At 39.7% G+C, this 144,179-nt stretch overlaps 4 protein-coding genes, 1 long non-coding RNA gene and 1 other non-coding gene across 7 annotated transcripts; 2 read left to right on the top strand and 4 right to left on the bottom strand.

Moving 5' to 3' along the window:
• The first annotated feature begins 5,355 nt into the window (after positions 1-5,355).
• Positions 5,356-12,852, top strand: LOC143856968 (protein FAR1-RELATED SEQUENCE 7-like). The gene is made up of 4 exons (XM_077367250.1): positions 5,356-5,903; positions 6,002-6,788; positions 12,261-12,475; positions 12,621-12,852. Exons 1-4 carry the CDS (start codon positions 5,356-5,358, stop codon positions 12,850-12,852), a joined length of 1,782 nt encoding a protein of 593 aa, XP_077223365.1.
• Positions 12,853-44,864: 32,012 nt separating this feature from the next.
• On the bottom strand, positions 44,865-44,936 carry TRNAC-GCA (transfer RNA cysteine (anticodon GCA)). Its single transcript has one exon. It is a non-coding gene; the product is annotated as a tRNA-Cys (tRNA).
• A 2,426-nt stretch (positions 44,937-47,362) lies between these two features.
• LOC143856888 (uncharacterized) lies at positions 47,363-48,191 on the top strand. Of its 2 annotated transcripts, XM_077367145.1 has the most exons (3): positions 47,363-47,510; positions 47,595-47,804; positions 47,877-48,191. In XM_077367145.1, exons 1-3 carry the CDS (start codon positions 47,376-47,378, stop codon positions 47,982-47,984), a joined length of 453 nt encoding a protein of 150 aa, XP_077223260.1. In that variant the 5' UTR covers positions 47,363-47,375; the 3' UTR covers positions 47,985-48,191. The 2 variants fall into 2 exon arrangements, with proteins under 2 accessions (XP_077223260.1, XP_077223259.1); XM_077367144.1 differs by having other exon boundaries at positions 47,595-48,191.
• Positions 48,192-49,100: 909 nt separating this feature from the next.
• On the bottom strand, positions 49,101-56,811 carry LOC143857376 (uncharacterized). Its single transcript, XR_013238639.1, has 3 exons — positions 54,796-56,811; positions 53,447-53,518; positions 49,101-49,645 (listed from the first exon to the last, which is right to left on the bottom strand). It is a non-coding gene; the product is annotated as an uncharacterized LOC143857376 (long non-coding RNA).
• Positions 56,812-62,267: 5,456 nt separating this feature from the next.
• Positions 62,268-127,799, bottom strand: LOC143856922 (putative serine/threonine-protein kinase BSK3). Its single transcript, XM_077367177.1, has 11 exons — positions 127,604-127,799; positions 126,622-126,920; positions 126,326-126,546; positions 121,715-121,850; positions 107,223-107,356; positions 107,024-107,129; positions 105,273-105,358; positions 80,525-80,713; positions 68,693-68,860; positions 66,093-66,206; positions 62,268-63,046 (listed from the first exon to the last, which is right to left on the bottom strand). Exons 2-11 carry the CDS (start codon positions 126,701-126,703, stop codon positions 62,795-62,797), a joined length of 1,488 nt encoding a protein of 495 aa, XP_077223292.1. The 5' UTR covers positions 126,704-126,920; positions 127,604-127,799; the 3' UTR covers positions 62,268-62,794.
• LOC143857281 (uncharacterized) lies at positions 92,899-95,836 on the bottom strand. Its single transcript, XM_077367699.1, has 4 exons — positions 94,086-95,836; positions 93,613-93,988; positions 93,193-93,524; positions 92,899-93,105 (listed from the first exon to the last, which is right to left on the bottom strand). Exon 1 carries the CDS (start codon positions 95,747-95,749, stop codon positions 94,397-94,399), a length of 1,353 nt encoding a protein of 450 aa, XP_077223814.1. The 5' UTR covers positions 95,750-95,836; the 3' UTR covers positions 92,899-93,105; positions 93,193-93,524; positions 93,613-93,988; positions 94,086-94,396.
• Positions 127,800-144,179: the final 16,380 nt, after the last annotated feature.

The raw sequence follows: 144,179 nt of genomic DNA, 5'->3' as shown, positions 1-144,179 counted from the left end.
GATCACCCTCTAGATTTTTTATTAAAAAACCATAAAGGAGGGGGGTAATAAAGATTGAAATTAGGTGGCTTTAATGGGTGCCTTTGTTAAAAATCATAAGGGAGGGGGTAGGATTGAAAATATGTGCGTTGAATGGGTGCATTTATTAAAAAAAGTCAAAAAAGTGATGTGTAATTCTCATAGAATTTTCAAAAAATTCTCTTTTTTTCTCTTCTGCTATATAGTATATAGATATATAGTAGCAAAAAACCCCGTGCGATGCATGGGCCGACAAAGAATTGTATAGACCACATCATAGGTTGATCTAAACCGTCCATGTGATGGAATACAACATAAATAGATTGTGCCCCAAAAATCATTTCCATAGGCTGATCCTAGCCCTCCAATCTATAGAGGTTTCCATAATTCCTCTTCAATCGGATGGTTAAGATCACCCTATAGATTTTTTATTAAAAAAGCATAAAGGAGGGGGGGTAAGATTGAAATTATGTGGCTTTAATGGGTGCCTTTGTTAAAAAGCATAAAGGAGGGGGTAGGATTGAAAATATGTGGGTTGAATAGGTGCATTTGTTAAAAAAAGTAAAAAAAAATGATGTGTAATTCTCATTGGATTTTTAAAAAATTCAAAAAATTCTCTTCTTTTCTCTTCTACTATATAGTACTAGTAAAAAACCCGTGCGATGCACGGGCTGACAAAGAACGGTACGGACCACGTGATAGGTTGATCCAAACCGTCCATGTGATGGAACACAACATAAATAGGTTGTGCCCCAAAAATCATTTCCATAGGCTGATCCTAGCCCTCCAATCTATAGATGTTTCCATAATTCCTCTTATCTTAAATCGGATGGTTAAGATCACCCTATAGTTTTTTAATTAAAAAACCATAAAGGAGGGGGGTAAGATCGAAATTATACGGCTCTAATGGGTGCCTTTGTTAAAAGCATAAAGGAGGGGTAGGATTGAAATTATATGATCTAATGGGTGCCTTTGTTAAAAGCATAAAGGAGGGGGGGGTAGGATTGCAATTATATGAGTTGAATGGGGGCATTTGTTCAAAAAAGTCAAAAAAAGTGAGGTGCAATTCTCACGGATTTTTCAAAAAAATCGAAAAAACTCTCTCTTTTCATCCCGGCTTATTATAGTAGATACTAGTAAAAAACCCCGTGCGATGCACGGGTCGACAAAGAACTGTACGGACCACGTCATAAGTTGATCCAAACCGTCCATGTGATGGAACACAACATAAATAAGTTGTGCCCCAAAAATCATTTCCATAGGTTGATCCTAGCACTCCAATCTATAGAAGTTTCCATAATTCCTCTTAAATCGGATGGTTTAGATCACCCTATAGATTTTTTATTAAAAAAACATAAAGGATACGAACCACGTCATAGGTTGATCCAAACTGTCCATGTGATGGAACACAACATAAATAGGTTGTGCCCCAAAAATAATTTCCATAAGGTGACCCTAGCCCTCCAATCTATAGAGGTTTCCATAATTCCTCTTAAATCGGATGGTTAAGATCACCCTATAGATTTTTTATTAAAAAACCATAAAGGAGGGGGTAAGATTGAAATTATGTGGCTTTAATGGGTGCCTTTGTTAAAAAGCATAAAGGAGGGGGTAGGATTGAAAATATGTGAGTTGAATGGGTACATTTGTTAAAAAAAGTCAAAAAAGTGATGTGTAATTCTCATAGAATTTTCAAAAAATTCAAAAAATTCTCTTCTTTTCTCTTCTGCCATATAGTATACTAGTAAAAAACCCGTGCGATGCACGGGCCGACAAAGAACTGTACGGACCACGTCATAGGTTGATCCAAACCGTCCATGTGATGGAACACAACATAAATAGGTTGTGCCCCAAAAATCATTTCCATAGGCTGATCCTAGCCCTCCAATCTATAGATGTTTCCATAATTCCTCTTAAATCGGATGGTTAAGATCACCCTATAGATTTTTTGTTAAAAAACCATAAAGGAGGGGGGTAAGATTGAAATTATATGGCTTTAATGGGTGCCTTTGTTAAAAGCATAAAAGAGGGGGTATGATTGAAATTATATGATTTAATGGGTGCCTTTGTTAAAAGCATAAAGGAGGGGGTAGGATTGAAATTATATGAGTTGAATGGGTGCATTTGTTCAAAAAAGTCAAAAAATGAGATGTGTAATTCTCATGTAATTTTCATAAAATGGAAAAAACTCTCTTCTTTTCATCCCAGCTTACTGTAGTAGATACTAGTAAAAAACTCCATGCGATGCACGGGCCGACAAAGAACTGTACGGACCACATCACGGGTTGATCCAAACCGTCAATGTGATGGAACACAACATAAATAGGTTGTGCCCCAAAAATCATTTCCATAGGCTGATCCTAGCCCTCCAATCTATAAAGCTTTTCATAATATGTTGTTCCTCTTAAATCGTATGGTAAAGAGCTATAGATTTTTTATTAAAAAAGCATAAAGGAGGGGGGTAGGATTGAAATTATGTGGCTTTAATGGGTGCCTTTGTTAAAAAGCATAAAGGAGGAGGTAGGATTGAAAATATGTGTTGAATGGGTGCCTTTGTTAAAAAAAGTCAAAAAGAGTGATGTGTAATTCTACAAAAATTCTCTTCTACTATATATATATATATATATATATATATATATATATATATATATATATGAGAAAAGTTTCTCTAGTCGGCCCCCTAGAAAACGTTTTCTACTCCTCCCTCTTAAAATACCATTGGATGAAGTTGAAATTGATCTCAGCCACACATGTGAAAAACCCATTTTCTAACTCAATAGTTCAAAACCCTCATTCGACGGAAAATGGGTTTTTCTCTCTCGCTGCCGCCGTCTCTCTCTGAAGGAAAACCCTCATTCAACGAAGCAGCCATCTCACCCTCTCTCTCGCTGTGTCTCCTCGCTCTCTCCACCCTCTCTCTTTCTCTCTCTCTCTCTCTCTCTCTCTCTCTCTCTCTCTCTCTCAAACACACACAGATTCTAGGGTTTTCAAAAACCCTAGAGAATCGATCATCTTCACCCTCGAGGGGTTTTCTTCAATCGGGCCGCTCTCTCTCTCTGTCATCTCTCTATGTAAGTTTCTTAATACAGCCTTTATAATGTATAAATGGGTGGATATTTTTCTTCAATCCCTCGAAAATGTATAAATGGGTTTTCTTCAATCCCTCGAAAATGTATAAATGGGAATTGTGGGTTGTCTTCAATCCCTCGAAAATGTATAAATGGGTGGATATTTTTCTTCAATCCCTCGAAAATGTATAAATGGGTTTTCTTCAATCCCTCGAAAATGTATAAATGGGAATTGTGGGTTTTCTTCAATCCCTCGAAAATGTATAAATGTGTGGATATTTTTTCTGGTAAAGCCTGTATAAATGGGTGGATATTTTTTTCCTGGTTATGGCATTGGATATTCTTAATGAAATTTTTTTTTTTCTGGTAATGGCATTGGAACACATTTTTTCTGATATTTTCTCCACCTTCGAGGGGTTTTCTTCAATCCCTCGAAAATGTATAAATGGGTGGATATTTTTTTCCTGGTTATGGCATTGGATATTTTTAATGGATTTTTTTTTCTTGTAATGGCATTGGATTTTTTACCTTAAGAAAATGCCTCTATTAATGTTTCTAGAGGCATTTTCTGAAGCGAAACAATGCGAAGCATGGCCTTAGATGGAAACAATGCTTCTAGAGGTACTTGTTTCCTCTCCATCGTCTCATCATTATTCCACTCTTATCCCTACAACTAATCCCACACAAACAACTTCGCCCAATTTCTCAGATATACCCCAACTAGGTCTAATAAACTCTAGTAATTCTATGTGTAAGGAACCTAGATCTATTGACCCCAAACATTGTATATCTTATCAAAACTAAATCTTTTAAAACCGTATACCTGAAGAAAAGCCAAATCATAAAGACCCCAAGAAAACAACTAACGATTTCATTGGCATGCCACAAATAGTCTTACAGTAACATCGATCCATTTTGGGTGCATTTCATTTCATTTTACACTAATCAGTGGCCAATAGTTTGAAGTAACGAGTCAATATACTTAACTAGATTAAATTTGGAAGTAAATGTGTTCCATTTTATTCGTATCTCTATATTTTTTTTCTGGTAATGGCATTGGATTTTTTGAATGGATTTTTTTCCTCATAATGGCATTGGATTTTTTACGTTCAGCTTGTAAAAAGGGAACTTGTGTGGTGTTCTTTCGTGCCCTGTAGTATCACTATTGTCTATCATTGCTTTACTAAATGCTTGTTTCAGTTCTCAGTTGCACTTGAATTATGCACATTCTAGATGCATTGTGTCTGCTCAGTTTATAGTTTCTTTACTTGGCTTATGTTGGTTTTTGGTGTGAAGGTTATTTCAACAACGCCTATTGTCGATCATTTTCCTATATCATTAATTTGCTTTATTAAATTTCTAGTTTATTCTATCTGATTATGAAGATTCGGAAATGTCCTTTGATTGTGGTTTTTCTTATTAGAAGGGACTACTTGATGGATAGTAACTTTGAGCAAATTGTTGGGCTATCAATTGATGACATTGATGCTAATAGGTTACTTTTTGATGAGGAGGGGGAAGCTTTTGGTTTGATAAACAATGATTCTGTTGGCAATCAGTTACTTTTGGATGAGGAAAGGGGAAATCCAAATGATGATGCCTTACTTTCTATGGTCAACGAGGAGGATTGGAGTGGTAACACTAGTGAAGATGATGGTGAGAGTCATGTATTTAAGGAACTCTTTCTTAACCAGGAGTTTAAAAGTGTAGAAGCTGCGTATGAGTTTTATAATCTTTATGGGTTGGCCACTGGTTTTGGTATAAGGAAATCCAAGACCGAAAAGTCGAAGACAAATCATGAAATGAAATTATAATGAGGAGATTTGTTTGTGCTAGAGAGGGGTTCAAAAATACTAAAGATAAGAGGCAAGTCGGAAAAGAAGTGAAGTTGCATCGAAGTGTAAGAGATGGTTGTGGAGCGAAGTTGGAGATTAGAAATAAAAATAAGAAGTGGGTTGTGTCTAAATTTGAAGCCAAACATTGTCATGAACTCACCTCTCCTGGCAAAACACAAATGCATCGTTCACAGAATAACTTCGTTAAGAATGTGGTCGCCAAAAATTTGATAGACACTCTTAGTGGACACGGGGTTCAATCTTCTAAAATTGCTAGGTTTCTTACTTCCACATCTAAAGCTAGTGCTGTTACAGGACATCAAGTTGTGTCCCATGTGAGAGTACGCAGGCAGAACAATATGGGGAAAGAAGCATTCCTAGTAGTCCAACAGTTCCATCAGAGATGAGCAGAAGACCCAAATTTCTATTTTGCCATGGAGATAGATAAGAAGGGGAATTTGCGATCCATGTTTTCGGCCGATTCACGGGCTAGGAATGCTTACTTGGCCTTCTCTGATGTCATTGTGTTTGATGTGACCTATAGGACGAATAGGTTTCAGATGCCTTTCGCACCATTTACTGGAGTTAACCATCATAGGCAATCTACCTTATTCGGATGTGCGTTGTTAGTAGATGAGAGAGATGAGACATTTACATGGTTATTTGAGCAATGGTTAAAATGCATGTTTGGTAAAGCTCCTGGTTGTATTATCACAGACATGGACATTGCTATGAGAAATGCTATCAGAACCGTTTTTCCAAACACACGTCATAGGTTTTGCTCGTGGCACATACAGAGGCACCTAGTTGAGCATATTGCACACATGAGAGATTCTGATAGTGAGTTCAGTAAGGATTACAATAGGTGGTATTTCAAGAAAAACATACACAAATGTGAGGAAGAATGGGGAAAATTTGAGCAGAATATGGGATTGAAGAAAACAGTTGGCTATGTAATATGTGGCAGCTACGGAGTCATTGGGTGCTAGCTTATTTTAGGGACACTTTCACAGCTGGCAAGTCATTCAGTTCACGTAGCGAAAGTATCAACTCATTCTTTGATAGATTTGTTAACCATAGCACTACTTTACAAGAATTCGTCGAACAATATGATAAGGCACTTGAAGATCGTCGAAAAAAAGAAGCTGAAGAAGATTTCAGGACAAAATCTTCAAACGCAATATTATTGTCTTCAAGGAACAAATTGGAAGCACAAGCTGGCAAATGTTATACAAGGTCAATGTTTACGCTATTCCAGATAGAGATGAAGGATAGCAATGATTGTTGGTTTGACTTATTGGGTGAGAATGGCAAAGTGGCAGAATACAGTGTAGGATTGAGTGATGAGGAGACTTGGAGATGGTGCAAGGTTGTCTTTGAAGATGCTGAAGAAGGTGTGATGGCTACATGTGAGTGTGCCAAATTCGAGATGGAGGGGATTTTATGCAAGCACACCCTTCGCATAATGTCCCCGAGGCGTTTAAGTAGCATTCCCGAGCGATATATATTGAGTAGATGGACAATTGAGGCAAGATTTGTTTTCGATGGTGGGGTGTCTACGGCTGAAGAAGATAATGATGAGATGACACCTCTTCATAAATGGTTCATAATTTCAAAGTATCAAAGATATTTAGATGATTATCAATGTCCGAAGAGCTTGTTCAAGAAGATGGATGAAACTCTTAATGAATGGATTGCGGATGGTGAATGTCATAAGAAAGAGAGGCAAAATGCCTTGTCAACTAGTGGAAGCCAAGCACATTCTAACATTGTCATGGAAACCCCAGAAATATCTATTCATGACCCCCAGATTAGGAAAACCAAGGGCCGTCCGAGAAATGCTACACGGTTTAAATCTCCGATAGAGGTATCCCAAGTCGGATCCAAGAGACGGAGGTGTAAAAAATGTGGACAATTAGGCCATAATATGTGAACCTGTAACAAGAATTCAAAGGTATGGATTTCTACTTCCTTGTGTAGTTTTTTTCGGAGAGATAACATATATATCACTTGGGGTGTTTTCTATGTGTCCCAATAGATGTCGACAAAAAATGATCAAGAGGAATCAAATGAGGAGGGACAGGAAAAGGAAGCGGAAGAGGACCTAATGGCAGATTGAACAACTACAACAGGTTTGTGTAATTTGTTTTTTAGTTATGATCATAACCCAAACATTGGTTTTTCTCATTTTGTTGTTCCTTTTAATGTGTCTGCTATATATAACTTACATGTGCTTTACTATGTTACAGATTAAATGGCAGAGCGTAGATGGTGTTCTGGACATCTAAACTTTGGATGACAGAGCATAGATGGTGCATGTTTGTTTGTTTAGATTGTAGATGCTGTGGACATCCTTGTTCTTGTAATCCATGTGCTTTACTATGTTTCAGTTGTAATAATGAATTTCAGAGGGAGGAGTAGAAAACGTTTTCTAGGGGGCCGACTAGAGAAACTTCTCTCTCTCTCTCTCTCTCTCTATATATATATATATATATATATATATATATATGAGGAAAATTGTTGGTGAGCTTAAGCTCACCAAACTTATGGTGAGCTAGCTTGCCCAATCACATGGGGGCCCACTTTGTTAGGATGATCCAAACCATTCATTTGAAAGTCCCTTACATAGATGGGGGGTGTACCAAAAATCCGCTCCATAGGAACATCCTAACCCCTCCATTTGTGGAGGACAAAAATGGACAGACACAAATCTGCCCCAATTTTGTCCTCCACAAATGGAGGGGTTAGGATGATCCTATGGAGCTGATTTTTGGTACACCCCCTATCTATGATAAGGCCTTGCAAATGAATGGTTTGGATCACTCCCCAAAATGTGGGACCCATGTGATTGGGCAAGCTAGCTCACCATAAGTTTGGTGAGCTTAAGCTCACCAACAGTTTCCTCTATATATATATATATATATATATATATATATATATATATATATGAAAATATATGAAAAAAGTGTTGGTGCGCTTGAGCGGTTATGAGTCTGCAACTACTGGTACATGTGAATCTATTTATGGAAATCATTGCAGATTTTAGAAACACAGAAACATCTGAGGAACTTGAGAAGTTCCACAAAGTTGAATGGCAACTGCAGAATCTCTGTGCACTACCCAATAACAATTCCAACATCAAGCCAGCACGTTCCATAGAAATTCATCTCTTTCCTCATTAAAATTTCCAAGAAGTCCTATGATTTTATTAACACTTAAATCTCTTGTTAAGTCCATTTTCCGAACTTCTTTTATGAATTCCAGCATCAAGCCATCGACCTTCCATAGAAATTTTAGAAAAGTGCCCATTAGTCCATTACATACACATGCGAAAGGTTGAGCCTAGAGTGGGCAATTATTAGAAGTTACCTCTTTGAAAACATGGGGTATTGGGGAGCAGTTACCATAGAAAAGCTATAAGAAGTGACGTCTGTCTCAGAAGAAGGCGTTCTAGAATGAAATTAAAACATATCTTTGCAATTATTGTTTGTCATTTAATTTCCTGTCATTTACTTTTCTTAGCTGTAGCTTGTCCGACTGAATTAAGGAAGGAATGAAGTCATCTTCTCAGGTGAGTATTTATCTTTAATTCCATATCACCGGAGTTTGCTTTCGTTATTTTTATTAGTTAGTTAATTGGACGATCTGTTGATCCTGAGGAGTTTGCAATTTGCGTGCATTGACGGCGTAGTTTTTGTTATCCACGCATTGGCGTTTCCCGCGAGTCGTTTACATTCTGCGTTTGTCGTCATCACAAAACTTCGCATCACATCGTACTGCAAAGAATCCTTTCCAACTATGTAAAGGCAGAAAGCCCAAGGAAGACGTGACGTTCCCTCTTCTTCTCAATCACCAAAATCCAATCTCTAGGGGATGGAAAAGTTCTGGTCGTCTACCTCTTCGAATTGAATTTCAATTACCTCCTAGGAGGCTGCCATGCCCGCACATCCACCATACACATACACACACCTCACTATTGCACTGATCGACCAAGCTGGGGGTTTTAGACCAAAAATGATTTTTTGGACGCCTGGTGGAACCCAGGTGTGCGAGGCATCGTTAAATGGCTTATAATACCAAAAATAAATGTGCAAGACTCGGTGCTCCGGGAAACCGAGTGAGTAATGTTTCTGAGAGTGCTGAAATAGGAGATCAAATGACTTTTAATAGGAAAAATCCTCCGCTAGGGGAGAATCCTAATCTAGTTTCCCCGAGTGGGAGTACTCTTCCACAAGGGCCAACTATGATGTGCCCGTTTGACTTCAAGAAGTTGCCTCTATGTTTAGGCATCACCTAGACGAAAATTTGCACAAGTTATCCAAATGGTGGCTTGGCAAATTTCTAAATTGATTAGGCCATTTATCCTCTAGCAAGAATTTTTCTAAAGGGGTCAACAAATTGTTTGATTTACTTTTTGATACGATGGCACCAACAGTGTCAGTACAACCGCCCCTTTGGTAGGGTAATAGACCGATCCAACAGTTACTGCCCGGACAGAGGGCAGAATCATTTTCGGCTTCTAATTATGTCGAATCCTACTCCAAGAAGCCCGTTCATTGGCCCCTCTATGTTTGCCCTGAGAGAATCAAGCCAAAATTCGGCACTATGGTATAGTTTTCCACTGACCATGACTATTTCTAACAACCCTTGTGGCAAAGTGACAAGACTAATGCAACCGTTAGACCAAATGAGAGTGCAATCGACCCTAGCAGCTATGCGCAAGTTTTCAGGGGAACAATAACGGGAACTAAAACTAGAACCAACCTCGCACAACATCTCCGAAGCCCCAGGTCAACCCTGGCAGTCCGTCGTTAGTTGGAATTGGGGGAAACCAGTGTCGCCCGATCCTAAGCTAAGTCTAAACCAACCTCTCGTCCGGGACAAATGCATTCCCTACTACATCAGTCTGAATCGAGATCAGGTCATGGAGATGATTCAACAAATCGGTCCAATGTTCAGACTGATGTATAGGCCAGTGTAAAGGAAACTATACCTTGACTGGTATGAACTCTACTACCCATACCCTTGGAGATACTGAGATTGGGGAATATAATCAATTTACCGTCAAACATGAAGGTTGTTTCATTGCCCAGTGTGGAGAAGCAAGCCATGAAGTCGATTAATTTTAATTTTTCTAATTCTATCACAGGAGCAGTCCTCAATAGGTACATCAGTCTGCCTCCTAATAGTGTTCATCAGAATTTCAAAACTCAAAAATATTTGAAAACTTTAAAAATATCAAAAACATTTAAAAAATATTAAAAACCTTAAATCTTTTGGATTGTTAGGTTTTAATTAGGAGAGTTCGTTTCGAACTACGTTGGTTTGATCTTCTTCCACGAGGTACGTAGTGCAGCTTATGATTTATATCCCAAGTTCAGCCAAACTTTTGTAAATAACATTTTAAATCTTTTTTTGAATAAGCAAACCTTTAAAACCTCATTTTCAAAAGATCTTCCTCTAGAGTTAGGAGTTTCTCCTAGATAAAGAGTTTTAGAGTTAGATTTTTCTTTTGATAGGTCGTTTGTTTGTTTGTTTGTTGTGTGATTGTTTTAGAGTTAGGGGTCTGTCCTAGAGTTATAGGAGCGCCTCCGTCCGGTCAGTCGGCGATCCACATCGCAGAGTGATGAGTAGGATACGCTAGTCCACCCTTTGTTTTCCTTAGGAAACATAGCCTAGTTACACATAGGTTGTAGGAACCACCTGCATTAGCTTAGGGCTAATCTACATTTAGTTAGGGCATATAAGGTGTCCTAAAATTCACAATTCACTGGAATTTAAATAATCGTGCAAGAAACTTTAATAACTGTTATGGTCTTTTAGATCGAGTCTAGGATAGAGGTCTATGTGTCTTAGGCATCATAGCTTAGAATAGGCGCGAAGAACTACGTTGCTCTGATTCTTGCGGAGGCGGGGATACGTAGGCCTCTTTGGATGAATACCAGACCATCCGAGGACTTGGGCTAAATGGTTTAGAGTCGTAGGATTTGTTGTGTTGTTATTGTATGTTTTGATGTGTTTTCTTACTTTCTTGTACTGATACTATACCTTTAGTTGTAGCTTGCATGTGTATGTCCACCAGAACTTAGATACCAGTTAGGCATGTCACTTACAACCTAGTTATCATTAGGTGACACATCTTTTATCTTACTTTATGTGTGCTTATTATTTCATCCCCGAGTCATGCATGATTAGGTAGACGTTCACTCGGGGATATTTGTTCCTATTTCACATGATTTTTACCCGAACTTCTTTGAAGTTAATAAAAATGGCATAAGAGACCAAGTGCTTGCACTCGGACGAATTGGGGGTGCTCTTCGGACCTTCTCCATTCATAATCAGGCACGAGCCCATATATATTTCTGGTTATCCATTGCACAGAGGATTTGATTTTTGGGGTTCCATGGCTTATCCATGGATGGCGACTTTGAGTTATTTTTAGGTATATCTTAGTTTCGAGCCCCGGTTCCGGATCAGGACGTATCTCATTCGTTTTGTATCGCCACTCGTGCTTTGCTATGAGGGTGACATCCTTTTCGAGAGTTCCTTGGCAGAGCTCTCTTTCACGTGGATAGTCCTAAAGGCCGCTGGGGGCTCGTCCCCCACCTCTCTCTCAGGATCGGGGTCCACAGGAAGCAAAAGACATGAAGAAAGGTTGAAAAACGGAAGTGAAAAGCCATGTCTATTTTCTCCCAACAGATAGATTTTCGAACAGCTGCGGTCAACTGGGCCTCCGCGGTCGCCCGCCGACATGCTTCTGTCTCTTTATTTTTTCTCGATCCAAAGAACAGCGGTCGACTAGCCATACCTTTCTGGAAATCACATATATTTCTAGGTTCCAATTCGCAGTCGCCCGGGACCCCGGTCGACCGGCCCTGTCTGAAAATCTGTTTTAATTCTCTTTTTATTTTGATAAAACACTTCAGATATTTTGACTTATCCCAAAACATTTTGAAAATTTCCAACACTTATAGGCCCCGTTTGTTTGAGATTATGATACCTCATGGTGAGCCGATTATTCTACTCAAAATTAGGCCCTATTCGTTTCAGATTAAGAGAACTTGTGACGAACAGTGCCTTAGAGCTTGTTTGTTATAGATTATGACAACCGATTGTGCAGTCCCCAGCCAATTATTGGACGGAAAATTGTACTAAATTTGAGTCCAATAATTAGTTGGTGAGCAGATTATTAGACTCATAATTAGGCCTGTTCGTTTCAGATTACCTGTAATGAACATTGCGTTAATGTAATTTGAGTCGAATAATCAGTTTGGGGGCTCACCATCTGTTGTCATAATCTCAAAGGCCTTAACTAATATTCTCCTTCAGTGTATTCTAGGATAGAGGCAGTAAGTGGTCTGAACTTTCGAAAGACATCACGGAGCTCAAATTAAAGCGTCTAATCCTAGCAGATTATGTACGGTTTGGTGCTGTCTGTGTCTCATGGAGATCGGCAGCTGTAGAGAAGTGTTATCCTCCAGCGCCTCAAATACCATGGTTAATGTTGGATTCAGAAAGTGAGATTCAGAGTTTCTATAGTCCCTCTAAGATAAAGTTTACAAGTTACATCTACCAAGGATTCGGCCATTAGAGTGTCGTGGTTCCTATAAGAGATGGATGAGCATTAGTCAAACTATCTCCTAAACATGTTTTCAAGAGCAAAAATTCAACTTGCATCCCACCTTGGCTTTTACATTAGGAAGGCTATTATGTCATCAGACCCCTCTTCATCTAATGAAACAACAATAGTTGTGGCCATAACTTATACTGATGAATTAGCCTTCTGTAGACTGGGAGATAAGGAATGGCCTGCAGTTGAAGAACAGGAAGGTATCGCGCGTGATATTGCATTTTCTAATGGGTTATTATATGCCATTAATGAGAGGAAAGAACTTAGAGTTTGTTCATTAGTTCCACCTCCTCAAGTCTAGAGTGTATTTGTGCCAAGAGGTTCCTGTAGGCAAGCTAATTTGGTGGAATCTTGTTGAGAATTGTTCATGGTCAGAAAGTGTCGGATTGTGAAGTTTCGATTGGAACTATTCAAACTAGATACACGTGTTTCTCAATGGGTTCAGATAAAAAGCTCGTTTGAAGAATATCCATTTTTCTGGAAATATTTCTCTAATCCCAAATTTCCAGGGTTCTGGAGGAAGTGCATTTATGTGATTGACAGGAAATGTGAAGATTCGAGAGAGATCTTATTTTTTCACCTAGGAGATGGCAATATCGTGCAAACTCTTCCAATGAAGAGGCCCTCACTACATTTTTCATACACTTGGGTGACACCAGATTCGTGATAGAGAGATTATTTGTTCTTGTTTTTTCAAGACTTTGTTTTAGTTTGTTCTTCATCTTATGTTGGATATGAAGTCTCGAGTATTGATCGAAGGATGATGGGAGTAAACCTACTTAGCATCCCCACTGCAAATGCAATATCTGGCCTGGTGCAACGCATTGCATACATCAGACTACCAATAACCTTTGAGTACTCCAATTGCTTTACAGTTCTTTCAGTATTGCTATGGAGCTTCTGGTTGTAGTCATATGGAACAGATAACTCAGCCAGATCAAAATATCCATATGTCTTCAGCATGCCCTCGATGTAATGAGATTGAGACAAACCAATCCCAGACTCTGTCCTCAAAACTCTGATCCCCAGGATAGTATTGGCAGCTCCAAGATCTTTCATACTAAAATGTGATGAAAGAAAATCTTTCACAGAAGTCACAATCTGTATATCTGTCCCAATGATCAGCATGTCATCTACATAGAGACAGATGATTACTGCCTTATTCCCATCAATCTTGCTGTATAGGCATTTATCAGAGTTACTGACACCAAATCCATCACTCCTGAAGACTTTGTCAAACTTCTCGTGCCATAGCTTTGGAGCTTGTTTTAGACCGTAGAGAGATCTTATCAACCTGCACAGTTTGTTCTGTTGACCTTCAACACAGAATCCCTCTGGTTGTTGCATGTACAGTTCCTCAGTCAGATCACCATTCAGGAATGCCGTTTTCACGTCCATCCGATGCACAATCATTCCTTCTATTGCTGCTAAAGCGATAAGAACACGAACTGTTGTAATCTGACAAACTGGTGCATAAGTATCAAAAAAGTCTATACCTTCTTTCTGAGTGAAGCATTTAGCCACCAATCTGGCTTTATACTTCTCTATGGAACCGTCTGCACGCAACTTCTTCTTAAAGACCCACTTGCAACCAATGGGCTTAGCACCTTCAGGAAGATTTACTAGCTCCCAAGTATTGTTCTGGATCAATGAGTCCATCTTATCATTAACAGCTTCTCTCCAGAATAGAGCATCTCTAGAACTCATCGCTTCTTTGAATGTCTGTGGATCTGCTTCAACACTGTAAGTCATAAAGTCATCCCCAAAAGATTTAGCTTTCTTGATACGCTTTGAACGAGGCTCATGAGATTCAGGAATGATGGAATCATCATTCAATTCAACTTCTTTAGACATGGTTGAATCTCCATTGATAACCTCCTGAGAAGCTGGAAGGGAGACAACCTCTGGTTCAATAAACTCTTCTGCATGAGAGTTTTCTGGCAGATCACTAAGTGCAACATTCTTGTCTTTGATGAACTTGTCTTCAAAGAACTCAGCATCTCTGGCCTCAATGATTGAGTTAGTGCTAAGATTTAGAAACCTTCGAGCATCACTGTCTTCAGCGAACCCCAAAAATACGCACATATTAGCCCTTGGCCCAATCTTTGGTCTCCTGATATCTGGTATTCTGACATATGAAAGACAACCCCACACTTTAAGAATATCCAAACTAGGTAGATAACCATACCAAAGTTCATGTGGCGTGACCTTTGTCTTTGAATACGTAACCCTGTTAAGGATAAAATTTGCAGTTAAGAGAGCTTCACCCCAATAACATGAAGGAAGTCCAGCAGTGATCAGCATTGAATTCACCATCTCAGTGAGCGTGCGACTCTTCCTTTCAGCAATTCTATTTGATTGAGGTGAGTAAGGGGCAGTGGTTTCTGCCACAATACCATGCTCCTTGAAATATGCCTTTGCTTCATTGGACCGATATTCGCCACCTCTGTCATTTCTGAGCTTCTTTACAGGTCGACTCTGTTGCTTCTCAACCCTGACTCGGAATTCCACAAACTTCTCAAAAGCTTCATCTTTTGACTTCAACAAGTACACATGACAGAATCGAGTGCGATCATCGATGAAGGTGATGAAATACTTCATACCTCCTCTTGTAGTGAAACTTCTGAAATCACACGTATCAGAGTGAATCAAATCAAGACACTCTGTACTCATAGTAACTTTAGAAAAGGGCTTTCTGACAATTTTGGCTTGTGCAGAAACTTCACACTTCCCAGGTTTATCACCCCCACATTTGGGTAATAATCCCAAACTCTTCATGTCTTGCAACTTTCTATAGTTAACATGACCAAGTTTATTGTGCCACAACGCCGAAGAATAATCAGAACCAGTGATTTTATTAACAACAGAAGATACAATGCTCATTTTGTACATTCCATCAGTGCGGTAAGCATTTCCAAAATACACATTATTATAAGAAAGAACAGCCTTACCACTTTGGAAATCAAGACGCATACCAGCATCACATAGAAGACTGTCAGACACCAAATTCTTAGCTATGGATGGAACATGCTTGACATTTTTCAGAGTAAGAGTCTTCCCAGACGTGAGTGTCAACACAACAGTCCCAGAACCGAGCACATCAGTAGTAGAACGATCCGCCATAGCCACTTTCTCCTTTGAAGCAACATAAGAAGAAAATAGTGACTTGTTGGTGCACACATGACAAGTAGCACCAGTGTCTAGCCACCAATCAGTAGAATCTGAAGTACCCTCCACATGAGAGATTACTGCTACAAAATCTGAAATCTCTTCATTTCCAGTTACAACATTAATGACTCCTTCAGTTTTTTGTTCTTTGGTGGTGCCCTACAATCCTTAGCGAAGTGGCCATACTTTCCACAATTGAAACATTGACCTTTCTTCTTAAAATCCTTTTTCTGCACATTAAGGTTCTTTTTGTTCCATTTCTTCTTGGGATTGTACTTCTTCTTTTTCACATCATATCTTCCCTTGTTATTATCTGATTTTGCTTCTATCATAGTGGTAGTAGCCTTCTGCTTCTCAAGCAACTCAATGTGAGAACGGGTTCGGGCTTCATCTTCAATACGAATGAACCGCTTCAAATCATCAAGAGAAACTTGTTTCTTTCTTCTACGCATCTCCATAGAGAAAGATAACCAGGAAGGAGGGAGCTTGTTTACAATAGCTCCAGCAATGAAAACATTGTTGAGCTTTATCGCTTTTTGTTCAAGCTTCAATACCAATTTTTCAAGTTCTTTCACTTGGGACAAAACTTCTTTTCCATCTTCAAATTTCATATTTAGAAACTTGTCAATAAGATGAGTCTTGGACAAATTCTCTTCATCTTTATATTGCTGCTCCAGATTATCCCAAACTGCCTTAGCTGTTTTGTTTTGCCCATAAACATCTGCAAGATGGTCTGACAAACAGTTGAGCAAATAACTTGTACAAAAGTCATCATCACGATCCCAATCTGCCTCTTCCTTAGAGTTCTCCTCTTCAAAATCGGGTTTCTCCTCTTGAACAGTATAGTAGATTTTCAGAAGTTGCATTCCAAAAATCACTTTTCGACGCCAAGCGTTAAAATCAGAACCGTCAAAGTTCTCAAGCTTTAGACCATCAATACCCATAGCTCTTATAGTATCCATTTTATACGAATAACGTCTTAAGATTGCTGGGAATAAGGCAGTAATCATCTGTCTCTATGTAGATGACATGCTGATCATTGGGACAGATATACAGATTGTGACTTCTGTGAAAGATTTTCTTTCATCACATTTTAGTATGAAAGATCTTGGAGCTGCCAATACTATCCTGGGGATCAGAGTTTTGAGGACAGAGTCTGGGATTGGTTTGTCTCAATCTCATTACATCGAGGGCATGCTGAAGACATATGGATATTTTGATCTGGCTGAGTTATCTGTTCCATATGACTACAACCAGAAGCTCCATAGCAATACTGAAAGAACTGTAAAGCAATTGGAGTACTCAAAGGTTATTGGTAGTCTGATGTATGCAATGCGTTGCACCAGGCCAGATATCGCATTTGCAGTGGGGATGCTAAGTAGGTTTACGAGCAATCCAGGTAAGGAACACTGGAATGCAATCCAGAGACTGATGAGGTACTTGAAGGGTACTCTCAACTATTGTTTGTTCTTCTCTGGTTATCCATCAGTTGTAGAAGGTTTCTCAGATGCTAGTTGGTGTTCAGAGCCAGACGAGTCTAGATCGACTGGAGGCTTTGTTTTTACCTTGGGAGGTGCTGCGATTTCATGGAAATCAAAGAAGCAGACCATAATAGCTAAGTCTTCTATGGAGTCAGAGTTTTTTGCTTTGGAAGGTGCTGGAGATGAAGCTGAGTGGCTCAAAGATCTTTTGCTAGATCTTCCGTTGAAGAAATTGCATTTGTCGGCAATTACTATCTTTTGTGATAATCAAGAGGCCAGCACTGTTGCAGAAAACAAGCTCTTCAATGGAAGAAAGAGGACTCTTCGTCTGAAGCACAACTATATATCGGATATGATAAGTTGAGGAATCATTGCAGTGATCGATGTTCGATCATCAGAGAATGTTGCTGATCCTATGACAAAAGGTCTGAAAAGAGAATTGGTCATACAGACATCCTCCAGAATGGGACTTATGTCCATTTGAGGTATGAAAATTTGCATTTGAATTATGGTCATTTGCATTTGGGAATGGTCTTTTGTGTTTATATCTACCATTGTAATGACATTTATGGTTCAAAGACTTGTCTACCTAACTTTGTCATTCATGGTTCAAAGAATAAAACACAAGTAGACGGATTCATGATTGCTTGCATTTGTTGCACAAGGGTCTCATTGCATCTATTGCAGTTTTTATTTTATATTTTTCCCTATTTGCACCAACATTTTCATGGTGGACACAAATTTCAGTTATTTATAATTGTTTCAAGACTTTGTCTTAGGTTGTTCTGAGTATGATCTAGGATGTGAACTATTTTGTTTTGTTGTTATTCTTTGATTCTTTTTCTATAGATATTTTTGCTTATAAACTTTATGTCCACTTCTTTGTCCTGCTTTGGGTGCCGTAGCTGCTTATCCGTTTGGTTATTCTTCTAAATTGGTACATGTGTACAATGATCTTGGCCCATGACTTGAAAATTACATTAATTTAACAGTTATGTAAAAATAAATTTTCAAGTTGACAGGAAAACACACACCTACAATTTTGTGCCGCACTCAACTTCCATAATTTGTCTCTCTGATTCAAGTGTTGAGATTTAGGCATTGCTTACAAGCTAAACCAACCAGAGACTCATTATCGAACATATGGTTAGACTATGTTTTTTCTTAAGCCCATTTTCAAAAACACAAGTCCACCCCTCATCCCTCATTGCAATGCCACATCCTAGAAAATCAAATATAGAATAATTAAGCATGTTACACTGTGGAGGGGTGGTCAAGCTCTTTTTTGTTGTTAGTGTTGTATACCAACAAAACTTATTTTTGTTTGAATATTTTATTTAAACAAATGATAATTTATTTTTTGGATAATAATATCCTGATTCTTTATTGGCATGCTATTTTATTGTTTTGGTATGATATTGGCATAAGGTTCCTTAGTTAACTTTGTACAGATAACATACTAATTACAAGAAAAATGGTAATTACCGACGTTCCTTTATCGACGTTTCAAAAGAATGTCCCTAATTATCTATATACACCGACGTTTATATAAAGAATGACGGTGAAGGGTTATTTCTGCGCCGCTAACTTCTCCCGCCTATGTTTTTGGAAGGTTGCTAAAAGACCTCATTTACCGACGTTTTCTAATTAAGTCGATCAGCTAATCGTCACTGTAACTATTGGGAAATTATTCACCGAAGGCCAAAAAACGTGCACGACCTCTTCTCTAACCCTAACCCTCATATTTTCCTACTCTCTGACCTCTTCTCTAACTTGAAATCTCAAATCTCGTTGTCTTCTCTAACCCTAACCCTCATATTTCCCTAATCAGCTATTCTCTAACCTGAAATCCCTAATCTCTTTCTCTCTTCTCTAGCCCTAACCTTCAAATCCGTATATATGTGGTTTTTGTTAGGAAATGATCCTAACGGTGGATATGGATGTTGCAAGATCGACGGTCAAGATCATTTGGTGTGAAAAGGTATAAACGTTTGAAAAAAAGAGACGTTTGGGGAGAGGGATCTGCGCGATGAGGAGTCGCATCTCTTCCCACAAACGCTTATAAAAGGAACTCTTGGGTCCTATTTGCTCACATCGAATTTGTTTCAATCTTTGAGAATCCACTCTTGAAGAGAAAGAAACCGGTCCCTATCACCGTGTATTGTGTAGCAAAGAGAAACCTTAAGGGAAAGAAAAACAACATTCATGGCTTCCGGTATGTCTTTTTCTCATTTCAATTTATTCAATATTGTTATTTGTGATTTTCTCAATGTTGAATCGCTAAGATCCGTTGCCGGTGTTCATATTGTATAGAACACTAACAGTTTTATCTGTTTTATTTTTTGTTGCATTCAAGGGATTTAACGAGGAACGATTGAGGGCTTCCCAGATCGTCTGTCTTTCACTGAAAGGTATTGTTCTCTTCATTTCCTCCCTTTATCGTTTTGTTTTGTCTGAATCTGATTTTTCATTGTATCTATGATTTTTTTTTTCATCCAACTTTCAGGTTTTCATTTACCTAATTCCACAGTTCAATTCACTCTAAATCCTCTTCATTTCCACGAAAAGAGCCCTAAATTGACAGGTATCGTTCTTCTCCTCTCTAGATTTCGGGGCTAAATTGTAGATTTGTTCTAAACATGTTTAAGCTCATACCTGTTTTAGTTGATCATTGGGGATCTATTTCAATACATATTCTTTTTTCTATGACCTTTGCAATTATCAGCTGAAGAAGACTATACATTAAATTGAATTCTTCTAACCCTATGTGCTATATTGAATACATAATTTTTTCAGTAACTTTTTTTATTTTCAAGAACCACATTAGATTTTTTGTAATGGGGTTTTCTTTCGTATGGGAATTCTGTTTTGGATTGGGTTCTGAAAGACGGATTTTTGTGTGTTTTCCTCCTTTTTGACTTGTTGTTCTCTTCTTATACTGTTTTTTTCTTCTTCTTTTGTGTTGTATACTGGGAAATGTCTTCTATTTTTTGTATATAGATATTCTTGCATTGGGGTTTTTATGATCTGAAATTGCATTTTTGAAGTTTATTGTGAGTACATGGTCAACCTGCAATTATATTTTTTTGAATCTGCTTCAAGTTTCTTGCTTGCATTTTGAAGCTACAAGAACAAATTCATAAAGTTTGGTGCATAGTCTCGCAACCATGAGGTTGTGTTCAAGATTTTTTTTTAGTTTGAATTATATGCCTCAAATCAATTTGTTGAAATTTCAGCCTTATTTGTATTACCCTGTTCAAGCATTATTTGGATCCATCATTTGAGTAATGTAATAATTTTATTGTTATATGATATGGAGATTATGGAGGTTTGGGTCTGTTACATCTATCCAAGTTGACGAGAGCGACTTTTCCAAGCCTGTTTTGTCGTCTTCAAATTAATATAGAGGGCCTTCTACATATAACATGGGTGGTCTTCCTCTTCGAGTCTTACAAATAAATAGTTCAGATGTGCATGTGGGTGTCCTTCCTTGCATATGTTAACACTTCAATTCAGTTTCATGTCACATGCCAAACAACTCAAAAATCATCAAAATATATGCCAACATTTAAAAAAGTGCTATTGAAATCAAATTGTTGAGTATGGATGACATGATATAGCAAACAGGGTACCAAACATCGCATTCCTAGAATGCACACAAAAATTAATAACTCAGAGTTCTATAAATTGTTAAGTATACTCAATTGTTTTCTTTTCCCTTATCTTTTGCGATTTGTGCATCTAACCCTGTTTCTAATACATAATAGCTATCCATATTCTTTTTAGATAATTTTTGTGCCAAGAGGAGAGAAAGTGAAGCCAAACCAAAGCTATCAAATGGAAGTAGCGGCCGAGTTTCCGAGAAGGTAAGCTTATTATAATGCTTCTACAAGTTCATGCATGTTAAGTTGTATTCAATGATCCACCTTACTCACTAAGAGGCTATTTTTTATGTAAGTTACATTGTGAAGTGGGTATGATTCCCATATTGAGTCCGATTGAACATAGGTTTTGCATTCCAAGGTCTATGATGTTCACAAAGAGGCCAATGTTGCATGTTCTGGCATTCCATCAACATTGCTCCAAAGGATGCAAGGTAAGAAACTGTAAAGTTTTAATGCAAAGTAGCTACCCTAAGTTCTGTAAAGGAGTTGTCCTATTATGCAAATTTGAGAAGGAGCTACCCTAAATTAAGGAGCTGTCATAAGTCAGTATTGTAATTGTGAGGATCTCTCAACTCTCACATTCCTTTCCACTAGTCTTACATGTAAACTGCAATAGTGTTTACAGGCTTGCAACTCATCACAATATATGTGGGTTGGGATTTGCTAGGGACCATCGCAGAAAGACATTTCGTGGCCTGCTGTTGCATTTGAGAGGAGCTGCACAACAGATTTTGTCTTATTCAATTAATTCATGGCTGCTCTCACATGAAACAGCCATCCATGAAATGCCTTTCTGCGATGGTCCCTAGCAAATCCCATGTGGGTTACTAGTAATATCATATTTTGATAAGCAGGCGAACTCATCTTGTCTTTTTTTTTTTGGGCTGCTGAGAGCGTTTTGGGAATTGTAACAGCCTTTAACATGCATTTCATTTCAGCACTTACACTAGCAATACGATGCATTTATGTCCTCCAATATGCACTAATTCTCAAAATATGTTTCAACAAGAGCTATATACATGGGATCGGTTTCTGTGGGCTTGTGAGCTCTGCTATTCAAATAGCATGAAACTTATTTTCACTGACGGCAAGTTGAGGACATGCTTGGTTCCTATTGCAGGCCTTCTCAATCACTTGGTATGCAATCTAAGAAATTTTCAGTCAGTGTTACAAATTTACAATGTCTTTTGTAGTTTTCTTAATTTTTCCACTATTACAGATATGCCGTCACATGTTGCAGTATGGTAGATTAGATTTAGCATCAAAGTCTTTAAAGTTCCCTGTATTGAGACCTTGCACAGGAGGCAAGCAGTGCTATCTTAGATATGGGAGCTTCTATGGTAAGCTTATTAATGCTTTAAAGCTTATTATTGCTTATTACTCCAAAGGAGCCAAATCGTTTGCACATGTATTGCAAGATAGAAAAGCCCAAATCGTTTACTAATTGCAATCTAGAAAGAATGGTACAATTAGGTAAGCTTATTAATGCTTTTGAGGAGGTACTTTCTTTTTTATGTTACCATCTCTATTACCTTATCTCTTTCTTTTTTTATAATGGAAGTGTTCCTACTTGTTTGGTTGATCTAGTAAATGTTATTTTATACTAACAGTATAGCTTTCTTGGGTTTTCTTTCCATGCCCAATGTTCTTCACTTCCCATTTTTTGAGTCTAAACTTTTTGCCTCTATATTTAGGGAATGATGTAATTTAAGGATAGAAAGGATATGAGGGAGTTTTTCCAAGCACAACCAAAGACTAGGTGACTGGTACATTTATGGGAGGAATGAAGTAAATGCTCGGCGATTGCCTCATTGTCAACTTTGTGAATTCTATTGGAACCTAAATGATGTAGAACCTGGATGTATATGGATTATTTTTTTTGTAACTAGGTGACCGATACATTTAGTTTGTATAAATAATCTTCAGCTTTAACAAAGTGTAATGCAAATTATTTGTGAGATTGTGAATGTGCTTGTGAATGTGATAGCAGTTGCTACTAAATGTGTATTACAATAATATCAGGTTCATTTACCATAGAAGAGGACATTGATGAATGAAAATTATATATAAAAAAAAAATTACATCTACACCGGCGTTCTAATAAAGTACAGGGATTTGCTAGGCAATTTTGAAGAAAGCCATTTTGGGGCTCACTTTTTGATGCGTGTGGATGCGTAAGGAAAATGTTGAATCACAAAAGAAAAAAGATCAACGTTTCTCCATTGAAGAAACCCATGAATCAGCAAGGTACCTTGAATTGACAAGGAAAAAGAAAGAGAAAACTGAAATTTAATTCCATTCAAGATCTGAGTTTTACATACACGGCAGATACATATTTATAGAACATCTTGTTTCGTAATTTCTCTCAACCAAAATACTAAAGTATTACTAACAATCATAATCCAATAAGTATTCTAACCTATCTTTGATAAGAAATTCTAACTTTCTAATAAATCTACAGAACCGTCTTGCATCACTTTTTAAGGAGAGAACAGTCACATGTGGGCATTACTTCATGAAGTGAGCCGTGAAATGGCCTTCTCTTTCTGCAAAATGGCTTAGCAAAGCACTAAAGTATATAATATAATTTTTTTCCTAAAGACTGGTAATTGCATAATAAGTGGGCATTACTTCGTGTCTAGTGTCACGGGGAAACAACTAAGGCAACCCAATCTTCGCAGAGCGCTCCGTGCCACTGGAATGCAGTTGGTATTTTGGGCCATTAATTTCTAGTGAATTATTCAGGGGTAGTCGCTAAGAGCACCTTTGGTGGGCACTTCTAGTTGAAAGGGTTGGTTAGCCAAACTCTTTAGGTGGAGTTGGCCCCGTGACATGCTGACCCCTCCACCGATAGGCCTAGCAGGTGTGGGCCAAAACCTTGGTGGTTTGCTTGTGGGTTGTGCGAGGACTTGCTTGGGCATGCGACGCACACAGCAGGAAATCATACTGCAGCTTATGTGCGTGCCCTAAGGGAGCTTTGGGTGCAGACTGAGAGTTTTCCAAAGGAATGCTCCAGTTTCTTTAGTCGAGGACGGGGGCCAAAGATAATACATGTTGGGTTTGGTTCCGACATGCATTGCGCATTCGGACCGATGCAGGGGGCTCGCTATAATACTTTCCTTCTGTACCATGGTACGTCTTGTGGGTAGGCCAGTCCCTAGCTTTTTTATGAGTTCGTGCCGGCGCGACCTCGATTTCTCCCACGAGGTATACACCTTGCAGATCAGTCCATGGAGCATGCCTGCTTCTTGAATGACCAAGCCTTTTTGCTTGGTGGATTTGTGTGTGCCAACATCATGCCTTGTACTGGTTGGGCTTTGCATTGGCCTTCAAGGCCTGATGTTCTATGTACTCGTGATACTGGCTAATTACGAGAGTGGGTTCAGAGTTGGTTTGGGCAAGTCTAAGCTCAGTAGCTTCATGAAAGGTTTGATGGCCGTTAGCAAAGTATCTAGAAGTGCATGTCAAGATCTTAGCCAAGAAGCATGTTGAACAACTTAGAGATTGTGTGCACATATGAAACATCAAGAGGTGTTGGCGTGTAGGACCGAAAGCCTTGCACGGGTAAAGGCTTGCTTTAGCATATACGTATGTTGAGGCGCCGCACGGGTTACTCCACTGCTAAAACAAGAGGCCCGTGACACCTAGACTCATGAGAGATTGGAAAACGTTGAATCCAAAATGGTTGAATATCCTAGAGTATGTGAGTTGTTTGAGATGAGATCCATCATTTTAATTAGATGGAAACGTAGCATGATGCTCTCTCCATAGTTTTGAGCCAATCATCAATTTTTCATTGAGTACAACTATTACAAAGCTTACATTCTCTTGAAATTTCATCAAGTACAACTATTTACAGAGCAAATCCTAGGCAACCTGGGGCAGCACAATAGAGAAGTCTATTGACATAGATGAAAATTATGTTGAGGAGATCATAACTCACTAGAGTTAAAAAGAGTTTTGATCGACTTTGTAAGGCAAAACACAGACACACACAGGCAAGAACGCATAAGTTAAGAGTAAAGTTGGGTGAGTCAATGAAACGGGAGGGTTTTGTGATACCAAATAATAATGCAGGGGCGGGTAGAGAAGCGCAAACTTAAGGGTATTTGCGTGTATTCTTGGCAGAACCAAAGTGGTAGATCACAGCAAACTCGGCGACAATGATGGCATGCAGCAGATGGCTTGCGAAGGGGCGACAACAAGCAGCAGATGGCTTGTCTTCCCGCAATGGGATGAGGAAACGAGTGGGCGGGACAAAAACTGATTTTTTTATTAATCAAACGGTGTAAAACGTTTACACAGAGTCTATATTTATATACTTTTCTATAAAACTCCTACTAAAACTCAACTCCTAACATCTCTAACTCAAATTTCTATCCTAATCCAACTACAACTAAGAAATAAAAGAAAAAGAGATTCCTAAAGTTTCTCCTACACTTGGACGTCAGCCGTTGATCTAGATGCCGATGTGATCTCCTTGCCCTTTGATGATCAGCTTTCGATGCATTCTTCCACAACAATTTCTAACGGATCGATGATCTGGACCGTTGAATTTGTGGTCCGAGGTGTGCTTGCATCATTTTGAAGCTATGGTTTGTAGTAAAATGCCATAGGCCATGTTTGCTAACCATGAAAAAAACTTCCATGAAATATTCCTATGCCCTACTTTGTGAGAGAGGCTAAAATAGGACAGAATTGAGTAGGCCGAAGTAGAGATAGCATTAAAAAAAGAAAACTACAAGAAACTCCCGAGATCAAAACATATCTACAAGAATCCCCAAAAATTTTCATAATTACCAATGGTGCAATTTTGTGCCTTAAATAGCTTTTAATTTTTTCTTTTCCCCATTTTACCCTAATGATCTCTCCATCACCGGAGGCAACATTAGATCCTCTGAAAATCTCCCTCTCTCTAAAAAAGGCGACATCAATCTCTAATGAGATTTTATATGGTGTAAGCCGGTATGGTTACTTTTCAAAAAATATTGTATGGGCCACACCTTAGTATGATCCAAACCGTTCATTTGATGGGCACACCCTAGGATGATCCAAACCGTCGATTTGATGGGCCACAACTTAAATTGATTGTGGCCTAAAAATCATTTTCATAGGATGATCCCAACCCTCTAATCTATATAGGTTTCCATAATATGCAGTTCCTCTATAGATCAGAGGGTTGGGATGATCCCATGGAAATGATTTTTGGGCCACAACCTATTTACGTTATGGCCCATCAAATCCACGGTTTGGATCATCCTACAGTGTGTCCATCAAATTGACGGTTTGGATTATTTGTGCCACGTAGAGTACTTTTTGAAAAATGAGGATAGAGTTGTTGTGCTCGAGCCCAGCTAAACTTCGCTGTGCTCGAGCACAGAAACAGGGTCGGGCCACATTTTGGGTGCGATCCAAAGCATTCATTTGATGGGCCCTTTCATGGGTAGGTGTCCACCAAAAATCAGCTCCATTGGATCACCTTAGGGTGTCCATTTGTGGGGCAAAAAATGGACAGATTTGTGGACAAACAGTATCTGTCCATTTTTGGCCCCTAATGGACACCCTAAGGTGATCCAATGGAGCTGATTTTTGGTAGGCCCCACCCATGATGGGGCCTTCCAAATGAATGGTTAGGATCACCCCCCTGTTTCTGCGCTCGAGCGCAGCTAAGCTTTGCTGCGCTCGAGCGCAGTAACCCTTTTCTCTTGAAAAATAACCAGACCGTCTTATACCATATACGACGGATGTTGCGTTTTATAAGAGAGATATATTTAGACGATTTAACGTTGCCTTTATCATTTAAGTGAGAGATTTTAGGGATTTCTAAGTTATCTACAACTAAGGGGTAAAATAGGTAAAAGAAATAATTAGAAGTTATTAATGTCAATTGGTAATTATGAAAATTTTGGGGGATTCCTGTAGATACGTTTTTATCTGGGGGACTTTCTAGTAGTTTTCCCAAAAAAAACCAAAACAGTAGTGAAAAGAAAGAGGAATGCTAAACTCGGGCGCTCTTGTGAAAGTGCTATGAAAGGGTGCCCCCATTGGATGCACGTCACCATAGTGCTTTCAACATCTTTTGATTTTACCCTATTATAAATGCACTATGGTTACGTGGATCCAATGGGGGCGCTGTTTAATTAAAATTAAAGAAAGCATAGTTTGGAAAGGCTTAAAATCAATAAAATTAATCAATTTAAGCAGCTTAAAATCCAATTTAGAAATACCATGTTTGCTAGAAACTCAAAGGCATCGTCCATTTTTGTTTCTACATTCAAGCTATCATCTATATTACTAACATTACTATCAACACATCCCATCTTATCAAAGAAAATACGAGGAATGCTAAAACAATCGATGTTTAAGACTAATACTCTAGTAATTGTCCCATAGTCTGAGTCACAAGAGTGTGTGATTATTGGGATCACACCCATAAGGAGATGGTATTGATCTGTGTGTACACAGTGTAGGAAACAGCTGAACCTGCCCCAAATTTGGGTTAATGCCAATGAAAAAGGATGAACGACTTGCCACTATTTTTTCAAGAAATGCCTCGTTTGGGTACAAAACTAGAAAAAAAAATATAACTAACCAAATTATAGTTTCTCCCCTTGTAGTTCCAATTCGGTTGACAGAACAAGCCAAATTGCAAAGTTCTAATTTCTTTGGAAAATAAAGAAACTGAGAGTGAAAATCTTTCAAGAAAATTTTACAAATGAGTGCATGAACGAATCCTATGTAATGAAATAAATCCTTTGCAGTCTCCTATCCCAAAACTGCAACTAAACTAAGAATATCACTAAGATATTTGGAGACTCTTAAAAAAAGCTACTAAACCAACTCCAAACAGAGACTACCCAAAGATATCTCATGGACTAACACCAACTTAGGCAACCCAAAACAGCAGCACCCAAAATAGAAATCCCCAAATCTTGAAATATAAAAAAGAAGAAGGGTTAACTTTGTCATTTGAGTAAAAATGTAAGGGGAAAAATAGAAAGTTAACTCGTACTTAGAAAGTAGGGCCTTTTGGTGTCCTACTTAATCTCCTATCTATACGTAAAAAAGTTAGAAAGGCAAACGTGAGATCAATTCAAAGTGATTTTTGTAGTGCCCTATATCCTAATCGATTACTCATGAGCTTGAGGAATAAAATAGAGCGAAATTACCAGAAAAGAAAACAAGATCTTACTGAAAAATTAAGCTTTGATCTTGTGAGTATACAGACTATATTTTTCTCTGCTTTTATATAATTCTTCTGTATTTTTCTTTACTTCTCTTAGGCCCTTTGTTTGAGATTATGATTACTGATGGTGAATCTCCGAACCGATTATTCGACTCAAAAGTAGGCCCTGTTCGTTTCAGATTATGACAACCCATTGTCAGCCCAAAACTTATTATTGGACTCAAATCAAAACCTATTATTTCTCAACTCAAATTGAGTCCAATAATAGGGTTTTGGCTGACAATCGGTTATCATAATCTGAAACAAACAGTTCCTTAGGCCTTGTTGTTTTGAGATTATGATAACCCATAGTGAGCTCCCAAACTGATTATCGGGCTCAAAATTAATGTGATTTGAGCCCATTAATCGGTTTAGAGACTCACCATTGGTTGACATAATCTCAAACGAGCAGGGCCTTAATGTCGAATAATTGGTTTGGGGCTCACCATTGGTTGTCATAATCTCAAACCAACAGGGCCTTAACTAATTTTCAGCTTCTGTGTATTCTAGGAAAGATTCAATACTAAAAAACTAATTAAAGATTCCAAAGAAAGGCCAATGGATACGGATAGAGATAGTAAGTGGTCTGAACTTCCAAAAGACATCATGGAGCTCATCTTAAAGCGTCTAATCCTAGCAGATTATGCGGTTTGGCGCTGTCTGTGTCTCATGGAGATCGGCGGTTGTGGAGAAGTGTTATCCTCCGGCGCCTCAAATCCCATGGTTATGGATTGATTCAAAATTTGAGATTCAGAGTTTCTACAGTCCCTCTGACGATAGAGTTTTCAAGTTTCATTTAACAGGGATTTGTCCATTAGACTGTTGTGGTTCTTATAAGGGCTGGATGATCATCAGGGGAATTAATGGAACAAGCTATCTCTTAAACATGTTATCAAGAGCAAAAATTCAACTTCCATCCTACCATGGCCTCAAGTTTTGGAAGGCTATTCTGTCATCAGAACCCTCTTCTAATGAAACAACTATAGTTGTGGCCATAACATATAATAATGCATTGGTATTCTGTAGACTGGGAGATAAGGAATGGACTGCCTTTGACGAACCACATAGTATCGCTTATGATATTGCATTTTCTAATGGATTATTGTATGCAATTAATGATAGGGAAGAACTTATAGTTTGTTCATTAGGTACCCCTTCTAAAGTCTGGAGTGTACTTGTGCTAAGAGATTCCTGTTGGCAAGCTAATTTGGTGGAATCTTGTGGAGAATTGTTCATGGTTAGAAGGTGTCAGGATGTGAAGTTTCAATTTCGATCGGAACTATTCAAACTAGATACAAGTGTTTCTCAATGGATTCAGATAAAAATCTCTTTTGAAGAAGATCCATTGTTCTGGAAATATTTCTCTAATCCCAAATTTCTAGGTTATTGGAGGAAGTGCATTTATGTGGTTGACAGGAAATGTGAAGATTCGAGAGGGATCTTATTTTTTCACCTAGGAGATGGTAGTATTGTGCAACCTCTTCATATGAAAAGGTCCTCACACCATATTTCATACACTTGGGTTACACCAGATTAACGATAGCGAGAGTTTTTTTTTTTTTTTTTCTTGATTTTTTAAGACTTTGTTTCAGTTTGTTCATCATCTTATGTAGGATATGAATTCTCGGGTATTGATTGAAGGATGTGTTGGAAAATTTGTTGAGGGTACTGTTGATGATAGAAAACAGAAACTTGTTGCTTCAAGGCGTGATATCACTTTCCTTAAGACAAGATTCGCCCCCACTAGTAGTGTGCAAAGGGGATCCGCGAATTGCCTCCAAGATACAATGAAGCCTAGTAGGGAAGCCCTACTAATGTTTGATGACGCGTAGCACTAGCGGAATCAAACCCGAAATCCCCTTCCGAAATTTCAAGCCTTAGAGAAATCTCTAGATTATGTTTCTGCAGAAAAACAGTATCTAGAACAGTAAACAAAAGAAAAACAGTATGTAGAAATACTTGGGGATTTTAGTAGGAGTGTAGAAGAGAGTGTAAAGTCAGTCAGAATTGCCAATTCGATTTCTATGTGAAATAAGAAGTTTGCACATTTTTTATAGACCATCTGGTGTCTTTTCAGTGTGAAAAACACCTCTACAGGGCACCTTTCCAGAATGTTTGAAATCTGACCGTTAGATCGCACCCATTGATATTGAATGGTCCTGATCGATTCTAGAGGTGACTGTTGGTTTGAGTAAATCCTCTCTCCAACCCAGTCATCGTTAGATCAATCATCTATGGTGTGGATCGCACCCCCTTGGCACATGACCGTTGGGGAAAGGGACACAACCCATTTGATCACACCCTTTGACCGTTGGAGTCATGGGCCCGTTGGGCCGACCGTTAGGCCCGAACCGAAACGGGCCCACCGTTAGGAAAGTGCGCCTAAAAAAGCGCCAATAAAGCGCCACTATGCGCCCTATAGCCCATTGCCCACGCCGCGCGCGCGCGTGCGCGTGTGCGAACGGTGCGTTGCACCGTCCCGCGGGTCCAACCATGGGTTCAACCCAATGTGCAATCAACAAGAGTTAGAAAAGGTAGTGCTTTATAAGCCCTTCTCTTTCTTTTCTCTCATCCGATGTGGAACTATCTTTTTCAACTACACTTCTACATCCTTTTGTAAAAGCAAATATTTCCAAGAAAACTTTTTCTTTTTCCCAAACGCTTTTGATAAAACATTTTCCAAAACACTAAAACATGTAATATACATGATTTTGAAAATGCAAAATCACTAACAGGATGATGGGAGTATTTTCATAGTGGACACAAATTACAGTTATTTATTTTTTGTTTCAAGACTTTGTCTTTGGTTATTCTGACTATGATCTAGGACGTGAACTATTTTGCTTTATTGTTATGCTTTGATTCTTTTTCTATAGATATTTTTGCTTACAAACTTTATGTCGACTTGTTTTGTCATGCCTTGGGTTTGCTAGCTGGTTATCAATTTGGGTATTCTTCTAAATTGGTGTTATCTTTGAGATCTATCTCCCTCACATGTATACGATTGTCTTGGCCATGACTTGAAAATTACAATAATTTACAGTTACGTAAAAGTAAATTTTCAAGTTGAGAGGAAAGCGCGCACACACAATTGTGTGCCGCCTTTCAACTCCCATAATTTGTCTCTATGATTCAAGTGTTGAGATTTAGGCATGGTTTACAACCTAAACCAACCAGAGACTCATTCTCGAACATATGTTTTTTCTTAAGCTCATTTTCAATAAACCAAGTCCAGCCCTAATCTCTCATTGCAATGCCACATTTTAGAGCCAACATGTTTGTGATTGAGGAATCATCATCACAAGATATGAGTCTTGGGTTTTTTGTAGGCTAAAAAATAGTTCGTAGACTACGATGGTGATTGTATATCTTATCCAATTTATGGTTAACACATGTCTTGTTGTTATATAATAGGGAGACTTATCTCAATCATATGGGTGGGCTCTGAGCAGATATGTGCCTATATATAACACGTATATACATTGAATATGATACTAATAGATATAACACTTGACACTAGGGCTGCAACTCGAGCAGGGTTTTACCCGACCCGCATCGACCCGACCCGAAAATAGCCTGGGTTGGGTTCAGGTTTCATGGGTTTCGGGTCGAGCCGGGTTGAGCAATCAAAAGCCCTCATGAATCTCGGGTTGAGCCGGGTTTGAAGGGGCCCGACCCGACCCGAGTTACATAAGTTATAGTGTGTACATTTTTTTCTATTGTTAGTTAAAAGTTAAAAGTGAAAACCCACGCACCCACTGTTATTGTATGTGAGTGTAATTTCTGCTTCTATGAATTGAGTTGATTCAAGTGTTTGATTCAGCATTGTTTGATTGTAATTACAACATTGTTTGATTACACCATTGTTTGATTCAAGTGTAATGTGAGTGTAATTACATCATTGTTTGATTCAAGTGTAATGTGAGTGTAATTTCTGCTTCTATGAGTTGAGTTGCCTTGCCAAATAAGAATTTTCCTTAAAAAATTGCGTCAGTGTGAAAAAACCCGAACCGACCCGAGATTTATCATGGGTAGGGCCGGGTTTGAGAATCGTGGGTTTTACAAAAAAAAACCCGACCTGAGATATTTCTCGAGTAGGGTTGGGTTCTCCAAAACCCGACCCACCCGACCCGAGTTGCAGCCATACTTGACACCATGAGTTATTAGGAGACAAGGAATGTCATTGAACAGTGCCTATCCTCGTGAAATGGGTATAAATATCAGGATGAATTGAAGCGAAGCAAAGTCACCCACGCTAGCACCAGCCATAGCACAATGCCAAGTGCAAAACTAGACACATTGTATGTCCTATCCTTTTGCCCCACGGCGTACTTCCCTTGCTGGCCCCACATTGTTGTTTTCTTGCACAACATTATTCTTGGGTGTGGTGACACCATGGACTTAAATTTTGGTTTTGGTTTCGGTTTCTGTCCCTATTGGAACTGATGCTTTTTTTTTTTTGCAAATTTCTTTTATTTCAGCCAAAATTATTATAATTTCAGTCAAAATGACATGATTTCGGGTGAATTTGAAACCAAAAACTACAATTTTGGTCAAAATGCCCTATTTTCAGGCGAAATTGAAACTGAAATCCGAATTTATTGATTTCGGACCCAAATTTCAGCCGAAATTTAAAACAATGGGTGACATGGAGCGTAAAGCCAGAAGCTATCGAAGAAAATTTAAATCTAATGTAGGTTTGGAAACATGAGATCCAATATGAAATCTAGGAAAAATGTGCATTAAATTTCATAAGAAGAGGGCTGACTTTGCAAGAATTTAGAGACTGCTTTTCAAATCAAATCTTAAATTTTATTTCTCAATAAACTATGAATGAGAAAAAATTAATCAATACAAATTCATACGAACTAAGAATAGTAAAGGAAGATAATGTAGAGAAAATGGAGAGAATTTCCAAGAAGGAAATGGAAAGTTACAACTCTTCAAGTGATCTTGCATTCGACAATATTTACTCAGAGGAAGGTGCTAGATTTTGCACTCGATAAGATGAACCGATGATCCGAAGAGGAAATGCATATCAATTCATGACGATGCAAATCTCTAAGGCTCTGTTCACTTGTTTTCCCGGGAAAGGAAAGGTATCTGACGTGGCAAAATGGAAAAGAAAAGAAACTGTGATTTTCCCTTGCTTTCTCGCTGTTCACTTGCCCAGAAAGCGAGGGAAAATATGCAGGAAAGTTATTTTCTCATTGTTCACTTGCCCAAAAAGCAAGGAAAAATATGCAGAAACTCATATTAAACATATTTTGCACATACCCAAAATATAGATATACACACATTAGTTCATATATAAATGGTTCAACTAAAAATACATAAACATCACAAAGCCAAACGGCGCAGAATGCGCCCCAATATCTCCACTCGATCCATCTCGTCCAGAGAAAGGAAGGCCCCAGCTTCCTTCTGATGCCCATGCAGGTGAACATAAGCAACAATGAGCTCACCTCTAGCGAAACCATCAATGTTCAACACGGCATCTTTGAGGTCAGGGAGGCTGTGTACCTCACTAGTAGTAATTTTGGCATCAGCAACCATTTTAATGCCCAGCATATAAAACCCTAATGTGAGTCAACATACCTCATAAACAAGTAGAAAAAGTCTAAAATGCTACTGTCATAGGTACTAACCCCACACCAATGGCTAACCCAAAAAACCAAGGAACATTGTGGATGTCCTCTTCACGCTTGTCTTTCAAATCCTCATGGCTCTCAATATATGCATTTAAGGCTGCTTCTACCTCATTCCTTGTGGCATAGGAGGGATAAGATGCCCCACTATACCTGTTCACTTGAAGGTGACAGTCTGCCCAACTCTCGAATATGCCCATATGCCGTCCCTTGAAAACCACATAAAACTTATCCTTCGCCATTACCTGGTACCACATAAACAACACATAAGCAATTTTTCCAACAATAAATGATAGATAAACAACGTTTACTTAGATGAGAGGCAAATATCATCCATGGATAAACAACATTTAGCCAAAGATCCCAATCTTCACATAAATCTAATATATCTAAACATTACACCCATCCATAAAACCAATAGTTTCAGCAAACTATTACAAACATAGTTCCATCCATAAAACCAAGTTCCATCTATAAAACCAACAACACATAGTTCCATCAAACAAATACACCCAAACTATATAAACATAACACATACATAGTTCATAAGTAAAATGTTCATAAGCAACCCATAGTTCCATCCATAAAAAGACCTAAGAACAAAAAAAAACCATTAATCGAAACGGTTCAAGACATAGACCCAGCCAAACGGCGCAGAATGCGCCCCACCATCTCCACTCGGTCCATCTCCTCCAAAGAAAGGCATGCCTCACCTTTCTTGTGATGCCCGTGCAGGTACACATAAGCATCAACGAGCTCACCTCTGGGGAAACCCACAATGTTTAGCACTACATCTTTCAGGTCAGGGAGGCTATGCACCTCAACAGTAGTAATTATGGCATCAACAACCCTATTAATGCTGGAAGACACAACCTGCAACTCTGATAGAAGTGCAGCATTAGGACGCTTCTTGGACTTCTTCCCACCACTAGCAGAAGTTGGGCCCCTGATAGGAGAAGAGTCATTGTAGCCCATGCTAACATCTACGCCAGGTGTAGATGAAGAAGTTCTACCACAAGGCGGAGTACGAAGGAAGCTGTCGTCCATATCATCGAGCCAAACCGGAAGGGTCGATGAAGAAGCACCATGTGTGTCCTGCGTCGTCTGAGTGGGATCCCTTCTTACATCTATGACATCTTCCTCACGTGTGTAATCATCATCGCAGACCGCTTTCATTTCTTCGTAGAGGGGATACCGTTTGCTAAAGAAGTGTTGGTGTTCTGGATGCAACTGTAAAAAGAGAAAGGAATTGTCACGGAATATTATTTAAACATGTAACTTATAAATGGAGGAAGCGATATACGAAAAATAAATATTACCCTCAAGTATTCATTCTTAACTTCTTCGTCAACCGATAACTTGCATATGGCTTCATCCCAGCCAAAGTCACTAAGATTTATGCTGGAGTTCAGAATCCTATACGTTGTCTTCAGTGTCTTCAACCGATTTTTCACATGCTCTTTCGTTAGGGTCATGTTGAGGACAGTAACCAGTTCCTGCGCAACAGCAAAATAAGCGCACTCTTTGAACCCAGCACCAGTTTTCTGCCCCTCGGCTATCTGATTCTTAAGGGCTGCCAAGAGAGCCCCATCCATAGTCTGATTCCATGAGACATTCACCTTCTTATCCGATGTACCTGTAGTTGCTGCCATCTCACTTGCAAATTTTTGAAACACTTCATATTAAAAATATTCAATCATAGAATTATAGATAACCAATAGGCATAAGCAATCATAGAAGTTACATTAACCAATACTGTAGCAAACATACAAATTACATAAACATATCTCAACTCAGCACACCAAATGAGTATCTATAAAAATAGTACACCACAAAGAAAGGAATATAAGCTACAGTTCCAACAAAGTACACATCGAAAATGTAAACACAGGTGCGCAACTGTTGCGACTATGTCGTTTCCTAACGACGACGACGTGCTTGGAAATCATTCCACATCTGATTCATGATTGTGGTTCGAATGTTACGACCTTCCCTTAAATCCTCGGCCCTGGTCATAGGAGGAGGAGGAACAGGTTCTTCCTCCTCTTCCTCTTCAGGTGGAAGCAATGCCAGCTCATCGTCAACATTTCTTCCTCCTCTTCCTCTTCAGGTGGAAGCAATGCCAGCTCATCGTCAACATCTTGAGTGTAGGCATCGTCAGGCATCTCCCTCCTAATGTGGTTGTGGACGCAGCAACATGCCAACACTATGTCGATCTGCTTGTCATAGGAATATATGGGTGCTGAATTTAATATGCTGAATCGCTTCTTTAGGACACCAAAAGTTCGCTCGATTACATTCCTCGCCGAAGAATGCCTTTGGTTATACAACTCCTCGGGTTTTGTAGGTCTGCGCCCTCTAATCTGATTGAGATGGTAACCAATACCTCAGATTGGAGTTATAAAATGGGACAGGCACGGATACTCGACATCACCAAGGTAAAACTTTCCTACAATCAAAGAAAGGATTATACTTAAATTAGCTATGTACTACGGGAACTGCATCGGTACAAACGGAATAATAAGGTAACTATTAACTGGCAAAATAGGAATCCCGTTCTGCATTGATATGGCAGATGCTAACACCCGTGAGTCCGATGCTGACCCCTCCCACCCACAAAGGACGTACGTAAACTTTAGGTCAAAGTCACAAGAGGCTAACACATTTTGGGATGGGAAGTGCTTACGACAAATATATCTTTTCTGAATATCCTGAGATACTTTTGCAGGAATGTGCGTCCCGTCAATTGCACCGATACAATCCTATAATATGGACATTCAGATGTCAACCATCACTGTGAACAGGCCTCAATTACTAACAACCTACAGTCGAAATACGTAGCTATCGTAAACGTACCTTAAAGTAAGGCATGAAATTAGGATTATCAAGGATTGCCCGTGGGGTCTCCCTTGATGGACGTACTATGAGCATGTATTGCAGAATGAGAACAGCATCGAGAACCTTATTAAAATACTTTGAAACAGTTGCCCAAGACCTTCTTGTCGTTGCCCTAGCAGTACGATTCCTTTCGTTGTGTGCAATCACACTTAAGAAAATCATAACTTGTTCCTCAACAGTGCAATGAATTGTGTCTTCCAGCAAGGTAGTGTTTCTGAAAAGGCCTACGAAGGTGCGGAAGCACCGAACATCCATACGAAGAAGAGCAACACAATGATCCTCTGCATTCGGGATACGTCTAACAAAGGTCCTACGAGTTAGGTACCTGCTTTCGTAAGGTGCTCTTGTAATATTCTGCTCTAGATATAGTCGAACCCTAAGCGTAACTGTAGCCGCCGCAGAGATTACTATAGCTGCAGCTCGAAGGGTCAACATGCGCCTATCTGCTGGCTGTCGAGGCATGATGGTAGCCCTACCAAATACTAAAAAAACACATAATTGAATATAAGAACCCAACCACTAAAGATACCATAACCACAGTCACAACAATTGAAATAAAACTCCCACATCGGCAACAATCATCCACAACGACAGACCCCCACATTGAAACCCCCGAAAAAACACAAAACCCTTCTTTACCAATTGCCGAATAAAACGGCAAGTAAACTGAAAAATGCAAGCAAGCATCCACCGAGGCATTTTATATTGAGAACCATGAAAGAGGCATTATATATATAAAGAAACAAAGAACAAGAAACAAAGAACCCCCAAATAAAATAGGCATTATAAACACTACAACAAAGAGGCATTATAGAAACAAAGAACCTTCATCTACACCCCTAATTGAAGCCCTATTTTCCAAAATACTATAAAAAATTAACAGATAAACACTACAATAAACTTCAAAAAAACTGAGCCCCTACTAAAATCACTACAATGAAAGCCTAATTCAAGCCCTATTTTCCAAAATCCGAGCCTAGATTTCCCAAATGCAGGCCCTATTTTCCCAAAAACCAGCCCATGTTCAACCCAAACACAGACATGAAAAAAAAAGAAAAAAAGAAGAAGAAGCTTTGTTGGAAAAGAAGCAGAAAAAAACCCCAATAAATGAGAAAAAACAATACTGAAATCTGGATTTGCAGAAAAAAGGAAAAAAATGGACAAAAGGAGGGAGAGGGAGACGAGATCTAACCTTTTTTTGGTTGGCCGGAGGAGAGAGCTCGCCGGAGAAGGTGATATCACTGGCCGGATTTGTCGAGAAGAGGACAAGCTTACAAATCTGAACCCTAAGAACCATAAAAAGAAGATTTGTTGGAAAAGAAGCATAAGAAAAAAAAACCCCAACAAATGAAAAAAAAAAAAAAAACACAGAAATCTGGATTTGCAGAAAAAAGGGAAAAAAAGGACAAAAGGAGGGACAGGGAGATGAGATCTAACCTTTTTTCGAAGTTAGCCGGAGGGTGACCTCGCCGGAGAAGATGAGAGGACAACTAAAACCGAAAAAAAGTATCAGAGAGAGAGAGAGAGAGAGATGCTAAGAGAGGGACAAACAGAGAGAGAGATGGAGCTTACCGGCTCTGCTATTCTCGCCGGAGAGACGCACTTGTTTTCCTTTGCTTGAAGATGAAGAAGAAAGAAGCATTGAAATTTTTGTGTGAAAGAGTGAAGAAGTCTCGTGAAAAGGGTTGTGAAAAGTCGAGCCCGTAACTTTTTCTCAGGAAAATCGCAGAATCTCGAGGTTTTGGTGAGAAAATATCTCACGACTTTGTGAGAAAGTTTGTTTTCCACGTAATATTTTTCGTATTACCACGTAGGTAATTCATTTTCGCGAGAAACCAACAGAACACCGATTTTTGGGGTTTCTCGGGAAAAAATACGCCCATTTCTTCTCATTTCCTTTCTCGAGAAGGCGAGTGAACAGAGCCTAATGGATGAAACCTCCATCTCCTCTCTTGGAACACCTCCAAGCTCCCCCCAAACTCCCAAAAAGTCAAAAAATTACATTTTCAAACTGGAACTAATCTCTATCCCAACCATCTAGTGATAGACATTTCAGCCCCTTTAAGTAGCCCACACATTAGTGATCAACACACTTACACTTTCGGCCCATTCACAAATTTACATTTGTAAGTCCACAATCACACACGCACCACTACCAAACCACATCATAGCTTCTACGTGAAAGCCAAATCATAGGTTTTTCATCTCTAAACCATGCCCTTGCCTTGTCTGCAAGTGTAAACCGATTAGATGGAGTCTCTGCCCTACATCAAACTTCCCCTTTAGAAAAGATCTTTTCATCAAGCTCAGTCCGTTTCTTAGTTAGGAGTGAATTCTTCTGTTGTACTCACAGACCAAAATGAAAGTTTACAGTAACAACTGATTGTAGACACCACCATTTTGCTCGCTTTAACCAGCAAAGACTTTTGTCATTTTTTCCTTCGTCTAGGGTCGGTTTTCTAGGTATTCTCATCCTCCGCGCCAATCTTCTTAGTTAATTCCCTTATTTCCCTCATTCCCGAAATATCGCAGAACATTCCAATTGGTTTCCCTAGATGTTTCTACACAATTCATTTGCTTCCGCGGTTTCTCCAACTTTCTCGGCGTGTTCCCTCACTCTATTTTCCCTTCCATTTCCCTCATTATCCATCGCTTTTCCTTCTGTTTCCATCCATTTTTCGTAATTATCTTGGGGATATTTCCATGGATATTCGAATTCCAAAGGGATGGTTTTTCAGTCAATTTCAAAGGGACCCACCAATTGGACATTGCGAATCATTCTATGGAATTAATTTGGGGGAGCAACCAGTTTACGTTGGGGCCCATCACATGGACGGTTCAGGTCATCCTATGGCGTTTTTAGTACAACACTTTCTGGCAATATGGGGCTAAAAGGGCTTATACCATATAAATCTATACCATTTTACATTGTGGCCCATAAATTGGATGGTCTAGATCATCCTAGGGAAATGATTCGAGGGGTACAACCCATTACAGTGTCGCCTATCAATTGGACGGCTCGGATCGGGCTTGAGGAATGACTTGGGGGGCATGTCCAATTCATGTCCTAACCCACCAATTGAGTGGTTCGGATCATCCATGGAAATGATTAAAGGGGTGCAACCTATTTATATTGTAGCCCATCAATTGGACAGTTAGAATCATCTAATGGAAGTGATTTTGGGAGCACGATACATCTAGGATATAGCCCATCATTTGGACGGTCTAGATAACTCTATGGACATATCCCATATGAGTACTCACAACTTCTTCTTTTTTTTTGATAGGTAAGCTGGGGTTAGGTCTTCCATTTCCTCAAATCCTCTCTTCTTCTTCTTCTTCTTCCTCTCATCTCTGAACTGAACTCAAGCTTTTTACTCTGCAAAACAGAGCATAACATACCATTCTCTTTCCATTATTTAACTCCCACTGTCAACACTCAGTCCCCATTCCTATCACCATCACTTCCATTTTTCAGCCTCCATTGTCACCGCCATCATCCCTTCCATTTGCAGCCCACCACCACCACCATCTCTAGTTGTCCTAATAGCAGCCAACCATCTCATTTAATCCAACAATCGCCCCTCCCTTCTCTGTTCGAGTTTTGAGCGAAGATTAGGCGCGCCCTCCTACAAATCCAAGTCCGTTTTCCACTTGCAAAAGGTTAGTATATGTTGCAAAAAATTGATAAATCAGTTAACATGCTGCTATTATTTGCTTTGAATATGTTGCAATTTTTTTCTTTAAAAAATAATAAATATGTAATTGTGATTTTATACAATCTCTTGTGCAACAAGATGGCATGATTTCCTTATCAAAAAGTGAGCGAGTAGTTTCTCTTTGCAATTGCCTGTGATCACTTCTCGGCAAAGTGAAAGGATGCACTCAACAAGAAAATACAAAACAGTAGTCTCATTTCCAAAATTAATATGCTTTGGTCATGCTTGTCCTGAAATTAACATGCTTTGGTCATGAACAGTAGTCTCATTTCTAAAGAACTAATGTGCTTTGGTCATGCTTTGCATAACATAGTCTCATTCCTCAATGCTTTGCTCCCTCCAGTGCATAACAGTTGTCTAGTATCCAAAAATTAATATGCTCTGGTCACCTAGAACATGGCAGTAATCAAGCACTTCAAACGCAAGCAGCAGCTTTGCTAAAAGAAAAAAAAGAAAAATACAAAAAATGCTAACAGTAGCCTTACAAATCCTAACCACGTCCCTTAGAGCACATTCGGCCTTGTCCCAAACCCCAACCCAAGTTCCAACCCGGGTCCAACTCAGGTGTAAACCCAAGTCCCAAACCTGTACCCGAACCGAGTCCAACCTTGACCCGTACTAAAACCCACAACCCAAGTCGGACTCACACCCAAATCGAGTCACCCAAGTCAACCCGAGTCACCTCGAGTCAACCCGAGATCAACCCATGATCAATCCAAGTCCAACCCAGACTCGTATCTCAACCCGATCCAACTCAACCCGAGTTGGACCCAAACCCCGAACCTAACCCGAACTCGGGATACCATATCCCGATTCACGAACCAACTCAGGATACCATATCCTGATTCCCGAAGCCCGAGATAGCATATCCCGATTCCATCCCTAACTCGGGATACTTTATCCCGATTCTCAGAACCCAAAACGGACATCTCACTCCAGGATACCTTATCCTCAAGACCACAAAACTCCGGACATTTTATCCTAGGATACCTTATCCTCAAAAACCTGAAATCTGGGATACCTTAACCTAGAACTCTAAACATAGGACACCCAGTGGTAGACTCCGTACCTCAAACCCGAGTCTTGGCTTAGGCTCATTAGGTTTCCCTGCATTAGTTCTAGGATCATATAGAACCTGCATTCTACGCATGTAGAGATTAGCTTGCACTAGCTTCCAAGTATCTCAACCAACATTCAATTCTCAGGCTTAGTCAACTACATAGGACCAATGCTAGGCATTAGGCATTAGGCATCTTAGCTAGGCATTTAGGACCGAAACTCCTTGCCCGCATGAGTCTAAACTGTGAACGGCTAAAATAACTCAATAAAACATTAGGCCAACTAATTTCCCTTGAATAAATCGCCTTAATAAACACGTTAACCCCTTTTAGTTAGCATTTGAACAAATAAAGTTCTCAAATATAAAGACTGGTTTTTAACCGGGCGAGAACAGTGCTTAACACCTTCCGTTCTCATAACCGGACAACTAACTCAATCTAATTGGAACCCTTTTATCCGTAGTTCACGAAAAACGAGGACAATCAAATACACTTGGATCGAGCAAACGCCAACACCCAAATAACCAGCAATGCCTACAACAAATACAACCAACACACCCGTGGGTGCGCAGCCGGATCCTAACCGGATTCCGGGCAGGGTTCCACACTGATCCTTGTTGTTTTCCCAACACAATTCCGTCCAAAGAACCCAAGAGCATCTCACACCCGATCAACCCCCATGAATTGTATCTTCTTATGCTTATGCAGATCCTGTTGGCTGCAAAGACTGCAGGTCGAACACGTAAAGCATCATCCAGTGGCTCTTTTAAAAAAGCAGCGAAAGAATCTTACTTTAGTAAGAAGTAACACTAAGGTTTATCATGGCAGTATCCCACTTCTAGGAGAGTGAAATTAGCAATAGGGTAGTGTGATACAGATGTGATAAACATTCTGCTCGTCTGATGCATTAAGATTATATTGAAGCCGAGATAAGGAATAACTATTAATTTCTCAAGGAATAACTATCAATTTCTCTGACTCATCCTGTGTTGCTGACCACTTCTTAATTAAGGAATTGGATAACTAGAGTTCTAAACAGCCTTCAGCTTCTTAAAGGTAACACAGAAATGAACAACAATTTTGCAAAGTGATATCTCTGAAGGAAGCCCTAAACATGTTTCATCTATATTTCAAACTATGAGACAATCTTTTTCATTTGTTTCCCTTCCTGTTGTCATCTGCTACTTAAGAATTAGAAGTCCTTCAACGATGGATACTAGCTATGATTGACTATTAAGGGCTTGCTCTCTTGGGAATTTGAATGGTTTCAAGGAAATACACCTATCATGGTTGTCTTTGAATCTCAAAACAGAGGTGGGCAGCAATGTGGGTCAAACCCATGACACTGCCATGGACTCTTCTAGGCAGATGATCGATTCCTTGTTGGATCCCTGAGAGCTAACTGAAGATGGCTGTTTCAGTGTGTAAAGGTTAGCTGTTTCACTCCAACATTTGAGCTTACACTCCTTGGGCCATGCACTGGTGTTCTTCCTTTGGCTTTGGGCTATAGGACGCATAGTGGCGCTTTATTGGCGCTTTTTTAGGCGCACTTCGCACGTACGCAACGTCGCGAGGAGCGATTGGAGCCTTTAATTTTTTCAGATTTGATCTGCACCGTTGGATCAAGATGAAGGTGGACCGGTCGGATGGGTGGGTCAAATGGTTCATAGGCCCATCAAGCCAAATGGTTGGGTTGGGTTGGGCTTCGGTTCAGGCCTAATGGTCGGCCCAACGGGCCCACAACTTCAACTGTCAAAGAGTGTGATCAGATGGGTTGTGTCCCTTCCCCCAACGGTCATGTGCCAAGGGAGTGCGATCCACACCATAGATGGTTGATCTAACGATGACTGGGTTGGAGAGAGGTTTTACTCAAACCAACAGTCACCTCTAAGATCGATCAGGACCGTTCAATATCAATGGGTGCGATCTAACGGTCAGATTTCAAACATTCTGGAAAGGTGCCCTGTAGAGGTGTTTTTCACACTGAAAAGACACCAGGTGGTCTACAAAATGTGCAGAATTCAGTCATTTCAATATAGAAAAACGAATTGGCAATTCTGACAGACTTTACACTCTCTTCTACACTCCTACAAAATCTCCAAGTATTTCTACATACTGTTCTTCTGTTGTTTACTGTTCTAGATACTGTTTTTCTGCAGAAACAGTACTAGGAATTTTTCTAAGGCTTGAAATTTCGGAAGGGCATTTCGGGTTTGATTCCGCTAGTGCTACGCGTCATCAAACATTAGTAGGGCTTCCCTACTATGCTTCATTGTATCCCCTTTGCACACTACTAGTGGGGGCGAATCTTGTCTTAAGGAAAGTGATATCACGCCTCGAAGCAACAAGTTTCTGTTTTCTATCAACAACAGTACCCTCAACTTTTTCCAACAAATGCCATTGTTCTGAGGTTTCCATATCGCTTGGTCAAAATGAGTTGGATCAGTGAGGGCCAGAGGGAGGATGGGTTTAAAGTCTGCAAGTGATGGAATGTCAAAAACTGAATCTCAAGATCCATTATGGAATAGCTGATTTAGGGTTGCTGATTTCGGGATTGAGTTTTCATGGGAGCCAATACAGGTTTGGTTTATTATATGGTGTTACGTGCCTAATTGGCCGTAACAGAAATAAACAAAAAGAAAATAGAAAAGAGGGGTGAGAGGTTGATTCGAGGCAACCGGACCTCCTAATGGCTCGATTCGAGAGGAACCATGACTCTCCTACAAAGTTTCCTTTGCGATAAAATTATCTTCTTCTCCTCTTTTCATTGAATTGCTACTACATAAATACAGGCAAGAGGGAGTGCCACATCGCAAGCACACTTACCCACTAACAAGACACATCACAAGTAACTAACTCCCACTACTCTAAACACATTAGCCACAATTAATGGCCATTACATTAAAACACATACCCACTACTATGCACTAACTAACCCAACATACAACTTAAGAAAATACACATAGGGCCATTAGGGTGCCAGGGTTCTCACCAGAAGTCTATGCCTTTGCCATCAGTTACAATATAGCAGATATGTGGCTTGATGTCTTCTCGAACTTGGAGGATACTTCGAGCTACCCAAGAGGGTTTACTGGGCATGTTAATCAGCCATAGGTTCCTGTCTCTTAGATATATTTTTTTAACCAATCAGTCCAAAAGGTGCGGATATATCATTTCCCTTTAAGAATTCTTGCTATGGTGTAAGCCCTTATAAATTTATAATCCCTTATTTTTCAAAAACTACTGTACGGACCATACTATTGGATGATCCAAACAGTGTATGTGATGAGCTATAATGTAAATAGGTTGTGCCGGCCAAAAATCATTTCCATAAGATGATCCTAGCCCTCCTTCTCACCAAAGAAAGACCCTATGGTTTAAGAAGTTGTGCTATTGAGGGTATTTTGGTAATAATGATAAAACGACAGTAAAAGCAATAAATAAAATAGAAAGGGCCCAACCGGGTTCGAACCGGTGACCTCTTGATCTGCAGTCAAATGCTCTACCACTGAGCTATGGACCCTTTTTCTGTCGATTGTTCACGATAAAGTAAATATATTATTTAAGAAATAATATTAAAGAAATATTATCTTCTTTTCTTACTTTGTCCACCCCCTTTAATCTCAAAACGGTAGCCGATAGCAAACCTTGCAGATGAACGGTTTGGATCATTGATCAAGTGGCCCCTAAAGTTCTTTTGCCCACTGATGTTATTCTAAAGGAAATAAATGGGTGCTTATCATGTACCATCTCCAATTTGAAAATATGGGACCCACTATTAAAAAGTGACAAGACCCGCTGTCATGTGTAACTCTAGACCTCTGATAAGCATGATGCGAAAGATGTTCTTTAAAATGTCTTTAAGCGGTTAATTTTTTAAGGGAAATGTTATCGGCAGCATAGGATAGGATGATCCAAACGGTCAATTAGATGGGCCACAGCTTACATAGGCTGTGCCCCAAAAATCATTTCCATAGGTTGATCCTAACCCTCCAATCTGAATGTTAGAGGGTTGATCCTAACCCCCTATAGATCGGAGAGTTAGGATCAACCTATGGAAATGATTTTTGGGGCACAACTTATTTAGGATGTGGTCCATTTAATGGACGGTTTGGATCATCCTATGGTACTGGCCATACCGTACTTTTAATAAAGTGGGGAGTGCCCTCATCAAAATATAGTAGTGCTGATAACATTTCCCTTTTTTAAACGATGTATCTTGCAAATGAGAACCCCACGTTGCCCTGTGATGGCTTTTCAGATCAGTGGTCCGGATCTCACCCAATGGATTGCTAAGATTGTTCGATCAGTCAGTAATAAATAATTGCTCCTCTTCTACAAATACATTCCCCTAGAAAATAACAAATCACATACAAATCCCTTTCAAATTCATAAATAGAGTTAATCAAAGGCTAGATAACAATTGCCACCTTTTCTTTTAAACCCGGAAATATTGACTAAGGCCTGGGGCGGACTCAAAATTTCTATTAATACTCAAAAGATTGATAGACTGGTTTTGAGGAACCCATCAAGACGGTACCCAAAACTAATCTAAAACGATTCTACACTAGACATATTTTGAAAGAGAAAACGGTTCCTACACGTGTGTAGGAAGTTCTCTACACATTAGTAAGGGGTTTGAGAGGTTTTAACGATAGCCACATGATTAATCACATCTCAGCCCTACGTTCAAACCCACATCTCCATCGAGCAAAGAAACAGGTTTCTTCTCCATCGAGCAAAACAGAAGGAAAAAAAAAGAGAGAAAATGGCGTGCGTCTCCTCCTCTCTTTCTCTCAAACCCTAGCTAGCCTCAACCCATTTTTGTGCGACGGTTTCAGCAAAGCTTGAAAAACAGACGGAAAAAAAAAGGTTGATGTGCGCATGCATCTCCTCCTCTCTTTCTCTCAAACCCTAGCTACGAAAAAAACCCAAATCTCGTCTCCTCGCCCTCATCTCCTCGCCTCTCCATCTCTCTCTCTCTCTCTCTCTCTCTCTCTCTCTCTATTGCTTTTCATATTTTTACCAACAGATTTCATGATTTTTTGGGTTTTTTTCTCTTCCCTTTCTGTGAACTGATGTGGGTTTTTTTCAGGGCTCGTTCTCTTCGTAAATCCCAGCTGAAACCATCGCCCTCATCTCGTCGGTTGAGGATCTCCTTCACCAGGTAAGTCCTTCTCCACCCCTTTCTTTATTTTTCCATTTTTTTTTTTTTTTTGCTAAAAGAGGAAGAATCGGGCATCCCAAATCTCACCCTCTACCCTCTACCCAAATCTCACCCTCTACCCATTCGTGCCCTCCCAAATCTCTCCTCCCATCTGCCCTAACCCTTTCTCTCCACCCCTCACTTTCTTTTTCCATTTTTTTTAAAAAAAAGAGGAAGAATGGGGTGTAGATTTTGTGATTGTGTGGGATAACAAAAATCCGATTTTGAGGACATGTTTTAAGCCTGAAAAAACCTAGTTTTTAAGCATGCAAAAAACCAGGTTTCCTTGTTTTCCCTTGTCTCATATTTGGATTTTCATGCTTTTCATTTGCAGACTTAAAACTTGGTTTTTTGGGTACCTAAGCAAAGCCCCAAATTGAGAAGTATATAGAGTGTCTCATACAACTCCTATGATTTGCTATTGTTTCTTACATACATATGTTCTATATTTTTTGTGAACATCATTTAATAGATGTTTAGTTTATGTTGTTTATTTTTTGTGGGTTTCAAACATGATTTTTTGTGAACATCATTTAATGGATGTTCTGTTCATGTTGTTTATTTTTTGTGGGTTTCAAAGAGGTTTTTTGTGAACATCATTTAATTGATTTTCTGTGACATTTGAAGTGGAAATATGGGATATGTTCTGATTGTGTTTCCATGACCGCAATGAAACCTTATTTACATTCAAATCATTGTGGTTTTATTGATATTGTTAATCCCTGATTTTTTTGTGCAGATAGTTAAGATTAATCGATGGCGTCGTCTACTGAGAGTGATGGTAGTTCAACTGTGGTGAATTGTGAGTGTCAAAAGAAAGCCTGTATCAGAATAACTAAGTCAGATAAGAATGGAAACCGAGGACGGCCCTACTACACATGTGGATTCGTTGTAAGTAAAAATTCAATACGTTTCAATACGTGTGATTTAATTTCTTGACCAAATTCAAATTCCTAAAGCTCATACAACACACAGGAACTTGGCATCAAGAAGTGTGAGTATTTCCGTTGGTGTCAAAATGATGTTGACGACAACGAATTTCGTTTGAGGAGGGACAACATGATTGCAAATCAACGTCTGCAAAGGTTGGAGAGCGAGGTTGCCGAATTGAAGGTGTTGGTGCAACAGGGACGTGAAGCCATTAAAGTGTTGGAAAGGTTGGATAATGAGGTTGCTGAATTGAAGGTGTTGGTGCAACAGGGACGTGAAGCCATTAAAGTTTTGGAAAGGTTGGATAATGAGGTTGCTGAATTGAAGGTGTTGGTGCAACAGGGACGTGAAGCCGTTAAAGTGGTCGAGAATGAAACTGGGTGGATTAAAGTTATGGGTGTTGTGGTTTTTTTCCTTGTTTATTTTTTTTTATGAATGTAGCAGTAAGTGAGGTGGGAAGAATGAAAGAGCAGTAAAGATTTGGCCATTTTTGGTTTTTCTGTCAGGTTCTTTAGGCAGATAGTGCTGGCTTTTTTCTTATTGAGTCCTCATGTAGGGGTTTAAGGACAGATCATCTTATTCTGTTGTAAAGATTTGGTCATGAATATATTTCTGTTTTTGATAGAAAAAATGTTGCTTACTTCTGAATTAATAAATCTCTCGACTCACCTTGAGATTCTATTTAATAGAAATTGTATATGTAGCACATGAACCTGTTGATATGGGGAGTCTTTTGTTTGCCTGGGACTTTTGAAAGAAATGAAAACTACTACTTCCACTGCCAGTACATCTGAGAAAATCCCTAATAAAGTTGAGGAATGTTGGAAAGTTTGCAGCAGATACGCACAAAAGTGAGAGAAACCATCCTAAAAAATATAGCCAATTAAAAGGAGAAGGCTGAGATGAAAAGAAGGAATTTAGCCTTTGAAGTTGCAAACAAGGTCTGCATATGCTTTTCCCCAAAGAGATTTCCCAGTGGTTTGTACACCATGTTGAAATCTTGGCAACGATAGATGACAATGCTTATCAGGTGTTGCTTCCAGAAGCAATGGAATGGCAGACATTAGTTAAGCCCAGCCTTGTACTAAGTTGAGGCAAGCAAAGTTTTCTTGGGAAAGGGGTCATGTTCTTAACTGTATACAAATTTGGGTTTGCCATTGCTGATGTTATCATGGGTGGGACAATAGATGTAACCCGGTTTTCGCATCATTAATAAAATTGTTACTTTTCCAAAAACAAAAAACATAAGCTGTTGCTAAGGACAAAGCTTCTAAAAATACCGTGGCCAATAAATTGACAGAGCTTTGATATTGTCAACTGAATTGGTAATTGGCATTGGAGCTGCAAATAAAACTGATGCTGATGCAGTTCAACAAATTGGATTTCGAGTACATACATAAGGTTCCAAGAATTGCCCCAGAAACACGTTTTCCTGGAGGAAAATTTGTATAACAGAAAAAGAACATGTTATTAATAGCATAGTCCTTGCTTGTAATAATGTTAACAGCTTCTTTTGAACCTTGGTTCCAAGGATCCAAACAATGCCTCCATTTTAAGATCCACAGCATTCTTTTAAATGGGACTTGAGAGTATGGTTGAGGAGTGCAATAGCACCCATAGAGCTTCAGAGGAACATGTATTTACAGTCTTTGTCAAGTTCAAAAATTCATGCAGTTGGCCAAATGGCATACGCAAATCCCTTCCATTCAAGCTCCTGATCTTCTCCAACGCCATCTCTTTATCATACACCCCTTCCATAGCATACGCAAATCCCTTCCATCCTTCCCCAACACCCTCCCTCTTCAAAGCTGGCAAAGTCCATTTCACCAATTCCCTCAGAAACCCAACATCAGAAAAAACAATTTCTCTTATTAGCCCACAAAACTCCCACCACCCTATTCTCCCTACTAAATTCTTCTTCATACCTGCCATCCCCCTCTCTCACATGCCACCATGTTTGTGCCGTTTTAATCTCCATTGCTGCCAATGTCGATCCAATGGCTACAAGATGGGAATCCCCATAGCAAGCCCAGCCTCAAAGCTCCAAGGTTCACACCATTACCAACCAAAATGCTTGTTACTCCCATGTTCAAGACCTGTAGAGAATGTTGACCAAAGTTACATGAATGGTATAAATGTAAGAAGGTGAAGAACTAAATACATAATGGATTTTCCAACTTGAATATTCTATAACTATGGAAAGAATACAGAAAACTACGAAGATATAAATGAATTTCAAATGCTTCAGAAGAAAAATGCAAGAGTTTTAATTAAAAAGAATACAGGCATTATGATTGTTTCAATAAATCTATTAAAAGTAGATTTCATTGTAAACACTTACTTACTGCACTCCAACGGTGGTCCTCCTCCTCGCCAACTCTAACCTCTTCCTATACAACCTTCGTTGTAGTCATCTATATGAGAAACATATTATAAACCTTCTAGTTGGGAAATAATTATTACAAACACATTGAGATTTAAAAACATACCTCTTCCTCGGGTATGTTTTTGCACGTGGTCGCATAATGGCCTTTTTCTCCACATTTTTTACACGTCATTTGCTGCTTCGGTTGAGATTGAGAGGCCTCCACTGGAGATTTAAACCTTGTAGCATTTTTTGGCCGACCCTTGGTTCTCACAACTTGAGGGTCGTGAATACATATCTCGAGAGGATAGTTGGATTGTACTTGACTGCCACTGCTTTCCAAGACACTCTCCTTGTCTTTCTTTGCTTGTTCGCATTCCGCCACCCACACATTTAAGTCTTCTTCCATCTTCTTCAAAATGCTCTTCTTTCTCGGGTGTTCATCTAGTACTTTATGAACCCTTGATGTAATGCATCATCTCTCAAATGAAGTTACTTCGTCACTATCTCCTATGCTTGTAGATGCGAAACTATTCACTTGATATCTCGCCCCAATGGTCCACCTATTTAAGAGATATCGCTCAGGAATAGAACCTAAACGCCTCATATCCATTATGCGAAGTATGTGTCTACATAGAATCCCTGCGGTCTCAAACATCGCACACTCACATGTAGCATTAACACCTTCCGATACATCATATATAACCTTGTAACTCTTCCATTCCTCCTCATTATGCATTCTTACCTTGTATTCAGTGACGTTCCCATTCTCACTCTCCTTGTCCTCCCAACAATCAATACTCACTACAAATTGAAGTTGGAACAAGTCAAAAAAATTTCTAGTATAACACTTTGCAGCATCTGCTTCCAATGTGCTCTTTGTCTTCAATACTGCATGTGATGATTTAGTCCTCCAATCCTCTTCAGCTTCCTTTTTCCGTCGAGCCACAAAGGCCTTTTCATATTGTACCACGAATTCTTCTAAAGTGGTACTTTGCTTAACAAATCCATCGAAGAAAGCATTAATGCTTTCGCTTCGTGCACTTGAAGTCATTCTAGCTGTAAATGTGTCTCTAAAATAAGCAGGAACCCAGTGCATTCGTAAATCCCACATCTTACATAACCAATGTCTTTCATCTAAATTATACTTCTCCACCAACGCTCCCCATTCCTTCTCACTGTCGGATTTGTGTTTCCTATAAAACCAATGGTTTTATTCCTTATAAAATTGACTAATTGCATCTCGCATGTCTAGAACATGCTCAACTAGATGCCTACTAATGTGCCAAGAGCAAAAGCGATGGCGTGTATTTGGAAAAACATGCCTAATCGCGTTTCTCATTGCCCCATCCATATCAGTTATTATACACCCTGGAGCTTTATCAAACATGCATTTCAACCACTGTCGAAACAACCAAGTGAATGTCTTCTCCGTCTCATCTGCTAGGAGGGCACAACAAAAAAGTGTAGACTGTCTGTGGTGGTTTACGCCGGTAAATGGTGCGAACGGCATCCTATACCTGTTCGTCTTATAAGTGACGTCAAAAATAATTACGTCGCTAAAGGTTTGGTATGCCTCTCTGGCCCTCGAATCCGCCCAAAACATCGATCTCAGGTTTCTATCAACATCTATCTCCATGGCAAATTGAAAATTCGGATCTTTCGTTCGTTTCTGTTGGAACTGATTAGCTATTGTGGCAACTTCTCGTCCCATGTTGTTAGCCCTATGTGCTCTCAAATGAGACGACACCTGATCTGGTGTGAGAGCACTAGATGAACCATCATTTGAAGCGTTAATTGCCCTTGCAATGCCAGAAGGACCAAACCCATCACTGTGCATTTTATCCATCAAGTTTTTACATGAGGCTTTCTTATGTAATGTATTATGTGAATGATGCAAACGTGTCTTCAATGGAGATGTAAGATCATGGCAATGTTCTTCCACAAAAATTCTAACTTCCCACTTATCCTCTTTTGTCAAATTGATCTCCATCTTTGCTTCGCAACCCTCTCTTGTTTCACGACGCCGCTTCACATCCATCCCAATCTGTCTCTTATCATTAGGATTTCTCAATCCCTCTTTATCACATACATAACTCTTCCTTATAGGTTCACCTGTTTTGATCGACCTATTGGTCCTGCCTTTTCGAATTCTAAAACCTGTACTCAACGCATATGAGTTATAGAATGCATAGGCATCTTCACAATTATCAAAAAGCTGGCCTTCAAAAGGTTTGCTAGCTATAACACTCGCCGCATCATCCTTATTAGGCGTTTCTGAGGTACCAGTACCGCCCTCGTCATTATCAACCCAACCTAGCGGTTCCTCTTCATCACCCATCTCTAATCTATTTCCCTCATCAACACATAACCTATCGGCTTGCGACATTGTATCATCAGCCATAATTAATCTATTTTCATCAACCTCCACAATAGACAGCCCAAACGGATCCATATACTGTAAAGGAGGACCAAAAAACCTGAAGATGCAAGTGATGGACCATACAAACCCAAAAAAACATCAGATCGAGATAAACATGTAACTTCAAAATTTAGAAAATTGCAAATTGATGACATAAGTAAATAGAAACCGTAAAGATGAATCTCACACCAAAAACCACCATCGTAAGAAACCAAAAACCAAGAAGTCTATATAGTAGCTACTTATAGAAAGCATTGGTTCATCTACAACTCTTATTACCACAGAGTATCTTAGATTGGGTTAAAAGTTTTAGGCAGAGATATAGGGTCCATAATACACCTCAAAATAAACCAATCATCAGTATAATACAGTTGTGAAACCCTAACCAAATCCCCCTAAAATAGAGAAAAACACATTAAAAAACCAACATCACAACCCAAAAATGATTTATAAACAATATCAGTGGAGAACAATATTGATTGAAAAAATCAGTTGAGAACAATATCAGTTTTAGAACAATATCAGTTGATGACAATATCAATATCAGGTTAGAACAAAATCCATAAACTCATATTGTTCTCAACTGAAAATAAAATCCATCAACTCATATCATTTGTGAACAATTTCGGTTTAGAGAAAGTAAAGCGATTCTTCACTTAAAAAACCCCATAGACATGTATGAGACACTATATACTTCTCAATTTGGGGCTTTGCTTAGGTACCCAAAAAACCAAGTTTTAAGTCTGCAAATGAAAAGCATGAAAATCCAAATATGAGACAAGGGAAAACAAGGAAACCTGGTTTTTTGCATGCTTAAAAACTAGGTTTTTTCAAGCTTAAAACATGTCCTCAAAATAGGATTTTTGTTATCCCACACAACCACAAAATCTACACCCCATTCTTCCTCTTTTAAAAAAAAAAAATGGAAAAAGAAAGTGAGGGGTGGAGAGAAAGGGTTAGGGCAGATGGGAGGAGAGATTTGGGAGGGCACGAATGGGTAGAGGGTGAGATTTGGGTAGAGGGTAGAGGGTAAGATTTGGGATGCCCGATTCTTCCTCTTTTAGCAAAAAAAAAATGGAAAAATAAAGAAAGGGGTGGAGAAGGACTTACCTGGTGAAGGAGATCCTCAACCGACGAGATGAGGGCGACGGTTTCAGCTGGGATTTACGAAGAGAACGAGCCCTGAAAAAAACCCACATTAGTTCACAGAAAGGGAAGAGAAAAAAACCCAAAAAACCATGAAATCTGTTGGTAAAAATATGAAAAGCAATAGAGAGAGAAAGAGGAAACCCGAGATGGAGAGGCAAGGAGATGAGGGCGAGGAGACGAGATTTTGGGTTTTGTTCGTAGCTAGGGTTTGAGAGAAAGAGAGGAGGAGACGCATGCGCACATCAACCTTTTTTCCGTCTATTTTTCAAGCTTTGCTGAAACCGTCGCACAAAAATGGGTTGAGTCTAGCTAGGGTTTGAGAGAAAGAGAGGAGGAGATGCACGCCATTTTCTCTCTTTTTTTTTCCTTCTGTTTTGCTCGATGGAGAAGAAACCTGTTTCTTTGCTCGATGGAGATGTGGGTTTGAACGTAGGGCTGAGATGTGATTAATCATGTGGCTGTCGTTAAAACCTCTCAAACCCCTTACTAATGTGTAGAGAACTTCCTACACACATGTGTAGGAACCGTTTTCTCATTTTGAAATATGATTAGGGAAAAACTATAGTCCTCAGATGAGGTAAGGCCAATTTATCACACAGAAAACCACCATTTAATTTTCCTCCGCCTCCTCCGCATAGTCGTCTCATGGATACCGTTCATGGTGAACTTACAGAGATCGGATGATTGTTATTAGTATAATGTAGCATTAATTGTTTATTGTAGAATTCTCATTATCATAAGGTTTTTATATACAAAGTTCCCATGAGGTTGGATCATTATTATATAGAGACTGCACATTATGGAAACCTCTATAGATCGGATGGCTAGGATCATTCCATGGAAATGATTTTAGCGGCACAACCGGTTTAAATTGTGGCTCAAATAAATGAACAGTTTGGATCATCCTACCAAGTGGCTCGTAAGGTACTTTTTGAAAAAAAAATGGACTAGGGCCGCGCAGCATATAAAATCTCTCGTGACAAAATCCTTTTAAACTTACAAATGTACATAATTCCAAAAGAAAGGTAATTAATCATCTACAAAGGTAATTAATGAAATAGCTTCTACCCATTGCTTAATAATGCCTTCTTTGTTAGAGATTTTTAAAATAATATTGGAAAATTAAATATATTTTCATAAGTTATTTTAATATAGAAAATCAATTTTCAAACAGGGCCGGTCGACCACGTGTGATTGGTCGACCGCAGATTTGTTACTGGAAACGTAAACGATTTCCATAAAAGTATGGCCGGTCGACCTCTGGGTTTCGTCCTGCAGGTCAAAGATTTCAATTGGGAGTGTTTCTACACCTGATTTGCCCTTCAGTATTGACACGTAGCAATCTTTGGAGTCGGCCTAGTCTCCCCGAACCTCGCCTATGCCACCCGAAGTAATGAATTTCATCTTCTGGTAGAAGGCTGACGTGACTGCTCTTAAGAGGTTCTGTCCGGGTTTGACGAGGATTGCATGGTAGACTGAAGATGCCTTGATGACGAGGAAGTTTATCATGGCGGCTGCTTGACAGAGTGGGGACCCCACAAGAACGGCTAGCTGAATGGACCCTTCCACTCTGACCGCATCTCTAGAGAATCCAGACAAATCTGAGTGCACCGGCTGCAGATGATCTTCCGGGATGGACATCTGCTTGAAGGCGTCATAGTACAGGATATCGGCCAAGCTTCCATTGTCCACTAGCACTTTATGCACTTCGAAATTGGCGATGAGCATGGTGATCACCATAGCATCTTTGTGGGGAAGGATTACTCCGTCCAAGTCATTATCAGAGAAAGAGATGACCTGATCAACCTTTTGCTTTTTCTCAGGGACCTGCACTACATTCACTTGTTTGGCGTAAGCTTTTCTTGCTGAGGAAGAGGCCTCGCCTGCCGTGAGGCCCCCAACAATGGTATTAATGACTCCTGCAATTTGCTGGGGACGCTCCTCTCTCCTAGAGTTGTTCTGCTTCTGTGGTCTCGGGGGGCTCCTAGAGTTCGGAGAGCGGTTTGGGCTCTTATACTCTATGGTTTTGTGAGAACGGCTCCCTTCTCTACGAAGTCGCGGAGGTGTCCTCTCCTAATCAGATTTTCTATTTCTTCTTTCAGGGGCCTACACTCTTCCGTGTCGTGGCCATGATCCTTGTGGAACCGGCAGTATTTTAACTTATCTCTTTTGCTCCCTTTGGTCAGCAGCTTCGGAGGCCATTTCAGGTATTGCTTGTCCCGAATGGTCATGAGTATATGGCTTCTGGGAGCATTGAGGGGAGTGTAGTCTTCCTCCCTCCTTCACGGACTTCTGCCTCTCTTTTGAACTTTGTCCTCGTGGCGCTGCTTCTGTCCGAATTCTCCCCTCTCTTCCTCTCGACTTTTGCGCTTAAGGTCGGTTCTGAAGTCTGGACCGAGGTTAAGTGCAACTAGAGTCTCTTCGGCCGTATGTATCTCTCAGCCCTGGCTATTAGGTCGGCAAGGGAGGTCGGTGCTTTCTTAGCAACAGAAAGCCGGAAGTCGGCTGATCTGACACTGGTTAGGGGAGTGTTCATGGCTGCGGAAGGATCTAGGTTTTGAATCTGGAGGGCTTCCCAGTTGAAGCGACCGATGTAATCCTTCAGGGACTCATCTTTGTGCTGCTTTACTGCCATCAAAGTTGCAGCGGTTTTTCAGGCCCTCCGACTGTTTAAAAAGTGTCTAACCAGTTGGGTGCCTAATTCTTCAAATGACCTGACTGATCCTAGTCGAAGGTTAGAATACCAGTCACGGGCGGCGCCGACGAGGTTGGCTGGAAACGCACGGCACATAAATCCATCGGATGATCCATGCAACATCATCATTTTGAACATTTCTAGATGGTCAACTGGATCGGTCGTGCCGTCATACTGAGGCACTTGAGGCATCTTGAATCCTTGAGGGGGCACTGCACGGAGGATTTCTTTGTTGAAAGGAGGCTTAGTGTTGAAGGTCCGCGGGTCAGCGATATTGTCTCCTTTGGCGAGCTCATGTAGGCGATGATCCATTTCTTCCAGCTTTCGCTGGACATGTGCGGTATGATGCTCATTTTTGTTGGATCTTCCGGAAGAATCTGTTTGGAGTGGGCTAGAGGCAGAATCCGATTGGCTGCTGAGGCTTTGCTCTAGGTTTTGCCGGTGGCAACGACCTGCTTGGTTTCGAGGACTCCTCCATCCTCCACCATGGTGGTTTCCAGACCTAGACCGTGCCCTTCGACGTTGGTCAGTTGACCTGGACTGCGGTCTTCGATGCAGGCAAGTAGATCTTGAGTGTTTTCCTCGGGATGGTGCTCGTTGACCCACCGATGGTGTTCGCGGCCTAGTTCGGCGAGTGCGTCTATCTGGCAAGGGCGGTCGGGGATTGTGGTGCGACGAACCACCCCCAATCAATGACCTCCCTTCTTCGAATCAGCGTCTCTTGCGGGTAGGTCCGAGCTGTTAGGCGCTTGGGTTGACAGCGCTTCGACTTGTTGGGCTAGAGTGTTGAACTGTTCATGGGTTTCAGGTCTGCCCTCCTCGGGTGGTATGACGATCTGGGACGTAAGCCGCTATCTGGTTAAACTACTTCGGGGAGCGGACCGTGCTACCCTCGCCGAGGTCGTATGAACACCCCTTCTTGCTCCTGCCATTCAAGTCCCGTTACGGTTATGTTCGGGTCCCACGGTTGGAGCCAATATGTTTTGGTCAAAATCTGGTAGATGCTGAGGTTGAGGCAAGAAGAGAGATGCTCGATTGCTCGACCTGCGTACGAGACAAAAGGTTAGAAGACCGACTTGGAGATGATTCTCCAAGAATGACCTCCAACAGTCAAGTCAATGACGATAATAGATAATGAAATCTCAAGGGAAATAGTAAATTTTGGAAAGCGTGTCCCTTACCCAGGGGATATTATTTGCAATATTTATAGTGGAAGGTTGATTGAGGAGATAAAGGTAATTGTCCTCATAGGGATATTACCGTATTGCCCCTAGTACGTGGGGCCTCTGATTTGGTGTGTTTACTTTTCTGGGCCTTCCAGCTTTGGAGGGGAAATGTCTTGGATGCCCTTATGTTTGGTCTATTCCTGCGCCAGGTGTTGACTCCCTATTGGGCTGTTACTTTTACCCTTATCACTCCCCACCTTCACGGGGCTTTACATTCGGCCACCATATAATTTCTCCTGTAATCAATTCCTATCAGGTTGATTATTTCGTTTGGTATAGCTGAGACTGGGAGGAGGAAATCTCAAGTGGGATCCATAGTTAGAGTACTGCTTATGGTCATCATAGTTTCGGAGATTTCGAAGGAGCATTATCTTAGGCGGATAAAGACACCAAAAGAGAAAACATAAAACCCAAGGTGGGGTATTTCAAACTAATTATTAGGGTGTTCGGTTATAACCTAACCGAATAGACCGAAATTTGATAACCAAAATAATTTCGGTTATCAAATTTCGATAACCGAAACCGAACCGATTAAAAATTCGGTTATTCGGTTATAACCGAATAGTGGGAGAAAAGGAGGAAAAAAGCAAAATCTTGATTTGGATCAGAGGGCTAGGATCACCCTATCGAAATGATTTTTTGAGCACAACCGAATTAAGTTGTGATAAATCAAATGGACGGTTTTGATCATCCTACGGAGTGACCATATAGCACTCTTTTTGGAAAAATAATGGTTTTTATCCATAATTTCGGTTATTCGGTTAACCGATTTTTTTTTTGAGATGACCGAACCCGAATAACTGAATTCCCAAAAAAAATAACTGAAACCTTACCGAAATGAAAAAACCGAACCGAACCGACCAAACCAATTCGGTTCGATTCGGTTATTCAATTATAACCGAATAATGAACACCCCTACTAAATATGGATGGAGCTAGGGTGCAACTTGGGTCGGGTCGGGTCGGGTCGGGTTGAGCTTTTGCTAAAAAATGAATAGTAATCAACCCAAACCCAGCCCGATTTGAAGGTAAAAGCTCAACCCGTATTCCAAAAAATCAACCCGAGTTGCACGAAAGGCCTCGCAGATTGAGAGTCAGAGCCTGGCGGTTGTGAGGCTTTGCCAGTTGAGAACTTAAGCATTACCAACAGAGGGAAATAATTAGGGGCCGTTTGGATACGCGGATTTTAGAATCCAGGTTTTTAGGTTGAAAACAATGTAAAAGAGGGTTCATGAGCAGGCTGCTGCCGCTGTCCTTGTAGCGTTTCTTGGATTTTAAGAAAGAAATTTAGGTTTTAATAAAAATGGGAAAACTGTTTGTGAGCTTGAGCTTATATAGCTTATATGAGCTAGAGTGCCAAAAACATGGGTCCCACAGTTTTTGGTATGATCCAAAGCATTCATTTATAAGGACTTTACATAGATAGGGTGTGTACTAAAAATCAGGTCCATAGGATAATCCTAACCCATCCAAAAATGGAGGAGAAAATGGACAGACACTATTTGTTGACAAATCTGCCCAGTTTTGCCCTCCAACTTTGGAGGGGTTAGGATGATCCAATGAACTTTATTTTTGGTACACACCCTATCAATGATTTGGCCTTGCAAATGAATGGTTTGGATGACCACAAAAAATGTGGAACCCATGTGTTTGGCCACTCTAGCTCATATATGCTTATATGAGCTCAAGCTCATAAACAATTTCCCCTATAAAAATATCTACTGCAACCTAGAATTTCTAAAACTTGAAAATATGAGAGGATCTGCTACTCTCTTGCTGACGGAAAGAAGGGCGAGAAGTCAAGAACGACGGCTGGTCCGTTTCTTCTCTCGTCTCTTAGCTACAATTCTGAAGAAATCCCGAATTCTAAAATTCACATATCCAAAGAGAAAAAGATAACAATTTAGGGGAAACGGAGGATATTCCCTAGGGAAAAAGATGATGCGTGCTGGTGACTGGGTTTCTTACGATTGCAGATATCTTAACTAATGGCGAAAAAGTTGTCGTTTTTGTAAAGGAAACAAAAGAGAGAATAGAAAACTCTGGCGACCTAGAGGAGTGTTGGAGGATGAGGTTGGGGGTGTATGGCCGGACTCTGGGCATATAACCTCCAGCTCAGTTGAAGGGGTTCCAACCTTAACCATTTTTGGTAAGGAAGTGGGGGATAAATGTTCCCTCCTAAAATCCTGCTTGGTTGGTGGGCCAAAATGGGATAATTGGAATCTGTTGGATATTTGGAATCGAGCTAAAATATGTTGGAATATCCCTTCTCTTCCTAGGCCGGGTACCTTCGGTCACAATAAGATTCTGTTCATGTTTACCAGTGAAGCAATTGCAGCCAAGGTCTTGGGGATGGAAACAAAAGCCTGTGGGAATTTCCTCTCCTCTCTTTCCATGTGGAGCCCGATTATCAAGCCTGAGAAGAAAGCGATATGGATCAATTTTTCAGGAATTCCATTGCATGTATGGGCGTCCTCTACGATAGAGGCTTTGGGTCGTCTTTTTGGAATAATTTTAAGAGTGAAGATGGAAGGAATGACAATTGCTTCAGCTCTGGTCTCTCCTTCAGATTTGGGGGTAATCAAGCCTTTTGTTAATATTCATGTTGAGGATATCACTTACAGAATAGACATAGATTCTCAGGCCTCCAAGGTTCTTCAGCCGGAGTTACGATTGCGGGTCTCCCCTTCTGACACTCTGGCTTTTCCACCCCTAGTTAAGCATCTTGTCCCTCGGCCAATGGTTTCGGAGGGGCGAAAGATTTTAGGGGCGGTCGGATTCAAAATCATATGTCTAATCATAGTGGGTATTGCCAGGCTTTAGATGATGTCAGATCCAAGGTCTGTAATACGGAATCTACCTTGAATGGGCAGCAAAAAAGTGGCCGTGACCGGATCACAAAGAGGTTATAAAAAAGAAAAGCTTATAAACCTCTGGGGGAATTTTTGCTTAAAATTTTGGGCCATCAGCTTCCCAAGCTTGGATTATCCCCGTCATGCCATGTCCTGCATCGTTTGTGGGACATCAGGCTTGGGAAAAAGGTGTAACCTGTCTCCAGGTGTAGCTTCTAGGGATAAGGAGTACATCTAGGTACTTATGGGTCTTTTAATTTATGTTTTCTTTCTTGTTTGATACGTATCCCCCTTATAAGTTTGATTATGTTTTGGTTAAGGCACTCTTTGGCCTTCGATATCACAGCTTTTAGATTATCTGAGTGATTACAATGGGAGTCTCGAATCCTTGAATATTTTGGCGAAGAATATCGGAGCCAGTCGATTATTCTGACTGGATTGACATTCTTGATTAGGTGAGAAACCTTAGGTACAATAGACTAAGAGCTTCCGTTCGAAATCCTACGCCAAGCGAATTTGCAGAATGGGAAGCAAGAAGGGAATGGAAACAACTCAAAGAGGATGCTGCAAGGAATTGGGAGGAATTGTTTTCTTTAACTGGTTCTCGCAATATCAAGGATATTTGCGTTCCGGTTTACAAGCTTCAATTCTTTAAGGACACTCTACACTACCAAGATCTTATGCGCCGCTTGGAATAGGAGGCAGATCGCTCTCTGCGTCTCTAAATTGGAAGAGTTAATAGCTACTCTGCGGGATCCCATGGGAAGTCCCTATCCCTGAGTTTGAGATCGTCTTCTTTTCTAAAGAGGAGGAGGAGGCTTCAGCAGAGTGGAGTTTTTACTTCATAGGGTAAGGAAGTGTGCCCTGATTTGACTTGTTGGTATACGAAAGTAGTTTTTTGGGGAACCTTAGTTTTATTTTTGGAAAACCTATGATTTTGGGGCCGCTCTGGATAGTGGTTGTAATTACAGTATATATATGTAGTCTTTAGGTTTGTCTGTAGGTTAAATAGTGGTATACTGGTATTGTAGATAAGCGGGTGCTTTAGTAGGTTGATCTGGGCCTTGTCTTTCGCTGATTGGAGGCTGGTTCTGTCTAGAGATTGGTTTCTTCACAATGAGGAAAGGTTGATATGAAACTATATGGGTTGGATGTTTTTACGAGAAATGATGAAGGTATGGAGGAGCAGTAATAGTATATGACGGTATCCTGGATGTTTTTGGGATGAATTTACGATGGATACACCATACAGTATGACATGCTAATGCAGGTTTTCTTCAAGATCCTTGTGGAAGATCGCACAACATGAAGGGAGATTATCCGGGGGGCTACTTTGTTTACCTTTTGAACTGGTGCTGGCATGTCGGTCCAGTCCACCTTAATATTTTGTAATTCAGGATGGGACTATTGGTCCCGACTGCTATCTTAATATTAATGGAATATGTCAATTTTTTTTTTAAAAAAATGTGTATCCAAACGGACCCTTAGAGTCTCTCCTTGTGTTCCTTCTGCTGAGGAAAGGAAAATGTCTACCTTCTTACCCTGACCTGGAAAAGGAAGGTCAGCTTGCATTATTTTTAACCGATGAGAACATGATGTGGGGCATTCTAAGAGATGACTAGGCTTATTTACTATTTGGTTTCTCTTAGTTTTATGACCAAGGTGTGAATCTAGAATCAAGGTATTCAAAACTTAGATGTACCATGCCAAGATCACAAATACTAGATCTAATTAAGGTTAGCTTACAGAAATATTGAAAATATATTAATTTTAATCATGCAATTAATTTAAAATACAAAGGATATTAGGAAGTTACCTCAATCAGCCATGGCGGATGATCGATCAGGCTTAGATATTCTACCATCTCTGTGGCTGATCAAATCAAGGACAGTAAAGATCTCTTAATCATCAGTTAGATGGTGCCTAAGACCAACCTCTATTTATATAGGTAGTGTTCTACCATAATAAAACCCTAATCATTTTAATTGATCTGATCCAACTCAAATTAACTAACTGCTAATCCTGATGTTAACCATAGATAGCGATGTTACACATACACATACATGCAATATATCCGTACACAGACAGAAAAACATCACACATGCAAAATACAACCCAATATCTTCACAGCATTGGAAGAACACCAAACCAGTAGCTGTACACAAATCGCATATTTCTATCTTCACCAGCAAATACAGTATCTTCTTGTTCAGAGTTAAAAGAATGATATGCACACTCCTTTTTATATACCCATCTGATTTTTCAAACTGGTAGGTATGTTTAAAGTCATTGCATCAAAGCAGCCCAAAGTCTTCACAGAAGAGAGGGCACATTTTAAGTCACTCGGGCAAATCAGGAAACCTCTCTCTACAAGTAGGAAAACTGGTAAAACCTTCATTCCAGATATTGCCAGGAAACCCATTTTATCATGAGAAAATTGAAGGGGTGGACGTGGAGGCTTTATTAATTTTTTCTTTGCTCACAATTAGAGAGGATTTGCAGATATCTTGCCTTTCATTTCATGTTTTTCTTTTTCTCTATTGCCCTGAGGGAGTGATCTTTCTGGCTTCGAGTGATGAACCATCTTTGAGTGCTTCTAGAGATTCATTTTCCATTCCGAGTGCGAGAAGAGCGGCAGCCTGCAGGTAAGATGCAGTGGGCCATGAAGGAGAGATGATTTGAGCTTGCATTGCGTCGTTCATAGCTTCTTGTGGCATGTCACTCATCAGATAAGAAAGGCACCGGCGTGCATAAACAGTCGGAGAAACCATAGTTCCAGCATCAATGAACTGAAAATATAAAAATAACTATCAGTTCCATAACAAACGAAATTTCTTCAATATAAACATATAATAACGGAAGGTGATTCGATGTGCACATCATTTATCTAAAGCATCTCTAGCTTTAGATTAGAGAGGCTAGCCTTCCCACGCCCTACTAATCAAAGGATCTGGACAACAGACTCCGGACTTGGCATGACTAGCTTTCCGACCGGGCTACCACACTTTTTTTTATTGAAAAGCTGGGATTGAACTTCCGACCTCTAGGTTGAATAAGAAAGCATTGGCCATTGAGCTAGAGGCTCAATCCCTAAGTCTCATTTCAAATAATAATATGACAATTTGCATTTCTTTAGTAGAAATGCATATCGGGCTACCACATTTGGATGACCATTCTGGAATGGCTCGAGAACTGAAGATGGGTTACCCTTTGGTTAGAAATAGAATCAAGGGTCCAGTTGAGCACAAACACACTATATTCTTAGCTAGTGTGTATCATCCTACGAGAATTCATTATGGTGTGGATCAACCTGAAAAGTTATGAATAAAAGTATTAGGCACAAGGAGGTATCCTAGGACTCCCCAGGACTCCCCTTCCTGGAGCACTCTCATAGCCAATGAGCTTTCCTTTCCTCTTCTATCTTCAATTGATCACACCGACCAAGAAAAAGTGTTTTGTTTTGGCTCGACTCGTAGTCACATATGAAATAGATGATGGTATAAATTTAGCGACGCTTTCCCCCATGATTCTTCACAATCATCGACATCATCACAACAAACACAAATTCGGGGTTCCCATCACTTTTCACAAACTCCGTAACGGTTGTCGGAAGTTTCACTTCTTTCTATACATCTGGTTTGCAAAACGCCATGTCTGAAACTCAAGATTTTGCTATCAAACTAAATGTCGGAGCTTCCAAAACCCCAACAATTGTTCCGAGAAAGGAGATGAGAAGTAGAGTGAAGATCGACAATCTTATTTTCTTTCGTTTTCCTTTTCGATTGCAACAGACCGATTTTTTTCTCCGTTTCTTCTCTTTTTCTTCTTTTCTTTTTGCCAAGTCATTTCCAAGGGTTTCCAACCCAGCGCCCGTAATTGAATGGAGCCTTAAGTTTAAAGTTAACTTATTAGAAAATATTAAGTTTTTTAACAAGGATTTATGGAGGAAGACATCAACCACTAGCATCCCCATTGGTCTAGACAACTTTGATGTCTTAGGGGATTCAATGGTAGATGACAATTCTGTTGTTTTCACCACAGAGAATTTAGGTTGCAACAGGTGGAAGATCATTTTTTTGTTGATGCAATAGGGTATCCCCACCTTATTCTAGGGCTGGACTAATCCCCATGGATGCACGCAATCACCCGTAAACCACGTGCATCGGGTAACTCCAAGGGGTCGCATCTATGGGGAGCAAACCCACGACACTAGCCAATGTGCCAACCTCGTCCGGGTTGTTATAACGAACGACCAAGATGTGGGTGTCGTTCCTGATGATGTTCAAGGAGCTGTTGGCGGAGATGACGAGGGGAACAATACAATTGAGTATGATGATCTAGCTTATGACAGCGCCTAGGAGAAGATTAGTTATATTGAGTGATCAGATGCAATCAATGAGAAATTTGAATAATTCAATCCTCATTTTATTTCACATATTTATAGCTACCACTTATCATTTTGTATGATTATTTTTTCAAGTTTCATTGACCAAAACAAAACGCTGAATGAAACAGTATTAAAAACTAAGACGTATAATGTCTCTGACAGGCTTGAAAACAGGACTGATCTTGACTGTTTATTTTAGTTGCTCTACCAACCAGTTGAGTCTATAATAACAAATATTTTTATCCAAAAGAATCCTTCCAATAATGATAGCTCCCAAGGATTGCCAAAACCTGTAAAAAGATCTAGCAAGTGATGTTAGGATTTTCATGTGAAAGGAAAGGGCCCCGACGCTTATAAAATGAAACACCCAATGCTCTTGACATCTATGAAATGACGGAACTTTGGAACTCATTGAGAAGTTAAATAAGTTTCGAGAGAACTAGATCACAGTGAAGAAAGAAGAACAGGTGAGAGTACGACAGAGGTAGGATGATCTCGAAGACAATGTTGCTCAGAAGGATTACGATCTTGCACATTGGACGCTTGAGATCGACATGCCTACATCAAGTTTCATGCTAGGAAAGGATTTTGGAGGTGTGAATCATCTGCTAGTGAGGTTCCCAAAGTTCTGGCAAAATCTGACAAAATCGGCAATAGAAGACCATGCCTTCTCCTTATCAGAGATGCGAGCTAGATCATGAGTGGCGGGGAGTTTCTCCAAATAGAGGCTAACATTAGCAAATGGACCAAGGTGGTCAATGGAGGGAGACTTTCGCAAGGAATATGTAGATGGAAGGCTGAGAGTTCCTTTCGGTGATAAGTTAAAGAAAAAGAGGTTTTTCTGCAAACTTTCTTGGCAGACCAGGTTGAAAAAGGGCTGGGTGGGTATTGTGCGATAGGATTTCGAAGATCACTAAAGATAGATTAACTTCCCCCAACACCTACCTCTCTCTATCAAGCTAAAATTTAATGGTTTCTCATGAAGAGGTGCTCCTTAGGCATATGGAAGTTGAAGTTGGGCAATGTTATGGTACAATAGGGTCTGTGGAATAGATGCTCATATTGGCAGAGCAAGTTGCAGTGAGTCAGGCAGAGTCTTCAACAACGTGAAGCCCCACCTGTAGGAAAAGCATTTTGGGCGTGGTCAGAAGGGCAGATACTCATGATGAGAAGTGCATGAAAGAAGGTATCTCTCCTACTAGTTATTTTTTATCCCCTCTTGGAACCTCTGGAGCTTCGACCAGTGATTCTTCTAAAAGATCAGTTGATCTTCTTAAGGATGAGGAAGTTCAATCATTCCCACAAACTGCATGGAACTATCAATTTGACAAAAAAAAGATAATTAATTGGAAAAATGCCATAGTATTTTAAATACTGGAAAATTGAGAGAAAAATTATGTTTTGTAGGAAAGAAAACTAATAGCAAATAGTTATTTAAAATGAAGTACCTGGGTGTAGCATTCAATTGCTGCTCTAAAATCTTTGTGTCGGAAAGCAGTATCACCCTTTTTCTTAGAGTTTAAAGTCTCTTGCATTTGGTTGGTCCACATTTGAAATGATAGCTGCGGGATAAAAAAAAAAGACAGTTAAGAAACCCATAGGAACAGCTGAGTATTTAGTTTAGACTGAGGCACTAATTAGGCTTACGAAAACGTGAATATATGAACCTAAAAATTACAGCAACATGATATGCCCTTATAACCATGGCTGCAAGAAACAAATCTAAACACCAAATAGAAAACGTGAAAATAGAGTATCACAAATATAACATTCACTTAGATTCAATTAGAAGATCCATTCAATGAGAAAATGCATGTTAACCAACTAGAATGGCCCCCTGGTTCCAACTTAAGCAAACGAGTCATCAAAATCGTTGGCAGTGGGGACACATACACATAGCCAAATATTCCAGGCATATGCATGCATTTTCAGGAAGTAAGCTTCTATCCACGAACCTACTTTACCCATATATCAAAATGAAGTTTCCCACCCACATAAAACCCTTCAATGTTGGCACAAACGATAGAGTCCAGCTTATAACTCAAGTCCACAGAGCTAGATGTTGCAACTTGCAACCTTAACGCCATGGGTTTAATCCTATACTAGTATTAACTACTAAAAATAAAGAAAAGATAAAATATGTACCAAGATTTCATATACATGCAGAAATATTTGGCTTTAGGTAGCCCCTCCAGTTTTGAATTTTTTTTTTTTTTTTAACTATAACTTTTACTCCTTAGCAATCATATTACAAAGCGACAAGATGTCACAGATATTGCCAAAACCAAGATAGTGGACGGCAAAATAGCCCAGAAGGAGACGCAAAAATCAAGAATCAAATCCTATCAGAGTCGCATCGCCCCCCAGAGAAACATCTCTATGCACCCCCGCTCTCGCCAGTTCATCCGCCTTTGTATTTGCCGACCTCCACATATGAAACGATTGAGGGCGAATTAATTCCACCAGATCACGTATTTCATCAATTTTACCTGCGAGTCTCCAGGGACCCGGGCATTTGTTCCTAGCCCAAGCAATAATGTTGGCCGAGTCACCCTCAATTATCAACGGTCCCAGGCCTAATACCTTAAATGTGCATGTCTTCAAATTTGGGTTACTATTGTTGCAATGGTTTAAAGTAACGGTCGGTATCAAGATGCATTGCCCTCCACATCTCGGATTATTTTAGGAGAGAGAGAGAGAGACCAATACATACACTTCTCATCCAAGAGACATTATCTTATGGTATGAGTGTTTGTCTCATACGATATGGTCTGATATGTAACGGAATTTAAGGTGACCGTGTACTCCCAATCTCCCATACTTTAAGGCATCTTGTCCTGCTCCCTCTCTCTGCAATTCTACTAAGGTTAAAGCAAAAGACAAATTTGTGAATATACATTTACAAGTATTCGGCACCCATGCCATGCATGGGTGAAATGGTGGGTCCCACCCTCATTCATAGGTTTGGGTAGAGATGGGGGCCCACCACATCAAAACATGAAGTGAAAAATGGGGGCCCCACCCATCACAGCATACAACTCAACTCAACTAAGCCTTTGTCCCAAACTAGTTGGGGTCGGCTAATGAATCCTTTAGAAAATTTTCAAGAAGAAGGTGAAAGGGTCTACCCGGTTCAAAATGACTAAGTCTACTCCTGACACTATTTGGGTTCGCCTACATGGATCATTTTCTTCCATTATACCCTATAAACAGAAGTAGTACAAACACCGACAAAAGGGAATTTCCCCTATTCGAGTAAGGGCATTGACTTCAGCCATTTTCTCCGTCCATGCTTCTTGCCTTGTGGTCAATGTCCGTTTGCTCTTACTGTTTTCAATAATGAACACTAGCCCAAGTAAGGCCCCCTATTAGTAAGGCCTTGTTCCCCCTCTAGCCCCCCGGGGCGGCACCACGTATCCGGTTATCTTCCCATACCGAATATGAAAGAAGAATGTTTCACGGTCATGTTCTTTGTTATGTTCCTAGCCCTCAAGTCTTTCCTCACTGTTTCTACCCAAGTTGTTTTCGGTCTGCCCCTACCTCTTTTTACTCCAACTTGGCACAAGCCACTTCTTCTCACTGCCCCACCCATCATAGCATGATGTGTAAAATAGTGGGCCCCACCATAATGCAAGGGTGTTGGTAGAGATAGTGGACCCACTAGATAAAATATAAAGTGGTGGCCCCACCCATGCTACCCATGTTATGGTTGAGTATAAGATTTTGGGCCCCACCCTATTAAAACAAAACATAAGGTATAAAGGAAAGGTTTTCCAATAAAAAAATTTCTTGGAAAGAAAGCAAATGGCAATGGAAAGAAACATGCTTAGTATATAATATAGATAGATAGACAAGGGTACATAATGTATGAAGGTGCATATGTAAGTCCAGTGAGAGAGAGAGAGAGAGAGAGAGAGAGAGAGAGAGAGAGAGAGAGAGAGTTCAATAGAAGCAAATGGTGATCAAAATGCAAAATGCAAAATGGTAAGTAAGAATGCAACCACAGTCTTATGTAATTTTCTCTCAAACTGAATGATCAAAAGCATACCTCGTTTGCTGTCCCCTCATCATCTTTGTAGCCTGTCTTTTCCAAAATCTCGTGTATGGCTGTCAAATCCTTTCTTGAGCAAGCATCACCGAGTGGAGACAGCGATAGTGACTGCAGCGAGGATGCAGCACCATGCGGCGGCATACCCATCAACTCATAGGAAGGAACCTGGGAAACCAATCTAGCTTACTATATGACAACCCTTCAAATTCAAGTTCAGAAAAAGAAAAAAAATAATTCCAGGTATTGAGAATAAATCATTGGGCCTTCGGCATGCAACGGTGTTGTACATGATGAAATAAAGAAGAAAAGTTCAAATAAGAAAGCAAAAAACAAGGTAATAAAAGACAAGTAACTAAGTACAATCCAATAAGAAACCCAGTGTGCCAAATAGGAAGCCATTTAAGGACCTAGAATAAGAGCACTCCAAGTAAGACAAGGCATTTTTCCATATCCTACTTGTCATTGCAAAAATATCAGTTCAAGTACAAGGTCATCCATCGATAAAAAGTAAAAACACATTCTACATTGCTAAAATGTTGCATGACATACCAAAAGAAAATTTGTGGGTTCCAAAAGTGTGCCAAAGCGCTTGCATACGTGCAAGCATATGAGAAAGAGAGAGAAACTACCTCAAGATTTGCTACGACTTGCAGATATTTATTCTAGGAAATTTTGTAAATCCTTATTTCCATGCTCCAAGCAGTGGGATCTACTTGAGAATGGTACCATACTCCAGTCTACTATGCATTGCAAATTTGTGGGTTCCAAATGTGTGCCAAAGAGCTTGCATACGTGCAAGCATATGAGAGAGAGAGAGAGAGAGAGAGAGAGAGAAGCTACCTCAAAGTTTGCTACGACTTGCAGAGATTTATTGAAGAAAATGTTGTAAATACTTATTTCCATGCTCCAAGCAGTGGAATCTACTGGAGAATGGTACCATACTCCAGTCTACTATGCATTGCAAATTTGTGGGTTCCCAAAGTGTGCCAAAGAGCTTGCATACGTGCAAGCATATGAGAGAGAGAGAGAGAGAGAGAGAGAGAGAGAGAGAGAGAGAGAGAGAGAGAGAAGAGAGAGAGAGAGAGAAACTACCTCAAAGTTTGCTACGACTTGCAGAGATTTATTCAAGAAAATGTTGTAAATGTTTATTTCCATGCTCCAAGCAGTGGAATCTACTTGAGAAAGGTACCATACTCCAGTCTACTATGCATGGTATGTTTTTCTTAACCATATTGAAAGGTGCACAGAGTACTTGAACCAAGAAATCACAGATAGCCATTAACTACAACCAAGAAGAGGTCAACATAAACATGTAATTGTCGGGATGGTTCAAAATATGATGTATCTGTTATGCGAAACTGGAAAACCAGGACAAAATTGAGAGTAATGTTCTGACAAGTTAAAAGTGCGAAAGAAGTTAATATGGCACCATGGAGAAGTTAATCATAGGCCCGCCCAAGTCGACTGGGTGTCACCTTGGCTGAGTTTTTGTCTGGCTCGAAATTTGACCTTACCGAGTCAATCAAAAACCCCATTGACTCACCCTGAGTTAATGAAAGATTGACCACATCCATCATTGGCTCATCCAAGTTAAATTAGTTTAACATTGGCCGAGTTCTTATCTAAGTTCAAGTTTTTTTAAAATGATCATTTCAAAATATTTTAAATCCATCATAAAATAATATGTCGAGAGAGAGAGAGAGAGAGAGAGAGAGAGAGAGAGAGGAAAGAACCCAAAATGGTCATGGCCTTTGCTTTGCATTACTATGATGATTACAACCCTAATCGCTCACTTGTATAATGGCAGCAAGTAAACTAATTACAGAACTGCTATTAATGACACACACACATAACTTGGTCTTTGCTTGGGACAAAAAGAAGATTTATTTTAACACTCACCTCTTTCTCTGACAAAATGAAAATAAATCTTCAATCTCTCTGAAAAAATGAAAATCAATCTTCATATGTTCTTTTGTAACATAAAACACTTGATTTTATTGTAATTTTATTGCATTTTGATTGCACAATATAACTGTGCATGACCCCTTGAAGCATACTGATGCAGGAAAATACCTAATCTAGGGAGACTCCTACACTCCTGATGGGATAAAGGCTTTAGGAAAGATTTAGGGTTAACACGGAAGGCTCAAACACCTAAAGAACTAACCTAGGGCTGATTTGGCTCTAATTTTATTACGGGGCAGCAGCAATAACAAGACGTTAAATGCTTTCAATAATTAAAAAATTCACAACTAACAAGAAATAAACCTTATGCAAATTAATCTATAGCTAAAAGATCCTCTTGACGGATTGTTAATGGCAAAATTAGTCCTGAACTAGGTTTTACGCATGTAGCAAAATAAAAGAACTAAAAGCTAATACAAATACCGATGAATTAAGATGTAAACAGGCATGAAAATGTAATAATCAATGAAGAACATCAGAAAAATTATCAACAGCAGTGAGGGGTTCAAAGCAGTCCAGATTTAGACTAAAAGGGTATTTCGGTAATTTTACAGATCTAGAATTTTGGGGTTATACTGCTGTCCAGATTATCGTTATGATCTAGAAAGGTAAAGGAAGTAAATCTACGGACGGGTTTTGACGGTAGGTTTAGGCTAGAGATCTCAAAAACTAGTTTTAGGGCTTCAAAAGGGTGAAATCTCAAATAGGCTAAAAAATGGGTTTAGGGTAAGGGATCTTGAGTGTTTTAGCTGAGGTTTAATCACAAAATCAAACCCTCAAAATCTTAGATTGAGATCTTGAAGAAGAACAAGATATATGGATTTTGGTTTTTTCAAAATTTGGGGTTCAAAACACAAAAGAAAGTGAAAAGGTTGATGTACTAACCTTGTTGTGCAAATTTGATAGAGAAAGAGAGTGGAGAAGAGAAAAGATGAGAATGGTGGTTCCAAACCACCAAGTAGAAGAGAGAAGAAGAAAACTCAAATTTCTGGCTTCAAGCAAAACGTCAATTCTATTCAATATTCAAAAATCCCTTACATTGCTTTCATAAGATGTATTTATAAGAAAACAAACCCACGAAGAGAACTTAAGACCAAAGCAACTGATCTCAACCATTCATCTAATCCAAAGTAAACTAAATAAAGTTATAAACTTACCTAAAATAGTAATCCCATAACAGACCTATATCTCTTCGTAAAAACACCCATAACTTGCTCAAATCACATCCAAATCATGTGATCTTGGGCTCATTAGATAGGTAATTGAAAAACCTTTCTAATAATACCAAAAACATGCCAAACAGATAAGATTTGATGCCTAAAAAGTAGGCTACAAATGAAATGACGAAAATAGAAAATGAATAATAAAAAAAGGACACCCGTGTTTGTGGCCAATGCTAGAGTCCCCTCCAACAATCTTGTCCACGCCTGCGCTTGTAAACCTTGAATTCTTTCGCATTGTTGACGTCCCCATCATTTCTCCCCGGCTTGGAAAGATTCACCTCCGGTAAATTAAACTATTCATACTGCTCTAATAAATCTAGTTCAAGCTGCTGAAGCTCGTCGAATGTGATCCAAGAATCATCGCTCTATGGTAGTCCTCGCCATCTAACTAAGAATTTTCGAACTCCACCGGTGCAATTGGAGACAATCTTCTCATCCAATATGTCTTCTACTACTTTCCTTTTTCTCAAATCTAGGTAATGGTGGTGTAGAAGGTATCACTAGGATGGGTGAAGATGGGAGTATATTTGGAGTTTTCAAGGGAAGAATATGGTTCGTGATAAGGCACAAGATCTTCAGCATTGAAAGTATTATTAATTCTCATGTCAGGTGGTGAATCTAAAGCATAGGCATTAGCACTAATTTTTTAATTATTTTAAAAGGTCCTGCGCCACGAGCATTTAATTTGCTAACTACACGTTTACCATATCGTTCAGGCCCTAATTCTTACAATTACCATAACACTGTCTTGGAATCCATGTAGCCTTCGATGTACATCTGCATAAGATTTATATGATTCATTACTAATTATTATCTTCTTATTTCTGCATGTAAGTCTTGAATATGATGCACAAAGGACTCGGCAGACACGGATACCCTAGAACTGGCACTAGCTACAGCAGGAATAGGATCAACTAATTTCCTGTGAAAATAGCCTGTGATAATTTGAAAAGGGGAAAGACCTGTACTACGGTTCACAGAACTATTATAGGCAAACTCGGCATGAGAAAGGACTCTATCCCAACTAGATATGTGGTCACCAATAAGACACCTCAGGAAGGTCCCTAGACTCCTATTAATAACTTCAGTTTGACCATCTGTTTATGGGCGTTATGCACTAGAGAATTTTAACTCGATTCCCAACATTTTCCACAAGATTCTCTAGAAATGACTGGTGAACTTAACATCACGATCAGACACAATTGTTTTTGGGAGACCATGGTGTTTCACAACCTCTGAAAAAATGTCCGAGCAATAGCAGAAGCACCAGATGTTTTAGAACAGGGAATGAAATGGGTCATTTTCGAAAACCTGTCAACCACTAAAAATATCGTATCATGTCCTCTTTGGGTTCTCGAAAGACCTAAGATAGAATCCATACGCACATCCTCCCAAGCGGAATTGGGATACTGGCAATGGAGTATATAATCCCATGTTGTGCTTGTGCATCTTGGCTATCTGACAAGTTCGACATTAGCCAATAATCTTAGCAACATTTCGTTTTAGGCCAGGCCAGTAGAACCAATCTTCAACCAATTTGACCAATGTGTCATGCAGCTCCTCTAGCATGTAATTCCCAAACCATAAAATCCCCCAAACCATAAAATCTCGTAAGGAGGTACGAGGCAAACATAGTTTAGTTCCTTTAAACAAGTAGCCATCCCGCATTTAAATAGTCAGATCGTAATTTAGAATGTCCAAAATTCATGGCAGCACACGCATTTCCAAAGTTTGGGCAAGTGACGTGTTCATCCTTGATCTTGTCAAACCCAAGGACTTCTACACATGGAATTCAGAAATTTTTAACATGACTCCACACTTGAAATTCACCCGAGACATTGATCTTCTAGAAGGTTTTAAGAGTTGGGAGTGTTTTTTTTTTTTTTTTAAATGACAAAATTTCATTGATTTTCATTAATCCTAGAGTTACATTGGGGACCAGAAGTCCCATATTGTAAGACAAAGTATTAGAAAAACTGGTCAGGACATACCCAAAACCTAATGGTCTCCGTTCTACCAAAGGCAAGAATACCAAGCGCGACCCATAGAGTTTCCATGAAACTTTCCTCATACACCATAGCTACCTTTACTGGTTGGACTCCCGACCATAGCCTATCAAAGAACATCAACCCTACTGAAATATTCACCCCAAATCTTACTATAGGAGAATAGGGAGGTCCAGATCAGAGGCCAATCAAGGCGAAGGACCATAGTCTCTCCAGCCTTAAGTAGATATAATGTACTTCATCTGGATGCTACCCCGATAGGACACTTTTGTTCCTGCTGAACTCAGATCATGCTAAAGCTCGACTCAAATTTGAAAATAAAGTACTGGAAACCAAGAGCTCCAAAAGGAACCTCTTTTTTGTCCTAAAATTCACGTGCCTTCCCCGAGATTCCTCATGCACGCAATCAATTCCAACACACGACTTCCTTCAAGGAATTACAATCTACCTATGCCATGACGCCCGAGGTAATCTCCCCTAATATATCAATATTTCTAAATCCAAATAAATTAGGACACCGAAGAGTTCGAAAAAAGTTTGCTGTGTAAGGATAAAGAAAGACCTAATTTTGAAGAGGCTTAAATCGCCAGGACGATTCGAAAATGGGAACCCATTACTTGTCAAGGATCCCCTCCCCAGACTTCTATCCAGCCTGTTTCTCTCTTTCTTTTTTTTCTTCCAGATCCCATGCCGCCATAGCAAGGAACATTTCTTTTGTGGCCCCCAAGTCCTCCTCACATCCAATTCCGAACACGTCCCCCATTGATAGCAAATCATCAAACTCCTCCGATAAGTACCCTCGATCCTCGGATTTTCCAGAATTATCTTCCACCATTTTACCTTTACCTTTTGTGCCCACGACTGGCCCCAAGCGCTCCTGAGCTAGCTGACTTACTTCCAATCCCAACGACTCGCGGGACAAAATAGGCTCATCCACCGGGCTGGCCAGCAGCTGCTTCATGTTCCTAGTTACCGCCCTTTTTTCTTCCTCCCACTGACGTCTACAGGAACGCCTTTCTTTCTCTACAATTTTTTGAAAGAAGTAGGAGTGTAACACAACTGAGGGCATCTGCAGCTGTATTCTCAACACCAGGACGATGTTTGAGGACAAAAGGGTACTCCTGCAGATACTCGACCCATCTTGCATGCATCGGTTTCAACTTCTTCTGAGAGTTAAGATATCTAAAACGTGATGGTCGGAGTATAGCACACTCTCTTGTGGTAGCAGATAGTGCCTCCAATGGCGCAATGCTAGAGTCCTGGACAACTGCATAAAATTCATTTTTCGTAAAAGGTATGCTTTTGCCTAGCCTCATTAAGTTTTTCATTGAAATAGGCAACTGTGTGTCCTCCTTAACTTAGAACACCACCAATTCTGACACATGATGCATCACATGCAACTTCAAATACCTTAGAAAAATCGAGTAGACGCAACACGGGAGCCTCAGTCAAGAGTTTCTTAACTTCTTCAAATGCTTTTGTGGAACTTTTAGTATACTTGAACTCCACTTTTTCTATGCAATCAGTCACGAGAGCCATAATGGAACCAAACCCTTTAATGAACCTACGATAGAATGTTGCCAATCCATGAAAACTTCAAACCTCAAGGATATTAGTAGGTTCTGGCCACTCAACAATAGCGTGAACCTTCTCATGATCAACTTTAACCCCTTTAACTGATACAACAAACCCTAGGAATATAATTTGATTGCTAAAAAATGTGCAATTCTTCAGGTTTGTGTACAATTTATCCTTCCTGAAACTTTAGAAATACTTTTCGGAGATGTGACAAGTGGGCAACTTTTGTGAAATGCAAGTGTGACAACCCAAGAGGGGGGTGAATTGGTCAATTACACATTCTAGGCTTAATTAGATGGATTATTAAAATTAATTTACTAATTAAGCACTAATTAATCTAACCCTTGTTTTAAATAAGCAAGACACAATTTTGGGTTTAGATATTACTTTATCCTTATATCCTGTAACCCTTGTTCAATTTAAAACATAATAATAAGTTAGGGTTAGAGTTTACCAATCACCACATGTGCAAGAGAAGAAGGAGAAGAAGAGTCATCCACAAGGAACACAAGATTTTATAGCGGTTCGGTCTATCACAAGACCTACTCCACTCTTCCAAGTTTTCCTCCTTGGGCACTCCACTAAAGTTGAGATTCTTCAATAGCAAATCTTCAAGCCGTACACCACAACTTCTTGAACTCCAAAGGGGACAAACCCTTTCTGCACGAAGACTTGCAAGGGGACACTCCCTCGTACACCGGATTCTCCTTTCTTAAGGGGCCGAATCGGAGACCCTCAAATACAAATAAAGAAATATAAATGGAACTCTCTCTTTGCTTCTTGATAGGCGGATTACAAATAATGTTGCTCACAAACTCTCCAAGGAATAGATACAAATGTAAAGCCCATGGAGATCCTCTTGATAAAATGTAAAAATACAAGTTCAAAGAGGAACAACCTTTGATTTAAAAGTTTAAGCTCACAAAGATAGGATTTAATCTTGTAAAAAGGTTATTTAGAAAGGTTCTTATGATGTATATATAGCCCATTTGAAAATTTGACCGTTTGGGGGTAAAACTGTAATAAACTAGGTTGAAAAAGTCAACCTGCAAAAGCCCCAGCGGCTCTTTTGCCAGACCGCGCGGTCGACAAGGCCACCTTTTTATTTTCAAAATTCAAACCGCCGCGGTTGACCGGCCCTATGGCGGTCGCCCGGCGAGAGCTACCTGTTTCTTAAAAATTTAAGCGCAAAACCTTTCCGCGGTCGCCCGCCCCAAACCATGCAGGAATGGTTCTGTTTCGACAGAACCATTTCGCGGTCGACCGGCCCGCCTTTGGAACACAAGTGCTGGATTTCCAGCCTTGCTTCCGCGGTCGCCCGGGAGACCCCCGGTCGACCGACCCTTGTTAAAATTTCATTTTAACATTAAAGTTCCAGGGGTTTTGGGCCATGGTCTTTGGGCTTAAGTCCTAGGTTTTCAAACACATTGTTGGGTGTGTTAATGGTTTCTAAAGATATAAAAAGTTAAGTATGAAAACCATTTAAAAACCTTTTAAAAGTGCAATTTAACATAAAATCAAGAGGACTCTAAATACATTCTAAAAGTGTATACCATGAGTCATCTTGGAATGTCTCGGCTTCTTGACACTTTCTTGGACTCCTTCACCTGTGAGTGAACTTCTTCAACTTGTCGTGGCTCTTGTGACTACCTCCAATCTTCAATGCCTGTTGAAAGGTGCATGAGGTGTCACCATGGCATGTTCATCTCCAAACTTCTTCTTGACACTTCCTAGGTAAGTTGTGGGATCTTTATCTCGAGCTTCTTTACTTGAACATCTTCAAATGATGATATCTTCACTGTAAGTGCAATCTCCTTGATCATTGTGTGTGTGGATCAACAAGCCATGTGTTGTGTTGAGTTGTGTAATGGCGATATGACATATGACTTTCCTGTCTAAGACACAACACTCAAAGACAACACATTAGTCCATAAAGACTAATCAATTTGGGTTTGCTAGCATCAAAACAAGAAGGTAAAGTGAATGATTGAACCCATGGGAACCCTTGGGCTTACATTTTGTTTTACTATAAATTAGTATAACATCAAAGTAAACAAGAAAAAACCTACCGATGAATGGTCGAAGCTCTTGTGTCATTACTCTCATGAATGTGCTTGGTGCATTGGTTAAGCTGAAAAGCATAACTAACCATTCATCTAAACCATCATTTGTCTTAAAGGCGGTCTTCCACTCATCGCCGACTCGAACTCTGATCTGGTGACACCCGCTTTTAAGATCTATTTTTAAAAAGGTGGCAGAGTCAGCCATCATGTCAAGCATATCATCAAGTCTAGGAATTGAAAATCGATACTTAACGATCTTGTTTAGGGCTCGGCTATCGACGCACATGCTCCAACTTCCATCTTTCTTTGGCGTAAGCAATGCGGGTACTACACAAGGACTTAGGATTTCTCGAATTAAGCCTTTACTCAAAAGCCCATCTACGAGCCTCTTTAATTCAACATGTTCTTTGGGGTTCATGCGATAGTGGGGCAAGTTTGGCAAAGAGGATCCAGGAACTAAATAAATGGCGTGCTGGATATCTCGCATAGGATGTAGTTCATGTGGGAGTTCCTCAGGTAATAATTCATCATATTCTTTCATCAACGGCTTCACTTCAGGAGGAATTTTAATAACAGACTCATTTTGGAGGACATAATCTGTTTTTACCACGAAAGCATAAATCTCCTCAGACTCTTTACATTCTCTTTCAAAACCCTTTTGATTAAGAATGCCTAAGGGTCTCTTGGACTTTGCTAGTGGAAGCAACTTCCTTCCCTTCAGCCTCTTTAAATGGCTTCAGTGGGCATGGCTGCCAAGTGATTTTCTTCCCTCTGTGCTCAAACGAATAATTGTTGGATTTTCTGGAATGCATAACATCCTCGTCATACAACCAAGGTCATCCTAATAAGATATGAGCAACATTTATCTCAACAACATCATACCAATTTGTGTCGGTATATGAAGATAAATTAAGAGGCACTCGACATCTCTAGGTAACTGGAATGGTAGACTGATCAACCGAAGCAGCTTTGTATGGATTTGGATGTGGCTCGAGTTTGAGTTCCATTCTGCTGATTCCACTAGGAGAAACCACATTCATACAACTTCCACTATCAATAATGACTCGGCAATTCTTGCCCTGATGTTTACTGAAAGTGTAAAAAATGATGTTCCTCCTCCAGTCCTCATTCGCCTTTGGTTGCGCGATCATACATCTCATCATACTAACCTTGTTCGGATTTTCTTCTGTTTCTAGTTCCCCTTCCTCATTGATGTAGAGTCCCATTCTGCTGATTCCGCTGGGAGAAACCACATTCATACAACTTCCACTATCAATAATCACTCGGCAATTCTTTCCCTGATGTTTACTGAAAGTATAAAAAATGATGTTCCTCCTCCAGTCCTCATCCGCCTTTGGTTGCACGATCATACATCTCATCACACTAACCTTGCACGAACATATGTACCATGGTTTGGACAATCACGAGCATAATGTCCATAACCCTTACACTTAAAGCACTGCGCTTTCTTGGGGCCTTCTCCCAAAACTCCTTTACCCTTAAAGTCCTTGGACGGTTGGTAATTATTGCTGGACTTAGGGCAATTGGGACTTTGTTGTTGAGGCTTCTTGTAGGAAGCCTCCCCATGTTGGTTGCTAAACTTCTTGGGGAGGAACATCTTTTGGTGCTTCTCAATCTCTGAAGCCTCCTGAAAAGCTTGATCAACATCGCCCAAAAGATGCGATCTCATCTTCTGATCTCTAGTTTAAGCCCATCCAGGAATCCGGTGAGGGTTTGATCGGGTTCTTCTTGGACTACTCCGGATCTTGACCTCATCGAATTGGTTCATGTATTCGCCAACATACAAATTGTTCTGCTTAAGCCAATTCATCTGCATATCAGTTGTTGTCTATACATGATTGGCAAAGACTTTGCCTTGAGTTTGGCCTTCATTTCATCCCATGTCCGAATGCTATCCTCACCCCTCCTGGTAAGTTGATGCTCAAAGTAAACCCAATAAGTTTGAGCCGCACCTGTCAACTTCAGTTTAGCAAACCTAACCCTTCGGGATTAGGACATGTTATACCAGTCGAAGTAGTTTTACATGGCCACTAGCCAATCAGAAAAGGATTATACTTACCATCAAAGTCCAGGACATCAATTTTAATCTTCTTGGTAATGTCTCCAGCATAATCGGGTCAATCTCAGGATCATACTCGATCATCATCATAATCTTCATCATGTTGCTGGCGATAGGGAGCTCTGTATCCCTGATAACCCCCTCGGTATCTTCCTCGACCACCTCGAGCATTCCAGTTCCCAATCCGATAATGGCCAAATTACTGGTCATTCTCGAACTTGTCTCCTACACTATTCTGATCCTAGCCACCTTGATTTTGATTGACTGCTATTTAGGGATCAGGTGGTGGATTTTGGAATCCTAGGTTCCCTTGTCTAGGACCTTCTAAAGCAGCAAGCCTTCTCTGCACAGCTTGAATCTCGTTACTAACAGCTTGTAACTCTCGACTGTGGACTTCACGATCCGCTTACTAAGCCGATTCAGATCTGCCCTGATGTCTCTACTCTCTAATGAGTTGGGCCAACTCATCATTAAACACCTGATTGTTGGATGTCATCGTGTGGTAATCTTTACCACTCCTTGTGGGCATGCATGGGAAAGCTAAACACAAGAGGGACACTAACACCCTAAAAGGTTTCCTCAAAATTATGTGATATATTAAGCAATGCAGTAAATACTGTTTAAAAATAAGAAGGTAGTGTGGTGAGTGATTGTCCGTAAAGTTGTAGATATGGAATTACCAAAAAAAATATAGCATTCAAATGCATAAAGATAGAAGACAGTGTAAAAATATATAAATTGTTCTAAAGACCCTCAACGAGTAGGGGCATGGAATTACTCAAAAATCTAGCACCAAAGAGCAGCAGTAAAGACACAAAAACTACTTTAGATAACCTCATTGAAATCGAACTTTGCCGAAAGAATTACAGGCTCCACTATTTGAGATAACTTTCTTCTAAAGAAAAACAACACACCTCAGTTTCCTTCTGAAGAGAAGCCAACGCAACCACTAATGACTTTGCATTAGGCCGTTCTCGGGGCTCATATTGTAAACAGCGAGAAGCTAAGCGCACTAACTCTGACCCATCAGTAGTTGAAAATTGTCCTTCTATACAGGAATCTGTTAGCATCAGAAAATTCCGGTCCCGTATCAGGTCAAGCGCCTATATAGAAATTATGTAACAACTCATTAGAAGCAGAAAATACATTACAACAGTATTAAAAAAAGGGAGCTCTCATAGAAAGGGGTAAAAAGAATCGAGTTACACATAGTACAAAACATTAGATAAGTTCACAATGCAACAATTTTGGTAAACATTGTCACCATCACAGGTTAGTACAAGAATAAGATATTCATCAGTTATCTTTTGGTGGCGCCACTTGCAAAATGGAAAAAAATGGTTTAATAAATTGGTCACTCATTTTTTTTCCTTTCTTGACAATTTAAGAAAAAATTCTATATTGGAAAACAAGAAAAATTAAAATTCTATATTGCAGTTGTTAAAGTTTAAAAGAATAAATAGCGCCTTCTCCAACAGCTTAAGTTCTTGGAGTAATTGGTAGTTTCAATATGGTATCAGAGCAAAGGTCCTGAGTTCAAACCAGACAAGCAGGATTCGTACCTGGAGTTGGGGATTCACGAATCCCCGAATCGCGAATCTGAACCGTTATTCGATTCGAATCCCCGTCGGAATCGCGAATCGTAATTTGGGAATCGCAATTCTGTTTCCACCGGAATCGCGATTCTTACATTTGGGATACGCGTTTTATGATAATAAAATTCGCGATTTTATTAATTTGGATTCGAGGATCACAAAAATGAAAACTGCGATTCCCATCACTTAAAAATCCGTTCTTTAAGTGATGGGATTCACGAATCCCAACCTTTTGACATTAAAATACTGTTTTGACCATTTTTTTTAAAGGGGGGTATTTTTAGTGGGGGCTTTTTTGTAATTTTCATTTTTAACCTAAAAATCCTTATAAAACGAGGGTTTCGACTCAAACCCTAAAAAACCGAAAGTCTCCCTCTTTCTTTCCGCCGCCCCTCTCAGTCCCCGCCGTCCAACCGTCCGCCGGAAAGGAGAAGAAGAAGAAGAAGAAGAAGAAGAGAAGTGAAGAACTTTGCAGGTATTTTTTTTTTCATTTTCTTGAAAAAACTAAAAAAGCTTTATCTCCCCGCCCCCTCACACGGTTTCTGTGGATGGTTTCTGATGGTTTCTCTCAGAAACCATCTCACACACCATTCTCTCACACAATTTCTGTGAAAATGAACTCCTCTTCCCTTAAACGATTTGTGTGGGGTTTGGCAGTGGCTTTTGGGTTTGGGTTGTGGGTTGTGTGAAAGGGTTTGGCAGTGAAAGGGTTAGCACTACCATGTTTTAATTATTGCACAATTTTTCTCCATTTAAATTGTCTTTTGACTCTTTTCTAATGTCGTTAAAAGCCAAGATGAGTTAGTGCAATTATCAAAACATGTTAGCTCCAATCCAACATCAGTAGCTTTTGTTTTTTGGGAATTACTAATTTTCTGGAATTTAATCCAGCATTTTTCAAAAGTACAGTGGAGCCCCAATTGATAGGATGATCCAAACCATTCATTTGTCGGGCCATAATGTGTTGTACGGTTGTACCCCGATCTCTCGATAGGATGACCTATCCTTCTGATCTATAAACTTTTTTGAAAAACAAATGGTAGGATCATCCTATGAAACTGATTTGATCAATGGGTACACATTCAGTTGCCCAACAAATGGTTTGGAACTTTGGAATTTGGATCATCCTAAGAAGTTAGCCCCACTGTCCTTTTTGAAAAAAACTATACTTGACAGTTGTGAGTTGTGACACACACCACATGAGATGTAAATTTTGATTCCCAAAGTGTTTACTGATTCAAAATTGCATTTAGGCCCAATTAATTTTAGAATTTGAGAATTGAGTTTGAGACTTTGAGTTCATTGAATATTATTAGATTGAATGTGCTCATTGTTGTGCAAATATATTTTTATGAAATATTGTTTATGAATGTGCAGATTTTTTATCAAAAATAATATTTTTATGATTGTGATTGTGCAAATAAAGTATAAACAGTAATAATCTGGGAATGATAAGTATTTGTTTACTTTTTAGTATTTAATGGGCTGCGACTGAAAAGGTTCCAACTTCCAACAACCTCTCGCAAGCCCATTATGAGAAGACAAGCTAGGAGAGCATCAGAGTACAAAGTACAAACTCAAATTGTCTCTGACTTAATGAGATAAAAAAGATTGCAGTGATAATATCATTTCCCTAGGGGAAATGATTTTAGCCCAGCCATATTTTGATATTTAATGCTATCCTAGCTTGTCTTTTGAGCTAATAAGATATTGTTTATCATTTGTCAGTCGATAATAGTACGACTAACGAGACTACATAGTACATACGAGCCTACGTGGGGCCTTTACGAGTGATGGCGAGCGGAATTGCTGAAGTCTCCAAAAATGGTTTACTGGCATGGATCAATGGGTTGCATCAAGTGGAAGGAGTTAATCTTGGCACGGTGGGCCTATGCAGCTTACGCAATATTGCCACTGTCTGTGTTGATTGGGGTTTGATTCGTGCCGCAATCAGTTGTTGAAATCCAGATTTGCATGTGTTTCATTTTGGAATGCAAGAACTTTGTCCGACTCATGAAGATATTTGCATGATGCTCCGTATTTCTCCTGATGGTCCCATGTTCAAGCCTTCCTTTAAGGAAGGCTATGATAAGGCATTGAGCAGTCTGATTGGCGTGCCACAGAAGTCCCTAGGACACTACCGTCAGGCAAGTAGTATCTTCATGCATAAGCTAGTACAAGTCTTTTCACCAAGTAGAGAACTGGATATGGAGTATCGTCGTTGCCGTGAAAATGCATTAGCATTATGTGCTTATCCAATGTTTCTCTTTCCGGGCCGATCAGAGTCATCAGACTTGATTCCATTATATTTTGTAGACTTGGTTGATCAAGTTCGCCAAGGTGCAAATCTAGCTCCTACTGTCGTAGCGGAACTTTTTGATAGCCTAGAAAGTGCTCGCCGATATACTGGATCTGACTTCTCGGGAAGTTCCGTCATTCTTTATGTAAGTATTGGATGGTTTATTAAAAATGCTTGAATGATGTACTTGGTTATGGATAATTATTATTTCGAACTTTTTTTTATTTAGGTTTGGCTAGTGGAGAGATTACGAATTTTGGGTCCACCACCTTTGCCAAGATGAGCCTGTACGAGGAGTTTTAATACTCGGGAGGTGTTGGTTTCATTCGATGATCGCGATAGTTGGGCTATATGGCTTGAGGGTCGCGAAAGTAAGGACATTGAATGGACTCTCCCATGGGCTCCCATTTTCTCTGCAGTCCTCGAGACTTCTGGTCAGAAATGCGTTCGGATAATGGGTTTCCAGAGCACTTCCTTTTACTTGCCTTTGCGGATCCTCCGACAGTACTTTGGAGCCCAACATCACATAGCGATGATGGATGTTTCGGTACCGGACTCCATTCGCCCTCAATCGTTGAAGATGAGGACGGTAAATGCGATTGATAGAGACTGGAATAGGTGAACCATCGTTGTCGTTCAGAACAACCCCACCCCTGGAGAGGTGAACAACTATTTTTGGGAATGGTATGGGACTAGTGAGGCAAGTGGTGAGGCAAGTGCTACTTCTAGAAGCGGTGAAAGGGGGTGATTCATTTGTATTTTGATGATGTATTTTGCTGCACGGGTATCAGATCTATGTCATAGTTAATTAGTTGATTACTATTTTGTATTCTCAAATGGATTCGACACTGCACCACGGGAAACCCAACCCTGACCTACCCCTGCAAAATAGTGAATACCCTCGGGAATTCCCACGTAAGACCGTCTGTTGGATATAAATCCAATTGCACCACGGGAAACCCAACCCTGACCCTACCCCTGCAAAATAGTGACTACCCTCGGGAATTCCCACGTAAGACGGTCTGTTGGATATAAATTCAATGGATTCGACACTGCGACACGGGAAACCCAACCCTGACCCTACCCCTGCAAAATAGTGAATACCCTCGGAAATTCCCACGTAAGACGGTCTGTTGGATATAAATCCAATGGATTCGACACTGCGCCACGGGAAACCCAACCTTGACCTACCCCTGCAAAATAGTGAATACCCTCAGGAATTCCCACGTAAGACGGTTTGTTGGATATAAATCCAATTGCACCACGGGAAACCCAACCCTGACCCTACCTCTGCAAAATAGTGACTACCCTCGGGAATTCCCACGTAAGACGGTCTCTTGGATATAAATCCAATGGATTCGACACTGCGCCACGGGAAACCCAACCCTGACCCTACCCCTGCAAAATAGTAAATACCCTCAGGAATTCCCACGTAAGACGGTCTGTTGGATATAAATCCAATGGATTCGACACTGCGCTACGGGAAACCCAACTCTGACCCTACCCCTGCAAAATAGTGAATACCCTCAGGAATTCCCACGGAAACCCAACCCCTGCATACCCTTGCATGCATGCATGTAAGACACTCACAGTAGAAAATATCTATCATACTTATTCAAATATTTTACAATTTGATTTTGTCAGAGGCAATTGAGGAAAGATGGTGGACGAGACTGTCAACCAAGAATTTCAAGGCCAAGGTGTAGGTGATGATGACATAGTTTTTGAAGGGGACCTAGAATACAACTATGATGAAGAATATGTGGAAGAAGATTATGATGAGGACATAGTGTTGGGTCCGAACGTAAGGTCAGCAATAGTTTTATGGTCACACGTAGTCAAAGGAAAGAAAGCTGGAGAAGGACGTGGGGGAACCAAAAAGTGGAAATGTAAGCACTGTAAGAAGGTTTACACTGGAACTTATACAAGGGTTCACGCACACCTTGTGAAAGCACCAAGAGGTCAAGGTCAAGGAATAGCATATTGCAGTGTAGTTGCAAAAGACAAACAATTACAAGAGCACATCAGAAGCCAAGTCCAAAGAGCAGAGAATTTACCTGGGAGACTGCCACTGAAGAAATCACTGTTAGACATGCTTGGCAAGTCTTCCAGCTCCGGTGTGACTTCTTCAAGTAAGGTTGGTGAATCACCAATTGGCAAGTCTTTTAGAGCAAAGGATAGAGACGATGTAGATCATAAAGTGCTGCGATTTTTGGCCGCCAATGGGATTCCCTTTAACATCCTCCGATCTCCATATTTTCAAGAGATGATAATTGCCGCCAATTTTGTGCCTGGATACAAGTTGCCTTCTTATGAGAAAGCAAGAACAACTTTATTGGACCATGAGAAAGAGAATGTAACAAAAGATCTAGGTGTTGTGAGAGAAAAATGGCCTGAACATGGGCTTTCTATTGTCTTTGATGGATGGACAAATGTGAAGAACAAAGCCCTGATTAATGTACTGGCATCAAATATGTTCGGTTCAATGTTTCTCTATGCGCACGACTTCTCTACCGTGGAGAAATCAGGGAAAAACATTGCAAAGTTTTTGTTGGATGCCATTGAAGAAGTAGGGCCTTTTAATGTTGTGCAAGTGCTGACAGATAATGCAGCCAATTGCAAGCTTGCTGGGACAGAGGTTAATAAAGTTTATCCCCACATATTTTGGTCTCCTTGTGTGGTTCACACATTAAATCTGATATTCAAAGACTTGACCAAGCATAAACACCTAGGTTGGATTGGAGGGACTTACCGTTCCTGCAAGGATGTCGTCAAATATATTACCAATCATTCGCAGGCTCTTGCTATATTTAGAAGCAATTCGAAGGTTGAGTTGCTGAAAGTTGCGAAGACTAGATTTGCAACTCATTATACTACACTTAAGAGACTTCTTGATGTAAGGGAGGCGTTGCAGATGACAGTACTAACAGATGCTTGGAAAGATTGGTTGAATGCTTGCACCGACAAAGTGATAATAGAGAGGGGCAAGATGACAACTACTTGTGTAGTCTCTGATGAATTTTGGACGAACATAAAATTGGCATTATTAATTACGAAGCCCGTCTATAAAATGATTAAGTTCACTGACCAAGAAGGCTGTCTGATATCAGAAGTGTACGAAGGCAGGGACAATATGTTAGGACAAATAAAAGATAACTTGAAAGATGTGCCTGACATGTACAATCATATTCATGGTATTGTGGTGGGACGATGGGGGAAGATGAATGTTCGAATGCATGCCTTGGCTCATGTACTCACTCCAAAATATTATGACCCTGCATATCTCAATATTCCAGCACCAGGCGGTGGTAAACGAGTCACCCCAGGTATGTAATTGTTTCTCATATTGTGAATTTTCATAATGTAATTGTATTTATCTTCATTTATGTTATCGACTGATCGATTATTCAATTTTATTTTCAGATAAAGACCCTGAAATCATGGATGCTGTATATGAAGCCATTACGGATCTCTCCCCTGATGATGAGATGAGTGGTACGATTAGACGTCAGTTATATGATTTCATAGGAAGGGTTGGAAGGTTTTCCAGTAAATTTGCCAGGGAGGATGCGAAAGATCCCAATGTGTGTGTGACCAAATGGTGAAACTTTCATGGAAGTCATGTACCAGAGTTACAGTCAGTGGCCATCAAAATTCTCTCACAGCCTATCAGCACATCTTCTGCAGAGAGAGTATGGAGCACGTATTGCTTCATTCACAATGTAAAGCGTAATCGCTTAAATTCACATCGTGCTGATACCCTTGTGTACATCCACTCAAATCTTCGACTCCTATCCAGGTTTAAGTTTTTTTCGTTTTTGAATGTAATAATTGTTTTTTATTATTTATGTCAGATTATTTATTTAATTTCGAATCTATTATTTAGATTTAATGCGGCTGCATACAAAGAGGGATCAAATAGAAAATGGGACATCAACCTAGAGCTCCCACTTATGGATGAGTCCTCCATCAGAATGGAGGAGATGCGATGGCAGGATCTCGATGATGATTTCCTTAGACCTTCTACATTTCGTGCGTCATCTCAGTCATTACTTTCAAGTCCTTCACTCACTATTCGTGACTTAGATGACAAAGACGAAGCTGCAGGATCTGGAACTCCAAGAGTGGTCAGTAGCTCGGAACTTGAAATTGGATGACCATCCAACACTCAAGGTCATATTGCTAGTTTCTTGGGGCGTGGAGAACGTACAAGGGGAGGTACAAAATCTTTAACACTTGCAATTTCCCAGTGAAGATATTAGTCTTATAAATATTAATTCATTTATTTAAACTTTTCATTTACAGAAAATGTAGAAGTAAGAGAAGGAAGAGGACGAGCTGATCATGTTTATTCGAAGGGAAAGAGAAAAGCCTAACTTTATTTCTTTTTATTTGAAAATATTGGAGAAATTCAGTAATAATTTTGATATTTCGCTTTTTGGAAACTGAATTTTTTGTTTAATGGTGGAGTCCTGGGCGTCCTGGCTCCTGAATGAAAAACTGTTATAATTTCAGTATTTGGAGAATCATGTTTATGTTTAATGGTGTATAGTTGAATGGTTAGATTTTGATTTTCAGGTATTTTTTCTTAAATTTTATCTTTTATTAATTTTTTATCGCTCTCCGACGACTCCCGGACGACTCTCCGGCGACTTCCCGGCGAAAAATCGAATCTTGCTCCCAAATATCCCCGGAACCTTCAAATCCCGCTTTCGATTCCTTAATCGAATCCCGATTTCGAATCCCGCCCTGGCAACCTACTTCAAACCTCCTTGATGTCAAAAACTCCACATGCAATGGTCAACCCAAAAGTGGGGCCACATGTGCCATGTGTAGGCCAACCAAAAGAAGGGGCCACTCGTGACGGGGAGTGTTAAAGTTTAAAAGAATAAATAACGCCTTCACCAACGCTTAAGCTATTGGAGTAATTGGTACTTTCAATAGCAGTCAACAGATTTCGGCTGCAGAAAACCTACAAAGCAGAATAAACAAGATTTTTAATTTTTAATAAACAGAATTCTTTAAGGGGTATGATATTGTCACTCTTAGAACTAGGCATGCCACCAGCCAGTTTGCCTGCCTTATGGGTAAAATGTAAAATAAATCAGCTAACACAAAATGGTCGAAATATGCTTAATTTTAACAGTGGCAAAATAAATCATTTCCCTTTGTTAATTGATCCAAGATAATAAAGAGAGAAAGAAAGAAGATAATAAGAGGTGCCTCGCTGAGAGCCATAAGTAGATGTCTTGTTCAAGGCGAAATTTTATACTTGCCATTAACTATCACTGGTTGTGAGTACTCCACGTTAGAGATGATTTGCTAAGATAACAAACTGATTGGGTTAACATATTGTCCCCATGTGTGTTCAGTCCAGCACATCAGTGCATTTCTAACACTAGATCCTCATAACTCATAAGAACACTCAATTAGACTCAGCCACAAACCTGTTACTATATTTCCAGCAAAAAGCATAGCCTACTTAGTCCCGAATGGCTGCATAAGTGTCCAACTCTATATATCTATAATTCTTTGTTTTCAGCTATACACTAGTTTGGATTAATGCTTCTTCAGTGCAATCATACGTGTTCATTGCCATCATTGGCTCAGTATCTGTTCTAATTTTCTAACAAGATACCGGAATCAAGCCTTTTTTGGATCCATTTTTTTGGAGAAATAACGCTTTGAGAAAACTTGATCCATCCCAAAGAAGCACAAGAATCATAAAGAACGATTGTGAGAATCACGAAGTTTTAAGTGTTGACCTATGCCAAATTACGGTTACTGCAAGCTCCCTAGTTGGGTCGGAAGCTAAATCCGTCCCTCTTTGCTTCCTCTTAATTAAGAGTACGCTTCATAGTTACATGATTATTTTTCCCTAAAAGAGTTTTTTTTTCCTTTCGGTAACCAAGCGAGTGTATTTAAAACTTGACTCGTCTTAAGTTTTAAAAATAACTTCCGTGAATTTTTGTAGGAGCTTAAACATTATAAATGAATAAAAGATCAAACAGATACAATTATAAATTCTAAAACTTGTAATTCTAATCAGTTGAGGCCAACAATTGGGAGTGGTCGTGAGGCCGCAAGGCTCAACAATTTGGACACTAGATCTCCAGCTGCTATTCATACTAGTAACAGTAGAAATGGGATTGTTGCCCAAATTAGGTTGTAGCAAGTTTGGTTCAAACATGTTTCTCTGAGACCTTTGAGTAATTCATTTCCGTACTCATTTAAATCTGTCTTCAGAGTCACTACAGTTTGAAGTTTGTGAATTGGCAAAACATTGTGATCATTTTATCCTAAAACTATGAACAGAAGTTTACAATCATTACCATTCAAAAAAAAAAAGAAGTTTACAATCATTTGATATTATACATTTTGAAGTGTGGGGTCCCTTTCATATCGACTTTGTGAATGGATATCGTTATTTCATTACGTTTGTTGATGATAATAATGGTACCAATTGATTGTACCTTATGAAGACAACGGACAATTATGTCAAATTAATACAGAGTTTAATCAAATGGTTCTCATCCGGTTTGAAAAGAAAATTAAAGTTTTCTGTTCTAGCAAAGTTTACAAATAGTTTGAGGAAGAGATGCAAAAATTCTTGGAGGCACATGATGATATTCATCAAAGCACGTGCTTGTACATACCTAAACAAAATGATATGGCAAAAAGGAAGAACCGTCATCTTCTTGAGGTTGCTCGTGGGTTGTTATAGAGCTTTGCGGTCCTTACATCGCAGCATATCTCATATACCGGATGTCTTCCTGAATATTTCAGTTAAAGTCTCCCCTCCAGCTCCTTTGCCTTGAGAAACCATTATTTTTCTTTCCTTTGACGTCATTTTATCCAAGCTGGGAATGATTCATATCTATGCTCAGCCTGGGGGGAGAGTGTACGAAATAATAGTTATTTCTTTTATGGGGATTACATCGTATTTAGAGGGTATTTATTTCCCATTTCTAGTAAACACAGCTTAAAAACTCACTATTCCAAAACATTGATTTTCGATGAAACAAAACCCATACTACTCTAATCTCCATTCGCCGCCAAATAATTACATGTAACCATAACATACACTAAGCCTTCCTGCCTAACCTATTATAACCATATCTCTTTCTATACATTCATCATTCCCTTCCAGTGAAATTTATTACATGCTTCGTGTTCACTTCCCATGAGGCTACATATTTACTTTCCCATTGCATACTTGATGCTTTTTACTTCCTGGTCGCGCTGGTCGCGCTGGTCGCATTCACTTCCCACTATGGTAACTATGATCCAAACCATAGTAAACAGGGGGTGGGAAACAAATTGAGGAAGCGAAACGTGAAACAGAAACATGAAACGCGAGGAAAAAATAGAGGAGAAACGAGAAACAGGAAAGCGACAGAAAATTATATAATAAACGCAATGAGAAACATCTTAGGAAACACATTAAAAACATTTCAGAACTAATACAGAAACGTCAATGAAAACACATGAAACACAAGGAAAATACAAAATATATGGTCTTGTAGATTTAAAATTTGTTAATTTCAAATTTCTATTTGAATATTTCTTATTTTTATTTCTTATAACAATATATGCTATTGTTTTCCTTTCTAATATCTATTCCATAATGTTTTGGTGTGTGTTTTTGCAAAAGGATTTTCGTATGTTTCACACATGTTTCACATACATTTTCTATGAGTTTTCCATACATCTCTCATTCGTTTCGCATAAGTTTCTCGCATGTGTTTCCCATGCGTTTCAGAAATGTTTTTTTCCAAAATGCGTTTTAGGGGAAACGAGCTTCTCACGCACCCAAGGAGTTTCTCGCTACTATGATCCAAACTAATAAGTGCTTGACGGTTTATTCTTTACATCAAATGAATGGCAAATTATAAAACCACATGATTAGACATAACGAAAAATTACAATGTTACCATAAAATATAATATATATATATATATAGAGAGAGAGAGAGAGATGCTTTAACTCCAATATAGCAAACGCCACCTGAAAACTACAATATTTCAGCAAGGAACAGCACAATGCAAATCTCAAAGATGGTCCCAATGGCATAAGTTGTCATTGGTTACATATCAATATTTATAAAAGCCTGAGGATGTGGGGTTGGACTTTAACTTATACGAAACTCTTCTTCTCCCTATTCTTTCTTCTTCTTCCCTTTCTTTTCACATAGGAATTGGACAAGGATAGTTTCTAGACATTTAAAATGGTATCATAGCATCGTTCAAAGGTATGCTCATCAATTTGAAACAGTATTTTAATTCCGATTTCTCTAATCTATATTATCTTTTTTTTTCTCGCTTCTGTTATCAAATCTGAGACATTAGATTCATTGCCAACTTTAGCACTCCCTTCCGCTATCGAATATGAGACCTGTGATACATTGCCTTCTCCGCTATTGGAGTTGTTGGTCCTTGGATCTTCTGTCCAATCCCCAAAACACAAAACTCCATCTCCAAATCCCAACTCCCTTTTTATACATAATAATATTAATAACCATTCAAATTGCTATACCAAAACCATAATCGCACCATTCAAAATCTAATCAAACACTAAACCCTACCATTTGATTTGCTATCCCGAAATCCTATTACCAAAATTAGAACACAATAGAATCCTAATCGCACCTTTTGAACCTATTCAAACCCTAAACTCTAACCGCATCATTCAAATATATATTCCCACCAATCACAAAACCCTAAGCTGCTAAACATTAATCACCTCAACCTCAAAACCCTATCTTAGCCTTCTCACTATAGTTAATCAATTTCATTTCATTTCATCTTGAACGGACAAAACACCCCATGCCATTCTGAAATCCTATAAAATAGAGGTGAAAGGTACATACCAGAATACAAGGCACTTGCAAAACAAGATAGATTATCATATTTTATATTTTATAACTGTATATTTGTTTTACTTATGTAGGAAATTCGGGAATGTACTATAAACTTGTTAACCAATCTAGCAATTAGCCATCTACTATGTATGATTCAGTTGCTAACTTTGTAATACTAATAGCTATCTACTATCTATTATTTGGTTCGTAATTTGGTAATAATAGTTAGATGCTTTATATAGTTAATTGTTTCAAGGTTGCCAGGGCGGGATTCGAAATCGGGATTCGATTCAGGAATAGAAAGCGGGATTCGAAGGTTCCGGGGATGGTTGGGAGCGGGATTCGATTTTTGCCAGGGAATCGCCGGGGAGTTGCCGGAGATTCGCTGGGGATTCGCCGGGGAGTCGTCGGAGAGCGATAAAAAATTAATAAAAGATAAACTTTAAGGAAAAATACCTGAAAATCAAAATCTAAGCATTCAACTGTACACCATTAAACATAAACATGATTCTCCAAATACTGAAATTATAACAGTTTTTCATTCAGGAGCCAGGAGGCCAGGAGTCCAGGACTCCACCATTAAACAAAAAATTCAGTTTCCAAAAAGCGAAATATCAAAATTATTACAGAATTTCTCCAGTATTTTCAAAAAAAAGAAGAAATAAAGTTAGGCTTTTCTCTTTCCCTTCGAATAAGCATGATCAGCTCGTCCTCTTCCTTCTCCTCTTCCTTCTACATTTTCTGTAAAGGAAAAGTTTAAATAAATGAATTAATATTTATAAGACTAATATCTTCACTGGGAAATTGCAAGTGTTAAAGATTTTGTACCTCCCCTTGTACGTTCTCCACGGCCCAGAAAACTAGTAATACGACCTTAAGTGTTGGATGGTCGTCCAATTTCAAGTTCCGAGCTACGGACCACTCTTGGAGTCCCAGATCCTGCAGCTTCGTCATTGTCATCTAAGTCACGAATAGTGAGTGAAGGACTTGAAAGTAATAACTGAGATGACGCACGAAATGTAGAAGGTCTAAGGAAATCATCATCGAGATCCTGCCATCGCATATCCTCCATTCTGATAGAGGAGTCATCCATAAGTGGGAGCTCTGGGTTGATGTCCCATTTTCTATTTGGTCATTCTTTGTATGCAGCCGCATTAAATCTAAATAATAGATTCGAAATTAAATAAATAATCTGACATAAATAATAAAAAACAATTATTGCATGCAAACACGAAACAAACTTTAAACCTGGATAGGAGTCGAAGATTTGAGTGGATGTACACAAGAGTATCAGCACGATGTGAATTTAAGCGATTACGCTTTACATTGTGAATGAAGCTATACGTGCTCCATACTCTCTCTGCAGAAGATGTGCTGATAGGCTGTGAGAGAATTTTGATGGCCACTGACTGTAACTCTGGTACATGACTTCCATGAAAGTTCCACCATTTGGTCACACACACATAGGGATCTTTCGCATCATCCCTGGCAAATTTACTGGAAAACCTTCCAACCCTTCCTATGAAAGCATATAACTGACGTCTAATCGTACCACTCATCTCATCATCAGGGGAGAGATCCGTAATGGCTTCATATACAGCATCCATGATTTTAGGGTCTTTATCTGAAAATAAAATTGAATAATCGATCAGTCGATAACATAAATGAACATAAATACAATTACATTATGAAAATTCACAATATGAGAAACAATTACATACCTGGGGTGACTCGTTTACCACCGCCTGGTGCTGGAATATTGAGATATACAGGGTCATAATATTTTGGAGTGAGTACATGAGCCAAGGCATGCATTCGAACATTCACCTTCCCCCATCGTCCCATCACAATACCATGAATATGATTGTACATGTCAGGCACATCTTTCAAGTTATCTTTTATTTGTCCTAACATATTGTCGATGCCTTCGTACACTTCTGATATCAGACAGCCTTCCTGGTCAGTGACCTTAATCATTTTATAGACGGGCTTCGTAATTAATAATGCCAATTTTATGTTCGTCCAAAATTCATCAGAGACTACACAAGTAGTTGTCATCTTGCCCCTCTCTATCATCACTTTGTCGGTGCAAGCATTCAACCAATCTTTCCAAGCATCTGTTAATACTGTCATCTGCAACGCCTCCCTTTACATCAAGAAGTCTCTTAAGTGTAGTATAATGAGTTGCAAATCTAGTCTTCGCAACTTTCAGCAACTCAAACTTCGAATTGCTTCTAAATATAGCAAGAGCCTGCGAATGATTGGTAATATACTTGACGACATCCTTGCAGGAACGGTAAGTCCCTCCAATCCAACCTAGGTGTTTATGCTTGGTCAAGTCTTTGAATATCAGATTTAATGTGTGAACCACACAAGGAGACCAAAATATGTGGGGATAAACTTTATTAACCTCTGTCCCAGCAAGCTTGCAATTGGCTGCATTATCTGTCAGCACTTGCACAACATTAAAAGGCCCTACTTCTTCAATGGCATCCAACAAAAACTTTGCAATATTTTTCCCTAATTTCTCCACGGCAGAGAAGTCGTGCGCATAGAGAAACATTGAACCGAACATATTTGATGCCAGTACATTAATCAGGGCTTTGTTCTTCACGTTTGTCCATCCATCAAAGACAATAGAAAGCCCATGTTCAGGCCATTTTTCTCTCACAACACCTAGATCTTTTGTTACATTCTCTTTCTCATGGTCCAATAAAGTTGTTCTTGCTTTCTCATAAGAAGGCAACTTGTATCCAGGCACAAAATTGGCGGCAGTTATCATCTCTTGAAAATATGGAGATCGAAGGACGTTAAAGGGAATCCCATTGGCGGCCCAAAATCGCAGCACTTTATGATCAACATCGTCTCTATCCTTTGCTCTAAAAGACTTGCCAAGTGGTGATTCACCAACCTTACTTGAAGAAGTCGCACCGGAGCTGGAAGACTTGCCAAGCATGTCTAACAGTGATTTCTTCAGTGGCAGTCTCCCAGGTAAATTCTCTGCACTTTGGACTTGGCTTCTGATGTGCTCTTGTAATTGTTTGTCTTTTGCAACTGCACTGCAATATGCTATTCCTTGACCTTGACCTCTTGGTGCTTTCACAAGGTGTGCGTGCACCCTCGTATAAGTCCCAGTGTAAACCTTCTTACAGTGATTACATTTCCACTTTTTGGTTCCCCCATGTCCTTCGCCAGCTTTCTTTCCTTTGACTACGTGTGACCATAAAACTATCGCTGACCTTGCGTTCGGACCCAACACTATGTCCTCGTCATAATCTTCTTCCACATATTCTTCATCATAGTTGTCTTCTAAGTCCCCTTCAAAAACTATGTCATCATCACCTACACCTTGGCCTTGAAATTCTTGGTCGACAGTCCCATCCATCTTTCCTCAATTGCCTCTGACAAAATCAAATTGTAAAATATTTGAATAGTATGATAGATATTTTCTACTGTGAGTGTCTTCCATGCATGCATGCAAGGGTATGCAGCGGTAGGCTCAGGGTTGGGTTTCCATGGGAATTCCCGAGGGTATTCACTATTTTGCAGGGGTAGGGTGAGGGTTGGGTTTCCCGTGTCGCAGTGTCGAATCCATTGGATTTATATCCAACAGACTATCTTACGTGGGAATTCCCGAGGGTATTCACTATTTTGCAGGGGTAGGGTGAGGGTTGGGTTTCCCGTGTCGCAGTGTCGAATCCATTGGATTTATATCCAACAGACTATCTTACGTGGGAATTCCCGAGGGTATTCACTATTTTGCAGGGGTAGGGTGAGGGTTGGGTTTCCCGTGGCGCAGTGTCGAATCTATTGGATTTATATCCAACAGACCGTCTTACGTGGGAATTCCCGAGGGTATTCACTATTTCGCAGGGGTAGGGTCAGGGTTGGGTTTCCCGTGGCGCAGTGTCTAATCTATTGGATTTATATCCAACAGACCGTCTTAGATGGGAATTCCCGAGGGTATTCACTATTTTGCAATGGTAGGGTGAGGGTTGGGTTTCCCGTGGCGCAGTGTCGAATCCATTGGATTTATATCCAACTACCATTACATAATCCCTATTTGAGAATACAAAATAGTAATCAACTAATTAACTATTACATAGATCTGATACCCGTTCAGCAAAATACATCATCAAAATACAAATAAATCACCCCCTTGCCTCACCAGTCATAGAAACAGCACTTGACTGTGCCTCACCAGTCATAGAATCAACTAATTCAAAAGCACCGCTCATAGAAGCAGTACTTGACTTAGGAGCACCACTTGCCTCACCAGTCCCATACCATTCCCAAAAATAGTTGTTCACTTCTCCAGGGGTGGGGTTGTTCTGAACGACAACGATGGTTCGCCGATTCCAGTCTCTATCAATCGCATTCACTGTCCTCTTCTTCAAGGATTGAGGGCGAATGGAGTCCGGTACCGACACATCCATCATCGCTATGTGATGTTGGGCTCCAAAGTACTGTCGGAGGATCCGAAGAGGCAAGTAAAAGGAAGTGCTCTGGAAACCCATTATCCGAACGCACTCCTGGCCAGAAGTCTCGATGACTGCAGAGGAAATGGGAGCCCATGGGAGAGTCCACTAAATGTCCTTACTTTCGCGACCCTTAAGCCATATAGCCCAACTGTCGTGATCATCGAATGAAACCAACACCTCCCGAGTATTAAAACTCCTTGTCCGGCTCGTCTTGGCAAAGGTGGTGGAGCCAAAATTCGTAATCTCTCCACTAGCCAAACCTAAATAAAAAAAAAGTTAGAAACAATAATTATCCATAACCAAGTACATCATTCAAGCATTTTTAATAAACCATCCAATACTTACATAAAGAATGACGGAACTTCCCAAGAAGTCAGATCCAGTAGATCGGCGAGCACTATCTAGGCATCGGCGAGCACTATCTAGGCTATCAAAAAGTTCCGCTAAGACAGTAGGAGCTAGATTTGCACCTTGGCGAACTTGATCAACCAAGTCTACAAAATATAATGGAATCAAGTCTGATGACTCTGATCGGCCCGGAAAGAGAAACATTGGATAAGCACATAATGCTAATGCATTTTCACGGCAACGACGATACTCCATATCCAGTTCTCTACTTGGTGAAACGACTTGTACTAGCTTATGCACGAAGATACTACTTGCCTGATGGTAGTGACGTAGGGACTTCTGTGGCACGCCAATCAGACGGCTCAATGCCTTATCATAGCCTTCCTTAAAGGAAGGCTTGAACATGGGACCATCAGGAGAAATGCGGAGCATCATGCAAGTATCTTCATGAGTCGGACAAAGCTCTTGCATTCCAAAATGAAACACATGCGAATCTGGATCCCAACAACTAATTGCGGCACAAAGCAAACCCCAATCAACACAGACAGTGGCAATATTGCGTAAGCTGCATAGGCCCACCGTGCCAAGATTAACTCCTTCCACTTGATGCAACCCATTGATCCATGCAAGTAAACCATTGTTGGAGACTTCAGCCATTCCGCTCGCCATCACTCGTAAAGGCCCCACGTAGGCTCGTATGTACTATGTACTCTCGTACTTTTATCGAATGACAAAATGATAATATCTTATTAGCTCAAAAGATAAGCTAATAAGATAGGCCACCGTCTGCATTGAATATCAAATTATGGCTGGGCTAAAATCATTACCCTTTAATAATTTCCAACACATATCTAGGGAAATGACTAGGCTAAAATCACTGCCAAATGAATGGCTGTACAAAGATAGATACTAAGTCGGAGACAATTTGAGTTTGTACAACACTACAACTACATTCAATTTGAGTCAGAGACAAAAAATCAGCAATTCAGCACATTCAATCATAAACAATATTTGATAAAAATATTCAATCATACAATCAGCTCATTCAATCTAAACTAATATTCAATTTTGAACTCAAACTCAATTCTCAAATTCTAAAATTAATTGGGCCTAAATGCAATTTTGAATCAGTAAACACTGTTGGAATCAAAATTCACATCTCATGTAGTGTGTGTCAAGTGCAACTACTCAACTGTCAAGTATAGTTTTTTTCAAAAAGGACAGTGGGGCTAACTTCTTAGGATGATCCAAATTCCAAAGTTCCAAACCATTTGTTGGGCAACTGAATGTGTACCCATTGATCAAATCAGTTTCATAGGATGATCCTACCATTTGTTTTTCAAAAAAGTTATAGATCAGAGGGATAGGTCATAGTTGGCACAGGTTAGATTTGATAAGGGAATATTCATCAACATGATATATCCTTTAAACTATAGGAAAGCAGAATGATATGCATAGATTGAAGATGAAGAAAAAACATCTTAAAGAACATGGGAAAAACTTAAAAACAGAATACAGACAAAACACTAACAGATCGCAGCATATCCCATGACTCATCATGTCAACACCTCAACCAGAAAACTGCACTTTTGAGTATGAAGTAGGTGCCCAAACATGTAACAGCTATCTGTGAAACTTAGGGAATTTTTTCACTCAAGAATTCGAGGTAATGCATGATGTTCGGAACTAATAGCATCATGAAGAACATAAGCAACTTTGTATTTGACAACATTATCTTGAGTGTCATCCTATCGAGAGATCGGGGTACAACCGTACAACACATTATGGCCCGACAAATGAATGGTTTGGATCATCCTATCAATTGGGGCTCCAATGTACTTTTGAAAAATGCTGGATTAAATTCCAGAAAATTAGTAATTCCCAAAAAATAATTTAAATGGAGAAAAATTGTGCAATAATTAAAACATAGTAGTGCTAAGTTGCTAACCCTTTCACTGCCAAACCCTTTCACACAACCCTTTCACACAACCCACAACCCAAACCCAAAAGCCACTGCCAAACCCCACACAAATCGTTTAAGGGAAGGGTGAGAGAATGGTGTGTGAGATGGTTTCTGAGAGAAACCATCCACAGAAACCGTGTGAGGGGGCGGGGGGATGCTTTTTTAGTTTTTTCAAAAAAAATGAAAAAAAAAAAAAAAAATACCTGCAAAGTTTTTCACTTCCCTTCTTCTTCTTCTTCTTCTTCTTCTTCTTCTTCTCCTTTCCGGCGGACGGTCGGACGACGGGGACTGAGAGGGGCGAAGGAAAGGAAGAGGGAGTTTCGGTTTTTTTAGGGTTTGAGTCAAAAGTCTCAAAACCCTCGTTTTATAAGGATTTTTAGGTTAAAATAGAAAATTACAGAAAAGCCCCCCCCTCTTTATAAAAAAATGGTCAAAACAGTATTTTCATATCAAAAAATTAGGATTCGCGAATCCCATCACTTAAAGAACGAATTTTAAGTAATGGGAATCGCGGTTTTCATTTTTGTGATCCCCGAATCCAAATTAAGAAAATCGTGATTCCAGTGGAAACAGAATCGCGATTCCCAAATAACGATTCGCGATTCCGATCAAATCGATTCGTGATTCCCCGATTCTGGGGATTCGAATCGAATCACGGTTCGGATTCTCGATTCGGGGATTCGCGAATCCCCAACTCCAGGAACGAATCCTGCTTCTCTAAGTTGTTTGATGGTTGGATGATGATATTTTGTGGAAATAAAGCGTATGTTCTCTAAAAAGTTTAGCAACTTTTTGGTATTTATCATAAATTCTCTTCTTATTTAAAATTTAGAAAATTTGCTCCTCAAGAGGAAAATGCATTGCCTTCTTATGTCTTCCCCTCTGAAAACATTGGTATTTTACATTTTATTTGCATTCATTCAGGGTTGAGAGACGAGATATGGTTTGTAAGAAATTTGAACAATTCAATTGTGATATCTATTTGTAATATTTGTAGTTAGCACTTAGCGTATCATTCAAAAAAAAAAAAAAAAATTAGCACTTAGCATTTTGTATGATTAATTTTCTTAGTTTCATTTATGTGTTGCATAAATTTGATTTTTTAAGCAATAAAATGTGTCTTTTTGTTAAATTTGGCTTATAGAATGGGTTCCTATATTTTCTAATAGTTCTCATTTTTTTGAATTTTAAAAAAAAAATATAGTTCTCATTTTAAAATAATTCTTTGATCATTAAAAAATTCTGGTAGATCTTGTTTTACCGGAAAAAAAAATCTTGTTTTACAGACCACTACAAAACACCAAATGAAACAATATTCATATCTAAGCTTCCCACCATTTGAAACCCTAAGATACCTAAACCCTATTATCCTCAAACACGAAAGCCTTAGCCTAGTCTCCCCAAAATTCCCTCACCCACCAAAACACTGATCCTCTCACTTTCTTAATTGTAATCCTAAACATCAATAATAATAATAATAAATCATTAAAGCATCCTCACTCCATTAGAAACAGTAGCCTCAACCTTTCTCCTTTATTTTTTGAAATCCTAGGGTTATCTCTCTTTTTTGTCCATAGACAACCCATTTGGTGCTTTTTGTTTGATGTACTCTTAGGCGTTCTGATAAATCTAATCCTCTTTGGTGCTAATTCAAGAAGAATGACTTGCAATAAACCTGATTTGATAGAGGTTGGACACTATTTATGATATGTTCCACATTTGGACTGCTGCACATCTTTGTGGACTGCTACACATTCTTGTGGATTGCTGTCCTTGTAGCATCTCTATCCTTTTTGTGAAAGTCGAAGTACTTTCGCGGACTATTACATCTGGACATTCATGCCTTTGTAGCAGTTCTATCCTGTTTTGAAGGTTGTTGTACTTTGGGAAGTGATATATTCACTCCTTTTCTTCCATTGGACACACCCCTCTAGTGTATTTATTAATACACTTTTTACACTACAAGGGGGTAGCCCACGTAAGAATATGGGATGAATATATCATTTCCCTGTACTTTTTGTGGAGTGATGTGTTATTGTGCATGGATTGCTCTTGGGACATGTATTGTTCCTTGTGAGTGACGTTCAGTCATCAGGGATATTGTGAGTTTGTGTGACAGTTGTGTCATTTTATATTGGCTTGTAGTACTCTTCCTTGTGGGTTGTTGTGCCTTGTGCAAACTATTGTGCATCCATGGGACTATTGTGCCTTTGTTTCATGGGCTGATGTGCATTGTGAGGACTGCTGTCATCCTAATTGGATTGCTGTCAGTGTGTGGTTGCTGTCTTTTTTGTGGGCGGTTGTGCCTTGTGTGGACTGTTATCCCTACGTGAGGCCGCTGCCTTTATGTGACTTGCGATCCCTCTTTCCTGTGAACTACAGTACTCATTTATTTAGGCCTGGTTTGAATCAATAAAAACAACCCAAGGTGCCAGTGGTAAACTGAAGTTCTTGACCGAAGATAGACCTAGTATGATTGACGACAAATATGAGGAGTGGCTCCGTAAGAATTATCAAATTATGACTTGGCCTTGGAATTGTATAGAACCACATCTCAGTTTGAATGTGATGCTCCCTAATACAGCAAAGGAAATAGGGAATGCCGTTCATGAAATGTATTCTTCAGATGCCAACATCTACCTTGTCTTGAACTGTTTGAGAATATATTCTTGTTCCAACAAGGGAACAATAGTTCAACTGAGTATTCTAGTACTCTTTGTGGTAGCTGGGACTTAAATGCATATCTACCTATCGTCTGACGTGGAAAGTTTAAAGAGATGGCATGAGTAGTTTAAGGTAGTTGAATTTCATGTGCTTGAAGAGTGGCCCAGTGCACGAGGCTCCCGCCATTGCGGGGTCTAGGGAGGGCTAGATGTACGCAGCCTTACCCCTGCTTTGCAGAGAGGCTGTTTCTGTGAATTTCATGTGCTTGAAGAAGAATATAATTCCCTAATCAGATAAAGAATTTACAAAGGGAGATGATATTTTCACCCCCCCTCTCCCTGCATTACGCATGCGCCCCCCTTATAGTTGATTTGACGTCAAAAAGTGTTAAAGATATAAGGGGGGCACATGCGTAATGCAGGGGGAGTGAAAATATCATCTCCCTTAACAAAATAGCATTCCCTAATCTCCATGCCCGTCAATCCATTTTTTTCAAGCAACCACATCCACTAATCACCGCCTGTGAACTCTGACTTGCACTCTGATAGCAGAAGGTGACTTACGAAATCTTTAAGATGAGTTTCTTTCAATGGTCAATTGCCAGGAGACTTGTGGATCTTGTAGAAAGATTCTCAATACAGCTCATCTTGAGACAAATGGATATTGTTACCAGTTTCCCCTAACTTCAAAGAGAGTATGTTGTGCAGATGTCTTAAATTCTGGCAGTGACTCACTACCCTAAGAGACATTTGTCTCCTGTTGAGACAAATGTTCAGAAAAGAGAGTTCGTAACCCTAACATCAATATAGTGAAGCTCTCTTGTCACGTAGACGTAGGCAAACTGCTGAAGTTTCTTGCTTTGGGTGTTTGTGATCCTCGCATCTCATCAAGTCATTAGCTACACATCGAATTTAATCCTTTTATGAGGATATTAGAGATCTTCCCAAGAGAGAGACATGAAACACCTAACTATATAGAGGAAAACAAGGCCCTCTAACCATAGTTGTCAACCTGTGACTCGACTCGTAACTCAATTTCTTAATTTTATGACTCGTGACTCGTAAGAGTTTTTGACAAGAACAAAAATTTAGTTGAAAAAAATATAATTATTTACCAAAAGATGAAGCATGAAAAAATATAACCCAATAAAACATAGATAAAGCACTAAGCCAAAAATATAAATAAATATAAGCGTGTAACTTGAATGCACAAAAATTAGTTCCGGTTGGAACTTAATCATGGGTGAAACCCTTCCTTGCTTTAGATTTGTATCCGCCCATGATTTATGGTATACTCGGAAGGAGATTTGTGGTGGTTCAGGCCAAGAACCCAAGATCATCCAAGACTGGGAGCCTCCCGCTTTTTGAAGCTAAACTTTTTTTTTTGAGAAAGGTAACTAGATTTTATTCCAAGACAAGAAAACATACATGCAGGGACAACCCCTAATATGTTTCATGAGACTTCACATTATCAATGAGAGTACAGATACCGAAAGCAGAGAGCAGCTGACAGTTAAGCTCTGGAATAAACACACGAGGTATCCACTCTGTGCAAGCCTTATTTTGCCAACTTATCTACGGTTGAATTTGCCGATCGCAACCTATGAGTCAGCTAAGGGCGGATGATTCGTACGAGGTCCAGGGACTTCGTCAATCTTCGGACCAAGGCGCCATGGTCCACAGCTCCTGTTGCACGCCCAAGCAATCGTGTTTGAAGAGTCCCCCTCCACTATCAGCGACCCTAGATTATTAGCCGCGTACCATTTGAGCCCGAAAAGCAGTGCGATGACTTCCACTTCATTTGCGTCACAAAAACCTGCGGGTCCTGAATAAGAAAGTATGATCTCCCCATTGTGGTCGCGGATCACACCCCCAAAACCGGCTCTACCCGGATTTCCAAGTGAGCTCCCGTCAAAGTTCAGCTTTAACCATCCGACGGGTGGTGGCAACCAAATGGGTGTTTTTGAAGCTAAACTTTTAGGGGCCTTGCATGGGGAACCCTACTCTTGCCGGTATTAGGGGAGCTTGAGGGATGAATTTGGAGCTATGAAATGGGCTTTTGTGGGTCCCATTAGAGTCGAAGTCCTCGCAGATGAAGTGTGTGCTATCTATCAAGGAATAAGGTATCTTGAGAATGAAGATTTGAATAAGGTAGTGGTAGAAGGAGACTCGCTCAATGTGATAAGATGGCATAGTGGCTCTCATTCCTTCCCTTGGAGATTAGCCTCTTTCTTCGATGAGATCCAAGACAGGGTGGGATGCATCGATTTCTTTCCATCATGTTGGACGGTCAGCTAATGGTGTGGCGGACACTTTGGCTAGAGATGATGTCTCTAGGGAGAGAGTTGAGCAATTTGAATTCATTCCTCCTAGACCCTTGCAGTGGGCTTGTTCATGTCTTTGTTTTTCTTTTTCTGCCTCTTTATTCGTATAGACCTCCTTACTCTTTTTCGCATTTAATGCAATTGCCTACCATTAAAAAAAGGGAAGAGATATATCCGCCCCGTTGGATTACTTGGGGCACCCAGCAGCAGGGTATCAATGACTGCAGAAGGGTTGCTTTACTTCACGTCAGAAGGATTCAATGGGGCTGATATCCAAGTACACTGCTGCTGGGTGTCCCAATACCAAAAGGGGGAGATATATCACTTCCTTAAAAAATAATTAAGTTCTAAGTTCCCACTTCCAAGTTTTCAATCATTAAAACAAGAAAGCCCAGGCCCAGCAACTTGACTTGACTCGTAAGTCTTATTTTTTCGACTCGACTCGCAACGATTCGTAAGAGTCATTAGATGACTCGTAAGAGTCTTCAACAAATGCGACTCGCCCATGCAACTCGCCTCGAAAGCCCAGCAACTCGAATCGACTTGAGAGTTGACTCGTACAACTCGTAAGAGTTTGACAACTATGCCTCTGACAATCAGAAATTTGTTAACACTTTAGTAGCCCTTTGATGAAGTGGTCTTGTATTCATTATGTATTCTCTCAATAATTTTTTCCCTCGTAAAAATAAAAGATACATTACTCATTAGGAACAAAAAATTGTCCAAATATTTTTTATATTATTTCATTAATTTTAATATCACATTTGTTTACGCTTCTGATACAATTAACTTCCCTTCTTCGACATTTTCATCATCGTGCTTGAAGCCACTACCAGTCCTATAAAATTAACATACAGCAATAGATACCATCTGATTTTGTCTGTGCACTTAAGAATTTACATATATGACTTGATTGAATTGGCTACTCTTCATTTGTGCAATGTCACTACGATAGACTAGCTATGAAGTTTTTACTTGCAATACAGCTCATTACATAATACCGGCAGTCCCTTTTACGTGACAACATGAACTACAAGAATATATTACTTCCTAAATACTGCAATCGCATAGCAATTCACATTTGGTACAATACCATCAGCACTATTTATGCAAGAAATACATAACTTACATGGCTAGGAGGAATATGCTTCCCGCTAAGGACGTCAAGCAAAAGAGTGCCAAAACTATACATGACACTTTCTGGTATTACTCTCCCTGCAGAAGAAAAAAAATAGAAAAAAGATCATACAACCATTTGAATTACTAGGACTAAAAATAATCAATGAGCACCAAGTAGTAAAAGAACTAATTACATACTAACACGCTAGCCGGAATACTAAATAATGAAATAAAGTGTGACATAAAATCTGTGTCTGAGTTATATAACACTCGGCAGAAGTGCAGGAATTATATTAAAAAATTTAGAATGACTCCAAAGTTAAATGACTTCATAAAGCAAGTACACTGCGCAATAATCATGATTCATGAAGCAGAAAATTTTAGAACATTAACTTTAGTACGGCATACATAAATTAGAATAATTTTAGCAAAAAGAATATTAGTAAAAATACCACATTAATTTTAAAATAATTTAGATGTCAGTATTAATGTTAAAGATGTTTCGAAACCTATCAAATTAATATACAATTGAAAGAAACTTTTCACTATATGACCAGACAAGCAAACATCATTCGACGGAAGCTTTTCTACAGAGGATTGCTAGTAATATTCAAACCAATAATGTAAGTCAAGGGTAAGGGTTCAACATGTATGCAGCACCCAAGTGAAGCAATCGGCAACACTGACATTGTGGGCCACAATGGGGCCATATAGGAATGTCTAGCCCTGTGCTGAGTGATCAATCCTAACCACTCAATCAGAAGGGACTTTCTAGCAATTTCCAAATAAAAAAGAGAATCCATATTTGCATGTATTGATCAACTGTACAAGATCTTCATGTGATGTGCAACTAAACATTCTCAGACAGTCTCAAGCATGGTTTTAAATCTCGGCCGACTGGGACCGAAACCGAAATTAATGCCAAAATTTTTATACACCAAAATCTCAAACCTTCTTCTCAAGGTGCCGGCTTTTCACTATATGACCAGACAAAGCAAACACCATTCGACGGAAGCTTTTCTACAGAGGATTGCTACTAATATTCAAACCAATAATGTAAGTCAAGGGTTCAACATGTATGCAGACATTGTGGGCCTCAATGGGGCCATACAGGAATGTCTAGCACTGTGCTGAGTGATCAATCCTAACCACTCAATCAGAAGGGACTTTCTAGCAATTTCCAAATAAAAAAGAGAATCTGCATTTGCATGGATTGATCAACTGTACAAGATCTTCATGTGAAGTGCAACTAAACATTCTCAGACGGTCTCAACCATAGTTTTAAATCTCGATCAACTGGGACCGAAACCTAAATTTATGCCGAAATTTTAAGATTGACACCAAAATCTCAAACCCTGGTCTCAAGGTGCCGGATCACTCACACACACGATCACCACCCACCACCAACCCACTCTCAAGGTGCCCGATCGATCGATCACACACAAAAAAGGTTTCCAAATAATATCCAACTAGGAAAACATGTCAAAAAGTGGGAAACATTTTCAACAAACAACCAAATTCATTCATTAGACATAAGACTGCAACGTGCACACATGCTTGCGTCAGGTATGCACAAAAAAGAAATGCTCAAGAAGCTAGATCATCAAAATAGCATCATTTAGATAGGTCAATAAATAATGGTAACAATATTGAGATTCATGACACAGGGTTAACAAAAGCGCATATCATAACTGATCACAAAAGCCACTCAAAGAATAATGCAGTACATGACCAAGCTTCTTGGTTTAAAGTGGTACATACCAGTTCTCAAATACTCTGGAGGGGTAAATGCCAAATTAGTACTATAACTTCTTCCATCCCGACTGTTCTTCATCAGGCCAAAGCAAGAAAGCCTAGGATTACAATCCTGCAACATGCTAACACATTATAAGAGAAATACATAAAGCCTAACTGTAAAAGGAGGGATGGCAGTAAAATCAATGAATAATACTTTACTTACATCATCAAATAAAATTCTGTAGGCATTAAGGTCGTGATAAAGGGCACGCCCCTTGCTAGTACAATATTCTAAAGCTTGGGCAAGATGAAGAACCACCCTCAATCGCATTGGCCATTTCATAGGTTGTGCTTCCCCTGTGTGTGCAGTGATCAAACCCATTGTTATGCATAGAACACAGAACCATACAATAAATAACAACACAGCAAAATTCCTAATTCTATAATCTGAAGAAAAAATGAAAGCTAAATAGTGACTGGGGCATCCAAAGAGTTGTAACCAAGTTTGGGGCCATCAGCAAAGCACATCCAGTGACCTGAATTTATTGCGATTTGTGTCAGAAAATGCAAGATGTACAGAGTGTGTTTAGTTTGTTTTTCAGTTCTTTATAAAAAATAAAATGAAATAATTGAGCGAGGCTTCCAGCACCTCATTGGATTCAGAGACAGAGTGGCATCATGGCTAAGACTCTAACATGATTTTTTTGTCTGAACGGTAACTATGCAGTGATTTTTTGGTCTGAACGGTAACTAGGGAATTCTGTTAGGAAAGAGAAAATTATACAATAGTGTTGTACTCAAAATTTTACAAAGAGGGCATAATAGTAAAATCCTTTATTAAAATAGGAAGACAGAGAGAGAGAGAAAAGGTGTGGTTACGCATCATGTTATTCCTTCAAGTAAAAAGGATAAACATAAAAGTTAAATACTTTAATGAAAAAAGAAAACAAAAAGGAGCTCATGACTAAGGGAAAAGAAATCCCTAAATTTTAGGGAACAAGATAACTCTCGCGAAGGAAGAAATGACTCATCCTTTTTTCCAAAAAAGAGGAAGTTACTTAACTCCCCACAAAAGGGGAAGTGGAGATCGTGAAGTTGAGAGATAAGAGTGAGATGGCAGTCCAACCACTTTAAGAGAGTTCTATAAATAGAGGGAAGATCCTTTAGACAAAGGGATGCGATCTTTTTGGGGAGAGAAAAAGCAACACGAAAGGAGAAAAAGAAGAAAAGAGAGAAAGGTGAGAAGGATTACTGGCTAATTGTTTGTTTCTTTTCTTTCTTTCTTTCTTTTTGCAGATTTTCTTCCTGGGAAGAAGGATGAAGAAAATCCCTTTAGAATCTCTTTCAGAGACTTTCTAAAGGTCTCTTTAGGATCTCTTCTCAGAGACTCCCTAAAGGGAGAAGACTTTTCTCCTGGAGGAGAAAGATGATAAAGATGAAGGTTCCCCAATAAGGAAAATGAAAGAAAATTCCTTTAGAGGTCCCTTCAGGATCTCTTTCAGAGACTTTCTAAATGTCCTTTTAGAATCTCTTCCAGAGACTTTCTAAAGGTCCCTTCAGTATCTCTTCTTAGAGACTCCCTAAGGGTGTGTTCTGTTACTTTAGTTGGGTACGAATCCCTCGGAAGTGATGTGGCAAAGAAGAAAAGAAAATGAAAATGAAAATCAGAAAAGGACATTCTCTTGTTGAGCAAAGGGGAAGGAGAGGCCCGTGGACGAAGAACCCAAACCCTAAAAATGGAAATACACAAAACCCTTGCCAAAAGAAATTTTTGAGCTCATAACCAAAAATACATAAAACCCTTACCAATATCCATTTCTGAGATCATAATCAGAAATACACAAAACTAGAACCGGAGAGAAGGACCCCAAAAAAACAACAAAAAAACTCCCAAAACCATGATCTCTGAGGAATGGAGAAGCCATAACCAGTTGAATCTCCAAGGCATATCAATGAAAAATGGGTTCTCGTATTGCTTCTGCTGAGAGAGAGAGCGCGCAAGACAACGGGCTACTGCGGCAACGGGCGGTGGATGGCGGGCAACAAGCAAAAGAGAGGCAGAGTTGAGGAGGAAGAAGAGAGAGAGAGAGAGAGGCCCTCTTCTTCGACTTTTTTTTCTTTGGTCATTTTTCACTTTTTTTCCTTTTTTCAAAAGACGAACTCGACAAATTCGACTGATTTTCACCATTTTTCGCTGCTGTAAGGCGGAAAGTTGGGCGTGGATTTTGGCCTTGTTAGAATAAGCCTATAACTCTATGGGCAGTTTGGTCATTGTACTTCTCTTTTTTCATTATTATTAATAAATGAGTGAGGGGGAGATGCCCAACTCACTTTCTCTCTCTCTAATCTCTCTTGCAACATGGTATCAGAGCCCTAGGGTTTCTGATCCGTAGGGAAATTCCGTAGCCTCCATCTTCTCCGTCTCCCCAAAAACCCAAACCCCAACTCCTCTTTCAGATGCAGGTTCCTAAATCTTTTTGGTCTGACGCCATTCTCACTGCTTGTTTCCTATCCAACCATCTTCCGTCTTCGGTGCTTCATGGTGATTCTCCATTTCACATAGTTTATCCACATCAGGACCCATTCCCACTTACCCCGCATGTCTTTGGCTGCGTATGCTTTGTTAATCATTTGGGTTCTGGCCGTGATAAGCTGGATCCTCGTTCAGAATGGTGTGTTTTTCTGGGTTACTCTCGCACCCAGAAAGGATATCGTTGCTAGAGTCAACGTCTGTGCCGATGGTATGTATCAGCTGATGTCACATTTTTCGAATCAGAACCATTCTTTGGTTCTTCCTCTGGTCCTTCCAATGTCAGATCAGAACCTGAGGTGACTATTTCTCTTCCTGAACTTTCTCCCATTCCTACTACTCCTATTGCACATCCTCCTGCTTGCCCTCCTGGACAGGTCGACTCGTGTGCTCCCAGGGTAGATCGTCCCCCTACTACAGTCCAATATAAACGGTCGTCCACAGCAGGCACGTCCCTACACACCGAGAAATCGTCCTCACAGGCAGAGATCTTCTTACCCCCTCATCAGGTATCTGACTCTCCTATTGCTTCCCGTACTCGTTCTCATTCTACTGCTCACCCGCTTTCTAATTTCGTTTCTTATGACCGTCTAACACTCCTCCTTGGATACGTCATTGCGAGGCCTACGTACTTTTATGATCGTGATCGTTTCTTATGATCGTTTCATTACTTCCCGTACTCGTTCCCAGGTAAGAGTCAAGATATACGCTTTTCCCCAGCAGAGTCGCCAATCTGTGGGACCCGATAATGCGAGAGGGGCGACCCGCCTCCCTCTTGATCGTTTCTTATGATCGTTTCATTACTTCCCATACTCGTTCCCAGGTAAGAGATAATGGGTCTTCTTCGTTCAAGATATACACTTTTCCCCAGCAGAGTCGCCAATCTGTGGGACCCGATAATGCGAGAGGGGGCGACCCGCCTCCCTCTTGGACTCCCGTACCCACGCGAATGGCGTGTGCTTTTTATTATTGATATAAATCATCTTTTCCGTGAACTTGGGATCACAAAAGAATCCGAATTTCAAGCAAAAGAGAATGACCAGAGTCGCCACCTAGGTAAGGGACCTAGGACCCATAAGTGACACTGTAATGATTTGTGATCCTGAGTTGCTGAAGCAGAAACCTTAAAAATCATTAATTTCCTTCATAACTTGCTATTCTAGGTCATCTTAAATGAGAGGGTTGTATTCATAATCGCTTCTTCATTGCGATCGACCACGAACTTTTTAGCATCTAAATTTAAATATATTGTTGGCTCTGATGTCTTTGTCCACGGAAATCCTCAAAAAATGCCAGGCCACAGTATATCGAAATTTATTTGCCGAATAGTGAAAGGGTAGAAAGCACGATTCCCTTCCATGAATTCAACCCAAGCATGGAAATAGCCAACCCTTAGAGCCTTAGAATACTTTAAATTCTAGGTCACAAGAATCCCTTAAAAGATGGAAATCACCAACCTAATAACTTGAGTTGGGCAAACCCAAACTCAAATCAAATCTGGAACCGTTGGATCATGGTCCCACCACGTAGGAGCCTTTAGAGCCCCCTTTAGGAACACTTATGTCCCGTTGAGTTCTAGGTCTTAGGGAGTCCTAGAGTTAGGAGCCAGTTAGCCTCATCACGGCCGGTTGCTATTGATAGCAACGGAACCATAGATTAGGATTCATTAGTTAACATCTTTTTCCCTATAGGACATGCCAAGTTAACCTAGGATGTAGGGCCCACCTGCATTAGTCTAGGGAGTCTTGCACTTAGATAGAATCATATAACATCTTAGATGAAGTCCTAAGATAATAAAAGGTAATCAACTTGAATTAAATAATCTCTCTAAAACTGTTGAAACAGTCTATCCAGTCTAGATCGGTGTCCTAGATGAGTTAGGCATGTAGCTTAGTTTAGGCCACCGAACTACGTCGACTCTGATCCCAGTGAGACTTGGGTACGTAGGCAACTTGGATGTTTGGATGGCATTCCAATCACGAGTCGACCCTACACACACTCCAGTAGGGTTTTAGGGTTGTTTTATTTATTTCATGATCATTTTTAAACCCTAAATTAAATTGATTAAAACACTTAGGATTTCCCCAAAATTAGATTTTAGGAGAACCCTCATATAGATTGAACCAAATCAAATCAAAAGAATCAAAAGATGCATCTAGGAACCACATTGAAATTAGATCTAAGATATATGTCCCGTAGTTTGCACATCAAGAGAGTTTAAATGAGCATTTCAAAAGAAATCTAAATTAGTTAATCTTTGGAATTGAAGACCGGATTATCGGGCAAGAATGGTGCATATGGTGGTAATCCGTCATACCTTCCATTCTCGTAATCAGGTAACGAATCTAGACTTCTGGGATCGCAGATCATTGCAGTGTCACTTATGGGTCCTAGCTCTCTTACCTAGGTGGCGACTCTGGTCATTATCTTTTGCGTGAAATTCGGATTTCTTTTGTGATCCCAAGTTCACAGAAAAGATGATTAATATCAATAATTGAAAGCACACGCCATTCGAGTGGGTACGAGAGACCAAGAGGGAGGCAGGTCGCGCCCCCCTCGCGGGATCGAGTCCCACAGATTGGCGACTCCACTGACCAATCCTCTCGTGGCCAAAGGAGACTCGCGTTTCTTATGGGACGTCTTTCTTGGGATAGAAGTTGCTTACTCCTCTCGTGGTTTATCTCTATCTCAGAGGAAGTATGTTCTTGATTTGCTAGAAGAGACAAGAAATCTTGGTGTGAAACCAGTAGCTACACCCATGGATCTAAATGTGAAACTGGTCCCAGAAGAGGGTGATTTGTTGAAAGATCCTGGTAGGTATAGAAGACTTGTGGGCAAGCTCATATACCGTACTATTACTCATCCTGATATATCCTATGCCGTTGGGGTAGTTAGCCAGTACATGATCTCTCCTCGCACATCTCATTGGAACGCAGAGGTTCAAATTCTCAAGTATCTGAACGGTGTTCCAAGGAAAGGATTACTATTCAAACGACATGGTCATACATGGCTGGATCTCCTGCTGATAGGAGATCGACTACCGGGTATTGTACCTTTGTTGGAGGTAACCTGGTTTCATGGAGAAGTCAGAAACAGGATGTCATTGCGAAATCGAGTGCATAAGCAGAATATAGAGCCATGTCGCATACTACGGCTGAGATTATTTAATTGAGGTCACTCTTAACTGAGATTGGTATTGGGTTTCCCTCACCTTCACAGTTATATTGTGATAACAGGGCAGCCATCTATATTGCGACAAATCTTGTCTTCCATGAGAGAACTAAACATATCGAAGTCGACTGTCATTTCATTCGTCAAAGGATTCAGAAAGGGGAGATACGCACTGTATTCACTCGTTCTATTGAACAATTGGCAGATATGTTCACAAAACAATTGAATAAATCCAAGCTTAGCGATATATGTAACAAGCTAGGAATGTATGATTTATACATTCCAGCTTGAGGGGGAGTGTTAGAATAAGCCTATAAGTCTATAGGCAGTTTGGTCATTGTACTTCTCTTTTTTCAATAAATGAGTGAGGGGGAGATGCCCAACTCACTTTCTCTTTCTCTCTAATTTCTCTTGCAATAGGTAGGGGTGGCCAGAACCGAACCAGAACCGAACCGGAACCGAAGAACCGAACCGGAACCGAACTGTAACAAAATATTTTTGGTCCGGTTCGGTTCCACTGATGAAGAACCGAACTTATTCGGTTCGGTTCCGGGTCTAATGTTCTCGGTTCGGTTCCGGAACCGAAGAACCGAACTTTGAATATATATATATATATATATATATATATATATAATATTTTTATATTTCTATTATACATATACTTAATAATATAAATTACTTATAATATTAATAAGTAATAGTTAATACTATTCTTATAATAAGAAAGTAACTTATATTATAACTTTAATTAAAAGTTTTTATAAATTATAATTAATAACTAATAATTAGCCATTAGAACCGAAGAACCGGACCGGACCGAACCGATTATGTTCGGTCCGGTTCGGTTCGGTCCTACTGTGTACTACGGTTCGGTTCGGTTCTTACGGTTCATGGAACCGAGAACCGAGAACCTAAAAAAAAGGAACCGAGAACCGAACCGGTTGGCCACCCCTAGCAATAGGCCTGACACGTCAGAGAAGGTGGAATCCACGTAGGATAGTAGATTTCATGATTTTTGGCAACAAAACGACCAATTTATAAGCTTTCCATGGAAAATGGGTTAAAATCCTTTTCCTTTCCGGGCAAAGTTGCGCAACAGAACAAGCCCTAAAGGGAGAAGGCCTTAAGATGATAAAGATGAAGGTTCCCCAAGAAGGAAGACAAAAGAAAATTCCTTTAGAATCTCTTCCAGAGAATCTCTAAAGGTCCCTTTAGGATCTTGCCTTAGAGACTCCCTAAAGGGAAAAGACCTTTTCTCTTCCAGGAGGAAGATAATAAAGATGACGGTTCCCCAAAAGGAAGACGAAAGAAAATCCCTTCAAATTTTCTTTTTAGAGACTCCCTAAAGATCCCTTTAGGATCTCTTCTCAGAGACTCCCTAAAGGGAGAAGACCTTTCTCCTCCAGGAGAAAGATGATAAAGATGAAGAGAATCCCCCCCACGACAAAGAAATTCCGTTCGAGATGATCTGTTCATAAAAATCAAATCTTTCAAAAAGTCTCTCTTTCTGAAGGATAATTAACCAAAAGTTGTATTTAGATAGGGAACCTCTTGATGGATAATCAAAGGTATTTTATTTCTTCAATAAATGTAATTAACAGCCAATAGAGCTGGAAGTATACGATCCCTACCAAAATCAATAAACCCTCCTCTCACAAGAGGGAAATTTGATCTCAATATATTTTATATGTGTGATTCTCTTTTTCATGCATGTGAAATCTGTTGCAAACAAATAGATAACTTGACCAAGCAGGAAAATGGCAGCCAAAAGCTAGCAGCTACCTAACTATAATCCTCTACCTAATGAGTCTACCTCCAAGTTGATTCAAAACCAAGTGATGAAAGACCAATTCCTGTAACGTGCAAAGATTAAAAACAATCCAAAATAGGATCCATTTAGGCCCCGTTGGATGGCAAGAATTTTGTAGAAAGTTGGAAAAGAAAAATATTCTAAAATTTCCTACTTTTCTATAAACAGAAAATATAATTGAAATCTAAATTTTATTCAGACGGTCTGCAATTTATGATAATATCCATACAAAAACCATATCATATCATTTCCATCTAAATCGTGGAAAGAAAAAAATTCTGAAGGAAAATTTTTTCCGTCAAAAATGTTTTTCTTGCAACCCAAACAGGGCCTTAGAGAAAACATTTCAACATTACACACATGTCTTATCACATTCAGGGAGTTGCTTCAATCAAAAAATAGACCCAGAAATTAGGACATAAGAACTTATTTATTCCTTGTCTTAGTGCCAAATCAATGGAATCCTCTGTGCCCAATGAACCCAAAGCCTCATCCCTGTATCATTTGTAATCAATCCACCAATACCCAATGTGTGAGGTGGAAAAAATATAACCAAAAATATTTCCCAAAGTAGTTCCAATAGAATCACAAAGAAAACAATTTCAGTAATTTCACTAGCAATATTTCCAATCGAAGAACCAAACTACTCTTATTCTAACTGTAGGAATCTGTTTATAGAGTAGGGACATTTCTATTCTTCACATTGTTAGTATATAAATACCACAACATGAGTGAGGGTTTTTTCCTCTCACCTTGCTATTCTGTTTTCTTCCCCCATTGTTTATAGCCCTAATCATCACAATTCGCTTCGCTTTTTTCTTCCTTTGTTTTTTGCCCTAATGCCCAACCATTACATGGAATAAAAGGTGTGATTTCTCTGGTTTAATCCTTATCCTCTCTTCGCTCTCTCTTCTCTATTTCCATTCTCCTCCTCTTTCCTTTTTCTTTTGTGGTCTCCGTGCACACCACAAGAGGGTTGTGTGAGGTTGGAAGTGGCATGTGAGTTCTTTTTCAGTCAAGAAAGAGTATGACGATGTTCATGTTATGTGTAAGGGTTGTTGTGAAGATGTCACTCACAGTGGTGTTTTGTGATCCCAAAATATTTTTTTGCGATTGCCAAATCTTTTTGCAATCTCAAATGGTGATGTTGTGGTGTTTTGTGATCCCATAATATTTTTTTGCGATTGTGAAATCTTTCGCAATCTCAAATGGTGATGTTGCTCCGGTTGGTGTTTCATCAAAAGGTGGTGTCATCATTTTCTTGTGCATTGCTATGTGTGGGCAGTTCTGTGTGGCATGGTGTGCTGATTTATATATTGTGCTCTTCATGTGGATAGTTCTCCACCATGAGCAGTAACTATGTTTTTCTGCAATCGTTCCTATAGTTGCATCACATGTTTGTTGGTTTCACTAAGTGACTAATGGGTCACTCTTTTGCGGTTGCGGTTGCGCGTGCGTGTCTGGATCGGTGTGCGTGGGTGGAGTGGGATGAGGGAAGAGAAGGGCGGGGGGGGGCGCGGCATAATGGGGACAAAGCCCAGACTGTTAATTTCTCTTGATTATTTCGATGTTCATATTACTTCCATTAAACTTAATGGCAGTAACTATGTACATTAGGACAAGTCTGTGAAGGTTGAAAACAAGCTTAGTTTCAAAATGATTCACACTAACTTGTGGTATTGAGTCTATTGACTATGCTGAGAGTTTCTCTCCAATGGCTGACATTGCTTTTGTGCAGATTGTTACTGACGTTAAATGTTGCTTAAAACAATGGATAAGAACAAGAACCAGAAGAAGTAGAAAAGGGAGAAGGAGAGAAGAGAAAGAGAGGGAATTTTAAGGTAAAGCCTTCATAGGGTTGTGAACCTACAAATGTTCTCTATTATATTCATGGGGAAGAAAATACTCAGGTTGTGAACCTACAAAGGTTCTTTATTATAGTCATGGAGGTGAAAAAAAACCCACTCCCACAAAATTAGGGCCCCTCATTAACTTAAGTTACTTATTAATAAAGTTATAGAAACATCAGCCTATCTGATAATAAAAGACAAATTGACAATAAGATCTTATTTACAAATATGTGGGCCCTATGTCTCAATCCCATCAAGCCATGTTACTATCAACAGTTCAACATTCCCCCTCCAGCTGAAAGGTTAGTGTGATACATGTCTAGCTTGTCAAGAATCTTCAGAAGGCAACCTTTGGAGACGGATTTGGTTAGAATATCAGCAAGTTAATCCTCTCTGATATTAAATAAGACACAGTAATGATTTTTACCAATACCTTTTCTCTGACAGCATGACAATCAATATCAATATGTTCCATTGCTCATGGAACACTAGATTAGGGGTGATGTGGATGGCTGCTTGGTTGTCACAATAGAGTTTCATGGGACCATGTACTTCCATTCCCATTTCAGCCAGAAAGGTCTTAATCCACATGGGCTCACATGCAGCATGATCTATAGCTTTGTACTCAGCCACAACACTGGATCTTGCTACCACTGCTTGTTTCCTGCTCTTCCAGGTGACTACGTTACCCCCAACAAATGTTTAGTATCCACTACTAGATCTGTGATTCGTACAAGAGCCAGCCCAAACCGCATCTGCATAGCCTTCAACTAGCATACATTCTCTTCTGGCATAGAAAATACATTTGTCAGGTACTCCCTTAAGATATCACAATATCTTTTGAACTGCTTCAATGCGTGTAGAATTTGGTGCATGCATGAATCTGCTCACCATACACACCACAAAGAAGATATTGGAATGGGTAATAGTAAGGTAAATCAACTTTCCTACCAATCTCTAATAGGTTCCTAGTTTAGTAACTCTCCTTGCTGATAATTCAATCTGTGATTCGGTTCCACAGGAGACAACCTACAGGTTTTGCTCCAAGCTTACTTGTTTCTTTCAACCGACCAGGAACATACTTTCTGTAGATATAAAAATTCAACATTTTGATGTGGCTACCTCAATTACATGGAAGATTTGAGAGGACCCAAGTTTTTTTTATATCAAAGACATGTCCAAGATAATCTTTTTGATAACCCGGGTGTGGCTCTTTGGCTTAAAGGCATGGGTATGCTCCCCATTGATGCGAGTTCGAATCCCCCGGGGCTTACCCGATGCGCGTGGTTACGGGAGATTGTGCGCATCTGTAGGGAATAATCCCGCCCTAAAAATTGGAGTGGGGATACCTGTAGACACCCAATTTTGTCAAGGTCGTACTAATGATAGGATGTCGTGAGGGTGAGTCCCATGACGAGCCCAAGGCCCATGTTCTCTTTCTCTCGATCTCTCTTTGGTTTACGAAACGGAAACTATCTCCCAAAAATGAATTTGTCCCAAAGTTAAAACCAAAAGCACTTTTCCACAAGGCACCCGCCTTTTACGACAAAACAGAAAAACCTGTTTTTACAAAGCATTCGCCAGAATTTAACTTTGAGTCAAAAACACACCAAAATTGCGTACACCAATTCAAGGCACCAAACTAGGTTCAAAGGATTCTCCTCGCTGCAAGGAGTCCAACGGATCTAACCACATGCGATTTGGAGTCCAAATGAAGGAGTTATGGTCTACCGAAAGCTCTCGAAAACTCCCAAAAGCTCTGAAAACCGATTTCGGACGTACCAAAATTTACCACGCCAATTCGAAGCGCCAAACTAGGTTCATTAGGTTCTCTTTGCCACAAGGAGACCAACGGATCTGACCGCATGCACTTTGGAGTCCAAACGAAGGCGTTACGACCCCCGACACTCCAAAAAAACTTCCGAAAAGCCCTCAAAATAATATGTCTTGATAATAAATCGCAATTTGCGATTAAAAAATCTTAAATTGCGATTTAAATCCGAAAAAATTTGAAAAACTATAAATAGGGAAAGAGTAAAAATCAGATTTTGATTCGATAAAAACCCATTTTTAGAGAAACTCCGACCGTTTTTCGATTTTCTAAGTTTTTGATCTTTCCGAGAGAATACTTTCTGCAAAACAATAGTTTCCTTTTCCAAAACCGAGAGAAAGCAAGAGAAATACCAGAGGAGCTTTCACTGGCCGTCGGCATTCTACCGAATTTCCGTGGATTCAGCACTTTCCTAGCGCCATTGTTCTACCGAATTTTCGAAAATGTCGGAGCTCCATCGTCCAACAAGCACCGTTGGTCCTGCAGAATTTTCGGAGAATTCAGAGCTCTCTCGTCCGACAAGCGTTGTTGTTCTGCGGAATTTTCGGGGAAGTCGAAGCTACACGATCTGACTAGTGCCGTTACGCCGCCGACTTTTCAGAAGACGTTCTTGCTTCATCGGTAAAATTACATTTATTTCCCAGTTTCTACATTTCTATTATAAAACTCGGTATAGGGTAGTTATAGGGTCCGGGGTTCCACTTGCCCCAAATCCTATAACGTAAATTACGTACCTTCCCTTTTGTTGAGATTATTTCTTCCTTCAAATCCGGTTACTTGTATGCAACAAACCAATTTGATCAGCGATGGATCGTTCCTTCGGCATTTGTAAGCAACGACGGGAAAAAGGGGCTTCATCTCCCCCCGATGCCCAGAATCTAAGGGAAGTCTATTTCAATCATTCAGGCGTTGTTACTCACAAATACACTAGATTAAGGAATTATCCTTCAATTATTAAATAAAACCATTTCTTATTCTTACAAATAACTTCTTTGATACTCAATCCTCGTCTACGATAATCAACCTGCTTGATACCGTCTCCGCCTCTAGGTGCTCACTCAACTCGTTTAAAGAGAGCTTACGCCTCAGAAACATTCGCTTTTAGGTGCTCACTTAACTTGTTTGACGAGGGCTTATGCTTATGAGGTCGGAGTGGTCTCAATCTCGCAAGCATTATCGTTTATAAAAGATCAAATTAAAGAAGGCTCTTTAACTTTCTTCGTACATTCAGTAAATTTCTTTTCTTCCGTTTGAAACCCAATTGGAAAATAAGCTTAATCATAATAAAGACCAAAAAGTTAAAGTTTTTGATAAAGCTCTTTAAAACTGCCAAGTCAAGTCAAGAGACCAGATTTACCCGGGCATGAGGGGTGCCTAACACCTTCCCCGAATGTAACCATATCCCTTATTCAAATTTCTGTAAAGACCATGCCTAAAAACAAAGTAAATTATAGTATATAGGCCCCGACCTAGAGAACAGCTTCGGTTACTGCTCTTCCTATGAAATTCGGATCTTTATCCCTGTTTCATCAGAAAAGCAGACACGGTTCCTAGGCCTTAACCTAGGTGGCGACTCTAAGACTCTCTTTTCTGTGGAATTCAAACTTCGGTCCCAAGTTCACAGAAAACGCAGACATTCACAACCCCCCTCGCCCCAATCTGATGTGGTGATCTCGTGAGAGATAGAAACGGGAAAAAACGGGCTCCCACAGTACCCTATGTCATCAAAAAAAAAAGATAATCTCTTAGATCATGAATAGTCTTGGCATCATCTCATGTTGTGGTAATGTCATCTACATCTACCACTAAAACGGTGGTACACAGATATGATTGAAACAACACCTACAACACCATCCAAAACTCCAAAAAGGTTGACATTGAAGTTCCATAACTTGGACACGGAAGGGCAATCAATAATCAAACGGACTTCTAGTCAGATACACATGAAGGGAATCCACGGCCATCAAAGGGTTAGATATTTAATTGTTAAGATCTTGTCCAATCATGTCGTCCACGCAACAGTCATATGAAAACTAGATGAACCATAACTGGCACAACATATGACCAGGCAATATACACCAACACAAGGACTCCTAACAATAAATAGGACTTAATTGAAAACCAACAATACTCCATTTCAATTTAACTATTCCTCCATTCCTACAAATGCAAACCCCCTAACATATATGAAAACACTTCGAAAGACTAACTCATCTTTCATGTGCCTTCTAAAACCAGGTTTCAATGCCACCCTATCACCATTCTTGTCCCAAGACACCAGCCATTTAAACAACTCTTCATAAGACAAGCACAAAGACCAGGCCAATGATTTAGACAAGCACAAAGAAAAAGATAACAGACAATATGCAACCAATGTTAACAGTTTAGGAAGACCAGATCCTAAAAGAGTCAGGGGCATATTGACTCTCAAAAGCGAACATGATATAAGGTTCTATTCCAAATCCTCCAATTCCAAAAAAAAATGCAAACTTCCTCTAACATAGACGAAAACACTACTTAGGACTCTAACTCATCTTCACGTGCCTTCTAAAACCAGGTTTCAATACCACCCTATAACCCTTCTGATGCAGTGGCAACTTGGCAGCCATGTCATACCTATAGGTGGCTTGGGTGGAGTACCTAAGGTTGTTTTGAAATGAATGCTTGGAAGACTTTTTCTACGACTACCTCATTTATTAGTCCTAGTAAGCTATATTTCATTAAGATAGCTGAGTTTTATTAACTAGTGTGTAGTAAGTTGAATTTCATTAACTACGTAAGTTGTGCCTAGTAAGTTGTGTTTCTTTAAGTGTAGTAAGTTGTGGTGTTGAAAATTGTAGTAGTTAATGTTGTGTAGAGAAAAAATATAACAAGCAATATGCAACCATTTTAACAGTTTAGAAAGACCACAAGCTCAAAGAGTAAGAGGCAAATTGGCTCTCAAAAGGGAACACGATATACGGTTCTATTCAAAATCATTATCCAAATGTTAACCAACAGTATGTTAAATTGTTAAAGGATCATAATATTTAGTGCTACAAAGATGAGTATGTATGGTTCTATCCCAAATCAAAATCCACAGGTTAACTAACAGTATGATAATTAATCATAGTCATATTTAGTGCCAAGCTGAGGAGTATGACAAGCAGTTTCTCAACAGTGGACCAACCATGGTTTTAAATTTCGACCGAAATCCGAAATTTTTCGGTGGGGACCAAAACCGAAATTCTCCGAAATTTCATTTTTCGCCATTTACCAAATTTCGGACCGAAATTTCGGATTTCGCCGAAATTTCAGTTTTCTGTGGGGTCCGAAACGGTTACCGAAACCGAAATTTTAAACCATGGGACCAACATATAAACATTAACAAATGCTCTAGATAGGATGATACTGGTAAGTGCAACCTGGTTTTTATGTTTCTCGATTGGGCAAGAGTATTATGAACTACAAATAGAACAAAATGAGCTACAAAACTCACTGCAGCAATAGGTTATAATATCCATGGGGTCAACCAGAAGCTTACAGTGAAAAAGGTGTTTTGCAAGTGTATCATTGGGCATATATTCTGCCACGAGCAATCTCTCATCACCTTCACAACAACAACCAAGTAAATTTGCCAATCTATGGTTGCGGAGCTGACCAACAGATCTTGCTTCCTCCTAAAATTATATTAAAAAGCATCAGTTACAGACTGCGAAGACTGAAAATCGAAGCATATCCATGGGCTGATACAGTGCAGGCAACCAAGAATCGCAGCCAGATCACATTGCAGGTATCCAAGGAGGATCTCTAATTACAATTCAACTAAATGCTAAACCAAAAGTTAGACAAATAATTATGTCACTTACATGGTAAATAAAATAAATAAATTGTGTCATTAATCAGACCATGCACGAATATATCAGTGGGAAAGGGATCTTAGGCAAATTGAGCAAGGTGATCAGTATTCAACAATTTTACACTTCCTAGCGTTACCTTATATGCAATGATTACCATGATCTAGCATTACCTAAGGAGGCAACTCACACATGTTTCATTAATCAAAGCATGCACTAGTATATCAATTGGAAAGGGTTCTTATGCGAAGTATGCTATGTGATCAGTCTGTATAACAACTTTACATTTCCTAGTCCCTCATATGCAATGATTACCATTGAATGATCCAGCCTCCCTTAACGAGGCATCCCTCTATATTGGATCATTTGAAAAAGCTTACGACCGATGAATCATTGATTGATCCACTGCAAATGAAACTATTCTTCCCATTCTATTATATCCCATTTTGGTCCCTAATTTATTGAGTATGACCATCATTAGCTCCTGGAAATTTTGGTCCCTAATGTATTGAGTATGACCATCATTAGCTCATTTGAGAGGATAGAATGGGAAGAATAGTTTCATTTGCAGTGTATCAGGCATTGATTCATCAGTCGTAAGTTTTTTCAAAAGATGCAATATAGAGGGATGCCTCAATGGTAATATTGGGTCCCCTGAGCACAACCTCGCTACAGGAGAAGATGATCCGATTGAACGGGATACCGATCATAATCTGACTAAAATCACTAGAGGAATCCCAAGGGTCTCACGAGTAACAAGCCTCACGCCTACCCATGTCCCTGTTTACGAGGCATGTGATCACTAGGACTGACTGAGACATGGGTATAGAGATCAAGAGAGTTCGCGTGGATGCAAAGGAGTTTGTAATCGACACCAGCCCCCACGCAGTATTTGTTTGGCTTGCTGCCATGGATGATAAATTTGACTGGTACGAGATGCCAAAAGACAGGAGAGTTAGATTCGCCAAAATGAAATCGGTGGGCTACGCCATAGTTTGATGGAGAAGCCTAGAGCTAAACAAGATGCCATCAGTCGGCCCTTATCTACTGCTAGAGGTAGATGAAAGAAAAACTAACTTCCCGGCTCACTTTCGCAAAGAACTTTAACGTCAAATATCACCCTTCACTAGGGTAGCCTGAGCATCGCCGATTATGAACAATTGTTTGACGATCTCTCAATGAGATATGGTGTTAACGAGGCCCACAGCTCGCATTGTCACTCTTCAAAAATGGAGTAAGGCAAGAAACCCATAGAGAAATGGCTCTGTCTCGTGTCTTTAACGTAGAAGATGCTACTCATGTAACCATTAACATCAACAAGAGCACGAGGCAAACTAGTGTTATGAGGATTACACCCCAAGGTGACATGAATCCTCGAAGGTTTATGCAGGTCAATCAGGTTCACAGGCAGCCAAGGCCCACACCAATCAGCCCCGATCTAATGTTCAGTGGGCGGCAACTTACACAAACCACGGGGACCTCTTCTATTGGAGTTAAAAGGCCAGTACGTAATGAGGGTTGTTTTTGATGCTGTAATAAGAGCTATTACTACATCAACTGCCCCCAACAAACATGTGCACCCCACCATTGAGGACGAAGAAGAAGAAGAAACTCTTGAGCAAATTCCTACTCAAGAGGAAGGTGACTTCTCTGATCTGACCGACCCCTAAAGAGGAGACAAAGGAGGATTGGCTACATACAAAGCTGAGATAAGTACTGCAAGCTTATCATCGACGGAGGCAGTGGTATGAGTGTTATATCACAAGTTACTGTTGGCATTGATAGATTGCACCTTACGGCCCCACATCCCATACCATACAAGATTGTGTGGGTAGATAATAGCACCATCCTGGTAAATAGGCAGGCCTAGTCACTATTCCTTGTTGTCTTTATAATGACTCCATCAGGTGTCATATTGTGCCCATGAATGTGACTCACATACTCTTGGGACGTCCTTGGATGTATGACCAAAACTTGAACCACAACAGGCAAGCAAATACTTATAGTTTCATGCATAAGAGAAAGTGCATCCTTTTGTCATGTCTCGTATGACTCAAAATCCACACTAAAGCCCAAGAGTCAGGCCAAGAGAGCTTTGCACTTGCACCTAGAAGTAATTCGAGGTAGAGAGTAAGGAAATCAACGTCTACGACATTGTTACTAAAGAGCTTGACAAGCCTCTAGATGAGCCACCTGTGGACGTGCCACCTGAGGTTGAAAAAGTCTCGAGTGACTTCTCTAACATAATTCCCAAGGAGCACCCAAATAATTTACCTCTGATATGAGACATCCAGCATGCTATTGGACTTTTTTGAGGGTCACAGCTATATAAATTTCAAAACTACAGGCCTATTAAATGGAACCATCAGAGCACGCATAGTTGAAGCACCATGTTGATACTCAGACCACATCACTTACTCCATGACTACCACCAGTTCCAATGATCTAGGATATCATTGAGGACGAGGAAAGCATTTCGACAACAGATGGCAGATGTCAGAAATTCTTACTCAAGTAGAAGATCGATCATTACCATATTGTATTTGGATATCGGCTGAAGACTTTTCATCATCTCCACCCTGACCTCTATGATTATTACCATGCTACTTCTCAACCATAAAGAAATGCCAGGAATCGAAAGAACCTCGAGACCTACCAGAGGAGGCCTAAAAGCGTTGGAGGAGCGAATTCCGTAGAAGTGGTGCGCATTTAGTACCAGCATGAAGGTGAAGGACCATTTGTTTGAAGAAGGGGTGCAAATATCAAATTAGGGAGGTCCATTAAAGTACTACCTTTAAGGTGTCCTTATCAAAATTACTAAATATAGTAAGTTCATAATTATTAAATGGGATTTGCTAGACAATTTCGTGAAAAGCCATTTGGCGAATAGCTTTTGCATGATAGAACGGCCACCTCAGATGAATAAAATGAATAAGACAAAAGCCAGATTTTGTCTTATTCATTTAATTCATCTGAGGTGGTTGTTCTCATGTGCAAAAGCCAACCGTGAAATTGCCTAGCAAATCCCTTATTAAATAGAGAAAGTTCGTATTTAATAAATATAGAAAGCTCAGATTTACTAAAAAATAATAAGTTCACATAATCATACTAACTAAATAAGTAAATATAGTAAGTTCTTATCAAAACCAGCCCATGTGCAGACACGGAGCCAAGGGGGCGCAATTGCTCCCCCCCCCCCCCCCCCCCCCCCCCCCGGCTCAAAAATCTAGAATCAATTTTATTTAAGGCTTCAAATTCCACATTTTCCCACTGGCCCCATTAAAATTTTCGTTTTTTCATGAAGAAGGGCAGTCTCTTTCTGAGTTTTCTCGAGGGTAATTTCGGAAACCACAATTCTCTTGCTTATTCCAAAAACAGGCGACCCTCGTATTGTGCAGATTCTGTTTAGGGCTTTTTCGTTTCAAAACCCATCTCTTCTCTCCTCCCTAACGGGTTATGACATGGCATCAGCGACTATGATATTTCCTACGATTTTTTCACGTATGATTGCTTTATCGCTCAATCCCTGAATCTGTCTCTGTCTCTCTCTCTCAATCTCTCCCTCTGTCTCACTCTCATCGTTGGCAATATGGTCCAATTCTAAAAATCCAAAAATATGGACAAGGTTTTCTATTTTCATCTCATAAAAAATGTGAGACAAACTGATGAACAAATCTCTGGTTTTCTATGTAGAATGTGGTCGCATCTTATCGCCTCTGATAATAATGTCTAGGAAACTAAAATGAAAAGGTAGAGATTTCTACCAGTCATCCAGACCAGCAAGTACACATCCATCATCCAGACTGCAACCTCAAGAAAAGGCATAAAGCCTCATCCAGTTTGCCTTGTGGAACAATAATCTCGATTGGGCAAGATTTTCATTCCAACTCAAGTACTCTACGAGCCATAAGTCTTAGCTCTCAAGTACTGAACTAACTATTATTTGCCCCCCGTGGACCATATTCCTGGCTCCATCCCCGCGAAGATCCCGGCGGGAGCCTCGTGCACTGGGCCACCCTTTTTTTTGTATGTGTGTGTTAGGAGTTCTAATTTATGGTTCTATTCCATATACATGACACTATAGGTATTCTATACAAGATTTCAATTGAACTTTTCATCTTAACTCCCAACCCAGCTGTACTATTGTCTACTTCCCATGGAAACTCAATGTTTCCAACACAGAGATCTTGGTAACATGCCATATATAATAAGCAATGATCAAACAACAGTAAATAAATAAATTTCAAAAAGATCAGGAAAATATGGAACTATCTATTCAAATGGTAAGATGGGTATACCAAGAACTGACGTGAGTCGGACCAAGCCACTCTATTAAAGCGCTTAACAGCAATACGCCTTTGATTTTCCAGCTTCCCTTTATACACAACATTGGGTGCTTTCTCCCCATGTTCAGACACGATGTTCTCTACAGCAAAACCAGCTGTAGCAACCCTAAGTTGATCAAAAGTATATACACGGAATGTAGGCAAATCATCAACCTCACTCTTTTCCTCATTATCTGCAACAGAAAGAAACTCCATCATACTAATGCAAAGAGAACCAATAATCACATACAAAAAGCCACTTAACCCACCAACATCAGGAGCCTCGAGCACGGTGGCCTTGGAGTGTGAATCCCAACAGCATGCTGGGAACTTAGAGCAGCTACCACCCATTCTAAAATCAAAAAGGTAGAAACCAAAAACACTATCGCGCCTTTGGCAGCTAATGGAATATTGCTACGATATGCAAGGAACCCACTAATCCAATATGGTCCTTGTTACAAAATTCTCATTGAATATGCCTTCTCCGATTTTTTCCGAGTAATTACAGAGCTCAAACCAGCAACGACGAGAATCTCAGTAGACAATTGGATTTGCCAATATATACGACCTGAAAGAAGAATTTCACATCAAACAATTGTTTTCTAGTCTCCTAAGTCGCAGATGAAGCTTAAATTGACTAGGTAACTTAGGGAAAAAAACAGATTATTAAGTCTCAAATAGAATAGTTTCACTAACCCCGCATATATACGATTAATAAACCAACAAAATAAAATAAGAGAGTTAACTGAATAACTACTTAGGTCAATCAGACCTCCAATTCCTTTAATTTTTTGCCCAGTAAACACATACAGTCTAGGTCTACACAACATATTAAATCAAATGAACAGAAAAAAATTAGAAAGATAGAGGCCCTTGGGAAACAACAATTTTATAATCCTGAATTGTAAAATCCATATTTTACAGGCTGAAACCTGGATTTTATAAGCTACAATCATGATTGTACATTTTTAGGATTGTAAAATCCAGGTTTTAGCTTACAAAATTCACCTCTAAATTAAATCTAATAAAAAAATAAATACAATTCAAAAACATCCACCAATCAAACAAACACTAAAAAAACGAAAAAAACTATCTTTTCTCAATCCAATCAGAGCTTCAACAATCCAAATCCCTCTCCTTCAATCTCAATCCAACAAAACAAAGAGGGGAAAAAAGAATAAAAATTAGTGAATCAGAAGCTCGATCGAATCGAAATCGATATTTTTTTTCTGAGAGAATTTCAGAACTTACCGAGATCAGATCTGATTCTGTCTGGATCTTCTCCACTTTTTTTATTCCATCTTTATCCACCGACATGCCATTTTTCCAAACCCTAGAATCCCTATTTCTTTATTCGAGTTTTTTTTTATTTCCACCGCCTTTGATTTTCGTCTACTATTTTCGTCTACTCTCTCTCTCTCTCTCCTCTCTCTAAAATGCATTTAAAGGAGTCTGAGTTCAGAGTCCTCTTTCAGACCTTCATAATTCCACACACCTGCACTCCCGCCGCAATCATTCCAATTTTTATTATTTTTTGTCCATTTTGGATGCTGATATTGGCACTAACGTTTTTTATAATAGCACGAACTCGGATTGTCATTTATTCCTTTAATATGATTCTAAGAAATTTTTGGAAACAAGGTTTTAAATTTCAGTTTCGGGGATAGTTTCGGTCCTCCCCGAAAAAGAAATCTCGGCAGAAATTCGGTACAAGGGCTCGAAATGTCGGTGTTTTGGGCCGAAATTTCCGTAATTCCAGCTTAAGTTCGGTAAAGAACTAAATAATTAACCTATCAAAAAAAGAACTAAATAATTAATATTTTATCCAAAATTTTGCCGAAATTACTGAAATTTCCAAAATTTCGGCAGTTTCTGTTTCGGAGTATTTCGGTTTCGGTCCTGGCCGAAGTCCGAAATTTCGGATTTTGGCCGAAATTTAAAACCTCGACTGTAATAACCTTTGACAGCTGTTTAAGTAAGAAAAGACTGGAATTAGTGCAATTATAAAAAGACGGTGGTGCTGATACCATTTCCCTTTTTATTCTTTTATTATTTATATTTTATATATATATACATCTACTCATCCACCGCTTTCGGGCCCCACTTCCCCACCGATACCGAAACGGTACGACATTTATCGGCCCGATACTTTATGAACGGAGAAACTTTTCGGCGCCCGTTTTTGTCCGCGCGGACGGATTGGGAATCTCATCCGACGCTTATCGAATCCGTGCATCCGAAGCTCCCACGCGGTTTCATTCTAACATATACCCTCCAGGCCCACACGGATACCACATTGACCGGTACAAGGACGACTAGGCAGAAAGTCACTTTTACCATCAATGTTAAAGACAATTTGTAGGGTCCCACGAGGCGCATTTGGGGTATATATGTGAGATCATGACCGTTGATCATGAAAAACATCATGAGATGAGCCACATGATCTTGTTTCCATCTAGGAAGGACATTTCGTGCCTAAGATAAAGGATTACAAAAATCAACGGTCTAGCTTCTCTTGATAGATTGTTTGGCCTGCCGTTTGATCAACTGATTTGATCATGTAAATGAGGCAAAAGTGGGGTATAATAAGTATCTTTTAGGGAGATTTTTATATGGTGTAAGCCTTCATAGTCCCGTATTTTTTCAAAAAGTATTGTACATACCACATCATAGGATGATACAGACCGTCCATGTGATGGGGCACAACATAAATAGGTTGTGCCCCAAAAATAATTTTCATATGATGATCATAGCCCTCCTATCTATAGATGTTTCCAGAATATGCAGTTCCTCTATTGATCGGAGGGTTGGGATTTATTTTCTGGGCACAACCTATTTACGTTATGGCCCATACCATGGACAGTTAGATCATCCTATAGTGTGGTCTGTCCCATAATTTTTGAAAAATACGGGACAATAGGGGCTTACACCATATAATTTCTCTCTTTTAGGTAGGACAGGAAAAGTGACTTTCTTCTTAGTATTTTCCAAGGTTTAGAAGCATTATACACTTGCTTTTCATCAGCCAATGGGTCCTATATACGGGTGATACATCCGACAATGAGAATAATTTGGCAAAACGTAGAAATGAATGGTGACGATCAATTCTAGGATTTCACATGGGAACATAAGTGTACTACTGAGACCATTGATCGTGTAGAACATGATGGAGGTGGCTACTGTTCTCGATTCCAAACCGAACAGACATACCATGTGTAATATAAAGAATTACAAAAATCAATGACTTAGGATTATCTGATCAAGTTTTTCTCAATGGCATTTTTCTGGTGGTTGCTAGCCAGGCCAAGAGATGGGACGACATAGATATTGCATAATACAGCCGAGAGAGTCTGTGTTAGGACAGAGCCTGCCCGTGGTCATCTTCTTAGCATTTTTAACACCCTAACCCATGTGGTTGAATTTAAATTTTGATAGCTCCAAACCCGACGCCCTCAAATGTAGGAGGTGTTGTTAGAGATGTGAAGAGCATCACAACTGGGTGAATTAAGGATTCTAATGCAGCGAAAGTTGAGCAATCCCTAATGGCACTAGATGCGTGGTAGGCCGATCTCATCACCCTTGGAGACTTTCAAAGTAGGGGTGCAACTCGAGTCGGGTTCAACTCGAACCTGTTAGATTCAACCTAAAAAAGAGTCAGGTCGGGTTGAGTTCAAGTTAGGTTCAGGTTCGGGTTGAGTTTTTCCAACCCGGTTTGAGTTCTGGTCGGATCGGGTCGGGTTGAGGGCTTGGGCAACCTGACTCGAGTGAAACCCGGCATTTTTATTAATTGTTTTATTTATGAGTAAGCTGGGGTTAGGCAAGACCCCCACCAGAAACCATTAAAGAAAAAAGACATTACAATCTAAGGGGGCTCAAAAGCCAACAAACTAGGAACATGCTTCTAAATAAAGCACAAAAAGCAGGAAGGCAAGGGAGAGGGCACCAAATCCCACCAGAAAGCACTCCAAATCAAGAGAACCTTGATCATGGAGAGGATTACAACCTAGTGTATATGGCTCCACTAGAGTCTTGAGCCATGAGGTCTGGCAGAATGGGAGGGGCTGATTCTATGCTCAGGTCATCTCCATTAACAGCACAATCAGTCTTGGATAAGAAGTCTGCAACAGAGTTTGCTTCTCACCAAGTGTGACTTATTCTCCAAGAATTTGACTCAGCCATACATTTATAGATCTTGGCAAGAGTCGGAATTCCTTTCCAAGGGCATTTATATTTTTTGAGGACAACATTTACAGCTACTAGAGAGTCCGATTCCACCCAGATATCAGCCATGTTGTGCTTTCTTGCCAGAATGAGACCTTGGAAGATTGCTTTTAATTCAAACAGGTGGATACTTCCAGGAAGAACATTTATTGCGAACATCTTTAGACCTTCATAGTTTCTTATGATCCATCCTACCCCCGCATTGTCCTCCATAAGAGAGGCATCAGTGTTTATTTTGACAGTTCCAATGGGGGGCTTTGCCCAAGTGCAGTGTTTCTGAACTTTCTGAGTTATGAAACATGGCAGATTGAATAATCTGGCGCATTCGACATTTCGAGGTTCCATGGAATCATCTCTTTGGAGGGCAATGAGTTTGATTTTCACCTCTTTTATTAATTGTTTTTTGTAAGCTTAAAAACTCGGGTTGGGTTGAAAGCGAGCTCAAAGTCATTGATGTTAATCAAAATGAAAGATATTTTCTTCCTTTGCCGCCAAAGCCCAAAGATTTTATTGAGGACGCGCTTTCTGACAAAATTAAATTCCACCATCTATCAAAGCATGCCAGAGTACATTCTAAATGGAAATATCTGGTACGTCGTCTATCGAAGTGTAAAGACCCGATTTCCGTCGTGTCGCTACGAGCAAAAGAAAGTAAAAATCATGGAAATATTTTTTTTTTTATACAAGCATCAACGACGATCCCGATAGAATCTTATTACAACTTAAAAATGATACATGACGTAAGACGTCAAAATGCAAGGACTCCAGGAACGAACTCTCTGATCACACAGTCCCTTATCCCATGGTTCCTTCATTTGCAAATGCTCCGCCATCTAATGCCTCAACCCCTGTGGTGGAGGAATCAACGTCAAAGCAGGGTCATCCAAAGACCGAGCAAAGTAAAAGAGACAATAATAACAGTGCATACAATAAAATCCACATTTCAATAATGTCTAGAATAAAGATTACAATGCCCATGGCAATATAAATCAAAGGAGTGACAATAATTTCAATGTATGCTATGTATGCATGTATGCAACAATTTTATAAAATGAGACAGCACATTCCCCAGGTACATCCGGCTTTTCCCCCATTTATTTTTCTGTCAGTTCTTTTCTGACTTTTTCATTTTCTTTTATTTTTTTCTGCCGGTGTCCTTGCCGCATGGCTAACCACTACCCCTGTCTGAAGGCAGTGACGTTATGGACTTGGATTACGGTCTCGCATGTAATGCCGAGCCGGGGATACTATCCCTCTGGGATACTTTCCCTTTTTGGTTGGTTTGCCAACGAAAGGCAGTACACGCTTCTCGCGTTGGCCTTTGGACCTTAGGTCCCAGGATGATTCCACCACACCCTTATGTTCCCCTTCACTCTCCCCCATGTATGCAACATGTATGCAATTACTTACCTTTGCCTTTCTTCCTGCATTCATTTCAATTCATTTGATTCCAGCATTCATTTCAATTCATTTGATTCCAGCATTCATTTCAATTCATTTGATTCCAGGCAAGCGAGTATAAATTCACTAAGCAGGTATTTATCAGGCAATTTATAAGCAGAGCTACATTGCATAGACAATTATATTGAATACCATTACAAGACAAGGTCTAGCTGTCACCTGCCTTTTCTTATAGTCGCAGTAGGACGAGATGGCTCCTGTAGGCAAATAAGTGAAATAGGTCAACTTATTTTAGTCTAGGTCCTTTTAATATCACACAGACAACACTTGTCCTTTTTGTGTCCATTTATGTCCTAAAATAAGGTTCCCTGTGTTCACTATTCATGTGGGCCCCACATGCTACTATTCATGTGGGCCCCATCATGTCACTATTTATGTGGGCCCTGCATGTCACTATTTATGTGGGCCCCATCATGTCACTATTTATGTGGGCCCCGCATGTTATCATTTCACCATAAGTTGATAAAGTTTACTTTACGGTTACTATGCTAGCATTTCACCGTTAAGTATATAGGTGGTAGAACCAACCATTACTTTATCCATATAGGTGGTAAAACCAACCATGAAAGAAATGTAATAACCGGTAAAAATATATATTAAAAATAGTCACTATGCAAGATTACTATTTAGAATTACTATTTAAAATACTGTTCATAATTACTATTTAAAATACTATGCAAGATTATTATAAGATTATTATGCAGAATTACTATTCAAAACTACTATTCACAGTAGGACCCACCGAGTACTATTTACAAGCGGGACCCACATCAGCGGGCCCTAACATGCGGGGCCCACATGAATAGTAACATGCGAGGCCCACATGAATAGTAACATGCGGGGCCCACATGAATAGTAGCATGTGGGGTCCACATGAATGGTAACCTATGGGGTCCACATGCATAGTAACATGTGGGGTCCATATGAATAGTGTCTGCTAGGCCCCATGATCTTGAAATATGAATTTGATAACAAATAATATGGGGTCCACAGGGAACATTATTTTAGGACATAAATGGACACAGAAAGGACAAGTGTTGTCTGTGTGATATTAAAAGGACCTAGACTAAAATAAGTTGACCTATTTCACTTATTTGCCTACAGGAGCCATCTCGTCCTACTGCGACTATAAGAAAAGGCAGGTGACAGCTAGACCTTGTCTTGTAATGGTATTCAATATAATTGTCTATGCAATGTAGCTCTGCTTATAAAGTGCCTGATAAATACCTGCTTAGTGAATTTATACTCGCTTGCCTGGAATCAAATGAATTGAAATGAATGCTGGAATCAAATGAATTGAAATGAATGCAGGAAGAAAGGCAAAGGTAAGTAATTGCATACATGTTGCATACATGGGGGAGAGTGAAGGGGAACATAAGGGTGTGGTGGAATCATCCTGGGACCTAAGGTCCAAAGGCCAACGCGAGAAGCGTGTACTGCCTTTCGTTGGCAAACCAACCAAAAAGGGAAAGTATCCCCGAGGGATAGTATCCCCGGCTCGGCAAATGCGAGACCGTAATCTAAGTCCATAACGTCACTACCTTCAGACAGGGGTAGTGGTTAGCCGTGCGGCAAGGACACCGGCAGAAAAAAATAAAAGAAAATGAAAAAGTCAGAAAAGAACTGACAGAAAAATAAATGGGGGAAAAGCCGGATGTACCTGGGGAATGTGCTGTCTCATTTTATAAAATTGTTGCATACATGCATACATAGCATACATTGAAATTATTGTCACTCCTTTGATTTATATTGCCATGGGCATTGTAATCTTTATTCTAGACATTATTGAAATGTGGATTTTATTGTATGCACTGTTATTATTGTCTCTTTTACTTTGCTCGGTCTTTGGATGACCCTGCTTTGACGTTGATTCCTCCACCACAGGGGTTGAGGCATTAGATGGCGGAGCATTTGCAAATGAAGGAACCATGGGATAAGGGACTGTGTGATCAGAGAGTTCGTTCCTGGAGTCCTTGCATTTTGACGTCTTACGTCATGTATCATTTTTAAGTTGTAATAAGATTCTATCGGGATCGTCGTTGATGCTTGTATAAAAAAAAAAAATATTTCCATGATTTTTACTTTCTTTTGCTCGTAGCGACACGACGGAAATCGGGTCGTTAAATAATTTAGGTGGTAGAACCAACCATTGAAAGAGATCATTAAATAATTTAGGTGGTAGAACCAACCATGAAAGAGAGACTATTATAAAAGACTTACTTGGTAGTGGATTTTCTTTTTCCTTCTTCTCTCTCTCTCTTCCTCTTTCTCTTTCTTCTCTTCTCTTCCTCTCTCTCTCTCTCTTCTCTTCTCTTCTCTTCTCTTCTCTTCTCCTTTTCTTCTCCTCCTCCTCCTCTATTTATAGACATTTTTTTGCATAGTACTTTTTGCATAGTAAAGACTATTTACTATTTTAAATTATTATTTCTGTCGGTCAATAGTATTTTTGCATAGTACTTTTGCATAGTAAAAACTATTTACTATTTTAAATTATTATTTTCGTCGGTTAACAGTATTTTGCATAGTTAATAATATTTTTTTATTATTAATTTTGTCGGTCAATAGTATTTTTGCATTTTTTTATTATTATTTTCGTCGGTGCGATGATATTTTCGTTTCCACTAGGGATGGGTCCCGCTGGTGGTAGGACCCGCTGGTCGTGGGGCCCGCTTGTGTGGGACCTACTTGTGTGAGACCTACTTGTGTGGGGCCCGCTGATGTGGGGCCCGCTGATGTGGGACCTGCGGGTGTGGGGCCCGCTGATGTGGGACCTACTGATGGTGGGACTCGTTTGTAAATAGTACTCGGTGGGTCCTACTGTGAATAATACTTTTAAATAGTGTATCTCAATAGTGAACTTGCATAGTATTTCTGCATAGTAATCTCGCATAGTGACTATTGTGAATAGTGACTATTGGAAATTTTTAACATATATATATATCTATTCCGTTTTTGTTGACATCTGGGGCGGTGGCTTAGTGGTAGGAAGCCGTTCAATCTTAGCTTAGACTTGGGTTCGAATCGTGTACGCCCCATTATGCCAGATGTCCTCATGCCCGATTAACTTGGGGAAAATGAGTAATGGCCGATGATTACCCACCTATGAGGCCATTTTTATATTTATATATATATATTTTTTTACCGGTTCTTACATTCTACCCCCCTTAAAAAAAATTTCGTCCCCGAAATTCCTACGCCCATAACCTAGATATCTTGATAATCAGAATCTCGACACATGATAATTTAAGATCATCTCCTTTACTTTGTAAATCTTAATTTTGATTAGAAATCAACGTCTTGTGAAATCCATTATAATCTGCACTGCCTCTTAAATACTACTAATCTTCTATTCTAGGCAGACATTTTACTCCTATGAATTCCCTTGTTTCCCATAATCCATAATTTATAAATAAGTTTTCTGACCTTCTGTTGCCCCATCCTGTACCTCGTTGTCATCGTTGATTAGGCCCCATCCTGTACCTCGTTGATTAGGGCGAAGAAACGCTTTTCAGTTCCTGGCTGTGCGTTCTTATCTTGGGTCAGAGGGCGGTACTGATTTCTTCTTCCCTGGTTCTGCTGATTGTTTGCACCGGTTGATATTGTGGCGGAGGTGGGCGGTTTTGGATGAAGGCTGGTGCCTTAGGGCAATCCCTTCTTCTCCAGCATTGCCCAACGTGAATCCTTCCACAGTGGGGGCACAAGTTCTTTGATGGTGGACCACTATCAATTTTATTTTATTTTTTTCCAGTTTACCCTTGAAATGTGACACATCATATGTCACCTATTAGCTATCTAACCCTACTTAACGACACAACCCACAAGCACCAGGGTTTCCGTAAACCCGGGCTCTGATACCACAACTGTAACGACCCGATTTCCGTCGTGTCGCTACGAGCAAAAGAAAGTAAAAATCATGGAAATATTTTTTTTTTATACAAGCATCAACGACGATCCCGATAGAATCTTATTACAACTTAAAAATGATACATGACGTAAGACGTCAAAATGCAAGGACTCCAGGAACGAACTCTCTGATCACACAGTCCCTTATCCCATGGTTCCTTCATTTGCAAATGCTCCGCCATCTAATGCCTCAACCCCTGTGGTGGAGGAATCAACGTCAAAGCAGGGTCATCCAAAGACCGAGCAAAGTAAAAGAGACAATAATAACAGTGCATACAATAAAATCCACATTTCAATAATGTCTAGAATAAAGATTACAATGCCCATGGCAATATAAATCAAAGGAGTGACAATAATTTCAATGTATGCTATGTATGCATGTATGCAACAATTTTATAAAATGAGACAGCACATTCCCCAGGTACATCCGGCTTTTCCCCCATTTATTTTTCTGTCAGTTCTTTTCTGACTTTTTCATTTTCTTTTATTTTTTTCTGCCGGTGTCCTTGCCGCACGGCTAACCACTACCCCTGTCTGAAGGCAGTGACGTTATGGACTTGGATTACGGTCTCGCATGTAATGCCGAGCCGGGGATACTATCCCTCTGGGATACTTTCCCTTTTTGGTTGGTTTGCCAACGAAAGGCAGTACACGCTTCTCGCGTTGGCCTTTGGACCTTAGGTCCCAGGATGATTCCACCACACCCTTATGTTCCCCTTCACTCTCCCCCATGTATGCAACATGTATGCAATTACTTACCTTTGCCTTTCTTCCTGCATTCATTTCAATTCATTTGATTCCAGCATTCATTTCAATTCATTTGATTCCAGCATTCATTTCAATTCATTTGATTCCAGGCAAGCGAGTATAAATTCACTAAGCAGGTATTTATCAGGCAATTTATAAGCAGAGCTACATTGCATAGACAATTATATTGAATACCATTACAAGACAAGGTCTAGCTGTCACCTGCCTTTTCTTATAGTCGCAGTAGGACGAGATGGCTCCTGTAGGCAAATAAGTGAAATAGGTCAACTTATTTTAGTCTAGGTCCTTTTAATATCACACAGACAACACTTGTCCTTTTTGTGTCCATTTATGTCCTAAAATAAGGTTCCCTGTGTTCACTATTCATGTGGGCCCCACATGCTACTATTCATGTGGGCCCCATCATGTCACTATTTATGTGGGCCCTGCATGTCACTATTTATGTGGGCCCCATCATGTCACTATTTATGTGGGCCCCGCATGTTATCATTTCACCATAAGTTGATAAAGTTTACTTTACGGTTACTATGCTAGCATTTCACCGTTAAGTATATAGGTGGTAGAACCAACCATTACTTTATCCATATAGGTGGTAAAACCAACCATGAAAGAGATCATTAAATAATTTAGGTGGTAGAACCAACCATTGAAAGAGATCATTAAATAATTTAGGTGGTAGAACCAACCATGAAAGAGAGACTATTATAAAAGACTTACTTGGTAGTGGATTTTCTTTTTCCTTCTTCTCTCTCTCTCTTCCTCTTTCTCTTTCTTCTCTTCTCTTCCTCTCTCTCTCTCTCTTCTCTTCTCTTCTCTTCTCTTCTCTTCTCCTTTTCTTCTCCTCCTCCTCCTCTATTTATAGACATTTTTTTGCATAGTACTTTTTGCATAGTAAAGACTATTTACTATTTTAAATTATTATTTCTGTCGGTCAATAGTATTTTTGCATAGTACTTTTGCATAGTAAAAACTATTTACTATTTTAAATTATTATTTTCGTCGGTTAACAGTATTTTGCATAGTTAATAATATTTTTTTATTATTAATTTTGTCGGTCAATAGTATTTTTGCATTTTTTTATTATTATTTTCGTCGGTGCGATGATATTTTCGTTTCCACTAGGGATGGGTCCCGCTGGTGGTAGGACCCGCTGGTCGTGGGGCCCGCTTGTGTGGGACCTACTTGTGTGAGACCTACTTGTGTGGGGCCCGCTGATGTGGGGCCCGCTGATGTGGGACCTGCGGGTGTGGGGCCCGCTGATGTGGGACCTACTGATGGTGGGACTCGTTTGTAAATAGTACTCGGTGGGTCCTACTGTGAATAATACTTTTAAATAGTGTATCTCAATAGTGAACTTGCATAGTATTTCTGCATAGTAATCTCGCATAGTGACTATTGTGAATAGTGACTATTGGAAATTTTTAACATATATATATATCTATTCCGTTTTTGTTGACATCTGGGGCGGTGGCTTAGTGGTAGGAAGCCGTTCAATCTTAGCTTAGACTTGGGTTCGAATCGTGTACGCCCCATTATGCCAGATGTCCTCATGCCCGATTAACTTGGGGAAAATGAGTAATGGCCGATGATTACCCACCTATGAGGCCATTTTTATATTTATATATATATATTTTTTTACCGGTTCTTACACGAAGCATGCCAGAGTAAATTCTAAATGGAAATATCTGGTCCGTTGGAAAGGCTTATAATTGGAAGTTGGAGCGAGAGCCACATCCGACGTGCCGATTTTTACTCCCAATAGTTTTATCGACCTTGATCTGAACTCATAGACGAGTTCTTTTCAAGAATGGGGGTATGATGCAGGTACATCTTAGTTGCCTTCAAATAAAGTTGGTTGCCTTTGTTGCCTTTTATTGTTTTGATACACAACGAGCCACCTGGTGCTTGTTGCCATGAAATCTTGCCGGAAAGTCGCCATTAATTTCTTGTATGGACCCGGGTAGAACTCACCCTCAAAAGCTAGCCGTTAAGGGGATGGAAACGCATTCCCTTATAAGCCCATCCACATCCACTCACTTATCCGATGTGGGATTAATTGCTTTCACGTGGAACACACCCCCGCCCGGCCCTCCCCCTCCACATGGAAGCACCGTGGACAATCTAGCCCCTCCACGCGGAGGCAATATGAGAACTACGAGATCTTCCCCGAGAGATTTTTCTTGCCGGAAAGTCACCATTAATTTCTTGTAGGGACCCGGGTAGAACTCACCCTCACAAGCTAGCCGTTAAGGGGAGGGAACCCATTCCCTTAAAGCCCATCCACATCCACTCACTTATCCGATGTGAGATTAATTGCTTTCACGTGGAACACCCCCCCAAAAAAAAAAAAAAATCTCCCCCTCCACGTGGAAGCACCTTGGACAATCTAGCCCCTCCACGTGGAGGCAACGTGAGAACTACGAGATCTTCCCCGATGAATTTTCCCATCCCCGGAGGCATACCGGGGTTACCGAGATTCTTCCCCGAGGGATTTTTCCGTCCTCGGAGGCACACCGGGGTTACCACACCTTAGCTCTGATACCACTTGTAGGGACCCGGGTAGAACTTGTTAGAGAATTTTCAAAATGCAAAGTGGTATTTAGAAATTAAAATGTTTTTACAAGTTTTAATTTTAAATATAAAAAACAGTTTTAAGACAGGGCCGGTCGACCAGGGTTTCCCGGGCGATTGCGGATTGGTTACTGGAAACTTAAACAAGTTCCAGGGAGGTGTCGAAGGTCGACCGCGGAAGGTCGGTCGACCACGGTTTTTTTTATTGTAAAAAATAAAATGGACAGGTGCATGCCGGTGGGCGACCGCGGTAGCTCGGTCGACTGCGATTCTTCGAAAAACTATCAGTTGGGAGAAAACATACATGACTTTTCACTTCCGTTTTTCATCATTTCTTCATGTCTTTTCTTTCCCAAGAGTCATTGATGTTTTTCAAACACAAAGGACACTTTGTGGGTGATCCAAGACACTTAAATCACCAAAAGTTGTGATTGAATTGTGATTATTCAAACTAATTCAAGAGATGTCTTGAAGAGATGTTTCTCTTAATAAATAGATATCTAGTGCTCTTTAAAAATAGTAGAAACTATCTTTCCTATTATGAAAAACAGTTATTGCTATATTTTCTTGTTTTTCTCTCTCACTTGTGTTTTTTTCCAAGTTGTTTTGTTCATAAAAACAGCACTAAAATCTGTTTTCTGCAGAAACAGATTTAGTGATTTTCTCTATGGCTTGAAGTTCTTGAAAGGTGTTTTGGGTTTGATCCCGCTTGTGCAAAGCATCATCAAACAATTGTAGGATTGTCCTACAAGGCTTCATTGTATCTTAGAGATAATTTGTGGATCCCCTTTGCACACAACTGGTGGGGGCGAATATTGTCTTAAGGAAAGCGATTACGCGCCTTGAAGCATCTTATTATTCTTTTCTCTTACCCGCGACAAAGGACTGTATTCTCCAACAATCTTAAGACAATATTCGAAGATCTTCATGGCGCATTTAATGAAGCAAATGACACAAGACTTTGTGAAATTGGAACATTTCAATAAAGAGAACTTCAAAAGATGACAGAAAAAGGTTCACTTCATTCTCAGTACTCTCAAAATGGTATGTGTACTTAATACACAAAAACTGGAGATTGTTGAAGATGAGACGACTGTTCAAGCCCGTAAAAGAATGAAGTGAGATCAAGATGACTACTTGTGCAAGGGCCACATCCTTAATGCCATGATCGATGAATTGTTTGACATCTACCATAACATGGAGTCGGCGGGAGCACTTTGGACGGCTTTGGAGGTGAAGTATCTATCAGAAAATGTTGGAGCCAAAAAGTTTGTAGTAAGTCATTTTTTAAATTATAAGATGACTGATGATAAGTTGGTAGTGGATCAAATCCATGAGATCCAACATATCATTAGTCAAGTTCATCAACAAGGGGTAAATCTTGATGATACTGTCATCATACCTTCAATTATTGACAAGTTACCACCATCTTGGAAAGACTTTAGGAAAAGTCTGTGGGACCCGATCCCGCGAGAGGGGTGGGGCGCGAGCCGCCACGCTCTCTCTTGGTTTCTCGTACCCACGCGATTGGCGTGTGCATTTTAATTATTGATTTTAATTCATCTTTTATGTGAACTTGGGATCACTAAGGCAATCCGAATTCCACACAAAAGAGACTGACAGAGTCGCCACCTAGATGTGAGATCTAGGACTCGTAATTAACCAGAAATCTAGACTCGCTACCTGTTTACAAGAATGAAAGGTATGGGGAGTTATCCACCACATGCACCATTCCTGCCCGATAATCGGTCTTCGATTCCAAAAGCTAACTCTTTTAAATTTATTTTAAATGTCTCATTCAACTCTCTGTTAATGTGCTAACTACGGGACATGCATCCTATGATCTAATTTCGATGTGAATCATAAATGTGTATCTTGATTTCTTAATTTGTTTGAATTCAATCTAAGTGAAAGTTCTCCTAAAATTCTAATTTCATAGAAATTCCTAAGTGATTTGATTAAGCATTTACAAGAAAATTAATATACAAAACACCACAATTTGTTGTAGTGCCGACTCGCGGTTGGTTTGCCATCAGATATCCAAGCTGGCTACGTACCCAAGCCTCACTGGGATCAGAGTCGACGTAGTTCGGTGCACCTAAGCTAAGCTACTTATGCCTAACTCAACTAAGACACCGACCTAGACGGGATTGACTGTTTCAACAGTTTTAGGAGAAGTTATTTAATTCAAGTTGAGGATTTTATTATCCTAGGATTTCATCTAAGATGCTATATGATTCTTATCTAAATGCAAGTTGTTCCTTAAACTAATGCAGGTTAGCCTACATCCTAGTTTACTAGGCTTGTCTTAGGGAAAGATTGGGTGACTAGTGTAACTAGACCTATGGCACGGTTGCTATCCATAGCAAACGTACGTGATGAGGCTGGACTCCTAACTCTAGGACTCCCTAAAACCCAAGACTCCCTAAAACATAGGACACGACCTGACACCAGTGTTCCTAAATTGGGCTCTAGTGGTTCTTATATCGGAAATCATAATCCAATGGTTCTGAAAGACTCGAGACAAATCGATTTAAGCTCTTGAAGTTAGTTAATTTCAGATTTCAAGGATTTTCAGTTTTTGGACATTTAAGGATTACCAATGGCTCTAGGGTTCACCAATTTCGGCCCAAAATAGCATCCAAGGAAGGGAATCGTGCGCTCTTTCCTTGCGCAATTTAATACTTAGGTTATAGCATCTTATTGCCTGGCATATCTCAGGATTTCCGTAGACAGTAACCTCGGAGCCAACAACATGCTATAGCTTAAGTATTCAAATTGTCAAAGATCGGTTGCAATTGGGATACGATTATGGATGCACTGGCCATTTCTCCAGGAAAATCTAAAGATCCTAAGATTTTTATTTTAATAGATTAAGGAGTTAATATGTGACAGAGATTTAAGGTTCTTTAGAGATTTTCAGATGAATTTCAATTAATTTCGATATTTTAATGGATTTTATCAATTTTAAACATATGAGTGATTTTTAGAAGTGAAACTGTTGCAAACGAATTCGAAATGAGTTGAAACTTATACAGAAACAAGATATGATGAGATGTGGCTTACTGGAAGATTTTTACAGATTTTTACATTAAGCTCATATTTAATTTCGATTTAAAAATTAATTGACCAGATTGCAAAAATAACACAGAAACTACTAGAAATAGAAATCTAAATTCAATGAAATTTCTACATAAATAAGATATGAGTAAATATAGCATGCTGTGAGATTTTCATGAATTTTAGAAACTATTTACTATCAATTTTAGATTTTTTAATTTTCAGCCTAGATTATGAATTAACACTACATCTCATATGAAACAGGATCCAAAGCACTTGAAACTTTTACAGTAACTAGACATATAGAATATAAGACTACTGTAAAAAGGCTGGGAATTTTATCCATGATCTGATGTCTGTATAAATTCTCCCAAAATCTGATAATTTTCAAAGAAAGCATAAAATAATACACCAAACCAATTCCACAAATTCTCAAAAATTCATGGTAGAATGTATCAGCATTATATTAGTTTCCTACGAAATTTCATTAATTTTGGAATTCGTTTAGTATATATTTTATTTTTCTTCGTTGAAAAGATATTTTTGAAGAGTTTTCTATTTTTAAAACACGATTTTCGAGAAAATTACGATTCCGGAAAACGTCCTCCAACCTTGTTCTGATGTGATGAACACAAGAAAAATTTTAAATTCCAAAAAATAAATTATCCTGAGATGGCTATTTTTTCGAATTTCGTAATTTCTCAGCCAATATTTTAAATAAAATTCTACTCTTCACTCAAATTCTAAAAAACCGTTGATCCAATGTCCGATCCGATCCGATAGTTATTTTACTCTATTTAAGTAGAACATCGTATTAAATTTTGGGACGAAACGGAATTGAAAGACCCATGCAGATCATGATTTTGAGCACACACATATAATATTCAATTAAATGTTTAAAAATCATGCAAAAATATAAAAAAATACCAAATCATCCGGGAAAAATCTGAGAATAATGTACTAACCTGTGATAGAAATTCTCGACGAATCCGAGAGCCGAAAAAATCCGAAAATCACGCCAACGGGCAATCCGCTCGCTTTCTTCTCTTTCTTCTTCTTTTTTTTTTTTAATCTTGCTTCTCTCACGATGGATGGGGAGAGAGAGGTAGGGATGTGCTGAGAGAGAGAGAGAGAGAGAGAGAGAGAGAGAGAGAGAGAGAGAGAGAGAGAGGAGAGAGAGAGAGGGAGAGAGAGAGAGGGAGGGAGAGAGAGAGAGAGAGAGAGAGAGAGAGAGAGAGAAATAACAGATACGACACTCTTTTTTTTTTCTTTTTTTTTGTTTTTTTTTTTTTTGTTTTCAATGAGGATCTGAGTAATAGAGATGAGAGATGATGGACGGAGTGATAGGGAGAGAAGGGCCGAGAAACAGAGGGAGATGGACGGATCGTGAAACACAGAATAGGAGTAAGAAAATCATAAAAAAAAACAGAGGTAGAGAGTAGAGAGTAGGGAAGAGGAGATAACAGAAGCTATGAGGTTGAGGTGGAGAGAGATAGGGAAGGAGAGTGTGAGGGAAGATGGAGATGGAGAGAAAAACAGAGGGAGTGGGGAAGAGCAATGGAGGCTGCTGTTCTTCCTCACCACACAAAAAAAAAAACAGAGTCACCGTGATGGGCTATTGTTCACGGTTTTTTTTTCTTTTTTTTCGAACCTCCCCCCTCTGTTGATCGTGAGAGAATGAAGACTTAGCCAATCAAAATGGAAATCACTCCCCCTCTTTGCATAGAAAGAAAACTCTCCTCTTCATCCCCGCCTCCGAGCCACAGACCCCGGTCCTTTTTTCGTTCGGCCTTCCTTCTTCTTTTTTTTTTTTTTTAGAATCTTCCAGCCGGTCCTCCCTTTT

Source organism: Tasmannia lanceolata, unplaced genomic scaffold (genome assembly GCF_043159265.1).
Source record: "Tasmannia lanceolata isolate RefF3 unplaced genomic scaffold, GAP_Taslan_0.1 ptg000024l, whole genome shotgun sequence".
NCBI lineage: Eukaryota > Viridiplantae > Streptophyta > Magnoliopsida > Canellales > Winteraceae > Tasmannia > Tasmannia lanceolata.
This window is presented reverse-complemented; position numbering and strand designations above follow the sequence as displayed.

What these genes read in the sequence shown, in the direction of transcription:
- LOC143856968 (XM_077367250.1), top strand. Translation starts at nt 5,356, where the DNA reads ATGGAGATAGATAAGAAGGGGAATTTGCGATCCATGTTTTCGGCCGAT. An exon ending in GGTTTAAATCTCCGATAGAG is followed by an intron (nt 6,789 to 12,260) that starts GTATCCCAAGTC and finishes AGTGTATTCTAG; the next exon opens with GATAGAGGCAGTAAGTGGTC. An exon ending in TATAGTCCCTCTAAGATAAA is followed by an intron (nt 12,476 to 12,620) that starts GTTTACAAGTTA and finishes CTTTTACATTAG; the next exon opens with GAAGGCTATTATGTCATCAG.
- LOC143856922 (XM_077367177.1), bottom strand. Translation starts at nt 126,703, where the DNA reads ATGGGTGGTAGCTGCTCTAAGTTCCCAGCATGCTGTTGGGATTCACAC. An exon ending in TCCAGAGTATTTGAGAACTG is followed by an intron (nt 105,359 to 107,023) that starts GTATGTACCACT and finishes TTTCTTCTGCAG; the next exon opens with GGAGAGTAATACCAGAAAGT. An exon ending in ATGAGGGGACAGCAAACGAG is followed by an intron (nt 66,207 to 68,692) that starts GTATGCTTTTGA and finishes TTTATCCCGCAG; the next exon opens with CTATCATTTCAAATGTGGAC.
- LOC143856888 (XM_077367144.1), top strand. Translation starts at nt 47,376, where the DNA reads ATGGCGTCGTCTACTGAGAGTGATGGTAGTTCAACTGTGGTGAATTGT. An exon ending in ACTACACATGTGGATTCGTT is followed by an intron (nt 47,511 to 47,594) that starts GTAAGTAAAAAT and finishes TACAACACACAG; the next exon opens with GAACTTGGCATCAAGAAGTG.
- LOC143857281 (XM_077367699.1), bottom strand. Translation starts at nt 95,749, where the DNA reads ATGGATGGGACTGTCGACCAAGAATTTCAAGGCCAAGGTGTAGGTGAT.